Below are 117,949 nucleotides of genomic sequence, written 5' to 3'. Positions count from 1 at the left end.
ATCTTTGCACTTTTCTTGCAATCCTGAGGTTTTAACTGCTTAAGCGCATGGATTGGTCAAGAAGGGAAGCTGCACTAATTCCTGCTATAGGGAATAAGAAGCCCCATTCTCCCCTTGTGTGTCTGCCTGCTGCTTGGCACAGGCTGGTGCTGTCAGCGTCTCTGCCTGACGGCTCGGCTCGGCAGAGCTCCCGAGTACGAGCAGGCTGTGAAATCCCCAGAGAAAGTGTGTTGGAACCCTCTGACGGGCAAGTTCAGGGAGGCCAGCCTGGTCAGCGCCACTCCCGTACCTGTGTCCCGGTGCTGTGCCTGCTGCCTCGTGTGCGCCTGCTCTGGGGCAGGAGAAGGGAACGCCAAGGCTGTGCCGGGGTTCAGCAGCATGCGGGGTGAGCCCGGCCCGGTTCTGGCATCTTTATTAAATCCTCAGTATTCAACTGACATAATGGAAAAAAACCCACTGTTTTACTGGATTTTTACCTAGTTGTTGGTTCTTAATAACAACTCTCAGATAGTGACGGCCTCTGTGCGATCTGTATTTCCGGCAGACGCGCAGTGGGAGCTGCCCCTGCGCTCCTTGTGAGCGGGGGCTGTGCCGGGCGGCTCCACAGCCTCTCCAACATCCAGCCTGAACCTCCTTGTCCTTCGTTCCCACCGCTCGGGTCACGATGGAAGCTCCCGTGGTGCCGCCTTTCCCATCCCTTTCTGCGGATCGGGCCCGCCCCGCGGAGCAGCGCCGGGCACGCAGGCGCGCCGGGCCGGGCCGGGCCGGGCCGGGCCGCGGGAGGGCGGCGATGGAGGTGGGCGCGGAGGGCTTTGCCCAGCGCCTGCCGCGCATCAGGCGCCGCATCCTCCGCGCCGCGTTCGTGGGTGAGCGTCGGGGGCGTCTCGTCTGGCCCCAGTGCTGCCCTCGGTCCCCGGCCGGCCGCGCAGGGGGCGGCTGGCACCTGCCCGACATTGGGACCCGGGCACTGAGGGGTATCGCAGCCGATAATGGCGCTGCTGCGCCCAGAACAGCGAGCACTGAGGCGCGGGGATTCGAGTGGGGAAAGGGAACCCCGACTGCCGTGCTGGCCTCGGCTTGGCGGGCTGGGGACCAGGGGTGTTCGGAGTTCGGGGTGGGGGCACGAACACAGCACAGGGTGAGGCAGGCCCCTCCTGAGGGGCGTGCGGGAGATGTCCCTGCCACAGGAATGAGGCCGGTGGAGGTGTGAGCCCCACAGCTTTTTCTCTTGAGCCTGCTTCGTGTGGTTTGACAAAGGTTATGGAGAAGAGAAATGTGTGAGAGACGCCCGACCTGGTGGTGGTGAAGTGCATGTCTCAAATTCAGATTGTCTTGTTCTTTCCACTTCAACAGCCCTTGATATGGAGTTTACTGGTTTGCATTCAACTTCCCTACAAAACAACGAGCCCAGGTAAAGCTGTTGGACTTGAAATGTGAGGGAGACTTGTTGCTCTAGCCCTGTGAGAACAACCTGTGCATAGCGACCCTTCTTGTGTCCACTCTCCTCAAGTCTGGTTTTGTTCCTAGCCTGTTTGACTCCCCTGCGGAGCGGTACATGAAGGCCAGGCAGAGTGTTGAGCGCTTCACTCTTGTTCAGCTTGGTAAGTGTGGCTCTGACACGGAAAGTGATCTCCCGAGGTCATACAGGTAAACTGGCCTTTTGCTAACAGGTGCGTCCTGCAGGTGTCTCTGGCCTTAATTCACTCATTCCAGAGATGTTTGTTTGTTGGGCTTTTTCCCCCCTCTGATGTTTAACACGATCAGCTTTTTAATGAATAAAGTCAGGTGGGCTATATTGTTTTTACGGGTCTAAAGTTGACCATATTTAAAGGTCACAGTTAAAAATACAAGGCTTTTGAATCAGAGGATGCAAGCAAGAAGCGTATGACGGCAGCTCCTGTTCAAAGCTGTGTCATTTGATACAGTGCATTATGAGTAAGGGGACTATGAGGAACATGAAGGCTGCTGTTTCTATTATTCCTAAAACAACAAATCAGCATGAGAAAGGGCCTGTGGAGGACAGCTATTGACAGTTAAGAACCAGTAAAGAGTCAAGAAGCGAGCTTGAAAACAGTTTGAAATACTGTTGAAAGTCTTGGGGTATGTAAAATCTTCATATGTCTTTTAGAGAACAGAACAAAAAAAACCCCAGAGAAGTAAATTCCATGTTCCAGTCCTCTGTGGTGCCCAGCTTGTTCCAAACACTATTGTAGTGTAGTTGGACTGACAGGCTCATCTTCGTATGCACAGTCAGAGACTCATCACTATCTCACCTCTTGCTCAGTCTGTTGTTTAATTCAGATTTGACTCATTTTCCCACATAGCAGTGAAAGCTTGTCCTGTTCAGCTCTCAGGAATCCAGGGAGTGGCCTGGCAGTTGCTGCTAGGATTGGCATAGTGACTTTTGTGAATGGAAAACATGTATTTCTTGAGGGGTTCCCCACATCCCTCATCTAATTTGCATGCTATCAGCAGACATCCAGCTAAACACTGCCATCTCAACAGAGGTTTCTTTCTTGCAGGGCTGGCAATATTCTCAAAAGAAAATTCAAACAAGTAAGTAAAAAAGCAGTTTTCTGTTACAATGAGGATAGTGCAGTAGAGATTTTATGCATAATTCCCTTTGGGCAGAGTTATTTTTGTAATTATCTTCTAGAGATATTTTTCTTTTCATTTTAGGTATGTGGTGCATTCATACAACTTTTTTCTCTTTCCCTCAACACTGGGAATAAGGGATGTTGAATTCACCCTCTCTGCATCTAGTATTCAGTTCCTGTCTCATTATGGCTTTGACTATAACAAGGTATGTAATCTCTGTCAGAAATGCAGGACAGAAGAAACCTGTGCAACTGCAGAAGAAATCAGATTAGTATCCCTAAATGTTATGTTTCTGGGGTAAATAGCATCTTCCAAAAGTATGAATGCATCATGCAGTTCGTTATCAACAGGGGTAATGAGTGCTGTTTTTTCTGAACTAATGTAAAGGCAATAGCTACATCCTTGGCTTTACTAAACAAACCCTGGTGGGTGTCTTTACTATCCATGAAGGTGCAGAAGTATCAGTTTACCAGCATCCTATGTATTGCCACGTTTCCCATAAAATTCAGACTGTCATCCCATAAGAGTACTGTTCTGCAATTCCGGGCAGGAAGCATTTGACTTCTTGACTCTTGGAATCATCTTATTAAAGGAAAGGTAAAAGAAGAGCAAAAAAAAAATTACTACAGTTGACAAATATTCTTTCCTCCATACCTTTTGCATTGCCTGCAGTTTGTCTGTCCTGACTAAACTGCTAATTCTCTAGTGTGCTATGAGAAAATCCAGGGGAATTTTCTCTCCCTTCAGTTCTTCAAAGACGGAATTTCTCTCCCTTCAGTTCTTCAAAGATGGAATCCCATACATGAATGAGGTACAGGAGAAGATTCTTAGGCAGCGCCTCTTAGCAGGTACCTGGAAAGTCTGCAGGTGAGCACTTCTCAAAGAGGTGTCTCCTCAGTACTATGCTTATGGCTCAGCTTCACTCAGATCACATTTTGTAGAAATACTGAAACCTGTTGGTCTGAACACCTCGCTGCCAGCTGTTCCACCATGCCATGGTGTCTGAAGGAAGATTGAGATCTCAGGATACTATGTGGAGAATTGTGTGCTTGTTGGGAAATGAAGCTTTTGCATTCCTACAGCAAGGCACAAGGCTTCACCTGTTAAGAGCATTTCTCACACTGCCTCTTTCCCCTCATCCAGCACTAGTAATGCAGACAGGGATGTCCTGAAGAAAGCTATTGATGAAGTGACCTCTTGGATAGCTGCAGCTAAAGAAGAGGATACTATGATTCTGCAGGATCTGAATGGTATGAAACAGTGCCTCTCTTAGGTACCTGTGGGCTCTGAGTGGGTTCACCATTTCTTGTGAACCTCTGGGGCTATAACCGTCCTTTCTTTGTTAAATTGCTCTATTGAGAGGGAAAGCACCAGTGCCCATCCTGCCTTTACAACTCTTTACCCCAGTTTATACTTTAGCTTCTGTCAGGAGTTCATCTCTGGGCTCTTCTGCTCTGCTCTGTTGGGGTAGTGGGTCTTTCTGAAGCAGAAGCGGATGTCTGGATGCTTGGAGCATGCTTTGTAGTAATTGACTTCCATTTTGTGCTCCTTCTGAATTGGAGAATTTGTAGTTACTCTGAATCAGGATAATGTTTTACATGTTTTAAATTCTAGGTGATCTAGTTTTTTGTTTATTTTCTTCCCCTCCTTTCAGAGTTGAGTCCCTCTCATTGAAGCAGCAGGGAGCCCCACAGAGACACATATATGCCAGTGGGAAAAAACAGGCCACTTACCCCTGTGTTAAGTTTTAGGAGCATTGTAGCAGAGCTGAGGAACTTCTGTGCTGACTTGAACAACAGGGAATTTTTTGCAGGGACTAATTTGTAGGTTTACTCACAGAACCCAAAATTCAGTCTTCTAGGTCAGGGAATAAAATATAGAAAAGGTTAGGAGTATTCAAGGCTTTGTCTGTGGACTTTTTTTTGCAGAGTATGCAATAGGAGGGGTGGTGTGCTGTGCTTTTTATCTGCTTTGTCAGCTAGATACTGATATTTTAAGAGTCTGGCACTGGTGAGCACATGTGATAAGAAAGACATTTATTTAAGTAATCAAGAAGACTGATTCAGGTGTCTCTGTTAATACTGTTCAGAAGACGACTGGGTTAGTTCCTTGTCAGCTGTGGGGGAAAATGCTTTGGGTACCCTTTGTGTGCTTGGCTTCTGGGTCTGTTGCTCTGAAACTGTCTAAAACCAGAAAACGTTTTTTCAGAGTAGTAGCCTTCCTCCCTCTTCAGTTAGTCTTTCCATTCCTTTGTATCCTTACAAAAGCTCATTTGCCTGAAATTTTCACTGTGATTTTTGGGGGTTTTTGTTGTTATGTTTATTTCTGCGGGTTTGTGGGTTTTTTGTTTTTTTTTTTTTTTTTTTGTGGTGGTGGGTTTTTTGTGTGTGTTCCTATGTTTTTTGCATGTTTTGTTTTCTTTTCTTTCAGTCATTGTGTATGGTAATGTACCAGGATCATATGTTGAGGAATATTTTCTGTATGTTGGGGGAGAGACATGTCAGTCTGTCTGTCTAGAGGAATAGTGTGTTTTCCTTAATGGGCTTATCTGCACCTCTGAAGCTTCTACTGCCTTTTTTTTTGTGTGTGTTATAGGCTATCATATGATTGAAGTTCAGCTGGTTCTGAGGCAGGCTCTTGAAAACGTTTGGACAGAACCTCTTGAAGACAAGAAGGTGAGATGGAAATGTGGACCTTTTGAAAGGAGGATTTCTCTCTAGGCAGATAGGACCGGCATTCTTGCAGGGACTCTGAAATTTGCTTGTACTTTTAATGATAGGGTCAAAGAGGAGGAGAAGACAATGACAAAGGCGATGTTGATTGTGGGATCCTAAGAAAAGGGATACAGAAAACCGAGCAACTCTGGTTTCTGTTTGTCCTGTAACCCCCAAATCCCTTTAAAGCAAAGTGCTTGTCCTTGGAGCACTTCTGGAGGCACCCTCTCTGTGTCTTCAGACTTTATTAAGTCCCTCCTTCAATACCTCCACAAGAATGTACAGTTTTAGTGTTTTCTGTGGTTTACCTTTGCTGACTTCTGCCATGAAGTTGCTTTGAAGACTTTTATTCTGTGATTTGCTGTTTTGCTATTCGCTACCGGTATTTTACATTCAGTGCAATATTTTCTGTATTAAAACTATGGTTGTGGACTTCTCAAACTATGGGTTATGGGTATGATATCAGTCAGTTGCTTAGAATTAGCTTGCAGAAATCTTTTTTTTTGCATTAGTCCTAGCTTGGTCTGATAACTAATGCCCCCAGAATGTCAGATTTACCCTTCTCATAGCCTTCTCATCTGAAGCATTGCCTCTGGGGACTCAGCTTGTATGATTGCTGTTTGTTTCTAGGTTTTTGGTACCATGAACTTACCATATTGGTTTCAAGTTAAATTGAATTAGGTTAATTTGTGCTCAAAAAAGCCCTTTGGTAGGAATCGTCCTTCTAAGTAGAGAAGCACAATTAAGACTTACTTTCAGCAGGCCTGTTAAGTTACTGGAGCACTGATCTCCATATAGAAGTGAGACAGTCCCAAAGTCCCAGGGGATGCAGTTTTTCTGTCCTTCAGTGCCTTGAAGCTGAACTTGACCTCAGCATTTCTGAACCCCAGTAAGCTATGTACATACAACTAATATGAGAGGCTGAGATACTCAGTGAGTTTTCTTTTCAGGTGATGGTGAAAAAAGTGAGTCCAGAGCATCGTCAGCTTCTGGAGAACTCTTCTTATGACCACTGTCAGAAAAAGCTCATTCTCCTGTCTGCTCGGGGCTTCACCAACCTCTTCCAAATACTTGTTAAAGTCAAGAAGGTAAAATGCCTTAACCCTACTCTTATTATTAATCTCTTTTTAATTTTGCTGTGTTAAATGCAATTTTAAAAATCCAGGTGTTACAGTTTGAGTCACCATCTAAGAAAGCTGAGCAGATTCTTGCCTTTTGGGCAAGCTGTGCTTTTCAGCGTGCAACAGACCAGTTTATTGGACCATGTGGAGCATTGGTCTGACTTTGTGTGGAAATTATTACATTTTCTATGCAGCTTATCAAATGGATTTCAGCTTCAGAGGACCATGGGTGATGTGCAGCAAAGACCGTCCCTGCCCTTGCGAGTGAGCATATAAATCTGATGGCTGGAACCTTGTTCAGCTGAACCCTGAATCCACTTAGCTCCTTAGGTCCACTGAAAATAGAATGCTGCTGGGACAATAGCCTCTCAGAGAGTCCACAAGTCTGATTTCCTGAAGTCAGTAGTCCTCTTGTGAGCCTCGCAGTCTGAATGACTCCTGTGCAAGCATTGTATGGATGTTGTCTGCTGGAGGAAAGGGTTACAGCTGTTGAGTGTGTCTGTGTTGTTCATCTCTGAGCTCTCTTCAGAAATGTGCTCCAATGGGCTGTTATGTTTATATTCCTCCCATAGCCCCTCGTGGGACACAACATGCTTATGGACCTTATGCATCTTCACGACAAGTTCTACAGGCCCCTCCCAGGTACTGCTGTGCGTAGCTGCTGTCCCAGGCTGCTGCCTTTGCACTGGGGGTGGAACAGGAGGTGCAGTGGCAATTTGCCACCACAGACACCTGCAGGACTTAGCAAGCAGCAGGGCTGGTTGCCTCTTCTGAGTTCTAAATGCTGGAGAGGGCATCGTTGCCTGCTGTCACTTCTCTTTCCTATTACTTTGCAGTTGCATTGGATCTTCCCCAGTTTCCTGATGTCTTTCTCCACATGTGCTTTGCTTTCAGAAAGCTATGAGGAGTTTAAAAGGAACATTCACAACCTGTTTCCTGTCATCATAGACACCAAGACTGTAACAAAATCTGTGCAGAAGGTGGGATGGACAGGTTTTTTTTGTTTGAAGTTTAAACTTGTCTTTCACCCAAGAGAGAGGATGTCTTTCCTCAGTGCCCTGTGATAATAACAGAACTGCAAACAGTTCTCAGTGTTGCCTTGGGAAGTTCTAATTTTAGATATCATTTAACAAATTGGCAATGTAAGTAATTGAACTCACCATAAGGTCTGTCGTGGTTGTTTTTCTAATACATTCTTCTTTTATAGAAATGTCTGTTTCCTCGAGTATCTAGTCTTTTGGAGGCATATGCAGTTTTATGCAGGTAAGTGGTGACCAATAGAGCTTTCAGCAATCCCTGTGTTTTCTTTGGAAAGATATTTCACAGTCAGCCATTTCTCATGTTCATACTTTCCCTCCTCTCAAATGTTTTTCAGTTGGATCCTCGTCTTTCTAAATTTAAGAGCAAAGGATTTGCACATCTTTCTTATAAAAGAATTGTGTAGTAAATTATTTGTTCTGAGTCACTTCTCACATTGAATTGCCATTATTTCATTGGTCACAAATTTGTTTTGCATACAGCTGTACATGCATCTTGAGAGTTACATTGCTTATATCATGTTCTGAAATGAGTAAGATGCAGTTCTTGGTGAAAATACATCCTAATTTCAAAAGCCTGTCCTAAGAGAGGGCTGCACTGAGCCCAAAGCAGTAACTAAAGACAATGTTCAAATGGAGCACATGAGTAGATGTTGTATCTCAACATCATGAGCTTAGTCATGATGTGGTAGGAGACTTATTTCACACTTCTTCTGTGAATTAATTTTTTCCATGTCAGTTTTGCTAAGGAAAGGAAAATTTTGCCTGTTTCCTGTTTCCCTCTAGTCCCAAGAAGGAGATGCAAAAATAACACTTTTTTGAAAACAGTACTGGGATGCTGAGGGTTTGTTTATTAGCAATTTTAGACTGCATATTCTGCTTGATTGTTCTTTGTTTTATTTCAGTCATTCCAGGGGTATATGTTTAACCTCCAGGGTTCCCCATTAAAATAGAACTATCTAGTAAACCTCTTTCCCTGCAGTTTTAGTTCTGTTCACTTTTTTTTTTTTTTTTTTGTATGCAATTAGAACAGATTTGCTGCTTACAAGTTTTGAGCAAGGGAAGAGACTAAGAAAGTATTTAGGAGTTAGTATCAGGAAGAAAATTGGTAGATATTACTCAAGTATTTTGGCCTTTTCCTAGAGGCCTACCAAAGTTCATTTTAAAGTCTCCAGCAGCTTTTTCTGAAATGAAGCTACAGCTCACTAGAGAACAGTAACTTTTCTCTAACATATTGAGGAAAGACAAAAATATCACACATCCACTTGTCTTCAGCAGCAACCTGAATCCCAAAGGTCCACCGTGCCCTGTTATAGCTCTTGCAAGTGGCTGTTCAAGATACGGTATGTTCTTAAACAAATCTTCAGAGTCAGATCAAAAGAGGTTTGTTGTATTCTGTGGGTGACCACATACAAAGCATGAGGGAATGCCAGTAGATCTGCTGAATTTGCCCAGAGCTGCTGGTACACATTTTTGTCCAGACCCAGAGGCTGGGCTCCCAAGATGTGTGTTCTCTGTGTCTCTGGTAGCTGCTGAGGGTAATGCAGGGCAGGTTTGCCTCATGCTGCTGGTACAGACAGCATTTTCACTGTGCTGGGCTGGCCTGAACCTGACTTGGGCTTTGAAGTCAGGAGCCCTTGAAAGGGCATGGGGAGGTGGGAAGCAGTTGTCTTAGAAGGGAAGGTAGAAGGAACTAATGGCATAGTAACAGGAGCTTGGTGACTGGTGTGCAGGGTTAAGTGATGCCTGTGCAGAAAGTTCTGTCCAGGACATGGTGTGATACTGGCTGTGAGGCAGATGTTTTCTTGCTTCTCCTGGCATCATCATGTCCTGCAGGACAGGACCGCCTGTGTTTTGAAATGGTTCCCATACCATCGATAACATAGATGACACAGTTTGGTTTAGACTTCCATAAAAGTTAAAATTTTTTTATGTGCATCTTGCTAAGCTTTTTCAGACATTCATGTAACTGCTGCTGCTTTTTTGGTGGTGTTCTAAAATGCATGCTAGAAGCACAGACTTTTTACCGAGTATAAAGTTTTGAGGATGAGAAAGGAAACAGAGCTGAGGGAGGGGGAAAAGAACCTGCAGAATAGTGGATCTTATGAATTAGGATTCTGCAGTGTAGTAGTTTTCACAGCATGCTAGATGTGTTTACTTCTTCCTCATTTTGTTGGACACTTACAGCTGAGAAGAAATTTCCTCATGAGGCCGGCTATGATGCATTTCTCTGTGGTTCAGGTAAAATGCTTCTTAAAAACTCCTTCAGGGTTTGTGTGGAGATTTGGCAATCTTTTCCTTCTCTCTAGATCTATTTGATGCTAAGGAATATTTGTTTATACACAGTCTGTTGCTCTTAGTAACTTAGCTGCACTTCAATGCATTTTTGCTTTCTATGTATTTAGCTGTGTTTCTCTAGCTTTCTTCTAATGCCACCTCATTATTCCTTTCTCTAGTTCTTCTGATGTCAGCTCATTTGCTACTGTGCAGATCCAAAGAGTGAGTAATGTTTAAGTGTTGACTGAAAATTGCATTACAAAGGATGTTTTTCCTATGGAAAACAGTTTTCCATTTGCTCTGACTTTTTGTTTCGCAGGCTGGCCTTCCTTTTGGACAAAAGAAAGTGTTATTGGAAATGTCATGTTCTAATTAGATTTTTATTTTATAAATCTGAAAGTAGTAGTTTTATGTCAAAGCTGACATTTTAAAAATGAAATCAGGGCCCATGTGATGGCTCAGAGGTTGGGAAATGACATTGTGACTTCTTTATTCTTGAACAAGCTCTCTGAAGTTCAGTTCACTTGGGTAAGGGTCAAATAATTTTCCATTAGTTACCAGTTTTGAAATCTCTGTGAATCAGTGCCTTCAGTTAAATTCCCTTCCCTTTTCTTACAGCTTTTTGACTTCTGTCAGAAGATACTAAGATCTGAAATACCTATTCTGTCGCTAGTTGAAGAGCTTCACACTGTGTAGCAGTGCAGCACTGGAGAAACAAAACCTTGTTCTCTTTTGTTTTCTGATTTAGCGATGCGGTGGAGGCTGAGCCTTCTTTCTCGCAGTATCTCACCGTGTTAGCCGAGCATGTGAACAAAGTGAATTTCATCCGAGGTGGTGTTTCAAGCATTGTGCGTATGAATTGCAGGTCTGTGACCTGTTTGTGGGGTGCATAGGTCAGTAGCCTACCTGATGGCTTCCTTAGAGAAGAGGAATCCACTGGTGCTGGGGCCTACCTTGGCAGAAATTGTCATCATACAAGTTATACAGTGGACCTTTTAAAATGGCCAATGAGTTGAATTTCTGCTTTGCAAAATGTTTTTATGCTGTTATTCTGTAAGGTGGCATTAGCCAGTTTACATTGCTGTTTCTCAGGTAGTTTGTCCATGGTAGTCATGACAGTTTGCTTTTATGACAATATTTAGATGAATCTTGGGGGGAAAAAAAATTTACACCAACAGCAGTATTATGCAACCTGTCATTTATTCATCATGTTCTGCGTATTTTCTGATTATATTAATAGTGCCTCTATAGTATTTCCAAATTCAGAAATGTCCCAATATTGTACATTTTCCAGAATTTTTCTGGGGAAGATTCTCCTTGCCGTCATCCCCCTGCCTTGGTTGTTCATGTCCGAGGCTGGCCAGGGCTGACCGAGAGACAGATTTACCAAGAGTTTAAAGCTCATTGTCGCTTTGATGTCAGACGGCTTTCAAAGAACCAGTTCATTCTGCTCTCCAATAAATACAAGCAGTAAGTGATCAGAAAATCTTAACTCTCAGCCTTCTCTTCCTCTGATCCAGGCCTTTGTCCCACCCTCTCTCTGCTGTGACAGCTCTTGGATAGAAATTCCTGCCCTGTGGGGTGCTGTAAGCTGGGGGCTGCTGTAAGCAGCCTGCGGCCTGAGCAGCAGCCGTGCTTTCATTGCAGCGTCAGGCTCGTCCTGCGGGATTACAGGCACCACCCTCACCTGCAGGTCTCCGTCTATCGCCACTGGAGGCACTCGCCGAGCGTGAACTGCCTGCTGCAGTGAGTTTCGGCAGCACGGGAATGGGGCGGAGGGGGGAGCATTCCTTTCAGGTCCGGGGCCCTGGCACAGCAGCAGCCTGCCTCGTGTTTGCAGTGTCCTCCTGTCAGCCCCTCGGAGGAGCAGGGGACTCAGAAGCAGGTGCTGGGTGGCTGGTCGTGAGCTCTCAGCCCTGGGCGATTGGACTTTATCCCTCTCATGGTTAACCCAGGAACGTTACCCCGAGGATAGCACAAAAGTACGGATGTGCTGTCACAGCAGAGAGGTGGTAGTCTTAATGAGCTGTAGTTCCAGCTCTAATAAGCTCAATGAGAGGGAGGCAGAATCTCAAGTGTGGGATGGATGTGGGTTTTTTTCTACAGCTGAGTTGAAAGCTTGGTAGTGGGAGAGAATTCCAGTCTCAAAGTGCACCCCTTTTGTGAGGTAGTGACAGTGATGCTCATGGAGGGTGAATTTCTGCCTTGACATGGTTTGAAAAAGAATCTAAGCACTTAATAAACAAAAAATTTAGCCGTACATATAAGTAGCCTAACAGCATTTTACTATTCTTGTCTCTTAGAATCTCTGGTATTGTGGCACTGTGGTCTCTCTTGGCCTTTGTGCTTGGAGGAGCTCGCAGCTGTTGACTCTAAAGGACTACTGTAGAGATGAGATGTGAGGAACACTGATCTTATTTCTTGTGTTTGTCTGTTTTGTTTCATTCAATAAAATGAGGGGGAAAAAAAGAAAAGATAACCCCCCAAAACTGAATACTGTTTGAATTGTTTTCTTGTAAATCTGTTTTTTAAAGGGGGTGTGTTGCTTTGCAATTTGTGGTATTTTGTAATCTGCTCAAAGCATCATCTCCTCCTGGAGGGGATGATTGTTTCAATGCCCAATTTACTTAGGCCCTGTGTAGGTTCTTCACAGCTATTCATAACTTCAGTTTGTTCCCGGTGCCGGTGCTTGCTGCATTCAACACATTTCTGATAAAGTTCAGGAAGTTATGAAATGAAAGATGCTATTTTTAGCTTCAGTTGTAAAGCAGGAGAAATGTCACTGTTTACCAAATGAAAACAGGCAGAATTGATGGAGAAACCACTCTTGGGGCTCATGACAGATTCTGGGGAATAGTAAATAATTTGCAGAGCTGTCAGTGCAGTATCATGCACTGGCATTTTCAGTGGCAGTGTGGCTGAGGTTTGACACAGATAAGTGGAATTTATCAGGTTCCAATTTATGGAGTATACAGAGGTCAGGTGAGTCAGCACACATTTCTACTTGCTTCTAGTGCTTAGCATGTAAGCAGTCCTTTATCCAAAGTAGCATGAGACATGCTTTGTGGATCAGTTTCTCTTGATATAGCTGGAGTATTTGTCAATCCAGGGAATTTGGTCTTAAGAGATTTTTTTTTTATTAATCTCCTCTTCTTAAAAATAACCTGTTGATCCAGGGTTTCCATATAATGGTTCTTAGATGTCATTAGTCAGACTTAATTGGATGGGGCCCATGCTCACCTAATCGGCAGAATCTGCCTTTAATTGACTGTAACGTGGGAGTTGCTGCAGGGGACCTTAAGGCAGCAGCACAGCACTGCCGTGTGCCTGAGGATCACGTGCTCTCTGCTGCTGAGGGCCTGCTGCTCTTGAGGGGAGGAGGGCAGCACATCTTCAGATGTGGTTCTCAAGTTCTGCACAGCTGTGGTTTACAGCTCTTGTTTCATAAACGAGCTCCTACAAGACAAGTAACTGACTTCTTGATGGCCTTTCCTATAACCCTTTAGTGATGGGGTTCTCTGTCACAGTGTTCCTTCAAGTACCAGTGTGTCTCCCTGCTTATTCTGTAATGTTAGTTTGTCTTCTAGCACCATTAGACACCCTCCTTATGTCCAGGAATGCACAGGCTCTTTACATTTTATAGGTTTAGGAAGATTTTCACTGGGTGTTATATACAGTAGCATGTGTTTTCACATAAAAACACTCTTCTTGGGAAACATAATACCCTTGTTCTCTGAGGTCTGGATTCAGCTAGCTATTTAAATGTGGGGAGAGAAAGCCTCACTTGCATCTAATCTTTACTGTCTGGGGATCATGAAGATACAGGTGCTGTTACCTGTGAGAAGCCCAGGAGTTTCTAAGAGAGCATGCACTTTGAAGTAACAAAGAAATTCTTCTGCCTTTAAATTTTGTTTCTCCCATTTTCTTCTCAGAGTGGCATACAGACACATAATGGCTCAGTTCCCTGCAGTGCTGTTCTCTCTCGTGGTTCACCCTCTAGAGAAGCACACTTCCCTGTGGACAAAAGTAGAGATCCTCTCACCCTTTTCGGAGAAATAGCCTATGGGTCTGACCATGTGTTTTCCATTTCCAAGAGACAGACACACCTCATGTAGTAACGTGGTGTAGTGAATCAAGAGACTTGATTTTCCTGCTTTAGAGCTGGGAGAAGTAAGTGACAATTGCTGTAGAACTACTAGATATTCCTAGTATAAGTCAGTTAACTTTACATGCAGAGTAAAAAACATGAAGAGATCAGAGTGAGTTGAGTATGTTCTGATCTTCCAAGGAAAGACTTTACAGAAACAAGTTGCCTTCCCTAATAGTCAGTGGTCACTCACTGCTTAGAACCTCTTAAAGGGCTCATTGAGATGTACTGGCAGTCCCTTCCAATGTAAATGTGTTAGTTGGGGGCTAGTTGAGCAAATCAGAGCAGAGACATTTGGCCCTGGGAACAGAGCTGCAAGTTTTTCTGAGCAGCTGTTGATCAAGACGCATTCTTCTTGAGTACGTCAACCTGGCCATTCCAACCTCAGCCGTTGCTTTTACTCCATACTAGGGAATTTTACTAATTGAACTTGGAAGCATCCAAAGTATTTCAGGTTATGCCTGTTCTTGCCTGTCTCCTGCAAGGAGGCGATAATTTAGACAGTAAGAGATAATTTAGATTCTTGTGAGACCAATTTATGGTGGTGCAACCTGACTTGTGACTCTGGCCCTGAAGAGATGCCTGTCAGAGTTTCTGAGTTGTTCTGAGGGCTGACAGTTCTGAAAATCAAACCTATTTCCCTTAGACAGTGGTAAAACCACAGCAAAGTCCCTAGCAGCAGTTACAGCACACCTGCCTCTTAGCTCTATGAGAAAATTGTACTTCAGCTGCAAGGCTTGACAGGATAATTCCAACCCTCCATGAAAAAAATGTTAAAATTCAAGTTGTGAAGGTGTATGCTAAAAATATAACCCTGCAAATTGAACACTGCAGATCAGAATGTATTTATTTACAAGAACAATTTGATTTTTGATACATTGACTTTTTTTTAAGGTGTTAAAGATTAAATATGTGGGTTTTGATGTAACATCTCTACTCCAATAAGAAGGCATGGAAAAGGCAGAACTACTCTAAATATTCCTTTGTTCTTGCTGCTGCTCATGGCTTCAGTGGTAATAGGCCAGATTCCCACTGGCACTGGAGGACAGGAGAGCAGGATTTACCTCTCTGAAAAGATATTTTTTCCGTATAGAAGAATTTTTTTATAGTTCTATGTTGTCAAATGATGTGAACCAATGGTTCTTCACAGTATGTTTTCATTTGAAAGAAATCATAGCAGAAAACCTTGGAACAGTGAGGTTGCAGATGTCTTGCTGGATGAATGAAGTGCAACAGCCTGGTGCCAAGTGCCAGCAGTGCTCAGCCCCTTCGTGGGAGGTTCCTTCATATGCCAGAACGGCTTTGGCTGTACTGCAGCACCACAGATGGGCCAGAACTTTGTGTGCTCATGAAGAGACTGACAGAGTTTCCATATGCCTTAGACATGGGAAAACCCTACTGTGCAACTGCTCTGTTAACATATTTTTGTGGTGTTCTTTTATATGCAGCAGCAAATCTGACTTTTATTTTCTGGTTTTTATCTCCCTTTTTCCCATGGCTTTTCTCAACAGCCCCTCTCCACTGGTTGCTGTAGTCCCAGCACTGGAGAATCCCCCCAAGGAAGGCTGAGTGAAAGGGCAGTGCATGAAATGCCTGGGTGTATTTCAACAACTCTTATGCTTGAGGAGGAGGGGGTGATTGTACCCAGTCTGACACCGGGGACCCTTGGAAGGGGAATGTTGTATCAGCCCAGTGCCATCTGAAAGGCTTCTCTGAAAAGGCCATACAGACCAGCGGTGCTGGGGACAGCCCAGACCTCTGATCCCTTGGTCTGCTGGAGGTGTGGCATGGCTGATACCTGTGCTGCCTGTCCTGCAGAGCTGTCACCACACATCCCCAGGAGCACTGGTGGAGAGCGACCCACATGAGTGTGTGTCAGTGCTGTGTTACAAGAGCTGTGGCTGAGCAGTGGGGAGGGAAGCAGGACCTGTGTCCTCAGAGACAGGTGGAGCTCGTGGCACAGAAGATGGCCAAAGATTGCTGTGGTGCACGGACTGGAAGAAGAATGTATGTGGGCAGAAGCCGTGAAAATATTTTTTCCAGAGTCCCCCGAGGAGCTGTGAGTTTGTTGGAAGGCAAGAGGCTATGAAAAATGGAGAAGAGTAGTAGTAGTTAGGATGCATGGAGGATGAGGGAGAGTTTATGCCCAATGTCTCGCCTCATGCTTTCTCTTGCTGCAGAAACTACCTTGTTCAAGCCTGTGGTTTTAATTAGTTTTAACAAAGCCAGTGCTTAAGTGTTATGGGAGAGCCTTTGGACTTCCCTTCTGGGAAGGATCATGGCACAGTCCCATCTCTGTGGGGTACATGGGCTGGGGTTGCTCCCTTTTAAGCACAGGCACAGTATGCAGGAACACTCCCACCTGACATTCAGACCTCTGCCCTGCACCTTGGGCAGGGGAATGAGACTCATCCTCAGAGAAAGTGGATTCAAATGCCATCAGCATCCTAACAAGCAGATGAGTAGTTGAATCCTCTTGGACTTTCTCCCCAGCCACATGGGCATATAAACAGACAGATGTTTCACCAAAGGTAAGATGAAGATGGGACTCCTGCATCCCTTTCTCCCCATGCAGGACAGCTAAGAACCCCTTCCAGACACAGAAGTGATTGGCACTCATTCTCCTGTTTCTGGAGATGGCTGCCTTAATCCATTGACCTTCCGTGGCCAAGCTTTAAAAGAAAATGGCACCAGCAAGTGTGTTGGCAAAGAGCCTCATGTCAGTGATGTAAGTTAGGCTGGCTTTTAAAATATCTGTGAGATGGAAATCTGTGAAAGGTAATAGCCACTACTCAGGGGAGACACATGGTGCTCTGGCAGAAACTGATCCAGTTGCAAAGGAAAATAAAAAAGAGTGCTATTTAAAACTTAAAGACAGCTTATTGAACATCACCCAGCTGCACAAAAATTAAGGAAATCCTAAAGTACTTATAAGTTTGGACCTGGTCCACCCACAAACACTCCTGGAGTTTACCTGGGTTTATAAGCAGTGGAAGAGTAATCTGCAATCCTCATTTTGAATTTTGAAGTAATACAAACTATTTTACTGTCCCATTAAAACTTGGCACTAGTGTTTGGACAAATCTGTAACATGTTCTGACCTTGCTTGAAAAGATGCTGCCTCCAGCTTTTGGTTAACAAAGGTACAGCTGTCTTAATTTCTCACCATTTAACGAGATGCTTGCTTACAAGTGCAGCCAGCCTAACCAAAACAGGCAGTCATTCGCTCACTCTGGAACTCATCTGTCCTGTGCATGAAACATGTACGACTGACTTTGCCATTCCTACATAAACGTGAGGATTTGCAAACCCACAGGCTCCCACAGCTGCCTGCAGTGCTCAAAATTTGCCCCCTCCCCTGGGATGCAGGACAGAAGCAGCTTGATGTAATTGTTCCACAGGGCCAGTGGGTCATGGGAAGCAGTGCCACAGGAGACATGCTGGGCTCCTGGGCCTCCCTTGGGGTCCCACAGCCTCCAGAAGCTGGGCAGTCCCCAGGGGATGGACTGGGTCTGGCTGCTCAGTGAGGGGTGTCTGGGGGCTCTCTGCAGCCAGAGAAGGGGGGGATGCTCTTGCTCCATGGCTTGCATTGATAAATGTCCTAAATGTACCATTAACACAAGAGTACTGCACGGTGATGGGGGAACAGAACTGCAGCCAGAGCTCTTCCCAATTCCACAGGCACCTGTCACTATCGTTAGACTCCCAAGTACTTGTACAGTCTGGCTGGCACCTCTGATTCTACATCTGCTCCCTACTGAACTTACCCTCCAGTGCATGCCTCCAGTGGTGTAACTGCTGAAGGAAACAGCCGGAGGAACAAATAGTGCCTGTCAGTGGCTGCTGGCTCATGGTGGGCTCAAATCGAGCAGGAGGCAGGGCTGTGGCTTCACAAAGCACTGCCCCATCCCCTTGCTGCAGGCAGTTCCCGAGGAAGATGTGCTTGCCTGTCAGCAATTTCTATGAGTATTTGTGCTAGAGCAGTGGAACACATGCCAGGATCAGCAGCCTCATTGCTGCTAGGGCAAGAGGACTCTGACCCTGAGACTGCTCAGCCTGTCAGAGTATGGTACTGGTAACAGAGAGGCTGTGGGTTCAGTCCCTGTATGGGATATTTGTTTGAGAGTAGAACTCAATAATCCTTGTGGGTCCCTTCCTACTCAGAATATTCTGTGAATCTGTGAGCCCTGGTCCCCCCCTTCTTCCAGTTTTTGGCTCCCACCATATCCCTGGAGCAGGAGAGAGATGGGCTTTGCTCTTTAGCAAGGAAGAGGGACAGGAATATGTGACTAGGAGCTGGAGTTGATGTGAAAAGGCTCTGCTAATGATGATCTTCAGGGGGAAAACAGTCTTTAGACAGGAGATTTTGGCACTTCAGCTGCACATGAGTTTCTCCTGCTGAAGGTTACCACTTCTCTCAGGGTTTTGCATACTGACCCTATAATCTGCCACATTCACCGCAAATCCCACCAGAGATGGGCAAGAGGGCTGGAGCACTAGATGTGGATGTGTGGACCTGCTAACCTACAGGAAGGGTCGGTGTTTCTTTCCTGCTAGTCTCCTCCTGCAGCTCTGAAGTTTGGAAACTAATGCAGCTTCCTCTGTAAGTATGGACTTCCCCTGACACCAACACTTTTTCTAGTGTAGGGATGATGCTGGCTCTGTGTTCACAGGTCTCATTGTCAGGTAGGTGTCCCAGGAAGCTGAATACATCCATGGTTGTCCTACTCTGCACCCAGCTTGTCACAAGTGCAGGAACCAGCCCGGACTGGTGCCAGTGCCCTCTGTGCTGAGCTGGCTTCTCTGCCGCTTTTAGTCTGCTCAGCTGGGGCGGAGACTGGGAGGAAATTTCCCATTAATCATTCTGGCAGGGACCCTGTGTGGTTTTAATTTTCTAGCGAGGGGCAGGGTACCTACCTGGTAGGGTGGATTGAGCGTTCCTTCCTTCACTCCTCATTCCTGCAATACCCAAGCATCAGCTTCCTGTTCTGTAACCACTTGTGGTCCATTTTGTGAGATGTGAAATGCTATATTTTATTTAAGTTTAGAAGATTTAGTGGGTTTTGGTGTTTTTCCAAGAAATCCCAAATTCATTGACAAATGGAGTTTTCACCACAAAAACTGGGACTATTTATGAAAACAAGAAAAAGTAAAGTGTACCTTTTTCCCCCTCAAAAACATCTTCCCTTTGCTAATGGCAAAATGCTTGGCTTTGTCACATTGCAAATCTGACACCACCACCTGCCACTCGTATCACCTCTATTGTAAAATGCAGGCAAACCCAATGGGAAGAAATGACGATGTCCAACATCAGTTCAGAAGGCTGAATGATTTCTTTATTATAACTATGCTAAAATACATTCATATACTATATAGAGGAAGATACTAAAATTATGTACCTACTTTCTCTAGCTACCATATCTAACTACCATCAACTCGTGACCCTGTTCACAAGATTCCAGCCACAGGTGGATCCGATTGGCCATCAGGCCCAAACAATCCTCACCAGAATCCAATCAAGCAATCACCCCAGGTAAATAATTCTCCAAGCACATTCCACATAGGAAAAACATGGAGCAGAAATAGAAATTGTTTTCTCTTTCTTTCGCTCTGTGCACCTCTATGAAAAATCCTGAGAGAGAAATGTGCTGCCACACACCTCCCCCTCAAATCCACTTGTGCTGAAGACTGTGACTCTTCTTGGGTAATACCATGTGCAATTTGCTGTCTTTGTAGTCTTCAAAAATCTGAAAAACTCATCCACCTGCAGAGTGCATCCCTTCAAGAGGGTGTAACTAAACCTCTGGGTTTCCAACCCATCCTGGCTCTGTTTCTGTTCTCACCTTGTTCCCCATATTCCATGCGTTAAGGCTTTCTGCAGGGCTCTCTAAATGGCTTCTCCACGTCTCATCTTCTTTCATGCCCTGACACAAAAGGAGGCCGTGGGTTTTGCACTGCTGGTGGTGATGCCGAATGAAGCAGAAATGTACACGAGCCTGAGTGGCAGCAATGCAGGAAGCCTTTGTTTCACAGTGGTTGTGAGTCTGACAGCACAGCAAAGATTAGAAATGTCACGGCACTGACCACTGTGGAGAGGTCAAGCCTCATTTGGAGGCCACTTTTAGACAGTGATGAACAAGATCAAACTGGAGAGAACTATGAGTGGGTTTAAAATGAGGTAATTAATGACTAAAGATACTGATTGCCTTGTTGCTCCCAGAGCCTTTAGCAAACAGTTTGAGAGACCTTAATTTCCTGAAATCCTCCATCCCACTGAAACCAAAGTATTGAAAGATGCTTCTCCTCTTTTGATAAAGACCCAGGACATATAACCATGTTGGCAAATACCTGAATTATATTGTGCTTCATCAGCTACTAAGTATTAATGTGGAAAACAATCTGACAAAATCTTAACTACCATCAAAGAAAAAAATCAACATCTGGATAAGGTCTTGTTTATGTAACTGAACAGTTTGTAATTTCTTTAGAGAACACAAAGTCATTGATCAGTGATCTGTGTCTCTCTGTGTTAAAATGGTAATTAATGCACTGTGTTAATAAATAAATATATAAAATAATGTAAAGATAACTTTACGGTATCATTCAATCTTTTGCCTTTTGCTATCTAGAGTAGTTTGCTCATATTTACATAGATTTGGAAAAGTACAAAGTACCAAGCACCTTTTACCCTATTTATGCTAATAGCAGCTGATAATGTTCTAAATTTGGTGGGAATAGGTGATATATTTTCCACAAGTCATGAACTTTGTTGTAATTTGCCTCCAAAGCCCCAGCTGGGGTGCAGCACTGATCTCTCCAGCTCCGGTGGGCTGATTTCAATCTGTTCTCTATATCCATCAGAAAAGGGGAGAGCTTGGTTGTGTCCTGGTCTTGTGCTTCCTGAGGCTGTGTCTCAAGGTAAGGAGACTTGGCCTCAATGCCTCTGTTGTGAGGAAGGGCTGAGTACTCAGCTCTGTCACTGTGACCTTCCCCAGTGTGTCCCGGGTTATCTCCTGTCAACAAAGGCGAACACCTTATCAGTCTTCTTTTAGAGACCTAGCAGTGAATGTGCAAGGTCATTTTTAGAGAATATAAGTAAGAATAAAACCCTACCATTGCTCTTTAAAATGAGACTATAAAAAAATGAAGTTTGGGATGAAATCTTTATTTTGGTGCATTTGACTGCTGAGTTTTGAATGAAACGGCAGAAACCCTTTAGGCTGTTAAAATACTTATTTGTGTACTCTATTTATTAAAAAAGACACAGAAAAAAATTGACAACTAGGTGGCATTGACTTAAAACAATAAGCCAACTAGTATTATAATTCAAATTATTTCTCTTCTCTCGTAAGCAAAGTGGCTCAGAGGCATTTGCTAAGACTCCTGCATTATGCTTACGGCGCCCACACCTCCCATCCCATGTCCTCCTTGCTGGGGCTGAATGTGAGCCTCATGTGTTTTTAGTTTCTTGTGAAGGAGGAACTGTGAGCATAAGGGTGTATTCTTGCTATTACAGTTGTTTGAGGCTGCTCTGGTCTCCAGGGACTTGCAGGAGACAGCCATCTTCTCTCTCACACAACTCTTGCTTGCAAGACCTGAAAAGTGAAGCAAATGGGGTACTGAAGGCTCCACTGGTCATACAGGAATGGAAAGTCACAGACATACTCATGAACTAGATTAAAGCCAAATAAGCAGACTTTATTAGTACCACTCCTGCACAAAAAGCGCTTGAATCCAGAATTCCCAAGGGCAGAAGAGATGCAAAGGAGAATATGCTGACTTTTTTTTTTGCACTACACTGAAGTAAGATCATTAATGTGCTCAAGAAGGAATGCAGGACTAGAAGGGAGCTCTTTGCAAAGCTGAATTTCTTGTTATTGCAATTAAGAAAAAACAAAAAATCCCATCTTTAAGCTGATCATATTCTTTCCTGAAAGTATTCAGGATTTTCTGCCTCTTCTTATTCCAGGCTGTCCAGAAGCCATAGTCCTCTGCCACCAGATCAGTTTCTAGCCCAGTTTCACTGTCATGCTAGAGGTGATACACTCTTGTCAGCCAGGCCAAGTCACTCTGACACTTCTAGATAATGCCCAACAGAAGTAATCATATAATTTCCTAACTGGAGGAAAAGAGTGTGCTTCACGGGCAGTTTTCCTCAGTTTCTTGGAGCAAAAACTGTAAGTCAGCATTCAAACAAGTGTCAGGCTGGGTCCTGCTCTCAGTGAAGCCAAGGGATGAGCTTTGCTGGACGTTTCAGTGGGAGCTGCTGTGGTAATGAAAATGTTTAAGATATGTGTTAGACATAATTATTTTTATCTCAAAAAACACCAGCATGCTACATTTTGCAGATAATGGGTATTTGTGCATGTGAAGAACTGCAGACATTCAGTGGCAGCCACCGTGCTCATGGTGAGGGGACCCCCAGCTAGTTCAGCTCGTGACTTCTTTGCCAAGTGTGTTAGTGGTGTTCCAGGTCTTTAGATGAGCCATGAGGGAGGAAAGTGAAAGATAAAGCTGAGGGGGGTCACCACATGCACTTGGACAAGCTCTGGGGCTGATGTTGTAACTGGAGGGACAGCATAATGCCTCCCGTAAGGTAACATGTCTTCAATGCTCGGTGTATTTAAAGAGTTGAGGTGACAGAGAAGGTTTTCTTTTCTGCCTAAATTAGAAAGAGAAGAAACTTTTGAGATTCCATGTTTTGTGTGTATGTCTGTGTCCTGGAAGACCTCTACCAAATAAAGACTCTACATAAACAATTAGGCAAAAATAAATTTTCTCCCTCAGGTAGAAGGAGCACATTGTAAAAAGGGGTGAAGGCAGCCCCCTGGAGCCAGCAAGTGAGTTTGAAAGGAGCATGTAGACAGAGAACTTTAATTGCTGGTGGTATGACAGGAGAAGGGTCTGAAGCAGGTTATATTATGCTGAGTAGAAATGCAGAAAGGATGTGGCAGGGAAATACTGAAGATGCCTGCACTCTCCGCACTCTCCATATTGGTTTTACTCATGCTTTGATGGCTCTGTCTGCACTGAAGTTAATGAAAAAGTCCCATACCTCTTTGCCTTGGAGTTTTTTTTCTTTTGCATCATTCTTCTTTCCATTTTACCAGTCTCTCAAGTCTTGTCTGGCACTTCAGGTGTTCAAAACAAGAAAGTGAGCATCTCAAGGGAGAGCCGCTGAAGTGATGAGAGAAAGGACAGACCAGGAAAATAAAAAACCAAAAACCAACAAAAAGCCATAAAGAAGGAAGAGGGAACTAGAAATACCCAAAGCTGTGGACATTGGAGTAATATGGTGGACAAAGGAGGCAGAAGAGTCATTTCAGTACCACTTATTTTGTTCCTTCTGCTTGGTCCAGTTCAACACAGGGCTCAAAGTTTGCAGCCAGTGCAATGGCAGAAATACTATTTTAACCTCTGTTTGTCTTCAAATCAGCTGTCAAACAGTCGATTCAGCAGCCCAGCCCTTTGCCTAGCCCCATGAGGACATCTCTGGCTTCTACAGCCATCAGATTGTGCAGCTATCCAAGAGGAGAAAAGACTAGGGCAGATGCCCAAAAAAGAATTGCTTTCCCTCCTTTCCCCAGAAGTGTTTCCAAATCCTTATCTGAGCTTAGCTTTGATATATGAGAAGGAAATGACCCTAGAAGAGAGGGGCCACCTGTGCCTATTCCAGAGAATTCTGACTCTTAAGCAATACTTTCTATGGAAAGAAAGGCTTTGAAGTGCACAAACATATAATTTGCCTCGTGGTGCTACAACAGCCATGTCTGAGAGCAATACCAGGGGGTGATGTGCCTGTGATATAATGGTGTATTTGAGATGTGTGAGGAACAAGTGAGAATATGAGTATTGCCAGTTACAGATCGTGCCAGTTACTGCAGTGGGGAAGTGCTCTTGGCTGTGAATAGGGCAGAGACTCTATCTCCTCTTGCATTAACATAAAGCCTGTTCTTGGAAGCCAGAAGGGATAATTAGGCTTAATCAATCATGTTTCCCATCAGGGAAGTCTGTTTCACCACTGACACAAGGAGATGAATGCTTGAAAAGCCTGGCCTTGTTTTGCCTGGCACAATGTTCCTTCAGGAATTACGCACCTACAGTTTAATGATTATCCCATGAAAGATTTACATTTGCAATTATGGAACAGGCAGCACCACCTCTCAGCTGTTTTTTCCCAGCTGATGAAAATGTGAAGACTGAAGAATTTAAGCCTTGTTTGAATAAAGTGCCTGAACACAAGCTAAAATTTAGGTGGATTTAAGACATGTTCTCATGCCATCCTGACTTGAGCTTGCCCTTCAGAAGAGTTTGTGGTTTATATACCATACAAAGCCTTTGTATTCAGAGCCTGCACCCTGATCCCATCCTGTAGATAGCCACTTGCTTAAGTAGCTGAGAGGATGCAAGAAACCCTTTTAAAATTAGTTAGCTGGGATCAGGCAGCCTCTGGGCCTCATTCCCCAGTTTTGGGCTCACATAGTAGTTTAACTCTGCCAAAACAGAATTAGTAGATGCCCACTGAGACTATCACAGGTGATAGGAACAAAAAAATGCCCCATGTTTACAGATTCTGGCCAGCAGCTACTCATATGGCCTCCTCTGTCCCAGCAGAGTCATCAAACCAACAGCCATGGTGCAAGAGACATGGATTCCAGTGACTCATCTGCCACGTGAAGGATAAGCCCCACTGCCGTGCCATCCCGATGTGGTGCTGCATGAGGCTCTGCTTCAGGACTGTCACTGGAGTTACTTTCCACCTCTGAATGCTGGCACTCCATCTCTGTGCAGTGTCAAAAGACAGCTCTCATTTTGGTCTTCAGCCATCACAATGTCTCCAAAACTTTCCAGTGAAAAAAAGAGATAGCGACTATCAGGCTGTTTTACAAATCTCTTATCTACTTTTTTCCTCTGACTCATATGGCTTCTACACAACCAACTGAATTCTAGTCTCTTGCTGATTCTTCCTTCCCCTATCTCTGTCCCTCAAAAAAATACCCCAATGCCAGAAACCAAGCCTTTCTTCACCTGGGAGAGTACTAAGTTTAATTTTGGCAAGATATGTGTATGACTTTTATGCATATTATGTGCTACACAGTCATCTGGGCGATTGGTACACTTGGCCTGATGAGGAAGAGCTGTATAGCTCTGTGACTGACACCTCTCTATCTCCTTCCATCGACCCATAGTTGGAGGAGGACTAGGAAATAGCTTTGCTGAGAATATGTCTCAGATTGGAGTCTGATCTCTTTGTACCACAGTAGAACAATCCATATAACAATATAGTTGCAGAAAACTTATTAAGTGTATTTAAGTGTGCCCTGACTCATGCTTGTAAACTCTGCTCATCCACCTCCCTGAAAATGTGTATTCGTCAGTGGGAATGTGGGTGCATGTCAACCACAATAAGGCATTAAAAGATTAAGCCAGGATCAGAGAGAGGGAAAAAAAAAACAGATATTGAGAAACAGGATAGATGATACAGAGCCACCAGCCTTCAGTCTTTTGCATGTAGGTGCCTTGTGAGCAGTGAAAATGCCGTGAAAGGACTCCATCCCATGGGACTCTGTTGGCCTGGGGGCTGGTGGTAACCTGAACATTTCTACTCTGCACAGCTGCCTCAGGCCCACTCCATCCCACCGTGGGTGCACAAGCAGACACAGCTGCTCACCTGGGACCTGCTCTGGAGCCCTACCTGCATCTGCCTCCACTGCCATCAGCAACACTTTTTGCATGGCCAAGAGCCACACAGAGATGCTGGTGTGCTGCTCACAGGGCAAGGAAAATCAAGGGTCCTTGTCATCAATAGATAAAGGCAAAGTATGACCATGAATAAAAAATGTAGTCCTGGGAAATGTGTTCAGTGGGAAATAGAGGCAGCAGTAATCCCTGGAACACCTAAATTCAAGGAAAATATTTTCCATTAAATAAAGACTGAAACTTCAATTGACTCTGAATATGTTTTAATTGTCGGAGTCCCTGTTAAGGAGAGGGAGAAAGCAGTGGTGTCTTTAACCCCTCCATCTCAGAGAAGAAAAGAAGGAAACTTATGTTTTGATGCAGGAAGAAGAGGAATGTCTAAAAAACATAGAGTTTTTTAGAACATTGAACATAGAATATTTCTGGTTCTTTATCTCCAGCTGCAATTCAGTTTGTTGTTGTCCACTACACAGCTTATTTAGTGTTATCTCAACTCTGCAGGGCAAACACTTTGCTACCAAATCAAACTATGAGTAAAAGAGGACAAGTCAAGGCTGTTTCTGAAAGCAAACTGACGACATGGGCAATATAGGTGTTTATGCTGGAACTTTGGCAAGATGTACCACTACATCACTGTAGGAGACAGAAATCCTGAACTTGAAGTCCTCAAGAGCAGCCTTTTTTCATTTGCAGGGCCTGAATTATTACCTGGTTTAATGACATGGATTTCCATGTGATGACTACCACAGCTTATCATCTTGTCCCATTTCTGTTGAAGGTATAAAGGGGAAAGTTGAAAAAGGTAGAAAAAATATAAATAAAAAGCCAAGACCTCTTGTTTTTTCTGTAATATAATCAAATTCCTTATTGTTTTTGTGAGGTTGAAGCAGTAGGTAAATTCTTTGTATTTTTAGTATTTATATTACTATATTAGATAAGTGTCTCACCGATTTGAAGTTGGACTCCCAGTGCTCCCATGCTACTCCCATTTTGCAGAGGAGGAATTTTGATGATGTTGAGGCAGTCTCAAACAGAGTAATCCCAGGCCTCATGATTTCTACCCTCAGAGTCATTGTCTTGTACTCTTGTTACACTTCAACAATTTCATTTTTCAGAAAATGTAATGGCCTTTTTTATATTTTAGGAATCTAGATCCACTCTATATATGTATGTACACTTGATAGAAGAGACAGTTCAGTGTTTTCATTCAGTGACCTTCTGACTTCATGCAGTAAACCCACTGCATGAGCTTGTTTTGCACTTGTGTTCAAGATGCGTCACCTTGAGAAATAAAAATTATCTCTGAGTCTATGTTTTGTCTTTGGAAAGAGACGAGTATTAGAAGCAATTTAGAATTAATAGAAGAATTTTACTCAAAAGAAAATGTTTAGCTACTTGAGAGTCTTCATTTAAAAATTCAGCATTTGGGAAAAATCCTAAAGCAGGAGGAAATATTTTCCTTCTGCAATGATATTTTGATGCACTGTGCTCTGGTTCTTCTCTATTAGTCATGCTCCCAGCTGGAGACCAAGAGAAAAGAGCATTGTAATGCAAAGTCATATTCCATGGTGCACTGTGGGAGGTTCTGCTCAAAAAGGAGAAATGAGACATGAGAAAACTGGGCTACAGTTTCCCTGCAGAACCACAATGTGATATACACGCACCCATCACAACACTGAAATTTTGATTTTTAACATATTGAATGAATTCACGGACCTTTAGACCACTTTTACAGTTCTGATGGAAATTCCTTCTTTAAACCCCAGCAACACATACTAATACACACCTCATTCAGGCATGTCATTATAAAGCTCTTGTTGTTTACTGCTTATTATCTAACTACAGTCATACACAGTAGTTCCATTTTCAGCATGTCATTAGATGACTTGTAAAGATGTTGCCCTAAGGAGTCACAGACCTATCCCAGCTGATTCCAAAGAGTGTCCAGAAAGGGCTGTTAACAATTTCTGTGTCATCTACATAATTTTTTTTTAACTCCTGGTGCCTCCATACACCAGTTATTGTCCTTTTAAACAATTTTCCAGTAGGGAATCCTCAGCAGTATAGCTATTTCTCTTGTGCAGAGGACAGGGAGACAGGTGAGCCACCAGACTTCAGGTGAAAAATCCTGAGTGTTCAGTGAACCGATCAAAAGAGACACAGGTTTCACAGTACCATGCATGAAGCATCTTACTTAACCACCTATTCCTGCAGTACAGAGGGCAAATAAAGAATAATTGCTAATTTCTGTGATAGGTTGGAAATGCATGCAACTGATAAATATGTGATACAGATTAAAAGTAAACAGGGGTAAAAGGCAAAAGACATATTAGTACAATCAAGAGTAAAGATTATTTCAGGGTAATCTTTCTTATTAGGGCAGGCACCTGACAGATGTAACTTAGTCTGACAAGAAACACCGTTTCAAGAATAATTTGGACATATGTTGCTGGGATCATCCAGAAACAACATGGGTTGAAAGAGAGAGCACCACGGTATCAGACCCTTCTTTCATTAACTTTATCAGTAATACAAGATGTCTGACTCTATATGCACTACTGGCTAATCGGCATTCAGAGCTTTCCTTCCAAAAGGAAGCTCTGACTCATCTCTATCATGCCTCAGTCACATTTTCTAATGTGTGACTTCTGCTTTGCACAACTAAAGCTAAAGTGGTTTAAACTGCCTATACTAATCATATATGCCATTCTTACCCTATTGTCTCCCCAATGGTTTCCTGCATTGTTTAACATATACAAATTGAAAATGTAGAGAGAAAATGGTGTTTCCTGTATTCATCCACTGCAGAGCAGTGGTGGGTGGCCCTAATGCTTGGCTGCTGTTGGGGCTGCCAGCAGACAGGTGCAGTGTATCTTCTCTTTTGATGTGTGATGACCCTGGGTTTGGTGCAAGTCTTTGTGCCATCAGTGACTAGACCAAGAGGGAAATAAGACTGAGAATGATTTTAGCAAGGGTAGATTTCCACTGGGGACAGACTCCACTGTCTTCAAGGTAAGAACAACCACATGCTATTCATGTTATGGCTGAAGGTCAGTCTGCAGACTGTTGGGGAGCCTCTGAAACCCCAGGACATAGGGGATAAAGATGGGCATCAGGAAACCTTGTTATTTTGTATTAAGTTTTCCCCAGCTTACAGCAACACTAAGAGATCCTCATTTGCTGATGGTATGCTCTCTGATTTGGGTAACTCCCTGCAATTTACTCTGGCTGCTTTCTCACCAGCTGTGACGTGACACAGGGGTATGAGCTCAGATCCAGAACACCACATGTGCTGCCACGCAGGTGGGTAAACATGGACATCTGCTATTGTGTGAATCGGTCTGTAGAGCTTCTATAGCCAAATTGGCAGATTTCCTTTCTGGTTGTGCGGAGTGGAGCCAGCTGTGTCCCCCCACACTTCAGCAGATACGTGGGTGAGCAGCACACGCCCTGCCCCGAGGCTGCTGCTGGCATCACCCCTGGGTGCTGAGCCCTGGCTTGCCACCCAGAGCCGTGGAGGTCAGAAAAAAGACGGTGTAGCTCAAGTCAGGAGCAGGAACATCTCCAAATCATCCCTTGCTCACGACACAGTCAGCCCATAAAGTTAACACGTAAACAAGTCCTCTAACCTTCCACCAGCCTGGGCAACACCACCAGAGTAATGGGCCAGACACCTCACTTTGCTTCCAGAGATCCGCACACCAGCCTGGGGCTCACCTGGCCCTTCTTTTTTTTCTGCTTTTAATTACCCTTTTCTCATCAGCATTTTCAGAGCAGAACCTAAAATTCACAAATCATTCAAAAATATCTCTGACAAAGAATAGAAAAGTAATCTGAAAACAGCCTTGCCAAACTATTTTAGGAACCTGTATGATCCCAACACCAACTATAAACCGCCCTGTCTCTCACTATGTGCTTTATTCTTTCTTCAGGTAAGGTTCTTCTCTGTTTCCCACAGTACACATGGCTTACAGGCAGTAAATCCACTTTCATAAGCATAATGTGGTGGGTCTTAACCACCCACAAAATAATAGGATTAATTCACCTCTGCCAATTTTAGCTGTCAAAATTTCTCAGTAGGATTACAGGATTAAGCAGGAATCTTTGATTTAGAGCCTGCTATTCCATACAGTTCTCATGAAAACACAGTCCTAGGATTGCCACTAATAGGATTTTACAATTGGCCTTACAGCAACTGAGCAGCCACCAAGGAGTCTTCAGCCTTACACCAATTCCGGACTTAGTTGTCTTTGTCTTATGTTTTCTAGAATTTTAACTCCTACCATAACCTTACTTTTGGCTATTAACAGATGACCCATGTTGGCTTCAAAACTTGCTGGTAACATATATTTTCACCTTGTTTTGCAGAAAGAAGCACTAAAGCCAGCTTTCACACCTGTTACCTATGAAACACAATCCATCAGTTACCACCCTCTAGGGAACTGGTATATGCTATATGCTGGTATCATGGCTGGTACAAGTAGGATAAAAGATGTCCAGCATGTTCTGTGGGGAATTTTAGGTTAGGGCAACCTTAATTCTTAAGTTAACCCCACACCTAATTCCTACTTTAATGACACTCTCACATCACCTACTGAGGAGTATCCATAAGTCATCATGATTCTTCCAGTCTCTGTGAGACTTAAGGGGTCTTAAAACTCTTAGGATCCATGCATTTTGTAGAGTCACAGAATGGTTTGTGTGGGAACGGACCTTAAAGATCATCCAGTTCCAATCTCCCTGCCATGGGGAGGGACACCTTCCAGTAGATCAGGTTGCTCAGAGCCCCAGCCAACCTGGTCTGGAACACTTCCAGGCATGGAGCATCCACAGCTTCTCTGGGAAACCCATTCCAGTGCCTCACCACCCTCACAGTAAAGAATGTTTTCCTAGTATCTGATCTAAACCCACTCTCTTTCAGTTCAAAGCCATTTCCCTTTGTCCCATCACTACATGCCCTTGTAGAATGTCCCTCTCCAGCTTGTTCTCAGTGTGTCCCATAGTCCTCTGTTTGCACCCTAAAGCCTCCTGTTTAGTTTTTGGCCCTCTTACAACCCCTGTTTTTCAGTGTCCCCCCTCTGTTAGTGGTTTGTACCCAGATCTTCAGTCCACAGTCTGAAACATAAGCCTAACTCCTAACCTTTGTTAGAGCTGAATAATTAAGGAATTAATTTCAGCTGGAAAGTGGTAATCACTGAATGACCATCAGGAAAAAACTGCACTTCCTGCAAGTGCTACCAAAGCTCATCCCTGACGGATTTTGGTTATGGCTCATGTAAGCATAAAGTGGGAGACCTGACTCCTGGGTACACAGAGGCTTTCTTATACACTGGCACCTGTACCAACCACATAAACCCCTCTAATCTGGTTTATAAATCCTAGGTTGTTGGGCTGTGTTTAATGAATGAATTAGAAGTTCTTTACAAGTTGCCTTCTGCTTCCAGGAATTGGAGAGGGGAGAACATGAAATTATTCAAGGACTCTAAGAAAAATGATAAAAGGTAACACTACTAGCTTCCTGCATACAGGATACTTGCAAATGTTAGTCAATTCAGTTTACATGTACTGCAAAGCTGCTCTGTCCCACCAAGTTAGTGTCAGAGAGAAAGATTTTAGGATAAATTATCATTCATGTGGCATCTTGCTGTACATTCAGTTTAGATCAAAATTAAAAGAATTTCCATTTTGCCCATCATGTCTTTACTGTCAGTATTAATTTCTAGTCCCAAGATCAGTTCAAGTTCTACACTGTGCTATTGTAGCCCCCTTGTTCACATCTGAATACTTAAACTGATTCAGAAATAGCTGCTCCAACTCTTGGCAGCATCTGATATAAAGACTGCTATTCAACCTTCCTCTTACTCCCAAAATCACCAAGGATAAGGTGTGTTTGTGACCCATTCCCCTCAAGACCAAGTCTCACTCCGGTGCCCTGGCCATGTAGATGGTGACGGATGGTGCTACAGGGATCAGTCATGCAGGAGGTGCTGTGTGCCTGAGGGAGGTCTCACAAACCAGCTGCCTCTTGGAGACTGGGAAGGCAGGGCATTTCCACCTTTGGATTGCAGTGGGCTGCAAACACATGTACCTGGTCAATCTTGACATGTTAACATATTCCTGTAATGACTCCCTCATTACTTGTATGCATATTCCCTTTTTGGGGAAAGGAGCAGGTTTTTTCCTTTTTCAGAGGCAGCTTGAAATTTTTGGTCCCATAGTTGTTGAATGTAAGGTAGATTACAACTTAAGCCAACAAAAACCAGTTAGAAGTTGTTTTATTTCACTCTGTTACTTTCCTAACTTTTTTCTGACCCTCCCTTTGGGGTCATTTATTTCTCACATTAGTTAGTTGCTCTTCCTGTTTGGGGATTTGGTAGTTTTAGTGAAACATTTAAAGGAGAAGACCAAGCAAACTCTCTCCTTATTTGGCTAAGAATGTTTGTTCCGCTAATATCTGAATATAAAAACAATCTAATACTTGGGGCAAAAGCAGGGAGCATCCTCAGGAGACTTTCCAAGCTCCTAGTTTTGTTCAAACTTTTCAGGGGAGACTGTTTAAATCTCTTGAAAGGATTTTTGTGTTTGGTTGGGTTTTTTGTTTGATTTTTTTGTTTTGTTTTGTTTTGTTTTGTTACTTTTTTAAGCTTTTTTGTTTTGGTTTGGTTTAGGTTTTTTGGTAGAATAATCTCAAGATATAGATTTTACCTAGAGGAATGGATGTATGAAACTAACAAAATGATGGGTTATTTCTTAGCTCTGTGATCTTCCCTTCCCTTCCCTTCCCTTCCCTTCCCTTCCCTTCCCTTCCCTTCCCTTCCCTTCCCTTCCCTTCCCTTCCCTTCCCTTCCCTTCCCTTCCCTTCCCTTCCCTTCCCTTCCCTTCCCTTCCCTTCCCTTCCCTTCCCTTCCCTTCCCTTCCCTTCCCTTCCCTTCCCTTCCCTTCCCTTCCCTTCCCTTCCCTTCCCTTCCCTTCCCTTCCCTTCCCTTCCCTTCCCTTCCCTTCCCTTCCCTTCCCTTATCTTTTTTCTATTTCTTTCTTTTTCATTCTCTCTTTGTCCTTCTCACTTTTTTGTTTTCTCATATCAAAAAATATGAAACAAATTTGCACATTGACTTTTATTTTTTTAGATAGCATGTGGTGGCACAGTTCTAAATTGAGATTTTTTTTTTCCTTTGGATCTTAACATCCCCAAATAGATTTTCTACTCCCTTCATGTTTGTTTGTTTAAACTAGGTCTCTTGGTATTGTAGCAGCTCAGGACAACTTTCCATATACTGCCCTTCAGTTCCCACAAGAGTTAAATCCCAGGCTTTTGGCTAGATGAGTTGCCAGCTACTGAGTGATGCCATTTGAAGCTCAGCCTCAGATGATGAGCCTGGGACCCTTTATTTGGCATGCCTCAGACTTTTGGAGCAATGGGAGGACTGCACACTTCTTTTTGAGTCATGGTCAGAGTCACTATTTGCTCCCCCTCTTACCAAAGGCAAATGGTTGGAGAAGGCAAACTTCAGCTTCTTCAAGAAAGTTCTTCAAGAGCCTCGGGGAAATCTGAACAAACCATGGATGTATCTGGAAGAAGAGGATTCTTTTCATCTTCAACTCTGAATGCTGTGATGAGGGAATGACCTTAGTAAGTTGCGAATTTTTTCCTCTTTATTTTACTCTCCAGAGAGAATACTCCTTTCCTACAGTGATACAAATCAAGAACTTGCTTGACTATTTTCACACTCTGTAGCTTTTCCATACTTGAATCTTTTAATTCTCTTTTTCCTTTCCTATTTGTTTTAACTCTTGAAGAAGATAGCTTCTCCTCTCCTTTTTATCTGTGAACCTTTCCTGTACTTCCAGCAGCACACTACTTGAGCACCTTCCTTCTGCCGTTTTTACAGAGCACTGCTTTTGGGAGGCTTGCCACTCATTCTGGTCACTCTATTTACTTGTTGCATTCACTGTCCCCTGCCACATCTCCAGCTATATTGTTTGTTGCCTTCAACTGTCTCAGGCGGTGGCATGGTCAGCATATAGGTGGGATCATCATTAATGTTTTTGCACAGGTTTAAATGCCAGCAAGGCCTGAGGCTTCCCAGGCTGTTTACAGAAGGCTCATTCTTAGACTGTGATATCCTGTCTTAAAGAGCTGTTTTAAAACCAGGAAATGCAAGGCTCATGAGAGAAAAACTATGACTGGGGTGAATGGCTCTCTTTAAATAATCATTGAAGAAGTTGCCCCAGTAAAACTTCTTTACCTTGCATTTGATGTTCTTAACTACTTGACAGTACAGGTAAATTTTCATGTTAATGAACAAGGTAACTTATATGGATGAACCAAGTCAGCTAGGTAAGCTTATTGTGAGCACTTAGTCCCTGTTAACATCAGTAAATCCAAAAGTGTCCTGAATGTGACTTAGTCTCATCACAGGGCAGCTGGGAAGTTAACAGGGAATGGGCTGTGAAATATTTGTATGAAAATCAGCAGAAGCCAATGCTACCAACTCTCTGTTTTGAGATAAAAGGAGACTTACAAAAGGAGACGTTACCCCATAACTCAGCAAAACAACAGTTAAAACCATTATAACAATGGCAGGGGACCTGAACAGATTGTGGTGATGATGATGATGATGAACACAATGTGACGAACAACATCTCCTCGTGATGGATTAGATTTATAATGTTTGCAAGATTTCTGCAGTCATGTTAAGTGTTTAGAGTGTGTGAACATGTTTAAATTATGTTATGCTGTGATAAATGGCACTTAAAGCAGGTAAGAAATTGCTCTCTCAAAACAGTGCCATTTTGCCTTCCCTCCACCTCTGTACTTGGAGGAAACACAATGCTGAATAACTACAAATTATTTTTACTTAATTAAATCCCTTTCTGGAAAACTGATGTTGGTATCAATGTTTTTATTTAAACCAAAAAACCTATGAGCAAAGTTCACCTGAAATGCGTAAGTTTAACTTAAAATTAATGCCATTAACTTCAAGAGGAACTGAAGAGACCTCTCTGGGAACAATCTAGTGCTCTAACAAGAGCTACCAATGCCTTTTGTCGCGACTATATAATGAAACTATGCAATGTGATGGGGACATTGCTTGTCCAAGAGTTCTTTAAGAGAATCTCTTTAGCTGTGGTTTAGCACTAATAGGCTAAGCCCCTCAGAGAAGGCAGGTCAGGATTTCTGCCAATATGATGGGCTTAGTGATCTTTAACATTGCCAAGAGCAGTTCTAAATGGGTTTTAGCTAGCATCAGTATATCAAAGCTGGTGTTCCTTTTTCCAAGGCCTTCATATATGACCAGAAATTGAGGGTCCACAAAACAGAAGGAAAAGGGGGAGGGGAGGAGCACACAATGCTCACAGTATATTTTTATACATATTTACAGAAGGAAGAGCTGTCCTATCCAAACTTGAGCTTTCCCCATGGATGACTCAAACATAACGTTTCATCCCAGCGAAGGCACAGAGAACATCTCAATGCACAGAAACATTTCTACACAGGAAAGGGTCTGGGAGATATTGACCCCACTTTGGGTAATTATGATCATCTCCTTCCTGGGTTTTTGTGAAAATGGAATTGTCCTCTGGTGCCTCTGCTTCCAGATCAAAAGAAACCCATTCACTGCGTACATCACACACTTGTCCATTGCTGATATCTCCTTACTGCTCTGTACGTTTATTCTGTCAATCGAGTACATTGCTGGCTTTGGATTTGCATATGGTTTTTACTATTATGTAACCACCACACTATCTATTGTCTTCCTTCTTGGCTATAATACTGGTCTCTATCTCCTGACAGCCATCAGTATTGAGAGGTGTCTGTCTATTGTTTACCCCATCTGGTACCGATGCCACCGGTCACAGCACCAATCGGCCATTGTGTGTGCAATTCTGTGGACTCTGTCTTTTTTCATGACAGTAGCTGAATATTTAGCATGCAAAGATGATTCAACCAAGGAACAATTCGACGACGGCAACCATTGCCAAGCACTGCTCACCTTCACGTGGATCCTGACTTTCATGGTCTTCATTCCTCTAATGATTCTGTCCAGCCTGATCTTGGTTATCAGGATTCACCGTAACTCCCTGAGACCTCATTCGTCAAAGCTCTACATCATCATTGTGGTCACAGTCATTGTCTTCCTCATTTTTGCCATGCCTATGAGGCTGTTGTATCTTCTGAATTACCACCACTGGTCATCTTTGCTCAGCCAGCAGAACCACGTCACCATTGTTCTCTCCACCGTTAACAGTAGCATCAACCCCCTGGTCTACTTCTTTGTAGGAAGCAGCAAGAAGAACAGGTTCAAGGAGAGCCTCAAAGTGGTTCTTAGCAGAGCTCTCACTGATGGCTTGCGGCCAAGAAGCCAGGAAGTTGCCATGAGTTTGGATATAGCTGAAACAATTTTCTAAAGCTTAGAGGGGAAACTCTAGGGGCAAATAATTGGATGTGGAACGTTTAATAAACCACTGCAAAGCTAAAAGTATTTTTCATAGAATGTAAAAAGCAGAGGTGAAATGGTATTGTTATCTTTGGTGGTTGAGCAGTGGAAAAACATGGACTAGAATAAAGATAACTTTTATTTTTTTTTTTAATTTGTTTTCTTAATTATTCAAACATATGCTACATCCTGATGTGACTATACTAATCAAAGATACCACAGTGAAAAACAGATAGGCCAACAGAGAATATAAAAAAAGGACACAGAAATATGTTATAAATAGTGTGACATTTATAAAAGCACTGAGCACCCATAAATGCTATTGAAGTCATCAGGGCCTGTGTGCATTCGCATTTTTAAAAGTCAAACCCACTAAACGCAGGATTCACATTACATACTGGGATTTAATTTCAACTGTTTCCAGCTCGCTTAAGTGCGCAAAAGAGCTGCTCCCTGGGGGAAACAGAGGAAGAAATCCACGTATGACAGTAAGTCCCCATACATAGCCAAGCACATACGGTGTAACTTCAACCTAGCAAGACCTTTAAGTATATGTTAAATGGCCTAATTAATCTGTTGTTAAACTTCAGAATTTGTTTTCAAAGTATATGTTGCATAATTTCCACTGACACCAAGATGTCTCTGGGTCCTTGGATAATTCGGTCCTTGACACATAGGAATATCTGGCAACACAGCGATGTTGCCAACTCACAGAGGGCTTTTGCCCTAATTATGAAGGGTGGGGCGGGCTTATCCCCAAAAATGTCAGCATTCCTGTAGGTTTAGATATTCAAGGAGTCTATGAGAAAATCAGTCCCGATATTTGCTGTCCCAGCCACATATGTAGTATTTATGTCTTTGGAGAATATATATTCTCTGTGTGGCCTCTCTGTTTTATAACAACCAGTTTGGGAAAAACAGAAAAAAGAAAGGTGCCTCACACAATGAATGATGAGTTACACACCAGCCACACTGTTACAGCTGCCTGCCTCCCTCTGTTGTATGCCAGGGTACTGGGGCTGGTATTTGTGGAGTTTAATTCCCAGGGTCACTTGCCCAGCTATAGCCAAGCTGCAGAGTGCAGAGGACAACAGGAAAGAAATTATGGGGCCAGATGAACTTTACCACACAGAACATGGGAGGTCTTCTGAGACAGAGCACTGTGGCACTTTCAAAGAGACACACATTTGCTTCTGGCCCCCGTGGAGCTCCAAATTCAGCAGGAACTGAGACCTCCCCTCACAAGCAAGAGCAGCATTTTCAGCTTCCCGCCAAGTTTCCATTGGCACACTTAATAGCTAACTGGGGAAAGAAAAATACAACCCACCCCTCCTTTGTTGAAAGTCTGCCAGTCCTGGAACAAGGAAGATTGTAGGTTTAGACAGAGGATTGGATGGGAATTCATGTAGAAAAGATATCTCAGTAAGATAAATGTTCTTTCTACACCTTCCTCCTTACATTAAAGCACTGCAATATGTCATTGTCGAAGACCTGGGAGAAGGAAGAGGTTACTCCTACATCTTCCTGAGTCCCTCACTCTATCAAAACCTTTATCAATGACAGCCCCTCCCCCTGTCCCAGTTTCTGTCTTTGAAACTTCAGTCCCAGGCTTGTCACCTCTGCTGGTTCAGGTGGCAGATGAGTGGAGTCTGCTTCTCTCTTAGGGCAAAGATCTACTGTGCTGCTGGAATGACACATCAGCTGAGCTGCACCCCATTGTCGATGGGGAGTGCAGGAGAGGGTGTCTGTGGACACCTTGTGAGGGAGGGCCGGGGGAAAAGTGAGTGTGATATCCACATACAAGTGTCATGTGTGTGCACGCAGCTGCTGAGGGCTGGGGGACTGTGGGGAAATTCGTCAACACTGATGAATGCCATAAACTTAACTACTAGGGTAGATCTAGCCCTCACTTAAAAACCCCCAGACTTTCCTTTAAAGCTGTTCCCTACCCTTACCTCAAAACCCTCTACAACAGTCACACAGAGAACCAGAGAGAGGGGCAACATTGCAGGAAGCATGTTCAACACGGGCTTCTGCTGTAACCACACATGTAACCCAGCTCTCTCAGAGTGATTCAGGTGAGGTAAGGCATATGATTTACAGTGCTTAAACATACCCAGATTATTACAACAGGCTTGGGTTAAGGATCACTATGCATACAGCCAGGGCAGTAGATCTGAAGAGGCAATTGTATACAGCAGGGCAATCAGGATGCTTGTGAGCTGAATAGGTGCTCTAGGACTTTTTGCTTCTTACTGTATTTCACCTGGCCATGCCTCCAAATATTTCAGATTTTGGACAATGATCCATAGATCAGTTCACAGAGCAACAAAAATTAACACTCAGCATGAGATGAACATCCAGGACAAAGAAGAATTAACATCTAACAGTTGAAAAATTATTAATATTTTCCAGTGGATAGATAAAAATAACTTAGGGATGTTCTTTCTTCTTTATCATAGCACCTGGTGACTGTTCTCTGTGCAGACAGGCTGCAGTACAAGGGGAACTAATAAGCACATGATTAAAAAAGAAAAAAAAACCCAAACCCCAAGACAGGGAAAATGTGACAATGTTGCACAACAAGGATGTGATTCTCCACCAGCTTGCATCTTTAAAAATTATTTGCAACTGTGGAGAGACTGAAATACCACTGTGCAGATCAGATGGTTTAGGCACTCTTTAGTGGTCCAGAACAGGAAAGGTTGTCTTGTGGGTCAGGTACTAGCTATGGAGTTTAGAGATGAGAGTTCTATTTTCAGGCAGTATCGGCATCCAATTTTTCTGTGCTACTCTTTCCTACCTGTAAAATGAGAGTCGTATTATTTTGCCTCCAGTGTTGTGCTTTCACATTTGCACTACAGGCACTTCAGAACAGCAACTATCTCTTGGTTATCTCTTGTAATGTCTGGGGCAATAAGGATGTAATTTTGCTGTGCTGTCAAGACAAGGAATTATTCAGGAAGGTAATGTCCAGTATAGAGCTTGCTTTGTTAAAATTCTCTTTACCAGGCTTCTGATCAACTTGATACTAATGAATATTGTGGGATGTAAAAGTATGACTAGAAATACAAGGAGAGAAGTCACTTCCCTAGACACAGAAGAGTTTTTGCTCTTGCAGTTACTCCCTGGGTGGAGAGGATGATATGGGGCAGGCTGCTGTTTCAGGCCCAAAATGATGTGATGAGTTTATGCAGCAGCTTTCCTCTATAACTCACAGACTTTGTGAACAGTCCTTGTGACAACAAGGACAGAGAGGTGAGGAACACGATATTGCCCAGTTTACTTCTAGCCTGGAGCATACCCTGGGAAATCCTCTAAGGGAAGCTGAAATGCTTCCCAGTTGCACTGGTTGCTGCAAAAAACAAACCTCCCTTTCCCAGCATGAGAACAATCCACAAGTCCACAGCATTGCCTGGTAAAATTCCTTAGGCTGCTTTGTGGAGTGAGAGTAAGAGGGACAGTTCCTTTGCAGGGTCCTCCAAAAACCCTAGATAGATTGTCTGGCTCCACATGCACCTCAGAGAGACTCCTTCTCAAGTCCTCCTGCTATGCCAGTCTCAGGGAGAGCATGATCCACACACTGGGTTTTATAAACAGATGTTGCAGTGATGGCACTGGCCAGCAGAAGATACTCTCAGATGGCACCAGGTCAAGGGAAAGCAGAAAGTCAGAGTGAGCTTGTGTGTACCTCACACCATACAATGCTGCCTGCCATTTGTGCACCTGCTGCTTCTCTTCCCAGCTCTATGCAGAAATAATTAATTAAAATCCACTACACAGGGTTTCTGGCAATCCATTCAACTGGAAAAGCCAGTTTGCTTTCCATGGTTGCCCAGGCACTTGTGTGATGTCCACATTGAATTATTTTCTTTTCCAGTTGACTCACACAAGCCTAAAAGATGAAGTATCAGGATCCACATTCAAACAAAAGTATTATCGGTGCAAAATTTTGAATTCAAAGAAGAGGTACTGAGATAGCCTGCATGATTCTAATACTTCTTCCTGGCATATAACATTCCATTTTTAATTGTATGATTGCAACCTATTTTTTTTCTCCAAACTGGACTCTTGCCTCATTAATTACACAAGACTAGACCTGCTGCTGGTTTAGTTAAGTATTTCTAGAGTCCTTGCTTCAGTTGTTTCAGAAATATGAAGGGTAGGAAAGGGGAGGGAGTGGCTGTGGCTGTATCCATCTGGCCCCAAATCCTGTCTCCAGCAGTGTTCACAAGCAGATGTCTAAGGAGGAGAAGGAACACAGCAAACACATATCATGCTTCTTTCTCATCCTCTCCAGACCTTCAACAGTTATCAGCTCAGAAACACTGTGGTCTAGAAATGTGTACACTTGGTAACTCTCAATGGATTTCTCTTCAACAAAAACATCTGACCTCCATGGAAGCTGTACAAGTTTTCTATGACTTCAACACGTTCACAGAAGTATTTCATGGTTATTCTGAAGGATTGTCTTCAGGAATAGGAGAATGAAATTCTTACCTTGGATTCCATCATTCTAACACCACTAAGCAAGATGCAATAGAAAGTAACTAGTTTTTTTCTTTTAGAGCACACTTTTTTTTTTCCCTCTGGACACAAAGCATCTCTGGAATTGGAGTAACTTTTAATTATTTATTTCTCCTGTTAAGAATTTGCTTTATAAAAAATATGGCTCTTGAAAATTGGACATTGTAGCAAATAGCAATTTTAATGATACAAGTTAACAGATATTTGAGGTAAAGAATAAATTAAAATATTTATAGAATCAGTATTTTTAGGTATAGTCTACAAAGAGTTGTAAAACTTAACAGCTATGTGCAGGAGATGGAGTGAACACCTTGATGTCATTGTTCCATCTTAGAACAAAAACCCCATTTGCTTAAATGCATTAGAGGAGGGTGTTTTATATTTTATGTGGTCTTTGGTCTATCTGGATTTATTTTTTAACTCAAAGAGTGACATCTGTGTTTCACATATAATTTTTTAATATTATTTATAGGAAAAAGTTCTCTTTGTTACAAGTCAAGTATTTCAGATGAACACATATGCTAAGCTCAATGACTATACTCAATTAGATGCTACAGCAAAATGTAAATATTTTGTGAAAATAAATATATACAACCAATAATTTTTGTTTTGGCTAATTTTGATTTTTTTTACTTTCCCTGGGCTTGGCCTGGAATGGACCTGCCCTTAGCCAGGGGACAGGCTGAACCTGTCAGACCAGTGTCTGAACAGTAAACAACATCTCTATTGCTAGCCTCAGCCTGGCTGAGGTCATCTGTAAATACAGCTCTGCTCAATAATTATATTCTTAATATTATCACCTCTCTTCTGGTTCATTTATCAGTTAGCATATATAGCATTTCAGTACAACACTGGCCTCTGTTTCTTAGCTGGATTCAGTGTGGAGAAATTTTTCTCTGTACTTTTCTGTGTCTGGATTTGATGTCACCTCCCAAAGCATCATTCAGCCACTGCATGTGCCAGCCTGTGGGTTCTCCCTTGTTTAGTCCCTGTGGCAGGAGACTTCAAGCCTATAGCACAGCTATTTTAACTCCTTGGGCAGACACGGTGAGATACATGCCATGCATCTCTCAGCTTTCTATTCATCCTGAGTTTCCTACTGTGTACTCCACTCATACTTCCCTCCAGTTTCATCATTCACATAAGGCTTGTAAAATTCTGCAGAGATTTGATGCCTCCTACTCTGTCTACTCAGAGTCACTGCAGCCATCACGTTCATCTCTTGGCCGTGCTCATGACATCATGTCCCTCCTGTAGCACTGGGATAACAAAACACACTGTCCAAAGGACTCAACAAGCTTTTAGCATCACTGCCCATCATCAAACAGTCTCAGTCTCCTCATTATTGCTTTGTGTGGAGCAGCCAGAAAGAAAAGACACAGAAAATCCCTCCAATTAGTTTTATTGAAGGCTTCAAAGACAAATTACTCTTAGCTCATAAGAAAGCTCCAACACCTGTTTCAGAGAGCAGGCTCTGAGACTGGAGCACACATTAGAACATTGAGAAGGAAAAGTTAAGGCAAATAATATTCAGAGAAAATTATTTTCTCTCTTGTATGGGACAAACCTTCTATCCTATTTTGGATGAGAACACACGTGGCATTTCCTAATATTACTTTACTTCAGCTGCTAAGGCAATAGCTGCCTGATAATATCAGTATTTATTGCTAGAAATTTTTCCACTATGATGTTTATTCAATTCAGTAAGGGTGACCTGAAAGATTTTCTTCCCCACTGCAACACCTATCATATCTTTAAATGTCATGTCAGTACAAGAAAAAATGCCAGAAAACTCTTCAAGACAGTTGTCATTCCATGTGTATCTGATGCATGTTTCTTAGCACATTCACTATCATATTTGTACACTTTCTGTTCATTTTACTCTGGCTCTGACTGAAAAAAAAAAAGGAAAATCTGGATTACTGCACTGATTCAGATGGCAATATCACACAGATTCAAAACTGTGCAGTATGGAGATCTCCTTCTTGTCTTGTGATCCACATGTGCAACCGGTTTTTATGATCTACTGTGAATCTCTATTTGAACCATTTATTCAATACTGTAATGGTTTACCTGGGCCTTCATGTGTACACTGACACTTATTTTTCTCTACCCTATCTCCTTCAGCAACTTGTGAATATAAAACATCCAGGGCAACATAGTATCTATTATTAAAAAAACCCAGATTGTTATTTTTCTTCTAAGTAAGCTAATATGTACACTTTTTTCTTCTACTTCAGATACCTTAAAATGTTTTACATACAAATGTAATAGAAATAAAATGCATGCCTAGAAGAAGTTTAATACTGGCCTAAACCTATTAATGAATGTGGCTATAAAAACAAATATATATGCATGGACAGAATATATAAATGAATCATCAGGCTACATCAACAAATTCTAGCAAGGCAGGGTGATAGAAGAATCACCTGAATAAAGTATACCACATATTTTAGTCCTCCACAAATATCACATTATGCAAGAAATTTCTTGCTCAGTTCTTCTCTGATGAGGCAACTAGGAAGAAAGAAAATGTAGGTTGAGCCTTGATGCTTTAAACAAAACCAATGTGGTAACTTCTTTGTTGTGTATGAAGTTTGTTAATTTTTAAGTGTGATGTTGAAAATAGCATTTTGATTTTGGTGCCATTCGGCTACATAGGAAAAAAGAATTTTTTTTTTTTTGTAATTTCCCATTACAAAGAACCAGGAAAAATACAGCAAACCAGAAATTTATCAGCTACCTTGTAACAATCAAGAAGGAACACATGACAACGTTTCCTTACATAACACTACCGAATTAGGTGAAATAACTACTGAACTAGAAAAAGAAATGTTGCCTACTGTCTTACAATAAAAATACAACATGGCGAAGCAGTAAGACTTCCAGATGATTCATTTTTTCACTTCAGCACCGCACGAGATATCTGCAGGTTTTTGCCATAGTAAAAAAGGGGTCTTTACATATCTTGTACCAGCTTGCACTTCTTCCAGCCAAGGATCCACAGCTGTTTCCAGCTTTAGGCATCCCTCTAGGTTAGTGCTGTGGTTTAGACCCCCAGCTGGCAACCAAGCCCCATGAGCCACTTACTCTCTCTTTCAGGTGAGAACTGGAAGGGTAAAAGTGAGAAAACTTGTAGGCTGAGATAAAGACAATTTAATAGGGAAAGCAGAAGCCATGCCACAAGCAAAGTGAACATGGCATTCATTCACTGCTGCCCATAGGCAGGCAGGTGTTCAGCCATCCCCAGGAAAGCTGGACTTCATCATGTGCAACAGTGACTTGGGAAGACAAACACTGTCACCTCAAACATGCCCCCCTTCCCCTTCTTCCCCCAGCTCAACCTGCGAGCATGACGCTGTGTGGTGTGGGATATCCCTGTGGTCACTTGGCTGTCCTGGCTGTGTCCCCTCCCAACACCCGGTGCACCCCCAGCCCTCTCAGTGGTGGTGGTGGGGGGAGAGATGAGAGAGGCAGAAAAGACCTTGATGCTGGTTATTGCTGCTCAGCAATAACCAAAACATCTCTATATTATCAACACTAACCTTCTAAGCCACAGCACAAAACAGCGCCCTTTTCAGTGCAAACACCAAGTACAGCACGTAAGGACCTTCCCAACAAGACAAAGATTTCACATAAAGTCAAAGTGTTCAGACAAAGCTGACGTTCTTTTACAGTATCATTGAACAGTACCATCTAGATCAGGAAATGCCATTAATTATCTCCCTAACTGCATGGGAAGCCTAAACCTAAGTCTGCAAAACAAGGTCATCAGGGACTGTTTTCCTCAATTGTTATAAAGCAGGATAACTCATCACAACAAATCAGAAGGTAGCTCTTATCGAGAGCTTGCCTTTAAAAATGCTAAGGAGAGTAGCTGTAGAACAGAAAGAAGTAGAAAGCATTAGAAACAAGCAGCAAAAAGAATAAGGAGCATTCAGAAGTAATGGCAATGGGAGTCATATTAGGAAGACTGAAGTACAGAATAGCAAGCAAGAGAACAGGAAAGAAAAGGAAACTACGCAGTGAGTGGCACATCTGTGCTTTCTGCACAGAAAAACTGCACAGCTCCATGGAAGAGCCTTATGAAGTTTCCATGAAGTATAAAAGTAATTACTTCAACATAAGCTTACAGACAGATAGAAAATAACTGTCCAGACCTCACAGGATAAGGAATTTCCCACAATCAAATGTAAAAACAGCTCTGGATACTGAAAATTTTTTTGTTCCTATTACTGAAAAAAATAGAGATCAGATGTGAGTGTTAAAGGGAACTGAGACAGTAGCAGTAAAAGTGAGCTGCCTCTCAGCCAGCCTGACCTGCACACCTGATGGTGGCCACATGAAGCAAGACTGTGAGTCAGAAGAACAAAAACTGATGTGGTATTTGACACCTGGCAAGATGAAAAGAAGAATTATGGAGGACCTGTGTACCATCAATTATTCATGACATTGTGCCTACTGAAAACCATCCATACCATGGAAATTGCACCAGGGCTTTCAGGTGTACTGGGACTTATTCCACATAACTAGCAGCCATTGTGCTGAACTTCTCCTGAGGGAAAGGAAAAGGTAAGATTAAGACAATTGCATAATTTCAGAATATTTTAACACTCTGCCATGGTACATGGTTAGCTGAGATGCCAGTATGATTAAGCATGGGAGGTAAATACTTTATAAATCATACTCAGAATGGCATATTCTTATGGGCTATTTGCAAAACAATAGTTTAGGATATAAAAATTACTAACACATAGCTCCTGACAATTTCTATTGCATGTAGCTACCTTTAAGCATGGCAGAAGTCCATGAATCTTGATGGAACTGCTGCATCCACCAGATTATAAAGGCTAAGGAAAATATGTAGTAAATGGAAACAGTCACTTGATTGGACTTTGTAAACTTTTACTTCATTTTATTTTAAAGGCACTTACACTTACATTGTGTATTTCAGTATTTCTGCAGCACCCTTGCTGTGTTGTAACAATGGTTTATTGTTAGGTTTATGCTTATGTATTAGCACGGCAGATGAAAGAAGAATTTCTGGTTTGTTCCTTTTCCTTTCTAACTGGTATTCTTCTTCCAGGCATTTCAATTTCTTTCCTTCTTGCTAGATAGCTGTTCATATACTTTGCCCTGTATGCAAAGAAACTGCTCTGAAGTCTTGTGCAAATACAAAGGCCTAAGCATTCATAGCAGTACCAAAAGTGAAGAATGCCACTCTAAACTTCTTCATTCTTTTGTCAGTAAACAACTTTGAGTTAGCTCTTACCAGATAACTGAAATTAACTGTTTCTGCACTGCCAGGCCCTGACACTGCAATAATTATATGTATTCCTAATGTTACCAAGGTGAGCTGTCACATTCTTTTCAGTGGAGTCACTCAGGTACTTTAATCTACACAAAGAAAATTTCAGGGATAAAGCTCTATTGGCAGAAACCTGGGTAGCTCATAAGATCAGCAGCTACAGATTGTCTGCCTGCTCTGCTGTCTGCAGTGAATTTCCTGGCTGATACATTTTTAATTGAAGTTGGTAAGCAGAAACGGGATTTCCACCAAGTCTTTTCTATTTGCACTGCTCTGTGTCAAGCGAGTGATGCCATCCTGCCAGCAAAGCAGCAAAGTTTAAGAAACATAACCACAGAAACAACAGATCTAGTATTCTTTTTGTCGACTGCTTTTGTCTTTTTGAGCCTTTGATTTGGTGTTATCAAGCTTCTCTTTAAACTACACAGGCTGGAGTCTTAAAGGCAGACAACAGGGATCCTTGGGTAATCAGATTTGGAACTTTCAGGAATCCACTGAAGGTTAAAACAAAAGACAAAGAATTGTCAATAATCCATTATATTGTAGTAGAAAACTGTAGAGGACAATAGCATTTCCTCAGTCCCTTTTATGAATTGTTTTTCTGCAGTTCCTCTGCCCCTTCTGGAGCTGGTGGTGCTGTGTGTGCAGATATGCAGCGAGCCCAGTAAGTCAGGTGACAGGTTCAGCTGCAAACGTGCATGAAACGACCAGAACGGTATGCCAGCTTTCAGCCAGAGCAGCATCTTCAGCCAGCTGACTGCCCTGCTGCAGAGCTAATGCTGCCAGGAAGGTGGGCTGTACCTGAGAGAAAAGAGAGGGAAAGGAGATCACAGCAGCCTGGAATCATGCTGAACTGCCCGAGAGGCAGATCTTCAGTGCTGTCTCATTCTCATGGATGCTAGGGAACGGGGCAAGAAAAACTATTTCAGTTTTAGGCCTTTTTTGGGTTTTTTGTGCAAATGGCTTTTGGAAAGTATTCATAATTAGAGAACAGGATTTCTTCACACAAGACAGCTGTCTGTTTAGTGAGTGTAACTTTTAATTTTCTTTCTCCCACCCTTATGCCTCTTACCACTGTCAAAGGTGATTTTCTTCTTAACTGCACTTTCATTAAAATTTACTGCTAATTAATTCCCTCTTTTGAATCTTTATGCTGCACTAAAAAATTGCTAAATCCTGGAAATAATTATGTAAGCTCCAGGCTAGATCACTTTTCTCTGTAGGCCAGGAGGCAGTGGAGGTGGGACAGTGTGTGTTTCACTTCCTGCTGTCAAGGCTGCTGTGTTGTGCAAGCCTCCCCTCCTGCCCTGTGTTTGAAATGAGGGTAATTTCTACACCACACCAGCCTCCCTGCTGCAGTAATGATTCTTGCAGCCAGACAACTAACCACTGCCATTGCCTCCTCAGCCTTCATCCCTAACGGGTTTCATTTTCTGATCTCTCACAAGATTTCACTGTACATTTTGAATAACTTATTTTAAACCCCACTAAAAGTTTTCCAAACAGCATTTCTTTGATTCAACCAGCAAGCCACAGAATCAGAGAATGGTTCAGGTCAGAAGGGACCGCAGTGGGTCATCTGGTCCAACCTCCCCGCTCAAGCAGGGTCGTCCCAGAGCACATGGCACAGGATCGTGTCCACATCATTCCAGGGAGGGAATCTCCAGTGGGGGAGACCCCACAATCTCTCTGGGCACCCTGCTGCAGTGCGTGGTTACCCGCACAGTAAGGAAGTTCTTCCTCGTGTTCAGGTGGAACTTTTTGTGCATCAGCTCCTGCCCGTTGCCTCTTGTCCTACTGCTGGGCACCACCAAGGAGAGCCCGGAGGCATCCTCTTGGCACTCCCCCTTAAGACACTTATGGACATTGACGAGGTCTCTTCTCCAGGCCCAGCTCCCCCAGCCTGTCCTTGTTAAGACTTGCTCCGGTCCCTTAATTGTTGCCCTCCGCAGGACACGCTCCGGGACACTCCAACCCACTGGCAGTGCGCCCCGCGGGCCGAGCCCGCGCGCCCCTCAGCCGGCCGGACAGCAGGCACGGGCGCAGCGGCGGGGACCGGGGTGCCGGTGTCCCGGTGTCCCGGTGTCCCGGTGTGCCGGTGTCCCGGTGTGCCGGTGTCCCGGTGTCCCGGCGTCACCGCACGGGCCGCGGGGCGCGCATCACGTGAGCGCGCACCACGTGAGCGCCGTGCCCGCACGTGACAGCGCTCACGTGACAGGGGCGGGGCGCACGGCGGTCACATGACGCGGCGGCGGCGGCGCCGCCTGACGTCCCGGGGCAGCCCGGCCCATGGCGCCCATGGCCTCGCTGCTGCTCGGCGCCCTCCTGGCGCTGCTCCCGCCCGCCGGAGCGGCCGCCGTGGCGCTCCCCGACTCCTACCAGGACCTGTGCAGGTGGGCGGCCGCTGGGGCGCGATGGGGCGGCTGGAGAAGGGGGTACGGGGAGCGGGGGGTGTATCTTGGTGCCCGTGCCGCTCCTGCCCCCCGCGGGAGCGCAGCAGCGGGACTCGGCAGCGCGGGCCCGGTCGCCCAGGCTATTGGTGGCTCGTCCCGGGGAGCTCCGGGGGAAGCGGCGGGCGCGTGGCCGAGGCTGGCCCGTGGCGAAGGCGCAGCAGGGCCGGGAGCCGGGAGGGGCGGCTGAGGGGCCGGTGCCCTGCGAGAGCTCTCTGCGTGGATCTCCTCAGATACAGGAAATCTGCGGGTGAGAGCGTGAGTGGGCTTGCGCGCTGCAAGGCGCCTGTGGTGGGTCTAGTGTGAAAACCACAAAGTGTTGCTGCTTTAGAAGGGGTGTCACTTGGGAGTTGGCTTCTTGCTAAGGATATCGCCCTGTGCCATTCGCTTGCCTGCGGGTGAGTTAAGAAAGCTCTGGGAAACTTAGCACGTGGGGATGTCACCATTATCCATGTCTTGACTTTTTTTTTACTCCAGTTTCAGCTGTGAATTTAATATAGCACCAATATCTTGCCAGTCTTAATTTCTTAATTCTTTAGACAGAATGTGCAGTGTACATGCGAGGGCACGTTATTTCAGTCAGTGTCACTGCGAAGGCACCGGTGTAGCAGGGTGGATGTAGCACTAAGGGCAGAGGTTGGATCTCTGGAGGCAGTGGGCTGTCCACCTTGCAGAATTTGGGATACGATACTCTTAAATGATGAAAAAAGGGGGGAGAAAAGTGTAGGCTTGTAAGAATAATCCCTGAGGATGGCAAAAATTGGTTTTGTGATTTTGTCTGATGACCACCCTAATTGCAGAATTGAGACAGAAATGAGAAACTGTCGTGTAGCTTTTGGAGGGAATTTAGTTACTCTGATGAGTGTTTTTTGTTGGTCGTGGGTTTTTGGTTTTTTTTCTTGGCTTTTTTGTGTGTCTGTGACTAGAGGAATATTTGAGAGTGCTATGGAGAGACACGCAGTCTCATTTTGGATGCAAATTACTTAGGCTGGTTTCATTTTGTTACTGGCAAGTGGAAATAATTCGCATGTAGCTAGCACAATCAGCAGGTTTCCTTTTAAGATGGACTGCTTCAAAAACATGTATTTGCTGTTGTGCCATGGTGGGGAAAAATCTGCTTTGAAGGATTTATATCCAGTAATCCATAAAGGGTAAAAGAAAAAATAAGAACTTGTGCTCTGATAGGTGGGAAGTCCCCATGGAGTTCAGTGGTGAAGTGTCTTCTTGGGTACAGTTGCGAAAAAACTTTACCAAGTGAGGAATGATGCAGGCAATGCAAACACACTACTGGTGGATTTCTCAGCCAAAAGTTGCCATGTTGGTGTGCAGGACAAGTGCCTGACTACCTGTTTTTGTACTGGCTTAAAACAAGGTTTTTGTTTGTTTTACAGCCGTTAAGAGAACAGTGTCCTGGGTTTTGTGTGCTGTAATAGGGCTGGCGAAACTGCAGCAGCTGTTGCGTCTGGTGTGTGAATGTCAGAAAGTGGGCAAAGAAGGAAATTGCTGGGGATTAGACGAGGCACTGGGTCTCCTTTAAGTAAGAGTAGGAAAGCTATTTTGCAGGGAGGAGGAAAGGTGTCAAAACTGTTTTGCGCAAGAACTGTGGCATGAAGCTACTTAAACTTGAGTTGGAGGTTTTCGTTGTTTGTTTTGTGTAGCCTTACTGCTGCTATGCTTGGATGGTCTCGGGAGAGAAGAAAAGCTTTCATTCTCTGAAACTTTGTCTAATGGCATGGCTTCAGTCACTGATTTGGTTATGCTTTCTCCTTTGTTCTTGTGTGCTCCAACAGCTAACTGTGGCTGTCATGTGACTTGCAGTTGGAATTCTTTTTTTATCCTCTGTGTAGAGGTTTCTCCAGGATTGCTGCAGTATGAGTACCTGGAAAAGAGTACAGAGAACTGGGTGGATACAGGAAGTTACTGGCTGATTTGGTCTCTCCCAGTTTTTCTTCTTCCCCTTATATCTTTCATGTTATGATGCAGGAAAAATTCTGGAATTAGAGTTAATTTTGTGACATGTTATTTAAGTCAATCTACTTCAAAAGAAATCTTGGCAGTTTGGGTTCACCTTCTGCATAACACTGCAAAAGTTGGAGTGTATTTTTCCTTTCTTTCTAAAAAAAATGCAGAATGTGGTTTGAGTGCGATGGTAGAACAACAAATACAAACTGCCTCCTCTGTGGGCTGTTTTGCCTGAAAATCTATACTGGATAAGAGGTGATTTAATGACTAGTGATGTTTTTGCCCCCTTGCAAGGATAGGACCTGGTGCGTAACTTCAATGATTTTTAGACTTACGGATGTAAGGGAATCTCAAACTTCTGTACAACACAGGATTGCTGTTACACAGACTTCAAATTTTGGGGTTGTAAGTCAATTCTATTTTATGTTAAATGTGTAGTTTTTAGTAACACATCTCCTACAGCTGACTGTACCTAAACTTCTGTTCATTCAAAAGACTGTATTTTTAGCCTTTGTTGTGAAACCGCAGCTGTGCTCATCTGTGCTGCTTGAAACCCCAAGCTTGGCCTTGGTGAAGAAGCACATGCTGAGTACAGAGAGGTGACCTTTGGGTGCATTCATTCAGCTCTATTGAATGCTTTGACATATTTAAGTCGGAGAGGTCATAAATAAGATATTACTGGACTTACATACTGATGTGTTTGGTTGTGTTATGTGCCTGGGAAGCTGTCATTGTAATGTCTGAATGTGATTACTCAGCACATGAGCCACCTCCTATAGTCTTAGGTACTTAAACTTCAGATTTCTAGCCCTTTTCCTAAGCATTCTGTGAAATGGTATAGTAGATGTGGTTTAGAGTGCAGCATGAAAGACCAAATGTCTTCTGGATGCAAAAAGCAGAAGAGCTTGTTGTGTAGCTGTCAGGCTGTCATGCATGATGCACGCACAAGAAAACTTGCCTGAAGATACACAGTGTGCATGGTAGCTGGAAAAGGAGACGGGTGAGCTAGAGCAGAATTATGCATGGGTAGGGATGCATTAAAAAGCTCTTGAGGCGTAGTGATGTCTGTACTTTGTGCCATTCAAGCTCTCATTTTCTGTAAGGAAAGCTTGCTTTGACATAGAGATTTCTTTACTGTACACATTTGTGTGAAAAGAGTAGTCACATCTAATAGTGATTTCTGTGGCAAATGAGCTTCAAGCTTCAAATTAAGTGGCTATTCTGGAAATTGTTCCTGATTTTGTCTGCCTGAGACTCTGCTGGTTGAAACTGCTGGTAAAGAGCTTTGGATACTCGTTTAATCTCTGCAGTTTTGTGATAGCTGAGAAGCATCTGGGCGCAAAATCGTGCGGATACATAATCACATGTGGATGTGCTTTCCAGCTCTGTGGTTGTAGGTTGCCTTGTCTCTCTGCCAGGTCGTCTGTGTAACACCCCCTCAGCAAAATGAGCTATTTCAGTGTGTTCCCCTGAGAGGAAACACATGATTCTTTGCGACTGTGCTTTACAGCCATTTGGAGTAGGGTGCACTGTTCTTCCCAGCAGTCATCCCTTGGGTAATAGTTTGAGAGCCAAAAAGCTTGAACTGGTGTTGGAGATTGGTGGCAGTAGTCTCTCTGGTGCTCTGCTGATTGGAAGTGGTTCCCTAGCGCTCAGGCCTCAAAGTGGCTCTGGTGTTGGGATGCACTTGCTGTGACAGGAGTTAGCCTTCTGCACCTTGCTTAACTTCTGTGCCTCAGCTTCTCATCACATAGTAAACTAGGCTCTCTTTTCCATTTCTCATGTTATTTTTTTCATATTGCTTCTTTGATTTGCTAAAAAAAGCAGAGCTCTCATTTGATGTTGCAGCTTGCTGAGAACTAGATTAATTTTCTTTTTCATGTAATTGCTTCAGTGTCTCAAGAACAATGCTAGGTAGCTGAAAAGGCTGACTTGCAGGTAGGGTTATCCCAAATAACTCGTTTCGACCTTGCTTGCACAACTGCTTTAGACAGTGGTCTGAGCTGGCCCTGCCTCCTTCTGTGCCTCCTGCTGCTGGTGCATGGCCAGAAACCGCTGTGAGACAGACAGGGAACTGGCCAGGCTCAGTACCCCCTCCATGGACATGCACCTGTTGTTTTTGCTGAGTTAATTTTGAGAGAGTACAGTCCCTGGGCCCAGCTTGTGTCAGGTGCTTGGGCCAGCAACACTGGCAGGAGACAGGAGAGCCTGCCCTGGGGGGATTAATGTGGGTGTATGTTTCATCCCTTAATTGTGGGCTAGTTCACACTTGGGTTTATCAGAAAACAAGTGTCATGTTGTGCTTTCAGCAAAAATAACTGTTTGACAGTTTTATTCAGGGCAGACAGCATGTTTGAGCCCTGACCTTGAACTGCTCCAGAAATGGCTGTTTGAATGGTTTAATCTGTGAGATGGCATCTGTACTGAGCCCCCTGGATCAGAGGATGCATCACACCCCACCCCACAATCATGGCTGTTGCTTTTAAAAGGTGCTGATATAACAGCTCCCTAAACTAGCTCAACTGCATTGAAGCAGGATACCTTAAGCCCTTCAAACAAGATAACTTCGTCTGGCCCTGGCAAAGGGATGATTGCATCAGGCATCACCACTGGTGGAGGTGAGTGCTGAGGAGGCTGGAGGAAGCCAGTCCATGTGACTCGCATGGTCAGGATGGGCAGTGTGGCTGCCAACAGATTGTTTCCATTATGGATTGCAGTACAGAGGTCAGCGTGTATCTTACTGGAAAGTAGAGCACTTGCAACTTGAAACTATTCCCAGGTACTGATTTAATGCCTGGAGTCTTACTTGTGTGACAAATAATTCTTGCTTTTACTGTGAAAGTACTTTGCATCTCTCTGAGAACAGCTGCTTAGGCTACATCTGGGCTGCTGTTACTCGCAATGAATAAATTCCACCTTGCTCCTCCCACATATTAGAAAAAAAATAGAAGTCTCTAACATCCATGAAAGTAATACTACTCTGAAACTGCACTAGATTTTCACTTCTGTGTACCCCTGAAGTTGTGGTTTGGAACATGATTGAACATTGGAATTCATATTTCTTTTGTGCAGACTGTTTTGAAGGATTCCTCAACCTTCCCTGTCATGGGGCCTGTTACAGAGCAGAGGGAAGGTCTGGTTTCAGTGGCTGCTTTGCTTCTGTTCTGTAAGCTGCACATCTTGTTTCTGTTTTGATTCTGGCCTGTGGGTGAACTGACTTGAAGATGCTGATTTCCTATATTTCATAACATGGAACTGGGAAAGCAAAACCTTAATCTCTGAGTGATAATTCTGTTGTATGAAGGACCTAAATTCTTGTTCCATTCACAAATAGTTTTTAACTTGCAAGGTCTCTATAAAAACCAATAACACACTGAAGAATGCGCCAGCTTGATCAAAAATGTTGTGCCTTAGTATTGTTACCTTTTTGTTATCTTCCAAAACCAGTCAAAGAAAAGAGTACTGAAGCCCTTCAGAAATTTTCAGTTCTCAATTTGAGAAATGCTAACTTTCTGGGGCTTCATTGTGAAGAAATTTGGTTTGGATTGAAATGCATTTTCTCCTAGATGTACAACCAGTTTTGGTTTTAATCTCTTGCTGTTTTCAGAGCCTTTGAAGATAGTCAGGTTCTTCTAACTTCTTTTTTTGTGTGTTGAGAAGCTTTATTCTGTTGCTGAACTTCCGTTATTCTGCACCAGAGCTAAATCCTCATCATCTTCTGCATTGATATTGCCTTTATCCTCTTCAGAAATGCAACAGACTAGCTGAGAGAACGAATCAACATGATTGTAAAAGGTCAGGTCTGCCTGCTTATCAGGAAAGAATAACGGCAAGTGTTTGTCTAGGATTGAGACACAGTCCTTGAATACATACTTTTATTGATGATTTGGGTTTGACTCAATACCTGGCAAGTTATTTTTGACCCTTATATTAGGATATAAAGCCTCGAATATAATATTATGCTAACGTATAAAGATTTTCTTTGTTTTTTTCAGTTCACAGAGAATGCTCTTGTATTTGTCCCTAACTTGTTCCAGCCATCAGCAGACTGAATTGAACACGGCTGCTGTAGTACAGGGAATCCAAGAGCCCCATAGTCAGTAATGAAAATGGAAAAGTATGTGCTATCTTACTGCTTGCTCTTGATTAGTTATGGGATGCACTGGGTTTGAGAGGAATTCTCAGAGGATTTGAAATTTAAAATAAAGTAAATGAACTGTTGTTGCCCCTTTCTCATCCAAGGACTGGAGCTCAGAGCTGAATAGGAATGGTTTCTCCTCCTGGGGAGACCTGGTGTACGATTATGCTGAGTGGTGCAACACATATGACCTAGTGATTAAGGCAAACAAACCTGATGGGTGAAGCTTATCAACTGAGATTTGTACATTAAGACAAATGCATCTGTGGGTCAGATAAGTGCACTAAATTTTATGTGAGTTCTAAATAACAGGAATGCCTAATAAGTCACTGTGGTGTCCTCAATTTCCTGATGTGTTGATGAGTGTGTATTAATCCTACTGAAGCTTTCACTTGGAATAGAAAGGCAGCTGGGGAATCTGTTATGTTGGAAAAAACAAGTGTCCAGAAGATGCAGGCTGCTGCCAGTGCCAGAAGAGGGATAGCTGAGCCAAGGTGACAGCAAACCTTTATTGAGTTGTCCTTTTTTAACAGAGCTTGACCAGAGAGCCCTGATAGTAAGCCAGGCTGTCTAAAGAGCTCCTGGCTCTAAACTAGATGACCTGGGCCTGCCTCAAAACTGAGCAGTGCTGTGTCATGCAACTGACCACATTTCACTGCAGTCATACTGTCTGCTGTGAGGGGAAAGGAATCCTTGCTCTGCCTCTGAACTGTGCTGCATTTGATTTTTTTTTTTGCTGTTACTCAGATTTATTCCCAGTTGTATTTAACCTGAGCTTCGTGCTCCTTTCCCAGTTTTTAGATAGCTGTTTTTCTGATAGGCCTGTAGCTAGGCAGTGTGATCTTTCACTGAGTGTCTTGAGGATAGCTCTTCTTGGTTTCCAGCTGTTGACATATATGTAATGCCTAAAGGTGCAGCTGGGCCCTAATAAGCACTGTTAGCATCTTTTGGTCTGAATACTGTAAGGCTTTCAACCCTAATTTTGACCCTGAGGCCGGGGGACTCTACTGCTCTATTCCACTTAGACGTAGCACTTCTGCCACTGTTGTTGGGCAGAGCACTAAGGTGCATTAGTGTCCAGCCTACCAAAGTCATCTGAGAAATTTATCGGGCTGTCAAGGCTAACATATCAGAGGTGATGATCCTTAGTCAGGGTGGCCTTCACAGAGATTTGAAGGGATGGGATGGGTGAAGAATGGGTAATTGGGTGTTCAAGACAGGGAAAATGGACTTGATGTTACATTCCACAAGTGGTTGAATCTGTTCTGCTCTTAGTCTCAACAAAATAGCATTCTGGCATTTACAAATATAGAACACAAATAGGAATTTAAGTTAGTGGTGCTCTTAGCCTTTAACTTGGGACTGGTATCTAGATAGGACGCAATTCAGACAACTTTAATACCAACTGACAGGCATTTTTGTCTTTTCAGTTACACTTGGGAAGCAATTGATGCCGACAAAGAGGTGCTTTATAAAATAAATTTCTGTTCTGGTGTTGAAGAGTGTGGAAGGACAAGTGCAGTCTGTGCATATGACATCAAGAAGAATACCCATCTGTCTGTAGGTAAGTAAACAAGTGTCTTGTAGGTAGTTCAGAGGCATGTTAATGGATGTTCTTACAACTATTGCAAAGTCTGATGTGTTAGGAAAGATTTCCCTCCATTGCCCCCCACCTCCCCACCCCCCAGAACTGTGTAAAACTTCGTTTTGTTGCAGATTTACTAGGGAGACTTGGTAAAACATGATCTGATGGTAGATAATGACTTTATGGGACAGTGAAATGTATCTTATGCTCTAGTTAACTGTAATCTAGTGTGAAAGTATGCAAGGCTACCTCCGGTACAGTAAGTGCATCTACCTGTGGCAGGTATGGACTGTGCACAGCTTTGTAAATACTGAACACAGGACAGAGATTGAGTTACAGCTCTAAATTATACTCAGCCTAGCCTGATGTAATGTCAGGTCTTTGTTCAGAGGCAGGTTACGCTTTGTAATGCAGTCTTGAGTGTATTGCCAAGTGTCTGGGGTGTCATCTCCAAGTTGTTCCACACAGAAAGGAAGCTAATTACATGCAGTTCTCTGGTTGTGGTTACACTTGTGAAATCTGGTGTCAGCTTCAGTAGTTCACAGATGTCCTTGGTATTCTGAGGAGAGGCGGATTTGTGCATGCTGATCTAAATATGAAACTGGCGTATGCCTATACATGTACACGTGATTTCATCAGTCAGAAGCACCTTGTCCTCTGAACAGTATTTTTTCATGAGTTCATGTGATTTATTTTCATGGATGTTTGTCACTTTCAAGGTTGCTTTTGTGTTTTGGCTGAGACAATAATACGTGAGTACTGTTCAAGAGGCTTTCTCATAGTTTACTGTAACTTCTAATAGAATAAAATAATAGCATTCTGAAGAGCAGTATATCTTCAGACTGCTTCATAGTATCTGCAGATCTGAAGTCTGATTTAACATGCTAGCTAGTCTTGCCAGCCATTGGCAGACAACTCTTAAAAGAAGCTATGATTCTTCACTGAATTGCTTGAGCTTGAACTGCCAGAATAGGGTGAGGAGGAAAGTGTTTCTCATCTGTATGTCAATGCACCAGCAGCTAGTCAGCTTCCATTCTCCCCTCACCTCTCTATTAACAGTAGATATACTTTGGTTTCAGTCTATGATTGATGAGTGCTTTTCAAACAAACTGTTAATGTTGGGACCCAGGCTTACAGAATCACTGAGTGCATGAATAAAGGTATATTCTGGCTCCAGAGTTCTCTGGGATGACTGGTTAGGTTGCTTTTGTATTCAAACTGCAACTGCATGTAGTGTAGCATCTTCTCTGAGCAGTATGGCATGTTAGAGCACTTGATGCTGTTATTCTTGTTGTACATTTTAGGAATGAAACAAATTTTTATTTCCTGCTGATGGGGGTCTCAGCTCATATGCTGTTGAGGCTTCAGTTGCCTGTGGATTAGAAAAGAAAGCAGTATCTGAGCATCTCTTTTAACATGCAGCTTTGGGTGAGACTGGAATGTGGCAGGTGGAGTGAGATTGAGGAAGTCTGTTCTCCACAGGGAAGTGTGAGAACTAGAGGCTTGTGTAGGTTTTGTTCTATACTTCTTGTGGAGAGTGGAAGGGCGAACAGAGCTGGGTGATGACTGAGCAGTATCAAATATTCCTCTGAATGCACACCTTGAGTTCATGAGTGCCTCTGTGCTTCTGAATGGAAGAGCATTTAGCAACAGATATACTGTGGTCTTGCTGAGGCAGTTTGAAATGACTTTCAGAGGTTAAGCCGTGAATCTTGTTCAAGTGGGATATGTTTTTGACCACCCTGCAATAAAGTGCAAAAACAAGGCGAGCAGTTAACATTGTCATCGAATTTTGGTTTTTTCTATTGGTCAAATTATCCAAGTTTTGTTCTTGCTCCTGCCTCTAAATGCCTTGAAGCTTCATCACCATCACACTGAGTTTAGATCATGCTAATGGGTTATCAAACTTGTTTGTTAAAAAAATAAAAAAAAAACCACCACTCCTAGTGAGAGAAGAGGAATCTCTCTGATCCAGGTCTAGGCAGGTGTAGACTCCTGGTTACCTAAACCAGCTAAACCACATACTTGTCCTCAAGCAATCCAGATGATATGAGGTTACCTGTATGCCAAAGCTGTGGGTCGATGAAGGACATTTATTTGGGGGAAGAAGGGCAGTTTGTCAGCTGATAAATTTTGCTAAGTAGTAAGCTTTTTTCAAATATGGGCTTAATCGGTTCTGTTCTTCATTCTTTCAGAAAAAAAATTCAATGCAAACAATTGTTTTGTGTTTTAAATATTAGCTGTGCAAGGGATGACAGCTGTAGGACTGTTTGTTGCTCCCAGCTTTGAGGGGTGTTAAAGCCATATGCTCTGTGGCAGTAATCAGCCTGTATCCCAGGCAAACCTTGTGGCTAATCTTAACTGTGTGTCAGTGACATACCAGGGTTTGCATGGAGACCCCAAAGGCCTCTCCTCTGCACTTTTATTGATTAATCCTAGAAGTTTTCAAGGGTAGACAAATATTTAGTTCATGAACATCAGTGAGGATGGAAATGACATGGTAGTTATTTAACTTTTCAGCTTACCATGATACCTAGTGACTCATGTGCCGTGTACTTGGACAGCTTCTAGAAAATGGAGATAGTACTTTGTGTCTGTTAACCTGATGGTGGAATGCACAGTTTGTCAAGCTGCTGTAGGATGAGTGGACATGAAATGATAGCTGCCACCTAAATGCCTCTTTCTTCTGGACAACTTACTAGAGATCTTCCATGATTGCCTTTTTCCTGCTAAGTAGCTAAACAGATGGAGTCAATGAACAGAAGGTGTTGTGGACAGTGCCTTTGGTACTGATTTAGCACAACTGTGTAATATGAAGTATTTGGTGCTAATTTTTGTGAACAGTACTAGCTGATTTGTAGCATGTTGCTTTGTGGAAACAGCATATCTCTGAAGTCATGAAGAAACATGAGTGATGATTGTAGAGGGAGCTTGATGCTACAGTAAAAGTGATTGCAGCTGTGGAAGGAAGCTGATCGTGTGAGGGGCTGATTTTCCTTGCCCTGTGAGAAAGGGTGTGATGAGGCATGTGCCACTGAAGAGACTTACTAAAACTTTTACCAAGTTCCCAAACTAATTGTAAGCATGCAAGGGGGAAGAGAGCATACGTGTTGGCCTGTAGTAAACAAGGTATACTGGCTGAACTTGTTTTTTCTTGAATATTACTTTTACTGCAGAAATTGGAATCAGCTCAGAAGTGCCTTTAATGCAATGTACTGTGTTTTTAGCACAGGGAGAAGCTAGTGCTTACAGAGCACAAAGTCCTCAGATGCTGCTGCCCTAAGTTCCCTGTTAAATGGGGGCTTGTAGCTGTATACATTTATAACTGGAGAGGTTTTAAATCATGTGCATATTGTTACTGTATACATTTCTTGCCTAGAAAGTTGTGTTGTCTTCCTTCTGCTAATCTGTGGAAGGAAAGAGGACACCTTGGCAGTATCTTCTAAGCAATCGTGTGATAAGTTACACTCTTGCTCTCAAAGCAGTATGAAGCTCTTAGGTTTAAGACAGCTGCATGGCACTTTGGCTAGCATCAGAGCTGGAAGCTGTAGAACCTGAAGATGGCCTTTTGATAACACAGGAAATAAAAAAGGCATAAACCACATGTATCATCTTCCTGCTCAGTTGTTTAACTTCTGTTCTCTAGGCTGTGTTACATGGGTACAGTGTAGTTTTGCTTAAGTGAGGAGGTAGCAGGTTGGGTAAAGTTCCTACAAGTGTATTTAAAAAAAAAAAAATTGGCTTAGGTGCAAAGCTTCTATCTGCAATGCTTACAGATTTGACTTGCTTTCTCCCTAGTATAGACATAAACTAAAATGGAAAAGGGGAAGCTGATCCATGCTCACATTTTACAGCATTGTCTGTAGTTCAAACCAATCTCTTTGCAGAATTAAAATCTACTTCTCAAAACAAAAAACAAAACAAAACAAAAAAAAAAAAAAAAAAACAAAAAACCAGGCTGAAGTTAGCATGTAAGGTCTAAAAGCAGTTGATGTTTAATATTAACCAAAATGGGCTTGAGCAGGAACACTTCAGTGACCTGAGCTGGTGCTCATCATGATTGAAATGTGCTCCACCTTTCCCCTTCACGTCAAGTGTTGGGGAGGAGAACAGTGTACAGTGAGAAAACACTGCCCCTGCTCCTCATGCAGCATGTGAGCTGAGCTAAGGGGGATGGAGGATGTGGGGGATTTGCACTGAGGCAGTGGATCTTTGCTGGGTTTGTCTGCAGAGAGTGCCAGTGTGTTCTTCATTAAGTAGATTAAAGATTAAGTGGAGCCAGCAATGTGCACCTGCAGCCTGGAAAGCCAGCTGTATCAAAAGCAATGTGGCCAGCAGGTTGAGGGAGGTGATTCTGCCCCTCCTTTCCTTCTGGTGAGACTGCACCTGGACTACTGCATTCAGTTTTGGGGTCCTCAGCAAAGGAAGGACATGGACCTGTTGGAGCAGGTCCAGAGGAGGGTAACAGAAATGCTCACAGGGCTCTGGAGCACCTCTCCTATGAAGACAGAGTGAGAGTTGAGGTTGGTTAGCTTGAGGAAGAGAAGACTCCAGAGAGACCTTATTGTAGCATTCCAGTGCTTATAGGAGGCTTATAAGAAAAATGAGGTCTTAGTAGGGCCTGTAGTTACAGGACAAGAGGTGATAATTTTAAACCAAAGGAGGGTAGATTCAGACTAGATATAAGGAATAAAATTCTTTATGATGATGGTGGTGAGGTAGTGGAACACGTTGTCCAGAGAAGTTGCAGATGCCTCATTTTGAAAGTGTTCAAGGTCAGGATGAACAGGGCTCTGAGCAACTGATCAAGTTGAAGATGTCCCTGCTTATTGCAGAGGGGTCCCTTCTAAGCAAAAACCATTGTATGATAGACTCTCTCTCATCTTGTGGTGGTGATATTATTATAAATGGTATAAAGGCTGAGAAACTGATAAATAGAAACTCGTAGGAGGAAGGAGTGAATTGTGATTGAAACTAGTTGGTAACAGCTTTCCTTGTTCCTAAGGAATTGACTGGATTGTAGTAGCACCTGCTGTTGTACTTTTATTTTAAAAAGTGCTTGCTAAAAACCTTCAAGAAAGTATAAGTGTGATTAGGGAGTCAAATGCTATCTTAACTTGGATCTGATCTTCCAAATCAGAAAATCCACAAAGATCTTCACTTGTACTGTCTTCATGTGTACTGGTATGTCTTGTGCTGCTCAGTGGTTGAAACTAGATCCTGTCTGTTGAGCTTCTGTGAAGGTGTTGTATTATAACACCCATTTTTCCCCCACCTTCTCATTTTTAAACCCTAGGTGATTTAGCCTTGCAAAAAGTTTCTGAACGTCTTCTGGAGCTCAACACTACGCGTAACTGCTTGCAACAAGGCAGTGAACACCAAATTCAAAGCAATATTAACTTCCTCTGTGGGAAAACACTGGTAAGTCTAAATAATGTGCTGTTATCTTCAGTGGAAATGACAAGTAGTTCTGACTTGCTTTTTAAAGAGACTTGCTGTACTTTTGGATGTACTGATTACTGAGCTTCACAGCTTAAAGAAGAGCCAGTTACATTTTACTGTTAAGTTAAAGTGATAATTTATTATGGCTTTCAAAATTCAGTCCTGGTAGAAAATTGTTGCAGGTCTGCAGCTTAGCTCTGGTTATAGGCTCTTCTTTGTCTTTAATTGGCACTGTAGTATTTTATTAGCTTAATATGGAGGAATGAGTCAACAGTGTGCAGGGTACCATAACAGTGAGAGCTGTTGTTTAATTGTTGGCTGTGCCTTAGCTGTGAATCTGGCAGAACTGTTTAATAGAATAGTATTGAAGAAAATGACTGACCTCTGTCACGGGGCAGCCTAGTTGACAGCAGTAAGCCTTAGGCTTGGTCTGCGCGTTGTTGAACTAACAGTGCTTATACAGCCAGCTGGGCTTCTGAGGAAATAGTTGTTTGGGAGAATGTGTTTCAAGTGTGATTGGAGATCCCCGAAAAGTTTCTAGGGGCCTGTGTGCATGCAGTTCACTTCAAAGTGCTTTTGGAGTTACACCTTCCACACACTTAACAGATACAGGAACTCACTATGGACTGTGATCGGTTCATGTATTTGTGTATCCGGGAGAAGTATTTATTGGTGCTGCTTTTGGCACTGACAATGCTGTTGCACACCCCTCTTGGAAATTCAGCCAGTTCAAACAAAGTGCCAGTGCAGCAGAGACTTAAATACTTCTTGTTCTGTTTCAGCAGATGACTCTTTAAACTAAGTTAAAAATTATTGCTCAACTTCAAATGTAACACCAGATCATACTGATCTTCAGGCTTCTTCTGGTTAGCTCAGTTCTAATACCTGTTCATCTTGTGACATAGTAAAAGGATTATGTAATAGTGTCTGGAACAACTTGTTTTGTCCCCTTTTATGGCAGGGTTAAGTGAGAGAGGAAATCAGTTTAAGTGTGCTAAACTGCTTCTAGCTGAGGTGGTGGAGGGCAAAGTGAAAAATTGTTGTGTTTTCACTGAGAAACATTCAGTTGAACATCCAGTCCTGAACCATGGTAGAACCCCCATCTTGAAATATATACAAATGTGTATAGCATGTGCCTAAAAAAATAGGCACTTCAAGTCAGGGATATTCTTTCTGTGTAGCAGAAGAGGCTGCTAATCAGTTGTTTCTGTAGGATAAAAGGGAACTGATAAACCATGCATTGCTTCACTGTGTTAATCTATTTATATGCATTTCTATTGGCGTCTTCCTTTCTAGTAAGCAGATGTCACTGGTGCTTCTGCCATTATCAGTTGGCATAGTGAGCAGTTCTAAAAGATGGAATACAGTTACTGCATATTTGGATTGGATATGTTGGTTATTGGTGCATATGCAGACTATGGATTTGGCATCCTGCATCTTCCTGAGTTGCCCAACAAAGCTGTTATATAACGATCGTGCTGTTAACAAGTGCCATTAAGAAACTGTATGCCCTTGTTCTTTGATGTGCTGTATCCTGTTTTTCTCAATCTCTTGAATAAACTTCATAATGTCTACAGATGTAAAATAAAATCAGTCTGTTTTTCAAAGCATTATTTTTTCTTATTTAAAATAGGGTACTCCTGAATTTGTAACAGCAACAGAGTGTGTGCACTATTTTGAATGGAGGACCTTTGTGGCTTGCAAGAAAGACTTGTTTAAACCTGTGAAAGAGGTAATCCATGTACTATCCATGCAGAAGTTACTCTTCACGCACATGACAATTTACTCTAATTACCTGTCCCCCTCCCCAAATTAATCCGAACAACCTCCATAAACCTGTGTTTTTCACAGGTGTGCAAAGCATAAATGTTGGAAGTTGGTGGACCTGAGAATTTTAAAGAACTCTTGAACCTTTTCTGTGCATTGGGTGGTTGTTTATAGTAAAGCTCTTTCAAAAGCTGGAGCAAATGAGTCTAACTTTGGATGCCTCATTTTAATCAGCATCTCTAGCTTTGAGCTTCCAGAAGTAAAAAAGGTTTACCACATACTAACTGGGCTTCGTAAATGCCTGTTCATCACTTCCCCCTATTGTGTAGCATGGTTTGCATGTAATTTTTTTTTTTCTTGTGTTCTAGGTCCCTTGCTATGTGTTTGAAGATCTCAAGAAACATGACTTGAATCCTCTCATCCAAGTTTCAGGACACTACTTGGTGGATGATTCTGATGATGACTCCTTGTTCATAAATGTCTGCAGGGATATAGGTTTGAATGGTTGTTTATGTCACTTGTCAGTGTGTAAATTTCTTGTAACATGGTTCTCCATTGAAGTTGTCCTATGTCCAAAGATCAGTATTTCAAGACTTAGATGATTATTTTGAACTCCCTACTCTCCAAGTATTGAGGTGCTCAGAGATATGTCCCTTCTGGATGTGCAAGTACTGTTAGTACAGTTTAAGTCACTTTTTCTAAGTGGGAGAGGGCAGCTTGTCTTGTATCTGTGTTTGCTGCCAAGTAGGACCAATATTGTTCACAGGGCTTCATGTGCTCCAAGTTTATTCCTTTGGACTCCAGGTTGTTGCCCAGTTCCTGATGAATATTCTGAGGTGCATCTAAGCACTTTTTAGGTGCTTGCCTAAGTACTGGTGCATAGCTAGCACTTCACTCTCTGTTGAGAGCTATATGTATAAGGAGTTAAACCAGAAAAAACACGTATTTGAAACTTGCTGAAAAGGTTAGTTTAGCTGTATACTTCCACTGTGATTTTTACTTAGCAGTTAAATATGTGTTTTGTGCCCCTGCTAAGGGTTTAATGCTTCTAGTTTTAGTGAGAGGTCTATTCTTTTAAACATCTTACCAGTATGAAACTTTTTGCTGACAGCTTTGAATTAGATGGCTAATAAGAAACAAAGAAGGGGATAAAACCTTCCCTGTAAGGGAGTGTTACCCCTGACTTGGTTGTGGGGAAAAAAAGAAATACTTGTCACACTTTTGGAAATTTTCAAAGCCCTGTGTATTCAGCAGCAGTACTAGCAACTAGCTGCAGCTATTTTGTCAGGAAGGATGAATTTGCTGTCCCCAACCAGGGCAGCATGAATTACCGCAAGAACTGCAAGTTTTGTCTTGTCAGTTTTACATTCTAATGTAGCTTGTTTTTTAGAACTATTTTTAGAAGAGCCCACAGATGAAATGGCAAGATACTTCAGGTAGAGCAGGGCTTAGAAACGGAGTCCTATAACTTCTTTTCTATGTGCTATAACCAGGAAGTTCAAGTGGAGAGACCAGAAGGTGCCCTGCTGGCAGTGCTGCTTGCTTGGTACATGATGGTCTGGCATATGATGTTGGCCGTCCAAAGGAGCAGCTGAAGCTTCAAGACAAAGACAGGTATGCAATTTTTGTGGTAGTACTTCTGTGGGCACTTCAGTCATCTGGCCTGGAAACAACACTCTTGGTAACAGATCAGTCTCCTAAAACTTCACATTAATGCCTCTTCAGTGTCGAAGCATTAGCAGAAAACTATTCAAAAATACTGTCAGAGCAGTCTGTCAGGCCATAGCAGGTCAAATTTTCTCCTTTGTTGTGAGAGACTCCTTTTTACAGTACTGCAGAACTCTTAGAAGCTTGGGGTGATTAGTGCTCTCAACCCACAAGCAGTAAGGTAAGATTTGACCCTGTCTGCCTGCTGTCTGAGGGCCCACAGGCTAAATGCATTCAGCTCACTCTACTCCCCAGGAGTACTTTAAAAATTGGGAATAGGAGATGTTAGGTGATAGGGAATAGGAGATGTTAGATAATAGGAAAGGCACAGATGTTGCCTTTCTGTGGTGTGGCTAATCTGAAGCCAGAATGTCACTGCTCTGGGAGCTGTTGTCTTCTGCCTGTTAAACTGCATAGAATAATAATGCATAGCTGGGAAATTGTGGTGATTGTCCTGTTCTCTCATCCAAGTCATCTTGCTGTTTGTCTCTCCCTGTCAGATAATTACCATGTTTTATTCTCCTTCCTCTGCTTCACCTGATCTAACCTAGTTGCCTTGCTCCTGTCAGTTTGCTGATGAGTTTATTTTGCTGTTAATTCTGGGGGCAGAATGGAAAGAGTTTATATGTAGAGAGGTGATAAAGCACAGGACTGTGGCAAAACCGGAGTGGGTACTGCTTTCAAAAGTTGCAAGACCATTTGCCACATTTGCTCTCCAGCAGTGGTTTTTGAGAGCAAAACTGCGATTATCCTGTGTTCCTGTGATTATCAGCTAAATTGTTGCTACAGTATGAGTCACGAGGCATTCAGCATAGTCTAACATAGGGTACCAGAAGATACTGTATTAAGTAATTTTGCTGGGACTATTTTAATTTTTATTTTTAATTAACTCTTAAGATTAATGGAATGAGGATCTCCCTAGAAGTTGCTTTCAGGAGCAGGGCTACTTTGGTATATTCTGTTGGAGTGTCTAGCAAAAATTGAGCATTTCAAGAATATCCTTCTTCTCTAGAGTGTGGTGTCTTAACTGTCTTTTTGCTTTGTTGTTTTCTATTTCTAGGCTTGTATTGAGTTATGAGAGACAATACAAGCATGATGAAGAAAGGCCAGGCTTCTGCCTAGGCCACAATCCTGCAGTGACAATCACTTTTGTTTGCCCATCAAAGAGGGGAGAAGAGGTAACTTCAATGTTTTAGTTTGTGTTAACTGGTTGGTCTTTAACTTTTGTGTTTTATTATTTATTTTTATTCAGACCTGAAGAGAGCGTAAGTATTCCTGACTTGTAGCTTGTGAAGAGTGTGAGATTTTAGATGTACTCTTAAAGTCTTCTAGAACTTAAGAAATAGCAAGAACCTGAATAGAATTTACCCAAGAGTATGTTGTATCTTCTGTTGGTGAATTTGGTTGTCCCTCCTTTACAGGTTCAAGGCTTTTCTCTAAGCATAGGATGGATGTAGTGTAGAGTTAGTCCTGGGCACATTGGCACAGGGCTTTACTTGCTAATGAGCACTCTTCCTCATCAGTCAGGCTGGGCATGCTTATAGCTGTTGCTTGTTACTTGGTTTCTTCATTAATCTGTTCTTCCTCAGGGCAAAAAAAAGGCAAGAGTCTATCACTTACTAAGCAGGCTCATGAATTCTTTTTAAGTATCTGTCGTGCTTTTTAAAATCTGTCGTGTTCAGCAACAACTCAGTTTATGCAGGTCACTGTTTTAGCCTAACTTGAATGCAATGTCATGGTCAGTTCAATGTAATGCTGGGTAATTTCAGCAACCTACACTCCTTGAATTGGGCAGTTGCTATTGCTCTCCCATTTCATATAGTGATGCTTTTCATTGCAGGTTAGTGAAGAGGGAGCTCTTGTCTGGTTAATTTTTGGTTTAATGTCTAGTCCCTCATCTGACCTAGATAAGTACTGCACTTCACTCTCATTGCTGCAGAAATAAACCCAGCTCTTGTCTACTGTCACTTTGTGCTACCTTGCTATAGCTATGCACTCTTGTAGGATGAGTAATATTACTGATGATACTTGTGCCTGTAACTTATCTCATATCTATGTATCTGCCAATTGTTCCAGTGGATGGCAGAAATACAGATTTATGAAACAATTTGAATTTTTAGTGTTTCACTTTAATGTGAGGAAAACCAGGACTATTGCTTCTCCCAGATGTGCAAAAATATATCATGACAGAAAACTCATCTGACAGAAGTGTTGGCTAAAGAGTTCTCAAATATCTATGTTTTTATTTGGATCAAGGGAATCAAAGCTGCTAAAACACCAGTGTCTAAAAGTCTGCTTTGCCTTCAGAGAGCATTTGACCTCTATTTCCTGCATTGAGGACTTCTCTGAGGCAAACACAATCCAAGCTTAGGCCGTTTGGGCTCACATCTTTGCTTTTTCCGACACATTAAGGAAAAGTAGTTTTAAAAGTGGTATTACTTCTGCTGTCCTTCTGCTAATGTCTGATGCTTTACTTCTGCTTACACTTGTAAACTTGTAATAGTTTGCCACATCATTTATAAGACCTGTTTTGTTTCTTCCCAACACCTATTTCTGAGAAGTCAGAAAAAATGTTTGCAAATCTTAAGTAATTTAGAGGTGAAGTAGTTACTGATCTTAGAGGAATGTGATACTGTTGCTTTAAAGATTATATTTCAAGTAATTCTACTTATAATTTAATTTCTCTTTACTTCTGTTTTAGAGTGCAGGTCCCAAACTTACAGCAAAAACAAACTGCCGGTATGAAATAGAGTGGGTTACTGAGTATGCCTGTCACAGGGATTACCTGGAGAGTAAGAACTGTCGTCTGACTAATGAGCAACATGATATCTCCATTGATTTAAGTCCACTTAATCAATTTTCAGGTAAGTTCAGTATTTTTGTGGTTTTTACTCGCCAGTTTTGCTTTTCCTTATTTAGGGACAGAAAAAATGTCCTGTATTTATATTTGGAGCTTCTTGTCTGTCCTGATGTGTGTTAAAACTTTTTATTTTTTTTTTTTTCATTCAGAATATGTCACACCATATTCAGCCAAAGATGACAAAGAGGAGTATTACTATTACTTGAATGTATGTGGGAAAACCACTGCAGGTAACTGCAAGGACAGTACAGGATACATTTCATCTTGCCAAGTAAAACTTTCAAATAACCAGCAAAAAGTGGCAGGAAGATTTGCGAACCAAACCCTAAGGTGTGTAAATGCACTTTAGCCCTGCTAACTGGTCTGATTGGGCTTTGTTTTCTGCTTTCATGTTTACTTACTTGTCATGCAAATCAACAATTGATACAAAATGCAAGCATTTTTGGTCACTATTTTTGTTAGAAAAACTGTAGCAGTATAGCAGGATAGCATTAGCAAACAGAGGAGCCAGTGAGGTTGACAGAGGCCATTGTCTAAACACGAAGACTTCCACTGACTTTGTCCCAGTTGCAGACTGTGCTGCATTGCCCGTTGTCCTCCTCTTTGTGTTTTACATGTAAATCAGTATCAGAAGAAGCTGATTCCCAAGCGGCATATAGGGACAGTAGTTTGCATGAGACTGTAAAGCAAAGATTAATTCATGTGGATATGATCTTCCATTTTGTCTGTGAGAGGTTTGTTGCAGTTATCTTCCAGGAATTATGACTTCCTTCTCTTACAGAGACACAATATACAGTGGGAATAGATATCCCACTATACCTAGGGGAGCTTTAATTTCTATAGAAATTAATGGGAAGTGATCAGAAAAATCAGTGGATGCAAGCCTTCGTTGCTGTGGAAATGTCATTTTTGATGTTGAACTAGCATTCATTCTCCTTTGGAGTGAGACAATTAATAAATGAACAAGAATGTGACTTCTGTTATGTGAAGAACACTGTGTGATTGTCTGACCCAACATTTCTATCTAAAAATGTCTTCTTACTCAGATACTCTGATGGGGATCTCACTTTAATTTATCCGAATGGGGATTCATGTAGTTCCGGCTTTCAAAGAATGACCGTCATAAACTTCGAGTGCAATGAAACAGCAGGTGAGTTTAACAAGCTGTGACAGCTCTGCTCAGGGTTTGACTCCCATGCTTGCTAGTAGACCTTATGTTCAAATGAATGCTTGCTTTGAGCCACAGCTAACACAAGAAATAAATATTGTTACATTAAGCAGTAATTTCGATGGTTAGCAGGATGTGCTATGTAGTAGTGCTGCTAGTCTAAATTTACACTGATGATTGAGAAGATGGAAGTGTAAAAGAGCCTTTTATTCTTAGCCAATGGTAAAAAAAACAAACACAAGTCCTCTGCAGCAAAAGGACTTCTTGTCTTCCTTGCTCACTAGAAACCTCATATCTGTTCATCTGTTTTTCATGTTAAGGTAATGATGGCAGAGGAACTCCAGTATTCACTGGTGAAGTTGACTGCACCTATTTTTTTACTTGGGATACAAAATACGCATGTGTTAAAGAGAAAAAAGATCTCCTTTGCAGAGTTACTGATAAGAGAAAACACTATGACTTGTCACCTCTTATCCGCAGTTCAGGTATGGCAATAAAAACTAGCTTTCAGTTACTTCTACGGTCCTGAGTTTACATGCCCTCTCCAGTGCAATTCTTTAGCTGAACATTAGTCAACTGTTGTTGTTCTTAGTGAATTTCTGGGATGCTGGTGTTTTCTTCCCTCATTCCACACAGACTGAGTGCCTTAGTAGCCATGTCCACGACTACCTTGGTTGCTGCCATCATAAGTGGTTTTAAGTCACAGAATTACAGTTTGGGTTGGAAGGGACCATTAAAGATCATTTAGCCTGACTCCTCTGTCGTGGGCAGGCACACCTTCCACTAGACCAGTTTGCTCAAAGCCCCATCCAGCCTGGCCTTGAACCATATCTAAGGAGGGAGCATCCACCATCTCTCTGAGCAACCTGCGCCAGTCAGGATCCACCATGGCTCAGCAGCTTCCACCCAGTGGCTTGTGCAAAGGGGATACCTTTGGGCGCATCCAAAAATGACAGGATTTGGCAGCTACGGCTTCAGGGGACAGATGCAGGTGGTAATCTCAGCTGGTGGGGGAATGGAGCTGAAATCAGGGCTTCTGTGTGCTGGGGGAATGCTCTGAAGGAGAGGTCATCACACAAATGTGGGGTACCCTATAATAAAAGGCATTTTGGCATGGAGATGCTGAAACAATTTAGCCAGATGACTTGTTCTTAATGACCCTCTATATTTCAGAGTCAGCCCAGAACTGGGAAGCTGTGGACAGTAGCTTTTCAGAGGTAGGAAGGAAACATTACTACATCAATGTCTGCCATAAGGTGTTGAAGAGAGAAGGAGCTTTCAGCTGTTCAGATGGTGCTGCTATTTGCTCTGTAGGTGAGTCAGGTGTTTTTGTTGGTGGTGTTTTTGGAGGTTTTTTGATTCACTGTTTTTTTTTTAGCCTCTGAAGGCTTGGCACTACCTGTGCAAATGGGGTTGGTTGTCCTGAGTGCCTTCATTTATTCAAGGAAACAGAAGTTAGGAGCATGTTTCTTTTGTGGTCTCAGAGATGCTTCAAGAAAGAATGCACAGCTTTTTCTAACTAAAGAATCATAGGCTTTGCAGCATGGTTTGGTAAGGTAAAATCAAACTCCTAATGATGTTTTCTCATTAACTAGACAAATGGAAAGTCTTAGTATCTAACAGAAGCTTCACTTCTTTTCAGAGAAACAAAAGTTCTGTATTTACTGTTTTTCAGATAAGCAAAACAACAGTAAGAATCTTGGAACATTTGTATCTTCTCCAAAAAAGGTTGGAGAAAATATTCAACTTATCTATTCAAATGGAGACAGCTGTCCTTCTAAAGAAAAAGAAAAAATCCAAACGGTCATCACTCTAATATGCAGACCAGGTGAGAACATCCACACCCTGTTCATTGATCCAGTTAAAAACTAAAGATCATCTAATAAGCCCAGACATGAGTGCTAAATATTAGCATGTGCTTTTGTCTTCTATCTCTTTCTGTGCAAAAATGTGAGGCATCAGGGTTTGTTTGCTAGGGTGATGGCAATGTAATTGCAGGTATTTAGTTCTGTTTACCTTTTATGCAAGTACTCTTTAAAAACTCTTGAAATAAGATTCTTCCAAACATTATTAAATATGCTTAAAGTGTTTAAAACTCCACAAATATCTGGAAGCGATACGAAGCACTTTCTTTCTCTAGATTGTCTTGATGGGAAGGAGTAGCTCTGAACTGAGATCAAATACTTGAGCCTTCTTTCCCCATAAATATGGTTTGTATCTAAACTGCTGGCAATTTATGAAAGGCAGAAGCATTTGCGGAAGTTGATACAGTTCATGTTGATTATAATAGCCTGCTAGTTAACCATCTCCCAGGAAAACAGAAAACCTGTGTTCTTCTACCTCAGCCTGAGGAACTTGAAACTTCCAAGTATGCTGGCTGTTAAGATCAGATTATGCACTATTTGCTAATACAGCTATTGCTTTGTAGTAAAACATTAGTTTTGTGTATCAGAGTAGACATTTTTTCAAATACTGTGATAGCTCTTGGGAGCAGATTGAGCCCTGCACCTTTACTTCTGGGGTAAACTTTTGTTTTGGGGAGGAGGATGCAAAGACTTTGTGAAAAATATTTTTGGTTCCATTTTCCAAGAAGAGGTACTTTAACAGTTACTTTGGTCTGCTTTTGTGGAGAAATTAATTTCTCAGGTGTAGAGTCTTAGTTCCTGTTGACGGCTTGTCTGTCTGTATGCATAACACATTGCTCTTGTGATACCAGGTGATCTAGAAAGTGCTCCGATCTTGATGGCAGAGCGTGAGTGTTCATACACATTTGAGTGGTATACTGCTGCTGCATGTGTCCTGTCTAAAACTGAAGGAGATGACTGTCAGGTGTCGGATCCTCAGGCAGGTATGTGTTTCTGTTCAGCAAATCAAAAGGTCGTTAGGGATAGAACTTATGCCACAACAAGTCCTTATGATACCCAAAAGGAAAGTGAGTTCAGCCTAATGCTAAACAACCCAGAGTTTTAAGTACATACATGTGGAAGATCAGAACGGCATGAGCTTAGTACTCCTGTAGTGAATGTATGAAAATAGATGTAATGTATATTTTACTGAATTAGAGCTCTATGTATAAGAAACCATGCTTTTACTTTGCCTACTTTGTTTCTGGAACAATTACATAGAAGGGGACTTATTCTGGGGGAGGTGAACTAGCTATGTGACGGACTGAATCAAAACCTGTGAGAGATTTCAGGACAAAATTGAACTAATACTGTTTATTCCTTCCTGATTAGGCTTCTCTTTTGATTTATCACCTCTGGCCAAGGCAAAAAGTTTCTATACAGTTACTACTAAGGAGTACTTGTTTTACATAAGCATCTGTGGCAGTCTGCCTGATGACCTGTGTCACACAAAATCGGCGGCGTGCCAAGTAACGCAAAGGTGAGTAACTAATTCTGTTGTCTCTAAGGGAAGATCTCTTGTTGCATGATGTGTTCTCTGTGTGCAACAATGAACAATTTGCATGTAAAGTAGTTACTGGGCTACCTGTAATAGATTCAGGTAATTAGCATATAATTTGCAGCAATTACACTGCTATCTGTTTCAAGCCAAATGCACATATATGTAATCTTGCTTACAAATAACTTGTGAGATGAAATTTGCCCTTTGCTCTCCCTTTTGTTATCCATGGGGACTGTAAACTCTAGATTAACTGCTGCAGCTGTATTGAGGCAACCTATAATCCATAGATTGAGAGTCAGCTCTATTCCAAGAGCTGGCCTAAAGAATTGAGCTTGCTGCACTTAGGATGAGCAGGACCTGCCTTAGGTGAAGCCCAGAGCTTGGGTGTTGTACCATATGGCTTCAGGTTGTGCCAGTGGAGGTTTAGATTAGATAGTAGGAAAAGTGTCTTCCTGGAAAGGGTTGTCAGGCATTGAAGCAGGCTACCCAAGGAAGTGGTGAAATTGCCATCCCTGGAGGTGTTCAGAAATTGTGTGGATATGGACTTGAGGACATGGTTCAGTGGTAAAGATTTGGTGGTGGTGGTTCTAAATTAATGGTTGGACTTGATGTGGGAGGTCTTTTCCAACCTTAACAATTTTATGATCTCCCTTACTAAATGGGCTGTTGCAGGCGTGGTCCCAGTATGTACTGCTACTCTGGCAGCATCATTGCTTTTGTCTGCTACAAACTATGTCTGAGGTAGTATCTGTGCATTTCAGATTCCAGGTCAGCCTGCTGCCAGAGATGCAGCTGTACAGTGCAGCTGTACTTGCCTCTGAGTTACTCTCCAGCCAAGGACAGTTCACTGCAGACTCTAGAAATGTTCTTCAGAGGAAGATGATCAAGCTAGGTCTGATAGAATCAATACTAAGTCAGTGAAGAAACACTCCTATACCAAAGATACCTAGCAGAGAGCTGTTGTACAGTGCTAGGTCTTTGTTGCCCATATGTAATTGGATGAGGCCAGTTTGACCCCAAGATGAGGATGTCTGCAGTTTGAGGGTGTCTGCAGTTTGACTTCTGCTTTGGAGAATGAGCACTTGATGGTATTGTCACCCTTTTAGAGAAGGGAGTATTAAAGTTTTCTAGATATCTAAGCAATATGTAACTTCCTTTCCTTTTCAAAGGAGGGCATCTGTTCGTGTTTAAGTTTCCTTTTGGCAGCATTCTTTTTATCCCAGCTCACTGAGGTCTAATCAACCTTATTTAATTATTATGTCTTATTACGGTGACTTGTATAAACTTACGTGGTTTCTATTTGTAAGACTTCTCTTAGAGACAATTAATTTTGCATACTGTTCACTCTCAAAACTCACTTTTTCTTTTCTAGTAATGATAAGTCTTGGAGTCTTGGACTACCCAGTTCCAAACTTTTGTATTATGATGGCCTGATTCAGTTGACCTACAAAAATGGTGCAGCGTACAACGATGAGAATAAAACACAGCGCTCTACCCTTATAACTTTCCTGTGTGATCGTGATGCTGGAATAGGTCAGCCTGAGTATCAGGTAAGAAGTTCTATATGAAGAAAGGCAGGATCTCCATCCTAAAATACTGACAGTAGCTACTAGGTCAGTACAAGCAGAGTGTTGTGTGTAGAAATAACCAGTATCTACAAAGCAGGTAAAAGTAATAGTTATTTCTCTTGGTATATTTGATTCTTGTGGCAGCCATAAAGCTTTCCTTGACCAGTGAACAGTAAGCTGTATACCTGGATCCAGATTATTACCTCACTCTCCTCTCATCCCTGGGCCATGTAATTATTAGTGCTTTTGATCATCTTGTATTTCTAGCTGGAAAAAAATACAAACTGGCTGAGAAGTAACAGATGGTCGGACTGTTTACACAGCAGACAGTGGTTTAACAGAACCAGAGCAGGTTTTTTTGGCAGGAGCATTTTTGGTGATATGGAGAATGATAAGATCTATAACAGGACAGACTAACACAAATCAGTCTGAGAAGATATATACCAAAACCAAGGGGAGATACCAAGCTTGACATATAAAGCAGTAGCTGTGGGTCACAAAGTTGTCAGTGTGGAAAGTCTCTCTTACCTATTCTGCTCATTTGTAGAAAGAAGATAACTATACCTACAACTTCAGGTGGTACACTGAACATGCTTGTCCAGAAATTCCACTGGAATGTGTTGTGACAGATCGCAACACCATGGACCAATATGACTTGTCAAGGTAGGAGAGTGACACGTGCAGTGTAACTTAGCTATTCTAGTTTGGTATTCTGGCTGATAGTTCTGGTTGAAGTTGGTTTCCTATGTAGACAGCACCAGAAGCCTCACCTGTTGTGACAGTCTTGACTGTATGTTGAAATCCCTCTAGTATGTTGGCTTGCTTTCTAGGATGTAAACTGACTTTTTGGGATGGTTTTGCTTATAAAAACGTATTACCTTGTCAGCTGTGCTGTGTTCCAGGAGTATTCTTTCTAATTGTAGCACTTAAAAATGAAGGAGAGAAGTTAGTCAGGAGTGACTTAGGGTTTGCTCTGTTTCTTGAGACTAAGAAAGCTAGAGAGAGTCTATGAAGCATCTGTGTTCTTAGAGCAAACTTTCTCTTTCTGATCAGACTAGCAAAATCTGAGAAGAGAGGTGAAAACTGGTATGCCATGGATAATTCAAGACCAAATGAGCGCAAGAAGTACTACGTAAATGTCTGTCGACCCCTGATTGCTGTCCCAGGATGTGACCGGCGAGCGTCTGTCTGTCAGATGGAATATAAGCATGTTTCTGTGAGTACCCTTTCCATCCCAACTCGGAGCTGGTTTGCCATACGAGTAAGACTGAAACAGACATGAATGAGATTAAGACAGCCATGGGAATTCTGACTCCTTGTGCAAAGGGATATTCTGTGTACAATAATGGTTGCATAACCATAGCAGAATGGTAGAACTCCTGTCCACCTCTTCAAAGAACAAAGCTTTAATTTTTACAAGTGCGCCAGTGTCGTGTTTGGCACTCATGATTTTTTTGCCCTGTCTTTCAGAGGCGGACAAACTGCATCTCTTCTGTATGAATTGCTGGAGTCTCAGAGACTGCTAGGAATACACGTTTCTTTAGGAACAGGCTGTCCTCCTGGATATTTTGTTGTGCTTCTAGCTTGTTTTAGATTGAACTGTGGAAAAAATTTGTTTAAAGACTTTGTTGCACCCCTACCCTCCCTGAGCTTGCTTTGGATCTGAAGAGTAGATTATGCATATTTTATGAAGCAAATAAAAACAAAAAAGGCTGATGGTTGTTATGGGCTTCTACTTCTGTATTGCCCTGAAGTATAACAATTTATCATGGAGGTGATAGCAGCTGACAGGCTGAATTGACCCATTGCCCACTGCCTGACTTCATTGCTGCTCAGAGCTGTAGGGAAAGCTGAACTAGAGGCTCACCAAGCCATCCTAATTCCTTCTATCAAACAGAAGGAGCACCTTCCCCCCTTACTGCTAAAGGGGATGTGTTAGTGACTGAAGCCAGTCATTGCCACTGGGGCACTTGAGAGATAATTATTACTCATTCCCTGTGCTTGCTTGTCCTTGTTGTGCAAGCCTGCTTACTTTACCTGTAGAGACACTTTAGGGCTTCATTACTTCACTGCTTGAGATAGTGGATTAAAAGGTGAGCACATTGGGTCAACTAAAGAGTTGTTAAAATTTTTAAAAGGGCGGAAGTCTGTGGACAGCTGTTTTGGAGGTATATTCTTCAGTTTGTTGCTGCTATTGACTTAAAGTAGTTTCTTAAAATTAGGAAACACTAGTTATGTTGAAGTGACAATGACTTCAGACTTTGGTAGTAGCATCTACTGTCTTTCTAGTGCTCAGTTTCTGTCAGTGATTTTTAGCCTTAACTAAGCATGGCAGAGTCAAAGTCAATGCTGAGAACACTTGGAGGCTTCCACATATTGTTTTAAATTGCTCTATAATAAATTCTACCTACAGCAGAAGGCATAGGCCTCCCTAAATTGCTAAGCTGTGTAGCCCGGGAGATGCAGATGGGTGTTCTAAGGTACTACAAGCACCATATTGTACTAAAAATAAAAACAACAAAAATGAAACTGTACTTGGTTGTGGAGGTTGTCTGTCAAATATGTGAAACTTGAGTACAGAATGGGAGAGAAATGTAGAGGTATCTCTGTATCTTTGTTATCTTCAAAGCTCTCAACCTGTGTACAAGAGTACTGTAGTAGGTATCTTCTTTTTGGTTGTGTCTATTTTTTTAAAAGTTGTTGACATGCTTTTCTTTATTTCTAGACTTCTTATTCTGAAGTCACCTCTATTAGTAATCTTGGTGTTGCCAGCAAAGAACTAGTAATCGAAAGACCTGGACATGTGTCTCTAACCTATGGAAATGGCTCCGTGTGCATCAATGCTGATGGAAAGACAACTACTTATACCACCACCATCCACTTTGTCTGTTCCAGGGGCACTCTTGTAAGGACAAATTATCTTCCAGTTGTTATTTCATCTTAGTAGGTTTCTCATCCTGTAACATGAAGCCACATGAAGATGTGTAGTGTATAGCAGATTTGGGAGACTTCTTGAGGGTTTAAAATTGAGAGGTAAAACGAAAACTGATTTAGATGCTAGAGAAGCATGTGTCTGAGTGTTTTATCATAAACAAGAACTAGATAAAAACTAACAGCCTTGATGAACAATAGTATTTCGGACTAGTCTAATTAGCATGAAAAATACACAAGTACTTAAAACTGCAAACATTGTGGACACCCTTAAGCGGAAAAATATTGTAACGTGTATCCTCAGGCTTAAGTTCTGCATTCTCCATAGATTGTTGATGCTAGAATTCTTAAATCAATAGAGCTTTTGGGGCTACAACTCCACATACTGAAGTTTAGATTGAGGGGATTATTAGACTTAAGCTTGTGTAGACTTGTTCTTCCTGGTTTTGTGAATCTGCAGGTCTTACTCTCCCCTTACCCACATGATCTTTAGCCCAAGAGGTGTGGTGAAAAATTTGTGATGTGGAGCAGTTAAAAACTGCTTTGCTTTTGTCTGAAAACACTGACATGAAGTGTATATAATTAATATTCCTGCTACCTTGTTATGTCACCTAACAGGTTTCTGTTGCTTTACTTTTGCTTTTTTATTATGGGCTATGTATTATACCCCAAAACTTCTCAAAATGTAGACTGGGACAAGATCTAGTCATACATGTCTAGATTAAATATTGACTTTAATCTGAGTATTTGCATGTCAGATTCAGTTCTTGGCTAATGCTGTGTCACATGGTAAATGTTTAACTAGACCAAGTTTTCAGTGATGACCTTCAAAATAAATCAGGGAGAGGGAAGTGGAGTGGGAAATGTGTGCCTTTGTAGTGAAGTCTTTTAGAAGAGCCTGACAGTTTCTTGTAAGGGGGAATCTCAAACATGACAAAGTCTTAGCTATTACACTTACTCTGGTCTTCCTCTGCAATCTGTTTCCAGAGTAGCAGCCCACGGTTTATAGCTATTCTGGATTGTGTGGCCACTTTCTTATGGGAAACTGAGGCTGCTTGCCCAATCAAGGAAACAAAAGATGATTCTCAGGTGAGAAAGGAGAATGTAAATCATATTTGTAGTCTCAACGTACAGTGTTTTTTTTTCTAGCACTCTTGATCTGTTTAAGTGGCTCTTGAAGAAAACTAGCTAAAGTGAAGTCTTAAGTTGATCATGATGTAGTCTTGTGATATCTTACTGCTTTATTTTTGAAGTGTTTCTGAAAAATGTCTAACTTCTGACCAAAATATTCAGGTGCTTTTTCTTGAGAACAGTTTACTTTCTCTCGAATGCTTCATTTACTGTTTCATTCCCTTGCTTTGTTGCTAGTAAAACTGAGTTTATATGTATGGATATGTATTGTCCTTGTTTTCTGCAGATCATCAGATGAGACTTTTCTTTTTTCACACTAGACCCTGATATTAGCTCAGTTATTTGGAGCATGGTGCTAATAACACCAAGGTTGAGGGTTTGATCCCTGTTCGATCCACATACGAGCCATACATTAAACAGCTGGACTCAACGATCCTTGTGGGTCTCTTCCAATGCAAAATATTCTGTGAAATCTACTGAGTTGCTTCTGCTTTACAGGTCTCAACATAAACACATTAGTGTGAAGACAGCCATCAGTTAAAATTTCCTTGCCCTTAGCTAATATGATAGATGCCATCTGTTAAATTCCACTTTATATTGGTGTGGATGATGTCAGTGGACAAAAAGAAGTGAACAAATGTACAAAAGAATTGAATGAAGCTACTGCCAGAGCTGTTTTCTGGTGTTCTGGTTGCAGGGTAGGAATATGTCTAAATCACTGCTTTGGTTCTTGAAAGAAGTTAGAGGTAAAATCTAAATAGAAGAAATGCAGAAGGAGAAAATAATTTTGTTGTAATTTTTTTCCAGTCCTGCTCTGTGCGAGATCCAAACACTGGCTTTCTGTTCAACCTGCAGCCATTAGCTTCTGAGGAAGGGTATACGGTTACTGGCAATGGGAAAACGTTCTCGGTAAGGATTTTGAGTGTACAACATGTTGTTTATGAACGCTGTTGTTGCATTTTTTTTCTTGCATAGTGATCTAGTGCAGCTTTCACTCAGTTCTCTTAGGAAGTATGAGTTGACAGGAAAGCACTGTAGCTGAGGGAAGGAATGAAAGATAACTTCATTCATCTTAGACGGTCTTGTAAGCATTAAACTTCTGGTTCTTGGAGAACATAAGGTTCTTTTGAGGCTGCCTTTTTGAGGTGATTTTTCCCCTTATGGACTCTGTTGTGTACTACCAATTTATCTGCTGATTCTGAAGAAATTGACAGGGAAAGCTAGAAAGCGATTTAGTCTGTCCATATCAGTGTTGTTAATGTAATCTGCAGATGTCACTAATCCTAGGCTGTCACATATAATACCATACTGGTATCTTTTGGCCAAGAATAAACTTGCTGAACCACATCCTTTACTTCTAGTGGGGAAGATTTGTGGACCCTGTAATCTGAAGATGAAGGATACTCTTACTGTATTATAGTTGAATTCTAGTCTTTCATTTCTGCACTGCAAGACAACTGTGTTGTTTAAAATAGTTCTCTACAAGGGTTTTAGTGATGTAGAAATGGCTATGTGGACCTTGTTTTTCTGATGCAGTTGATAACTATGTACATCTACATGTTTTCAAAACTTCTAGCTAAACATTTGTGGACACTTGCTGTATTGTGGTGAAATCAATGGCAAAACAGCTGCTGGGTGTGAAAGAGAAAATCTGACACCTCTGAGGCCACTGGAATTGGACAAAACCCTTTATCTATCCAGTGAAGGGTTTCTAACGCTTACCTACAGAGGTCCTCTTCGTGTGGAATCAGGTGAGGTCAGGAAATACACAGTGTATTGTAAAAACTTAGTGTGAGTGCTCTTCATTCCTTCTTTTATTCATTTACTGAAGTCTATTTGGCTTGGTATTAATTACGTGAACAAGCTGGCTCATATGGAAATTTTAGGAAGAAATGAAGTTACACAGTATGGTAATGGCTCAGTAATAGATGTGCATTTCAAAACTCTAGGAAAGTAACTCAATACACTACAGGGTTTTCTCCTTAGCAGATGAAAAATACAGGTCTTTGCATGGAGAAATGGATAGTCAAATTAGGAAAACAAAATTAACTCAGGTTCTTTTTCTTAGTGAAGTAATAACTTTTAGCTTCAGTATCATGGATAATGCTCTCTGAAGTTGTTTCATATCTGAAAGGTCAGCTTTCAGTAAGTAATACTCTCCCGTATGGAATTTTTTGAATTAGTGCTCCAATACTTCATGTACACCTACTTCATAAATTTAAGTCTCTTTTGCAGCTAAAATGAATGAAAAATGTGTATCTAGTTTTTTGATATTAGATGCTCTCCAATTATACTGAAACTGAGCTTCGTAGAAAGGAATATGACATCTTAACAGCAAAAGACCTTGGGAAAACGGAGTTTTGGATTCAGGAACTTCAAATGCTTAATTGTTGGGGTGCTGTCTCTTCTTTTCTCAGTTGTGACATTTTTGTACATAATATGTAACAGTGGTTAAGCTCTTATGTATTTTACTTTGAGAGGTTCTACAATTTTTATAACACTACTAAGCATTTTGCTGACAAATACTACTCCCTGACATAATTCTGTCACTTCTTGAGGAGTAAACAGAACTTAACATATAGTGCTTTGATAAGCTCAGTATTATTTGCTCTGCAGTTATACGCTGAACTTCTTAAAAACGGAACCCCCAAACCCAAAACTCTGTGTGATGCAATTTAAAAGCTGCTGTTACCACTGGTGATATTTTAAAAGGTTTTTGTTTCTTCATATATGTCAAAGAACGTAGGGAGCAGAGGTCAATGAAGGTAATTATGTTCTTGAAATGTGTCAAGGTGTTTTGGTCTCTTATTAGTAGAGGTAATAGTGGCTGCTAGGCAATTTTTCATAGCTCTCTGAAGAAGGCTTGCATATTTACAGCTAAAGCCCCATAAACAGTAAGGTAGTGTTATACTTGAAGTAGTTATTAATAAATAACTCTTAGAAAATTTTGAAGTCAAGTATTAGCTCAAACTTAAATTCAAATGTTCCAAACAGAACCATCAGTAGATAAATGTTTGTTTTATAGGAACATCAGACATGTTCAGAGTGACTTTCATTTGTAATGATTCATATCCTGGAGAGCTTAAGTTTGTGCGTGAGGAGATAAACAGCGTGCTGGACGTCCATGATACTTTTTTTGAGTTTCACACAGCTCTGGCTTGTGCTCCTGCTCCTGTAGATTGTCAGGTTACAGGTAAGTACCTGGAATTTAGATGGGCTCTGTCCCATGTTGGAAGGATTAACTGAACAGCGAACTTATACTCAGTGGAGGGTTTTAAGGATACCTTTTGTGAAGACATGTAAGACTTAAAGTCTTTGTAGGAGTTGTAGGGTGGGAGAAGAGTTAAGTTGTTTGAAGCAGGCTTAACTTAGAAAAACAGGGAAAGAAGCTAATTTAGAACATTGTGGTATACACAAGAAAGCTGATATGATTACTTTGAAAAAAATTAATCATTACTGTGACTGATGCTGCTTCAGCCCAACTCTGAAGGAAATTAGTTAATTTAGTATTGACATCTGTAAAAGTGCACCTGTGAATTGTGGAGAAGTTACATTTGGGAAGTAACTGTCAAGGGAACTGTGTTCTGCATTTGGCATGGTGAAGTTTTTGTGGCAGCAGTACATAATCTTAATGTATATCTAATGTGATTCTGAAAATTATTTTGAATTGTGTATTCATCAGTGAAACCGGTATCATTGAAATCCAATTCTGCTGCAAGTATTGAGTTCTCTCAGCTTACTGCATTTCTTCCAGATGCTGCTGGCAATGAGTATGACTTAAGTGACTTGAGCAAAGAGGGTGAGCCATGGGTTGCAATAGACACTTCAAAGGAAGCAAAAAAGCGAACGTTTTTCCTGAATGTCTGCAAGCCCTTGCCCTACGTGACTGGGTGTCCTGGTAAGCCAAGTGGCAAGCGCTTAGCTTGTGTTTTGTGATGCAAGACCTTATAGTCAGGATGATATCCCTGGGTATTTTAGTAAGATTTATTGACTCCTGTCCATTTAATCATAGGAATAGCATAGACCTTTGTGACATATATCAGGTGTATTAATAAACAGACTTTTGCAGACCGAGAGCAGTCTTAATGCTTATCAGGACTTTTGCATAGATATGTATAATAATGCATTTGGGAAAATTGCATTGAGGGCAGTATTTGCCAGGATCTGTGAGTTTATTATTAGTTTTTAAAGAAGATAGGATATAAAGTGTCATAGTTTAACCCCAGGCAGCAGTCAGCCCCATTCAGCTACTTGCTCACTTCCCCACCAGCAGGATCGAGGTGAAAATCAGAAGGGGGAAGGTGAGAACTTATGGTTTCAGGTAAAGACAATTTAATGGACAAAGCATAAGCTGGGCATACAAGCAAAGCAAAACAAGGCATTAATTCTCTGCTTCCCATGGGTAGGCAGATGTTCAACCATCTCCAGGAGGGCAGGGCTGCATCACATGTAACAGTGACTTCGGAATACAAACACCATCATTCCAAATGTCCCTCCTTCCTCCTTCTCCTCACTTTATATACTGAGCATGATGTCATATGGTCTGGAATATGCTTTTGGTCAGTTTGGGTTACCTGCCCCTGCTATGTCTCCTCCCAGCCTCCTGCGCACCCCCAACTTCCCTTACCATGTGATGCTAGGAGAAGCAGAAAAGGCCTTGGCTCTGTGTAAGCCCTGCTCAGCAATAACAAAAAATCTCTATATTATCAACCCTGTGTTCAGCACAAATCCAAAACATGGCCCCATACTCACCACTGTGAAGAAAATTAACTCTACTCAGCTGAAACTAGTACAAAAAGTCAAATGTTGTTGAAGCCTCCTGGCTGAATGAAGCCAGAATGAGAAGCTTATGCCATGTCTTACTCCATTTCTAGCCAGTTTAATGTATTAGACTGTACTGTAGTCTTCTACGAGACTGTGGAATCGGATAAATTAGTGCGGTTAGAAAGATTTTGAGTATGCAGGAGTAACTTGTTATATTCCTCAAAGGCTTTAGGTACACAGTGTTTCTAACTGTGTTGATGAATATGTGTGTGTTGTGTTCTGCTTCAGGAGTTTGAGACAGTTTACTTCAAAGCTCTCTTAAAGCTACCCTGTTATGTTATTTTACAATCAATTTAACTTTAGTCGTCAAAGAACTAAAACCCAGTTCTCTTCCTGTAGGTGGTGCCATAGGATCTTGTGTGAAATACACTGATAAAAGCAAGAACCTTGGAGTCATTCAGATAAACCCCCAGGCTGCTACTGATGGTTCGTTAAGCATTATCTACTTGAATGGTGACACATGCAAAGATAATCAGCGTTATTCTACACGTATAATCTTCCAGTGTGATCAAACAACGGTAATTCTCTGTTCTACTTGCTATTAATGAGGATTTTAGTGCTTGTACCCAAACAGACCGTGTTTGCTCCTCTTAAAATGGAGAGACTGGTTCTACAAAGTAAAATCTTACGTACTTTTTCCTTGTCTGTTCTTGAAAAAGCTGTCTGTTTTACTGAACCTGTAGAACACAATTGTGAACTATCATGGAATCCTGTGAGCCACCAAAAGCAGCTCTTTGCTGAGCATGAATATTGAAATTTGATAGTGGAGACTTTAAACTGTGCAACTGCAGTAAAAAAAAAAAAAAGCACCGTGTGTATGTTTTGAGACTTGCAGTGTAATTATTAGTAAGCCTCCTTCATATGGCTCTTTTCTGTAGGGGTCACCAGTGTTGGAGCAAGAGAATGACTGTGAGTTTGTCTTTGTTTGGAGGACTTTGGCAGCATGCCCTGTTCACAAAGCAGAAGGTAAGTAGTTATTTGAGATTTAAAGTATCAGTCAAACTGTACAAGTAATAAACACTTGTAAAATGTACTTGCCTACCTAGGGAAAGAGGATGTAGTACAATACTTTATCAAAACAGCATTATTACTCTCTTGTTAAATCACAAACAGACTTGCTAGTAAATATTAAAGCATTAGGTATCATGAGAACGGAGTTGATTCTGTGCCTGGCAAGTAATTCCCTGTCCCTCACTAAAGACTGGAAGCAAGACTAAACTTGACCCTAGTTAGACAATGGGGGAATCTCAGTTTGTATTTGACTCCAGGATGTGCCACAAGAAATCACAAGTTCTAGTTCTGGTACTTGATTGTCTCTTAGATGGAAGATTGAGTGTGTAGGCATCTTCTCTGCCTTTGCAGGTTTTGTTTTGCAGCTTGTAGATAATTCCTTGTAAAATATCTGGACTGCCTGTAAAGGATCTATCACAATGGTCCTAGACATTATTGAAATTGCTGATGATCTGACATGGCATGATGAATGTTCACAAACTGCTCCTCTGTAGCACATAGTTACTGTGCAGGACACTGGTGACTAAATTGTGGTTTTGAAGGAGTAAAACTGATATCTTTAGCTGGGCACCAACATGTATGATTGAAAAGAGCATAATGTTCAAGTGATACAATCTGATGATTTTTTAAAAAGCTTCAGAATATTGAGCAAAGGGTCACTTTAAAACTGAGGACTTGATCAACAGCAAAGTCACTGACATATATCAGCTAATGAGACTCATGAAACTAGAATTTTCCTAAACCTTCTTTTATATGCATCTTTGTAGATTTGTAAGCTGCAGTAAATATTTCCTATGACTGATTATTTTCTTAACTCAGCAAACTTCAGAGGTGTTAAAAGAAGATACAAGACTGACGTCTAGGACACCTTTTGCTTTAATCTAATGACCTTGCTGTTCTTTCCAGATAATTAAGCAAGTTCTGGACTTAGTATCTCTGATTTTGTACTTAACCTTCAGCACAGCTGAAGGAAGAATTTAAGACCACTCTGAGGCAGTTTTTGAACTACAGTGTGACTTTTTCATCTTGCTTTAGTGGCAGTTATAAAAGAAATGTGCCGTTTTTACTAAGATGGTCCTTCAGTGTCACTGCCTTAAAGAAGCTACTCATTTTTGTGGCCTTATTTGTCCAGTAAGCCTTAATTGTCCCCAGTGTATTTGGCAAGGCTAATAGATCTTAAGTTGTATTTTAAATTGTTAACTTCTCTTTAAAGGAAAGGATTGCCAGGTGAAAGATCCAAGGTATGGTCACGTTTTTAACCTGAAGCCACTTTCTGAAAAAGACATCAAAGTGAGTACAGATGAGTATGACTACTACTTCAGAGTTTGTGGAGAAATAACAGAACCTTGCAGTGTAGAGGGTCACAGTGTTGCATCATGTCAAGTAAAGAAGATGGACCACACTTTCAAAAAAGTAGCAGGTACTGTACTTACCTAAACAAATTTATGGAACGGGAAGATTAACCAGGGTGTAATAGGAGAAGGGTTCTTGCTAATCTAATACATCTAATGAGATAAAACACCTCACTGCTTTTGCTCAATGTGCAGATAAAATGTCATACCTGTAGTTACCTTGACACTCAATTATGAATGAGCTCAGCCTTACTGTGCTGAAGTAGTAGTCCCTCAATAACTGGATTGCAAGTTTTAGAGGAAGGTTGAGGTCTGTCTATCTATTCCTTAATTGTGCGTTTTATTGCTGTTTATGTGACCCTGTTGTCAGAGGTATTACTGCAGTTGTGTTTACTGTAGCTGTTGACTTTTCTCAACTCTTTGCTTCTAGGCTTACGTACAGACAAACTGACTTTCAAAAATGGTCTAATAATGATCAATTACACCAGTGGAGAAAAATGTCATAAAATATATGAACGATCAACTGCTATATTATTCTATTGTGACAAGACTACATCTGAGGTTAGTTTCAAAACATGCTTCCTGTACATACTGTCTTCCACAGTTGCCCTCTTTTTTTAAAGTATGGAAGGTTAGGGTGAAGAACATGTACATGCCTAATCATTTACAGATTAGACAAGCGATTCAAAGGTCCTGTGAGGGGACAAAAAATGAAGAATGTTTTGAATTTCCTGTTTATGGATGGTACCTTTATCATTGTCCAGGAAGATCAGTGCATCTTGTTCCTTTAAGGGATGTCTGTCATTACCAAAGCTCTTGGAGAAGTTGGGAAGGGATATTCTTCCATAAATAACAGCTGTTTCTTTGTAAGAAATAAAATGTAGACGGTTGAAAGTGCAGGAAAACAGGCATCACATGGCCAGACTAAAATGAGCTGGTTACTTGCTTTTAGTATCTGTCTGATTTGTGCTTCCCTTGCTGTTCTTAAACAATAGTGTCTAGAATTACTTTTGCTCTTCTTATTTCGTTGCGGAGGCAGCAATTCCTAATGGCTGCCCTTTTATCAGAAGTGTGCATGTGGATAAACTCAGGTTTGGGAGAAGCCATGCTTAGCTGGTCAGAGGCATAGTGTGGCTCTAAGGTAATATGTGTGTTCTTGGATCTTCCTGAAGCATGACTGAGATATTTCATTGTTTCAATGTGTCTCAATGAGAAAGCAAATTAATTTTGTATTGTGTTCTTTCAGCCTGTATTTTTGAAGGAAACTCCAGACTGCACCTACATGTTTGAATGGCATACACAGTATGCTTGCCCACCTGTTAAATCTACTGAGTGCTCCTACAAGTAAGTTGTTTCCACAAAATTAAAATGGAGCTGTATGTTGAGAGAGACAAATACAGCCTCCTTGCAATGCAGTGCAACACTGCCCCTTTAACTATTGTTTTGACTAGCTAATGTAGCATTTAATGCCAATGCATAATATTTTAAATAACTTTTGCAATTTGTGCTTCTGAAAACTAATTTCATTGGGAAAAAGCCAACTTTGAGATTCTTCTGGGAAATAATAAAAGGGAAATGTTGGGTATGTATTTATTGATGGTTGAATGCTGACTATGCTAGGTTGTTGCAAGTGTCTAGTTATTTAACAACAGCTAATTTAAATAAGGCTACAACTGTCTGTTTGGAACTTCCACCAAGCAGTGCTTCAGGAAAAATGTCATTTATATCTGTCACAACCAAGTATTAGCTCATTAAGATTGGATGTGGGGTCAAATGTGTCTAATATTTGGCCCAGAATTTGGACATCTGGCCTCATTATAGGTCTCTACCCTAAGGTAAAACAGTGGACTGTAACTGTATGCTTGCCATGCACTGAAAGCCAACATGCTTGAATTAAGAGTTGAAATTACTCTTGCGTTGGCTGAGAGATGTGTGCATGTGGGCAGTTTCTGTGGGGCATTTTACATGCTTTTAATCTTTTGTACAGGGATGACGAAGGAAATTTCTATGACTTTTCGTCCCTGACACGACACAGAGAGAACTGGGAGGCCATTGCTATATCTGCTACTACCCAGAAATACTATATTAATGTCTGCAGGCCCTTAGTACCATATAGTGCTACACGTAAGTGCAAAATACAATTATATTCTTCCTATAGCTAGGTAGGGCAAGTGGTAGAACAGTACTGCTGGTGGCAGTTCTGAGTGAAATAAATCACAAAGCAAAGTATGCAGAGACAGTGGTGTGATTTTAGCACCAGAGGGAAAAGTAGATTGTGAGCCTGGTTTCCATCTGCTTAGTGGGTGAGATTCACTAGCAGCTTCTCTCTTGATAACTTTGGCACTCTAGCTCTTCAGTCCTTATCCAAAGTCTACTATAGCTCTTAAAGATTAAAATAATCAGTTCAGAATTTCCCTATGGCATCTTCTGACTGACTTGATGTTTTGTGCAGTGCAAAGCCAGACTGTAGCCTTCCACTCTCTAGTAGTCTACTTCCTCTGTGGTAGCTGCCACTGCTTTTTGCATGATCTTAAGTGAAGTGAGACAGTTGCTGCTACTTGGCGATTTTTGGAGAAAATGCACCCCAGTGAGTATGGTTTGGATAATGTCTTGGAGATAGATTGGCCGTGATATACCTGAAAGTAGAGCAGTGGACTTGTATTCCAGGCAAGTACACCTTACTAACATTTGGAGTAATAATGCAGTTTTTGTTTATCTGTATAGGTTCCTGCCCTTCCGATGCTGCTGCTTCCCTCATTGAGGGTACAAAATGTACCAGTCTTGGGGAAGTGGCTGATGGTCCTCGTTGGGAAAATGTCACTTTTATCCTGAAATACGTTAATGGAGATCAGTGTCCAGATAAAATTCGGAAGAAAACAACAATATTGCGCCTCAAGTGTGATGCAAACAGAATTGTAAGTGGGTTCCTTCTGCTGGGATTTTGTTCATGCAAGCAGAAGGACTTATAAGTCCTTGAATTTTACATGCTGAGCAATTTTTAAGAGATTTTGTGCACTCTGTTAGCACAAATTTTGTCATCTGTAATAGCTTCAGATTGTCTGCTTACATCTTGAAGATGAATGTAGTGCAGATTGGGAAGTGTTTTGAGTAGTAAATAAAGCTGTTGGCTGTGTAGCTCTTAACTCTTGCACATCTGTGTGCCTTGCCATTAAGTACTCTTCCATTTGAGATTTGAATTGCCTTTTGGATTTTCTATTGCCCTAGGCTACCTTTAGCTCTTGTCTCATTAATTTTATTTCTCCTGATAACGGTTCAACAATATATTGTTGTATATTTGAAATAATCACAGTTAAATACCGTCCTTGGATTAATTCACTGGACCGTGATGATCTGTCAGGTTTTAGAACTGGTGTTCCAACTGAGCTCAGCTACAGGCTGCAGGGATAAACCTGTTGGCATGGAATCTTACACTATTACTCTATAGAGATGTTGCTCTCTGCACTGTTTTGTGTTTAGGAATCGAAGCCAGAACTTATAACTGCCATTGAAGATTGTGAATATACGTTCCTATGGTTCACTGCTGCTGCATGTCCTCTTAAAAGCAATGTGCAAAACGACTGTCGGGTAACCAATCCTGCAACAGGTAAGGAGGAGGCCTCAGGATTTTGTATGTGGAAGAGCCTGCTGGAAGCAGCACTACTGTGTTTGTGTTCTTGAGGGACTTTGTTAGTAAAGGGCAGTATGACACATCCTCTGGATAGTGACTAACAAGCTTACTGATGGTAGGAATCTCTTGTACTGCAATGTCACTTGGAACATAAATAGTTGATAGTTCAAAACTAGTTTTTCCTCTGTTAATGTGAATAAGTAACTGTTTGCCTTTCTAAGCTAGCAGGTAAATAGGGTCTGGTTAACCTTCCTACTAAATTAAATTACTGAAAGCTTACAATACAAAGAAATATCTTGATTTTTAATCAGAAAAAGAGATTAAATTGTTCCCTGATCTCTCTGTAGGCCACCTCTTTGATTTGACATCATTAAAGCGAGAGTCTGGCTATACCATCAGTGATTCACACAACAGAATAATTGAGTTGAATGTTTGTGCTGAAGTTAAAAGTTCATGTGCTAATGGAGCTGGTAAGCAACTTATCCTCTCTGGTACTGTAATCATTGACTATAGGGTAAGCAAAAAAAATGCTTATGCTAAATTTACTGTAAAATGTGATGTTTTACTGCAAATGCAGAAGAAGTAAAGGGAGCAGCTGGTGGCTTCACGGACTAGGAAAAGAACCTAAAACTGTTTTAGGAAACGAGGCCATATATTTTACCTAACACCATTCACAGGATTTCACTTCAAGTCCCAGTCCCTTTAGTTCCTAATGAATGGACATGAGGGCAGGAATGTAGTTTGCTTCTACTGCATGTCTTTAATGCTGTGAAAATGGAGACACTACAGTATTCCAGCTGGAGTGAACTTTATAGTGATGCATTGCTGCAATACATCTGTACTGGGCTTTGTGTCTGTACTTCAAACACCTTTGCCAATCCTCTTCCTAGCTTTCTGCTCTGTTCTGGTTACTTCTGAAACATCAGTAGACGTTAACTTTCTGCTTAATTAATTGGTCTTATAGCTGCTTAATTTCAAGTTGAATTGCTAGCTCTTCTGTCAAATTGAATATGAAATAATACTTAAGCATCTCAGATGCTAAAATAGGAATATTTCTTGTCATGAAAATTATTTTTCTGGAGTTAGAAGAAAATATTCAATTGATTTGGTTTTTAAGAGACATCTTAGTAAAATTATATATAATCTGTCTGACATTTTGTGTTAATTGCTTGGTTTTCAGAGAAGCGATAACCAAACACTGCTTTGTGGCTGCTTAAGCATGTATAGGTGCAGAACATTCAGCTGGCTGATGAAGTAATAAAGGCAATATTTGGTCTTTGTATCAGTGCAGTTCATTTCAGTTTAATGGCAACTCAGGATGATGTGGCAAAGCCATTCTTTCTTAGGAAAATTAAAGTGATGCTAAAATCTTAAGGTTCCTGATGTTTATGTTGTATGGTGCAATTTTTGAGGGCAGTTGCATCAGACTTGGTCTGTTTTCTTAATTTTTCTTTTTTCCACTTTAGCTGTCTGTATCACAGGTGGCCGAAAACCAGTTAATGCTGGAAAACAGAGTAAAACTTTAAGTTATGAAGATCAGGTGTTAAAGCTTGTCTATGAAGATGGAGATCCTTGCCCTGCAGACCCTGCACTGAAGCATAAAAGCTATTTTAGCTTTGTATGCAAGTCTGATGCTGGAGATGAGAGCCGGCCTGTTTTTGTTTCTTTTGATGAGCAGACGTGCACCAGTTACTTCTCTTGGCATACTTCCTTGGCTTGTGAAGAAGAGGTAAGAATTACTTTTGCAGAAAACGCTCATGGGACTTAAAATTTCTGAAAGGGGTTAGATGATATAGCAGTATATTTTAAATTCCTTTAGGGAAAGGTTTCTTCTGATCCCTTTTTTCACAGTGACCCAAGCTATTTCAGCGTGATGATATCTAGGTAGCAGCAATGATTATTTGGCCTGAAATTTAATGGTAATTTCGTTAGTTGCTTCTTTTCCAATATCTAAAGAAAAATAGATTTCTCAAATTCCTCATAGACTCTCAGTAGGTTTATGCACGTTAAGAGTGTGTGAAATTGGTTCTGAGGAGAGGCAGTACTCAAGCCATCAATTTGCAGTACACTAACTTTATATTGTTACAATGTTGTTATAACCAGGCTTATTTGTTGGAGGTGCTGGAGATGAGGAGAGGAAGGCATGGGGGCTGATCTGAAGTCATAGTGACTATGTATGCTGGAGTATGTGTGGCAGAGCCTTGTCTGGGTGTTGTTCTGATAGGGACTCCATTCCATAAGAATGCTTAAATGATCAAGGTTTTTCACATGCTGCTTGTAGGTGCTTAGTATCTATAGATGAACAAAAATGATAACATGCTGCTTTACTTACATTTGAAACTTTTAAATGTAGCCATGCTTCTGGCCCCAAGAAGGATAAGATGTTTGTCAATTAATCAAAGCAAGTAATAGAAGAAAAAGAGCAATAAATGTGCCTTCTTGTAGGTGAAGTGCTCCGTAATGAATGACAGTTCCATTATTGACCTGTCTCCTCTGATCCATCGCACTGGGTATTATGAGGCATTTGTGGATGAAGATTCTACAGATGTTTCTCCAGATTTCTACATCAACATTTGTGAGCCTCTCAATCCTATCAAAGATGTTGATTGCCCACCTGGAGCAGCTGTTTGCATGGTTCCTGTTAATGCATCACCAATAGTAAGTATTTTGCCAAAAATTACTGAAATGTGCATTTCCTTAATAGTATCCTTGCCTAGAGACCTGATTTGAACAAGAGGCTTGACAGTGGATTAAAGATATGGGATGCAGAATCAAAATCTCCTCTGCAAAGTTCCCTTTTATTGCTTTTCCCTATGAAGAAGTATTTTCCTATACTGAATCCCAGTGGTCTTTTTTGGGTGTCAGAAGATTAAATACAGTGACAAACCTAAAAATTACTACAGAGAAATTTTTTTCATGTAGTGGAAAAGAATTTGTGTGCCAACTATGGATACTGGGAAGCAGAATGTCTTAGCCATTCTGTGGCTTAATTGATCTTGTGATAGCCTGTTACAATTGGAAGCAGTCTAGATGCTAGTATGCTTCAAAATGCACTTAGGTCTTTCATGTAAGAACTTGACAGCTACATAAATAGCAAGCCTGTTACAGAGGATTGACAAACTTGTCTGTGTCATTACCTTGAGAGCTAGGCTTTTCTTTTGAGGACTTGTTTGCAAGCCCTAGAAGATAGACATAAAAAGCTGTGATTGTTTTCTACAAATTTCCATAGTCATCTAGGGATCTTACTCCATTCTTAATGCTATTTTTAAGTGATGTGTTGGTAATTTGGCACATTGATGTAAAGAAGATTCTACCTCTAAGAGGCAGAAACTCCTTGGCTTTTGTCAAGCTCAGTGAAAAACTGTTTTGAGTTGCTCAACTTGTGTTTTATTAGGACTGAAATGTAATGGATGTTCTTTGACTACAGAATGCAAGTTTTCGAAAGTGCAGTAGTTGTGCTCCTGTGTAAACCAAATAGATGAATCTGAATTGATCTGAATCTCTGGGCTGATCTGGAATCTAAGTATGTCCTGTAATTCTATTAATACATATTTTTGCTTGTGTAGGATATTGGTCGTGTTACTGAACCTCCCCAGTTCAATAAGGCAGCAAATGAAGTTTACATCACTTACAACAGCACTACTCCTTGTCAGATAAACAACGGATTGAACTATACTTCTGTTATTGTATTTCACTGCAGCCAAGGAACTAGTCTGGTAAGACATCTATTAAACTTACCTTGATATTGGAGTGTAATGGAAAGTGGGTAGTAACCAGTGTTAGCTTTGCTTAAAACTGAGTCAGAGATTTGTTTCTATAATGTATGAGCAAACTCTCTTCAAGAAATATAATTTGTTTTCTTGACTGGCCAAAATTTTACTGAGTGCATGAACTTTAAGCTTGAGAGTAAAAGGTTCTGATGATTTCAAGCATCAGATTCCACAGAAGTAATGTAATGATAACTCATTGCTGACATTAAACGTAATGCTGTATTGCACCTTGTTTAGATCCTAAAGTTTGTACTTGTACCTCCAGCTAACACAAGAACCAGTGTAACTGTACAGGTATTACTGTGAAATGTTCCCCCTATGCTGTAACCTTTTCTATAATCACACAACTTCAAAAACTTGCGTTTGGTTACTTATGTTTTTATTTTGTGTCTACACCATAACACTAAATTGAGTTTGTGCGGTGATGTGAAACTAATACTTTCTGAATTTTTTTAATGCTTCAACAAACTGTAAAGAAGCACTTAGATATGTTGGTCAAACTAGAGCATGCTGAAGATCATGAAACCATTTTCCATCAACAGAGGACATGAGTTGAAACTTGAGGCAGCTCTGAATATTACACATACTAATACTTTAGTTTAAAACATGATAAGGTAAACAGCACCTTAACTCAGTGAAATTTCTTAATGCTCTCTGCCATCAAGAAGCACATCTCTCACTCTTCTGCTGCTTGCAACTGAGCTGAACATCAAAATCTGAACCCTAATTAAGAAGAAAGCTTATGTATCTTGATTGATTTCTGGAGCTAGGTAGAATACACTTTCCTTGAAAGCTTTTTTGGTACTGGTTATAATACGGTGTTTGTCCTACAATCAATGAACTCTAGGCATGGTAGTAACTGAGATTAACTATTGGGGAAGGGAGAAAGTGCAGAAACAGCAGGAAACTCTCCAAAAATTAAATATTGTTTTCCTGTTTTCTTTGGTAACAGGGTAAGCCAAAGATGATAAGGAAAGTTGACTGCACATTTGTGTTTGAATGGGAAACTGCACTTGTATGTCCTGATAAAGTGAAAACTTTGGGCTGCTCTGTGATTGATGAACAGCTACATTATACATTTAACTTGACCAGCCTTTCTGGAAGATCATTCGAGGTAATGCCTTCTTGTGGTGTGACATTTATTTCTTTATTTTATTTATAATTGCCTATTGCTATCAATATTTTGAAACTGCAGGAAGGGTTTCTATTAAGCATTCTGTGCAAGAAAAGGCTGAAATGTGCTGTGGTCAGTATTGATACTTGTTTGGCTTCTGACAGAGGGAATAATATTAGTGATTATAACGTTTTAATGTTTTTGAGAGTGAAGTTAATGGACACAGTGATGGGTAAAGGAATGAGAAATCTTCACCTTTGACAGAACCTTGAATGAGAAAGCAGGTCTGCTGAACATATTTTATCTGTGGTCCTGTGTGCTTTATCTGCAGTTTTGTCATATTAAGGAAGGCCAGACTTGCAAAATTAGTTATCTTTTCCTCCTGCATTATGCAGGTGCTGCCTGAGACTTGGTTTTATGAAGCACTTGTGTGATTTTGTAAGCATTGACTCTAGACTTGCTGTGATGCTTCTGATTGTCTACACAGGTATTTTCTGGATCCAACAATTACCACGTTGGTGTGTGCAGTGTAGGCTTGCCCCAGGGAAAATGCAGAGATGGGGCAGTGTGTCTGACATCTAAAAGTGGTGTGTCATCTTTTGGAAACATAAAGGAAATGAGAATGGACTATAGCCACCAGGATGAAACAGTCATCTTGCAATATACAGGAGGTGATCGGTGCCCTCCAGGTGAGATCAAAGCAGGCCCATTCTTTATGTTCAAAACTTGTCAGGATATTTTTCCCTTAAAATAGGAGGTTTTGTTGTGACAGGAGGAAGCAACATAGATTTTACATGCAGCAATAGAAACACACAGTTTTGCTAAATCAGATTAGTATGACGCTAATAACAAGCGTCATACTAATCTGCAACATCAACATGAATCTCCCTGAAAGACAGTGCAACTTTTCTGTAGGGATAATTGTAGCTAATTGTATGCTACATCTGGTTTTCTAATTGGGTTTAAATTCAGTGTTTCAGTATTTCTGTTGTCTGCCACTGAGCTTTCTTTAGTATTAAAATACAGGCTTTGAATAAGGTTCTGAATACAGATATGCCTCTATTCTACTGGGTGTACTTATGAGATGATACTTTTTCCTTCTCAGTGACTGAAAAGGGAGAGCTCTGTGTGTTCCCCTTCAAGTACCAAGGGAAGACCTATGAGGAATGTATTATAGAAGGGAAGGATAGGCCATGGTGTGCTACAACTGAAAACTACCAGGGAGATGAAAAATGGGGATTCTGTAGTAGCAGTAAGTACTTCCTATACTTTATGTACAAGGGTGTTAGCTAACACAGAGATTTATCTGCACTAAAAATCCATGCATGCCTTCAAGCCTCCTGTAAAATACACTTTTTCTTTTTTTCCAACCTTTCCACTTATAGCAACTGCAAGAAAAGAATCTACCATTATCTTTACATGTGATGAAAATGCTGGTGTTGGGAGCCCATACCTTCTCAGTGAGACTCTTGGTTGTGCTGTGACATTTGAATGGAAGACTCAAGCTGTTTGTCCTCCCAAGAAAATGGAGTGCAAGTTTGTCCAAAAACACAGAACATATGACTTGAGAATGCTGTCTTCCCTGACAGGATCATGGATCTTTTTCCACAATGGGAACTCGTGAGTAATGAGCAACTCACAGGGAGCAGCTTGCTAGTCAGTACAGTTCTCATGTGGCATAGCATTTCTGTTTAGTCCCTGCTCAGTGTCTTTAAACTGTCAGTGCTTAACACTTCATATAACTAAAAAAAATACTGAGAAAGGAACCTGTTTTATCTAAAGGGACTGATTAATCAGATTCTTCATTCTCACCCTTTCCCTCTATTTGTGACCCTTTTTAAAGGATGAATATGTCTAAAAGCTATTTAAAAACATTATATTTAAACTGCTATCTTAAAAATGTAATTTTGTTGTTTAAAGCTATTTTCTATTCTTGTTGGATAAAAGTCTTAATTACTTAGTTGCTTTATTTTGACTCAAATGTATAACTTCTTTTCTGGTATTTTACTGTGGCTTTTTACCCATATTCCTTGATGTATTAGCATAGCAGAAAGTATGGATGTCAGGAAGTCATCAACCTCTCCAGCCTCCCCCCTCCAGCTAGGAAATAGAAATGAACTGGCAAGGATGACAGCATCTAATTCTAAACTTATGATAAACTGTGGGGTAGCAAAACGCTTCATTCACCACCTTGCTAGCAGTTCTCTGCTCTAACATATCTGAGCTGGTATAACTCCGAGGAGATGCTGAATTTAGGGTAGTACTATAACTTTTATAAATGAAAAAACTTCAGGATATTTCTTGACTCTCTTCCAACTTCTAAGTCAAAATTAACTAGTGACCTAATCTGGTAAATGAGAATTTTTTTTTGAAGAGTCTTTTACTTGAACATGATAGTTAGAAGTAATCTGCTAAACCTTAGTACATGTTTTAGTCTGTCAGCTAATTTGAGATTTAGTTTTTTGCAATCTGTGTAGCTTCCCACGAAGATTCTAAAGTTTGTGTATCACTTCTTCAGTTTAGCCTAAATGAATTTCAAATAAATTTTGTCTACCACGCTCTGTGTAGGTACTATGTGAACCTCTGTCAGAGAGTACACGAGGGACCCACAGGCTGCCCTGAAAGAGCCAGTATTTGCAGGAAAAGCTACAATGGAGATGTTCAAGTTCTTGGACTTGTTCATACACAGAAGCTGAATGTGACAGGTAGAGTTACTTTTTGTTCCCGTGGAGAGCTAGAGATTAAAGGTTTAAATCTTAGAGCCTGGCTGTAGTAGTTTTTAAATTATGCTGAAGCCTTTATTTTGAAGTATTTTTATCAGTGAATCTTCTGTTTAAAAATGGAAACAGAATGTGACATTTAAGGCATGAGAAAACATTGAAGAAAATAAACAGTATTGTCATTAAAGCTTTAAGTAATGAATTATCTATCTGAATATCAAGAAACCCTTTTATTACAGTCAGGATACCCAAACAGTGGTGCAGGTTGTCTAAGGAGGCTGTGGAGTTTCCTACTTTGGAGGTATTCAAAGGCTGGCTGGACATATTCCTGTCTGGACAGCTGGCCCCAAGTGACCCCACTTGAGCAGGGGGTTTGGACCAGATAACTTCCAGGAGTCCCTTCCAACCTCAGCCAATCTGTGATTCTATAGTTGTGAGAGGGCAAAGGAGCAAAGGAGATTTCTAACAGCTGCTTATAAAAACCTTTTGTCACCTTTTTTTCCCCCTAGGTGATACATTGTATATTAGTTATTCCAGTGGGCAAGAATGTAGGAAAAATAAGAAAGTAACAACAATTATAGAACTGAAATGTGCAAAAACAGTTGGCATGCCCATGCTGCAGAGGTGAGTAATAAATTTACATACCACTGATCTTCACGGCTGATTCTTTTGTACCTTTCTAGTAAACTCTTGAATCTCAGGACAGGAACTCTCTGCTCTGTTGGACAGTCCCAAAAATATCCATGGTCTGTAAAATGTCCAGGGTCTTCTGGAGTTTGTGCAATTGTTCATCTTCATAAACATCATATTTTGTATTTATCCTAAAATTTCTAGGAAAAAAATTTAAGCATTCTGCTTCTGAATTAGAGCTGACAATGGCTCGGATGCTGTTATATTCAGTGTCAGTAGCCAGTGTCATTGTACAACCACTCTTAACTCTGTTCAAAATCTGTATATTAAAGAACATTTTTTGCAGGTAGGTGATTGAGCTAATAAAGCATGGTTTATTTCTGCCTCAATACAGTGTATTTAACCAGAAGCTCTCTAAAATAAGGTATATGTGCATGATCACAAATACTAAGAAAGCTTGAGGACTTTTTGTTTTGTCTTGATATTATCTGAACAAAATGGTCTGTGTGAGTCAAAGAACTAGGCAGCGAAGTCTGACTAGCAGTCATGGTTTAGGAATGCTATTCTCTAATTCAGTGCTCCCACTGAAACTACACACTGCTTGTTCCCCCCTTTCCCCTTCCGAGGGCTGGAGAGGGGACATGGAGGCACAAAAGGCACAGAACATGGGCTGAGATAACAACAATTTACTGGAAACAAATGGGATAAGAAAAGAAACAGTACCAGCAACAATACCAATGGCACAGGGTACAAGAAGGAGCTGAATGATTTGAGCAAGACAATGATACATGACTGGAGTTCCTCTGCCATGCTATGCTGGCCCAGGAGGGACCCCTTCTCCCTAGAAAAGATGTCCTTCCCCCTGTCCATAGCAATGATGTGAGCTGGTATAGAATAACCTCTGGGTCCTGGCCATGGTCCTTTCTGGCTACTGCAAAAATACTACCCTGTTGTGGCCAGAACCAGGACACTAGCTTATACCTCTTGTCCTGCTTAAATAAAAGGCAGGTTTAACATGCTGCAGAAAAGCAGCCTGATGTGTTTGCTAGCTAAAATATATCAATAAAACTCTTTGATACACTGTGGGAATTCTGGAATTTTCAGTAGGAAGTTCAGGTGCAGCCAAGTCCTCTAAAATCATGAAACTGCAGAAAAATCCAATGTAATCCAATTTTTTTTGAGTGCTGCTTGACTATTTTAGCTTACTCTAGGTGTGATACTTAGGCAGGACATTGTCACATGTGAGTCAGCAGTTGTCTTTTCCATTTCTCAAGATGGTAAAACTTGTTACTCTTTCCTGGAATCATCAGCTCTATCTTTTATTTGGTAGGTTTGATGAAGAAAACTGTGCTTACTACATCACGTGGGACACACGTGCAGCTTGTGCTGTGAAGCAGCAGGAGGTAGAGGTGGTAAATGGAACAGTCATTAATCCTGCAACTGGGAAAAACTTTTCTTTAGGGCATGTTTATTCCAAGTGAGTAAAAATACCCCAAACAAACCTCAAAACAGCAGAATGGTAGAACTAGTTACCTTTGTGGAGAAGATTGCTAACCTGTGCCATTTATCATAGCTGCAGAGCAAACCAGGTGGTTCTCACAGTCGGTGTGTATGAGCCACTGAATCATTTTTTTGTCTTCATACTATCTTAAACCTTTGAAGGTATTTACATGTTCACTCACACATTGAGGGCAGTATAGGTGGAAAAATCTGCTTTCTGTGCTTACAAAGGATTATATTTATGCTAAATACAATCCTTACTTCTACTTCAAGGAGGAAGCCACAGTCCTGCATCTTTTCTGGTTGCTGAATCACTCAGCATGCTCTGGAATCAACCAGTGATAGCATCTACCATTGTTGCCAGTCATGGGAATAGCCCCAACCTGTGAGTTTAGACTTAAGAATAGATTTTTCCTCTGTTTTCTCAGGTTGTACACAGCTTCTGGTGATGTACGGGCAAATGGTGATCAATATGTGTATCAAATACAACTTTCTGGTATAACAAATTCAAGTTCCCCAGAATGCTTTGGAGCAAACATCTGCCAGGTGAAAACCAATGAACGGCGTGTTCGGAGAGTTGGTTCTGCCAGAAATGCCAAATATTACGTTGATGGTAAGTGTGGGCTCACTGGACAGAATTGCTTGATACTCTGTGAATTGCTTCATCAGAAAATGGTTCTTGGTTGATAGCATCTATGCTAATCCATTTCTGTAGAGCTATCCAAAGTCTGTCTAGCAGACTTTCAGATTGGTTTTTTTTTTTGTTGGATGTGTTTTTGTGGTTTTTTTTTTTTTTTTCCCTCCTGTGTAAGCTCAGTTGCAAATATGGCTTTAATAGCGGTTAGGACTTGACACTTGAAGACTGAAAGACTTGAAGTCAGAAGACTTCGTAAAAACTGCACAAGGAGAAGACTTTCATCTCCTGTTTTCAGCTGTGCTCATACAGCATAAGCAATGATTTCCTTTAGTTAGCTACTTTTTTCCCCAAGGTCTAGTGCTTACAGACTGTTCTCAAGGAAGTAAACTTTTTTTTCTTCTCATTGTAGATGATGATTTGGATGTCATATTTTCATCTGACTCCAGATGCGGTAAAGATAAATCAAAGTTTGTGTCTTCAACCATTTTCTTCCACTGCAATCCAGAAGTAAAGGAAGGCATCCCTGAATTCCTTCACGAGACAGCAGATTGCCAGTATTTATTTACCTGGTACACATCTGCTGTGTGTCCATTAATGTGAGTAGATAACTGTTTGCTGAAAGCAGCTTTTGTCAGCACTTCTCAGCAAAAGCCTTTTTTGTATTTATTTATCACAGTGATTGGGAAAAGGGGAAAAGCTAAAAAAGCAGTAGGCTTATAGGTAAATTGATGATCATGTATGCAGTGTCTGGCACACGACTACTAAATTAAAGCTTACGAAACTGATCTGGACTTAAAGCTGGAGAGGCACAGTGGAATTGATATAATTGTTTTCACTAAGTAAAAGCTACTGTAGCTGACAGAACATGCTGTTTCATGTTGCTGAGAGGAGCAAACAGTTTGTGGGTGAGGTGGTCCCCCTTGCCTTACTGTCTGGAAAACTTTGAAGCTGTGACAAAGACTGGCCTTCCTCTCTATCTCCCCACTTCTTTAGCCTGGAAGGGAAAATCATTACAGGTCTTCAAGGGACAATGAATTATTTCTGCAATTAAATATCAGTTAATCTACTGATTAGTGAGAGGACAGTATTAAAAGGGGAGTGTCTGTATCTAGGTGCTTACAATGTTCTTGAGAGGTAGGCAGCCTCACTGTGAAAAAGAGTGGCTACTTCTGGGAGTGTTTACTTTCTGGCTGCTAACTTGAAAGCACAGGCAAACTCTTGATTCTGCTTTAAACCTGTTGAGGGAGTTTGGGGTGTGTAGTGCCATAGTCAGATGAGAGGTAGATAATTTCCGTAGCTGTTGCAGCTTGCTCGTGTGCAGATTTGGTTATAAAACAGCAGCTTTGTGTGGATAATTGCTGCTGTATAAGCTCTGGAATGCTTAATTGTGCTCTGCAGTCTTGACACGAAACGTGGTTTCACACACTATTTGATAGCATACTGGGATGGAGGCACAGTACCTACATTTGTGTTTTTCAGGTTGTTTTTTACTTAGATGAAACCCCCTAAATACAGTTCATGCAGCTGTTACGTTGGAATGACAGGATGGTGTGGCATGTCTTCTTTTAATCTGCTGTTTCTAATCCAGTTTAACAAAATTTATTAATAGATCTTTTCAATTTACGTTGCTAGATCAACTAATGATCCAGGAAACAATCAGCACCAGACAGATGAGGAGACCCAAATACATAAAGGTCTTTCAAGGAGAAGCCAGGCTGTTGGTGCTGTGCTTAGTGTCCTCCTGGTTGTTCTCACTGTGTGTCTCATAATCTTGCTGTTCTACAAAAAAGAGAGGAGGTAAGAAATTAAGAGGCTTTAGAAGTTTCTTTGTCAGGACTTTGTTTTCTGCCAGAAATGAAACAGTAAACTTTAGAGATTTGGGTTCTGTTTTTCAGTTGGCAGCATCAGCTGTCAAACTGCTGGTTCATTCAAATTCTCCATTACTGTCTGAAGGCCCATGTAAAGAGGGCTGGGGTGTACAACTGAGTTCGTCTAGCATCTCTTGTGGGCAACTGCTAATTAAGGAGCATAAAACAGTATGACAGTATTGTTAGTATTTGATATCCCTCCACTCTCATGGAGTCAGACTGGATCCATACAACAGTGTCAGGGAAAAAGTGCAAGTCCTGCTTGTTACTCTGCTTTCCAGATTACTTTTGGGGTGTTTTTCCCTTGGATATGAAGGCCAGAGGTGTTTCAGAACAGTCAGCCTGAAGCTGTAGCAAGGGGGAAGATGTACATCATCCTGGACTGGATTTTGATAGAGTGGTTCAGAGTCAGTGTGGCAGTTTGTAGCTCATTTGTTGACATGCTTTATATTGAAGGTAAAATTCCAGTGGAGAAACGTAAGGGCTAATAAGTGGATATAGTGTTCCTAATGTAATATTCTTTCCTTTATTTAGGGAAATTGTAATAAACAAGATAACAAACTGCTGCAGAAGGTCATCTGGTGTTTCCTACAAATACACAAAGGTAATACAGTGACAAAATCAAATTTGTTTCTTGTCAAGTTTTCTTAATATGAAGCTTTTGTTAATAAATAGATAACCCCCTTAATTCCTAATTGCTTTAGTACATGGAAACCATATGGTGTGGCATCAGGAAAGCCATGTATAGCTTATATATATATATATATATATATACACATATATATATATACACATATATATATATACACATATAGTTAAATGGGAAAGGAAGATAGAGTTGAGGAAATAAAGAGCAGTCCATAAATCACCAAATAACATGTAAATGTGCAAGAAGAGAACAAAGTCTGTTTCAGCGCAGGGAAAAGTGATGCTCTTGCAGTGTTTACTCTCTCCTGGCTATCTTAAACCAAGGCTGTGCATGCTGTGGGGTCTGATGACTGGGGAGATCAGTGTGTGTTGGTCTAGAGTGGCAGATGCAGTCTCCTCTTTTCTTTTCTTGCAGATAAACAGTGAAGAAGAAGCTAATGAGAATGAGACAGAGTGGCTTATGGAGGAAGTTGCAGCACCAAATCCAAGAACAGCAAAAGGAGGGCAGGAGAATGGTCACATTGCTACCAAGTCTGTTACATCTGAAGCCCTTACCTCTCTCCATGTAGATGACCTGGACAGTGAGGATGAAGTGTTAACCATTCCAGATGTAAAGATTCAAACAGGAAGAGGACTGAGCAAGCACCCACAGAAGAAGCCACACAGTTTTGGCAGTAATAACAAATCTTATTTACTGAACGGAGGAAAGGAAACTAAAGCAATAGCAAAGCCAGGCCAGCATCAGGCACAGAACTCTACAAATACAGCATCATTTCATGATGATAGTGATGAGGACTTGTTGAATATTTAATAACCCTTCTTGTGCCTAATCAAATATATATAGAGAGATTATATATAACAGGACAACATTTCCAACCAAATACAAGGACTTCAGCCTGAAAGATTTTTCTGAATTTTGCCTTTAACAAGAAACCATTGAAAAGGGAAGAAGAGAAAGATTTCTTGGTTGTTTACAATGATCTGTTCAGTAATGACTGGATTTTTGACATCCAGTTGGCTGAGTTAGTTGACTCTCTCTAGCCAGGACCCTTTTTTTTTTTTTAAGTCTCAGCATAGATGTTAAATGCTTGCTTAAAAAAGAGAAACCTTTGGAAGGAAAAGATTAAGGCTTAATGAAGCCCCTGGCTTCTGAGACTCAAGTTATCTGACTACTGTCATTTTAGCTCCTTGTATTTATTGATCCTCACTACTCAGGTTTGCATAATAGTAACATGTTCTTCCTGCCGGCAGGGTATTCTTCTATGGGCTCACCCATTGTGAGACAAGGAAAAGTATAACTTTTGTGTGTTAGGATGATGTGATGTAAATTTTGGAACTGGTCTAATTTATCCTGTAAATTTGAATATCCATTCTAATTTAAACAGATCATTGGTTCAAAGGTGTGGACTGAAAGGTACAGTTCTGTATAGCTTTAGCCTGAAATGGTTGCTGTTCTTCGCATGATATTTTTTTTTTTTGGTACTGGTCATACGACTGACTTCATCAGTGTCTGCCTAAACAGCTGACAAGCACCCAAAGATTTTGATTTTTTTTTTTTTTTTTTACCTTGATTATGGCTGGACTAGGCCAACTGCACAGAGAACCAGACTTTTTAACTACATAGAGGCAGAATTCCTATAATACAGTCTGCACTACCCAATTTGTCATCACCAAGAAAAACCCAAGGACTAGAGGAGCCCTGGTCTGCATAATGTCTCTCTCTGGTATTAATTTCAATAAAATAAATTCGGGCCAATATTTTCTGATAACCTAATTTCTAGTCCATATGCTATGATCCTGGTCATGGTCATTGATTTGAAATGTTGCTGGTAATAAATGCAAGTCAGTTTTTCTGTAGCAGTCTTGCTCCTCTCCAGGTGTTTCCTAAATAAAATTATGGACAATGTTAGGGTTTGAAAGCATTGTACAAGAACATGCATTGGTCAGAATTTTTTGAAACTTTTTTGTTGTTCCTTTTGGCTGGCTTATTCAGTTTCAACAATGGTTTCTTTTTATAAAAACTCCATTTTGAATCAAAATAGTGTAACATAAAGTATTCAGCAATTTCAATAAAAGATATGAAGTGGGTATTCCAAATCCCACATCTCAAGTCTGGAATCTTTCTTACACTATTCTGTGTGCTGCTCACCAGCCTGGTGAGACCCTTTCTTGCTGTGATGGTTAATACCTCAATCGTGTCACTCAAAATGAGAACGAGTGTTTGATGACAAAGATCAGTATATATAGGTAGGCCCTGGTGGTGTATTCTTTCTTTAATCAGGCTTGGGTGTTCTTCCTCTGATATTGTTACCACTGGAACTGTGTGTCAGTTTGGCTTAAGCTGCATCTTTTCAAACTTAAATCAACATTTTTCATATTTATAATTAGAAGAGCTTGGAGGCTTGATGGTGTATTTTTAATACTGTCTATTATCAATACAACAGTTCTCTGAATGCAGGTCGGAGGGTTCTGCTTCCCTTGCCCACGTTATCAGGTCTGGCATTTTGGAGTTGTTTGATCCATGAAACAACTGCATGAAATTAATTCTCCTGTATCTGACAGCAGTGAGTGACTTCAGTGCCTGGTCTTGGAACTATTGCCCACTTTTTACCCAGGCATTTGTAGGTAGCCTGGCTGAATCTTACCTTATGTTGGATACATAACCAGCTTCACCAGACTATTTTCCCCAGAAGAATACTCTGCTTAACTGTATGGAGGAAAGGGCTATGAGAATAGCAGGGCCCAAATGAGTCTGTACAAATGGCTGGGCCAGGAGCTGAAGCTTTGCCAGTCAGCAGCACGACTCCCTTAAGAAACCCACCTGCCTGGCAGAATCCCACACAGCCCCCTCTGGGCTGGCTGCAGAGAGAATGATGGAAAATGGGGAAAACTGGCCCAGTCTGGATCAAACTTTTGTAGTTCAAGGGAAACTTTTGCACTCCAATACCAACTGTTTAAATAAAACTGTTGGAAAAGAAGTGATGTGAGGGGGTTTGGGGTATGTTTTTAAGATGCAGGCTTTGACTTCAGTTCCCTTGGCTCCAGCTGCCTGTACACATCCTCCTGCTGAGGAAGGTTGCAGGGGCTGGCTCTGAGCGTGGTGACTGCTGTGCACGTTTGTGTCCCTATTCCCCTCCCCAGCTCCACATGGAACTCCTGCAGCCGGGGAGGCAAAGTTCTGGTGTGGGGAGGTGCCGTGCTTGGCTGAGGGTGGCACAGCTCTGAGTGGCCAGGAGAAGAGTCCTTGTTAACTTGGTGTGGATGTTCCTGACAGAGATGAGGATGAAACAGGAGAGGAGAAAGCACATCTGTGTGATGTAGGGAATGATCTTGAAGTGTTGGTTTGCAAAGCAGCTTTCACAGCTGCTCAGGCCACTCTTGGTCTGTAGTTGATGAGCAGTGAAACCAAGTTCTATTTCAATGCCTATGCCAGAATGACCTTCTAAGGTGTTTTTTTTTTTCTTTGTGTGTATTGTGTCTTTAATTTTTTTTCCTTGTTGCCTAAGCTGTTCCAACTGCTTTCCAGACAAATTTTCACTTTTTTTTGGGTGTCTTTTAAATGTTGCCTCCACTTAGGCTTTTCTTTCTGATGGAGGGCTGCTGTTGTCAGCAAAAGATACAGGAGTAGCTGGTATTGATCCATAGGCAGGACAGTGTACCACTGGAGCCTAATACAACTGCATTTATTTGAGGTGCCTGCAATGAAGTCTACCTAAAGTCCTATAGGTCTTCTGTGGTAAAAAAAAAAAAAATAGCTGTTTTGGCCACAGATACTGTATACTATGGTTTTCCACAGCTATTCCCAGTGCATAATTCTGTAATGAATACTTTTTGTCTTTTGGATCACTGCAAAAATATGCTCAGGTGAATCCCTGATACAGGTGGGAAGAGATTTTCCTTGGGAATGGAAGAGTGTGGAGCGTGAGAGGTGTGACACATCTGATAGAAGTTTTCAGGGAAGCTGTTCCTTTACTGCTCTATGGCTCAATGTGTAGACACTTTTTTCAGAGTGTACCCACCTATTTTTTACAGATCCTGGTTAAGAAGCTTTGCTCACATGTGGTGCCCAGCCATTCTTCACTAAACCCATTGTTGCTTGTATGTTGGTAGAAACATTTTATATGTTTGCTGCTTAAAAATGCCTATTATTTGAGGAGTTGACTTGGCTAACTAAAAAAATAACCCCCAAATCCCCAACAAAAACTGAAGGGCTGTGACCCATAGGGGCTTTTCCAGAGAACAGGAACATATAAGTGCTCTGATTAGGGGTTAAAGGCAAATTCTCTCTGGGTGAATTAAGGTCTGATTTCAAATGAAACCTAAAAAATAGAGCTTGCAACATGTAGTTTAATAATTTATAGAGTTAGTCTTGACTTTTGGTCAAATATCTTTGTTACTTAAGTAGCTTTGCTGCCAACTAAATATATCAGTGCTGCAGAGAAGACCTAGTTGAGGTTTCTGAGGTGGTTTTGATGCCAAAATGCCAACCTTAGATGACATTTTAGAGCATGTTGGAGAATTTGACAGGTTCCAGAAGCAAACCTTTTTTGTCCTATGTTTGTTATCTGCTTCCTTCACCCCAGTGTACGTGGGGGTCGTCTTCTTTGGGTTCACCCCTGAGCATCGCTGCTCCAGCCCCGGGGTGGCTGAGCTGAGCCAGCGCTGTGGCTGGAGCCTGGAGGAGCAGCTGAATCACACAGTTCCCGAGTGGGATGGCCACGGGGGCAGCTTCAGCAGCCGCTGCAGGAGGTACGAGGTGGACTGGAACACAACAGGCATCAGCTGCACTGACCCCCTCGGCAGCCTGGTGGGCAGCGGGAGCACCGTCCCCCTCGGTCCCTGCCGGGATGGCTGGGTCTACGACTTCCCAGGGAGCTCTATCGTGACAGAGGTAAAAACAGCCCCCTTTGTCCTGTCCCCTCTGCTGCAGACAAGGTGAGGGTTGGGGGAGAGGGTTGGTGGAGCCTTGACTATGTTAAAATATCCTCTGCTTACCTGGAGAAGGGATTGTCTCTTACTGTGAACTTGTGCTTGGGGGTTTACAAGTTATCTTCCCTCTGTCCTTGCTGTGAAGTGTTGCCTTGGCTGCTCAGAAGGCTTGTATCTCCAGCTGGGGAGCAAAGCATATTTCAGCAAATAAATCCCCAGGTAAAGTCCAGTTCTGAATGAAATTCCTGTCACATGAGAGGTCCAATTGGTGAAGGTGTGTAGGTGTGTAAACAGTGCAGCTAGCAGTGCTGCAAACAAAATGGGCCAATGCAATGATCTTGATTTCTTCCCCCCACCCCCTTCTTTTTTTTCCTTTATTTTTTTTATGAATAAAGTTTTTTAAAGTTGGTTTTAAATAAAAATTAATTGCAGTCAGTGTGAGGAAAGGTATTGCCTCCCACAATTAAACAGTTCAAGTCAGGAATAAACTGTAGAAACTGTGTTCTCAGAAGGAGTCTGAATAAACTGAAAGTGGTACTTAAGCTACTTGCTGTACTTTAGCAGTTTAGGTGCTTTAACTTTAAGAATAAGCCAGTAACTGGGATGACAAGCTTGATCTCATCATAGAAAGTTCCACCAAATGTTTAGAGGTGGTCAGGATTCTTTCCCCCATATGTCTAACACAGGAGCAGTTAAAATCTGTGCTCTAGCAACTTCAGCATTCATAGTTTTCTAAGAGATTGGTCCTAGGTATAAGGAGGTGCACTCTAAGTGTACTTCTTTCAGCAAGTTGTGGGCTGTGAGATATGAAAGTGAGGACATGAGGCACCTCAAATGCAGGGTGAGCCAGGCCTTCTATGCAGCAGCAGCTCAGCAGGCACATCTCGCTGGAAAAGGCTCCAGCAGATCCCATGGTCCAGATGCCCCCACCATCATCTCCTGAGATTGTGGGAAGCTGAGCACTTGCAGTCTGTGTGGGCTCATGCAGTTGTGCTCTCACATCAGCTGTCTCCCCTTTCCTGCTGAAGGGGGTGCCAGGCCAGGCCCATGGGCTGCTTCCTTCACAGAATAACCAGATATGTCACGTAACCCTGCATTTTGTCAATGAGTTCCTGGTTGTGACTGTTTCTGTGAAACTTCTCAGGCTCTGATATGTTGTCCCCTGCTCTGATAGCCTAGAAAAGGAAAGGATAGTGCAGTGTAAATCATGTTATTTCAAAGGAAAATTTGCACGTGGAAGAACGTTCTCATGGGAAGTCCCATAGAGCATCAGAAGAAATATTTGGTTTTGTGTTAATTATGGATGCATAGATTCAATTAAACCCAACTACCAGGGGAAAGGGAAGGGATTCTCAATCATATTAGGAGAGGTTTTTGCAATAACCTTTTCTTCAGTAGCTTTTATGTATTTCTACAAGTAAGATAGGACAAGACTAGATGGCAAATATATGTGGATATCCATGTGGTATAAAAAGCTTGGCCCTGGATAAAAAATATCTGCTCTCCAGACACATACAACAGCGTAGTTGAGCTAAAGACCAGAGCAGAGAGAAAATGCTGTGGCCTCAGGGCAGATGCAGATACTTCCACCCTCCTTCTGAAAGGCAGTGCTCCATGGGACCTGGAACAAGGCAGGCTCCTGAAGGCATCTAGGATGCTTCTAGTGAGGGCATCACACTTAGTCCTGAATGGTCTGTGGGGACTACTCTGACATGCCAGGGTATGAGGTAACAAGAACTGCCTAGAAATGTTCACCATCAGCCACAAAAAAAAAACCAGCTGTTTGAAAAACTCGGTGTGATCATCAGATCCATGCTGATTTGATCAATGAGGGCCAACACAGGTTTGGGTGCCAGTTTTGACAGATAATAACTCAATTATGCTCTTTCCAGAAAAGAGAGATGAGACATGAATGGGAGATGACAGTAAACTGCCCAAGGGCTTTTCCCAGTCTTTAATGTTGGACAATTAGTTAAGTTAGCAGAATTTCTGTGTGCTGGCAAAACAGGCATTGACCCAGAAATAAGTTTAAATCTTTAACTGAAGTGAAGGAGAGTTGTGGATGTGAGCCAGCTCCTCATTTCACTCTTTTATCTCTGACTGTGGTTGCTCCTTTAGTTTGACCTGGTGTGTGAGGACTCCTGGAAGTTGGATCTCTTTCAGTCTTCTGTGAATGCTGGGTTTTTTATTGGCTCCTTGAACATTGGCTACATTGCAGACAGGTAGGTGTGGGCTGACAGCAAAACCCTCTGACTTCCCTTATCAATGTTCAGCAGCCAAACTTAGATAACGGTTGTGCAACTGATATCATCTCTGCTCTTCTGAAAATAAGGTCAACCCCTGGACCTTCAGTCACAGCATGAGCCAATATCCTGCCTTTTAGTTGTGCCTGGTGGTTAGCACAGATCTGCTCAGCAAGCCCTGCAGAGCCCATAAGGACTATTTTAAAATTGTACGCACCAAACTTCCTACTGTGCCATACCAGAGCCCTCGGATGTTAACCAAAGCCAGGAAATGCGTGGTTTGGATCTCCCACTTAATCTGTCACACTCTGTGTGGCTGCAGCTTGGAAACATTTTGCTTCTTTTGGAGAAGCTTAGAAACAGTTGTCACAGATTGCCAGATGTGCACAGCAGCAGTCACTGAGAAAAAAAAAAAAAAAACAGATAATCCCTCTAGCTCCCTGTTCAGAGCCAGCAGAGTCATACTCCCTGGCTCAGGCATCTGGGCTTAAAGAGAAACAAATGCCAGTACTTTCCCTCTTGCTCTCCTTCTGCCTAGGACTGTTAGTACAGCAGGCTCTGAGTTGCTCCAGCTGAGAAATGCAGCCCACTCTCAAGCAGAGCCATACATTACTAGTGTTTTAAAGGTTAAGGTTGTGGTGAATAAATCCCTTATAAATCTGGTGCATGTGGAACTATCAGAATCATAATATTAACCCATGCTTATTTTTCAGTCCCAATCTAATATATGTAAACATGGGACTATTCTTTTTCTCCTGAAAGTTTTTGTGGAATTGCTGAGCAACTGGCACAGTAGCTTTTCATGGCATAGAAAAGCAGATCAATGAGTAATAGGCAAAGAAAAAAAGCATGCCTCTATATTGCATAGCAAAATCGGATTTTTTCCCCCTGAAGATGCACAAAGGTCTTACTAGTTTAAAATGCTTCTATGACTTGTGATTTGCTTCACGCCTATCATTTTCCAATCCAGGTTTGGCCGTAAATTTTGCCTTTTAACAACAATTGTTGCAAATATTGTGTGTGGAATCCTTCTGGTCTTCGTGCCCAGCTACGTGTGGATAGTCATCATCCGCTTCTTGCAAGGGCTGGTCGGCAAGGGCTGCTGGACTGCAGGCTACATCCTGGGTGAGTTCAGGACCTTCTCCCAGGAGCAAGACTAGCAGCAGAAGATGAAGGAACAAAACTCAACTCCAAAAAACTTAAAAAATAAGCCATTTAAAAAATGCCTGCCATGGTGTTTTATTAAGGCGTTTTCTCCCTCTTTGACTTCCCAGGATGTTTTCAAGCACTGTCATTAGGGAGAAACAACAGTAGCCTTCAAAGCTCAAGCAAGTGACGGTGGGTTAGGGCTCTTACCTCGAGATAGGCTTTCCCCTATGGTACAGCTCACCTTTGCAGATCTGTCTGGGCCCCATGGCTCTTCTTCCTTCCATCAGGCTCTGGCTAGGGAAGGTGACCAGGCAGACACAGCCCCTCTGGCCTGGGTGCAGACAGGATGGTGACAGAGGAGGCCATTAAAGAAGCAGGCAGAGGGTGGGGAAAACTTGAGACATTTTTATGACACAAAGAGCATTAAAAGGCAAACAGAGGCTTCAGAACATAAGAATAACTGAAGAACAGCACGTACTTGCAGATAAAAAGATGAGGTGTTTGTGTACCTGTGTGTATGCACTGGGCTGAGCAGAGGCCAAGCCATGGAGGAGCCTCTTCCAGTGCCCTGTACCGGCTGTGTCTGCTGGTGAGGCACAGCTGGGCAGCCTGGCTGGGTCTGGGACCATCTCAGGACCTCTTTCTGGTTCAGGGTAGAGCTGCCTGGGATTTCTCTGATTTTTCGGGAGTGGAGTTCAGTCTTTTGTTCAAAATACCCAACTGCAAGCAATCACTGAAGCAGCAGATTAACTATTTTAAAAGCTGACCTATAGAACATTAACTGGGTTAGGGTGGCAGGTGGCTCTACCAGATACCTCTGAGAGATACACAGTTCATTGTGACAGTGGTGAAAATGTAAAAGTCAGTGGTCTAAATTTCCATGAAATCTTTCAGTGTGGGCATCTTGCTAATTCAGTTATCCAGATGTCTGATATAAATAAAAGCATCTATCCCACTGTCCAGACTGTATTCTGCAAAGACATGATTATTCCTTTCTGTGCATTTCTGGATGCTTGCTTAGCCTCTTAAATCTTTTCCTGGCACAAATGAAATCTCCATCCCCTCTTCTGGGGAACTTTAAGCTGTTTTAGAGCATTAAGTCTTTTTCAGGGCAATGATTTGCCTCATCTTGATATTTTCTCTCTGTTACATCTTGTTATTCCTGGAGTCTCTTGAAACTCTCTTATGCAAAAAGATCCTGAATCAGCCTCAAAGCTCCCTTAAATTTGTATCTTCTCCCTGGGGTGGCCAATACTGAATGCCCAGGATAGGATACAAGGACAGAAAAACCTTGTTATCCTGCTCTGCTGGGGCACTTGTCTACCCTTCAGCTGCTTCTGGCTCAGTGCTGCTGAGCCTGTGGAGATGTCTTTGTGCATCAATCTGCTGAGCAGCATTAGCTAATCTGTGGTTCCAAAACTCAGCAGCTCATTTGGCTGCTCATTAGTTCCTTACTGTTCTTTTTCTAATGAGTTTGCTTTCTTGAAGTCACACGACTGGATGCAAAATGTTGTGTGTGCTTGCGCCTGCCTGCTGGAATAGTTACTTTTAACTCTGTATCAACAAGGATTAATGTGTGGGTCTATGCTGTGGTGTGGAGTCGCAAAGTGCAGACGAATAGTGATCCCACCCTGGCCTGGGAGCTCTGTGCCATCCCGTGATACATGTTTTCCTCATGTACTTGGAGTGAGATGCAGGCTGAAAGCCTGTATTTTGGAAACAAAATATTCAGCTTTGTTGTTGGGTTGGAGGCATTATGTATGTTAGCATTAGATTTCATAACAAAATTCATCTGTGCACGTTGACAAATGTTTGATCTACTCTGCGATTTCTGCAGCAGAGGACATTCCTGGATGTCTTAGGCCAGTGCACAGCCAACAGCAGTGTTTTCTTCTCTGCTGGGGTTCAGGTGCCAGAAAAGTGAAGCAGGGGGTTTTGTCTGGAGGCATTATGCTGGGAAGCCCATGATTACCAAGGTTTCCCCAAGGCGTTACCATAGTATTGGTCCTCCAGCGGCCCCCCTAGCTGGTTTCGGCTGCATGGGGCAGCCACGGCGCTCACGTGTCCCTGTGTGCCCGTCCGCAGTGACAGAAGTGGTCGGCCCGCAGTACCGGAGAATGGTGGCGATCCTCTACCAGGCGGCTTTCTCTGTCGGGCTCCTGGTCTTCGATGGCATCGCTTATGCCCTCCCTCACTGGCGGTGGCTGCAGCTCACTGTCACCCTGCCCACCTGCTTCCTCCTGCTCTACTACTGGTAAGTGCCCTTTTGTTGTGCCTCTGCCCGCCACCCAAAAAACCTGGCTTCTCCTGCTTCCCAAGGCTTGATACTGAGAGAGAGAGAGACTGGGCGCTCTTTTCTGGCGCGCACACCTCTTGGTGCAGAGTGGAGGTTCCCTGCAAAAAGGAGAGGGAAATAGGACGCCTCAGCAATTGAGATCTTGTTGAATCCTAGCCTGTGCACCTCACCTGACCTTATGTTTAAAAAACAGACCACTTGCAAAAACACTGGGGGAAAATTGGATTAGTATAATTTACTATTTTCTTTAAGCAATTAATAAATGAAAATAGGTGCCTTGGCATAATTGAATTGGTCTTACACTGAAATATGGTTATTGACAGATTGTCTAATGCTAACATAACTGTAACAGGCTGTTAGAATGTTCTTTTAAGGCAGAAAAGTTGCAGGTTTTGTGGTCCAACTAAAAAAAAAAAGCACTTGGGTACTCCTTCACTTTAGTTTTTCTCCTCTCTTCCTAATTAGTATTTTTTGGTTGGAGTGCTTTGGATTTGAGAAATTGTCTGGATGGGTCAAGACATTAGGAATAGTAGAAAGAAATTTGTTGCCTTCCTTCTTCCATATTTTTGAATTGGTAAGCCAGTTCTAACTTAATTAATATGTCTTAACCTGTATTGGCAGAAGTGAAAAATGGCTCCCTAAGAGGAGCTGGTTTATAGTGAATGGGCTGGACAAGATGAGAGCACTACTCTCACTCAAAGCTCCTCCCTGATTTATCTTCACTAAACTCTTTGACTAAAGCCACTACCTCAACTGTTCCTCTTCCAATCTCAGCCATGGATACACTACTTTTCCTGACTGAGGGAGTGGGAAGTAGCACATGAAACCCAACCAACCAAAAAAATAAAAAAAATCCATCTACCTCTATTTAATCCCTCCAAAGTCTGCACTCATGGGAGAATAGGTAGGCTGTATGTTTTGTTGTATAATGGCATCCACTCGCATTTTAGGTGCCTCCCAGAGTCTCCCAGGTGGCTGATATCTCAAGGAAAAAATGACAAAGCTATGAAAATTGTCAGCAATATGGCTAAAAAAAATCAGAAAAAGATGCCTTCCCATTTTAAGGTGAGCTCAGGGTTTGCTTGTGCATGTAAGTAAGCATCATGACAGTACCTTGCACCAGTTCCTCACAGAGAAATTTAATGTACTGTGTACTGGCTCTTCCATAGGATATTAAATTTGAAGAGGAAGATTGTGGAAAGCAGAATCCCTCACTGATGGACCTTTTCAGGACACCACAGATAAGAAAAAACACACTCATTTTGATGTACAACTGGTAAGAATGCAATGCTAGAATGCTGGTTTTGGAGCTCTGGATTTGAAAACTCCATCAGGACACAGCTGTCTGTTCTCTTACTATCTAACGAATCCAGGATGCTCTTCTCTGCCCAGGTTCACGAGCTCCGTCCTCTACCAGGGGCTCATCATGCACATGGGAATGGCTGCTGAGAACATGTATCTGGATTTCCTCTATTCTGCACTTGTTGAGTTCCCAGCTGCCTTCATCATCATCATCACTATTGACCGTGTTGGGCGGCGCTACCCCTGGGCCGTGTCAAACCTGGTGGCTGGGGCCGCCTGCCTTGCCACAGCTCTCATCCCAGAGGGTAAGTCACCAGAATGAAGCCCCATGGGGGCTTCCCATGGAGTTCCTCTGGAACTTCCATGCTGCTTTGTGAGGGTCCCTTTGCCACTGCTCACGTGGTCCTCACTGTTCTTGTTCCCTCACTCACACGAGTGAAACCAAGAAAACAAACGTCCCTCAAAAACATCAACTGACATGGGATCAGAGGTCCCACAGAATAACACTATTGTATTAATTGACACCTGCTAAATCACTGGGATGCTTTTAAATGTGTTGAATGTATTTTCTTTGCAGACATACATTGGTTAAAAGTGATTACTGCTTGCATTGGGAGAATGGGAATTACAATGGCTTTTGAAATGGTTTGCTTTGTAAACACAGAACTGTACCCAACTTATATCAGGTAGGTGCATCCTCTCCCCATTTGGCTTGGAATCAAATAATTGAGGCTGATGTGTATGTTATGTTTTATGCTAAATGAAGTTATCATCAAATGTGTCAGAACTACACAGGGACTATTGAACATAAAGTAGGTGAAGCATAATTAAAATGCTTAAAAATGTAGCTTAATAAAGAAAAGAACTTTTAGACAAGGGAAAACTCACATGACTGAAATAAAGGGAAAATCTGGGAGAACCAGGGTGGGTGAGGGATCTGAAGTTGCACACAGTGCCTGGATCTGTCCTGTGTGAGCGTGAGAGTTGTGATCCATCCCCTTACAACTGCAGTACTCTGACACTAACATGATCCCTTTGCTGCCAAACCAGGAATCTCGGGGTGATGGTTTGCTCCTCTTTGTGTGATATTGGTGGAGTCATCGCCCCATTCATTGTCTACAGACTGGTGGAGATCTGGCACGATCTGCCACTGATTGTCTTCAGTAAGTGCCACCTTACCTCCTTGCCGGTCCCTTCAAGGGTGCAGCGGGGGACCCAAGTTCCAAAGGGAGGGAAAGCCAGCAATGCAGCTGCTTTAAGTTCAGCAGAAGCCTCCTGCTCTCCACAAGGCCTTAGCCTTCAGTTTATGACAAGCTGGAACTTGTTTATGCACTCATATCTCCCTTGCCCCTATGATTTCTCCATGCATTTTAAAGGAAGTTTGAGTTGAATACGGGTTTGGCAGATGGCAAAGAACTCATAAAAATTCTGATGAGTTTAATATTTGATGGATTTAAAGCTGATTTACTGCTCCTCTGTGAGTTATATTGTTTCTGTTCAGCAGTCAAACCATAGAATTTCATGTAATTGCCTATTTAATGGAGTACAAGTATGGCTGTTATGCTTCAGCTTTTCTGACACTTTGTTAACTGGCTCCTCTCCACTTATTTGGAAAGTGGCTGGTAAAGAAATGCAAGATAAGTTTTGCCGACTAGTGACCTGAAGTCTCAGGTCAGGGCCTGAAACACTTTTATGAATCTTTAGGTCAGCACATTATTTATAGAAAAATACCTTGAATGGCAATATGCAGATTTTAACAGACAGGACATCTAGAAGGGCGCTTAGTAGATTTAAAATACATGCCAAACACTTACAAACTGGATAAAAGAAATTATTAGAGGAAAAGTTGATCGTGTTGCTTAGAAGATAATACATTTTGTGTACATTTTCTAATCTTATGTGAATAGCATAAAGATGGAATGTGTTTCCTGGCATGCTCTAGCAGTGAAAAGAGTTCTTTCCTCTATGAAGGAAGGATCCGTCCAGTTTGAGGTGTCCTAGTTCATGCATAACTCACAAGAGGACTTGGCTTGGTGCTGTCTCCAGAGGGCAGCCACATCCTCCATTTTTGCACCAGCATGGCAGTTTTGCACATGAGACTTGAGGTGCACATCTTGTATAAAGAACAAAATAAAATGCCATTGACAAGTCTGTTTGGTCTGGCAGTAGCAAGTGGCTGATAAATGCTTACAAGCTCTATGCTCCTCTGTTTTGAAGCTGTGCTTGGTTTGATTGCGGGTGGATTGGTGCTGCTTCTGCCTGAAACTAAAGGAAGAGTTTTGCCTGAGACTGTGGAGGATGTTGAAAACTTTCACAGGTGAGTCATGGGGATGAACATGTGGCAGTTTTCGCTTGAAATTTGGCAAAATCCCTGTCCAGAGGGAATCCCAGGGGTTACTTGGCTGCCTTGTTTGTTTCCAGGAAGTTGTTGGGCAATTTCCAGACTCTCACTGGACAGATTCTGGACTTCTTTTACCCCATGTCTACCTAGGCACCTTGAGAACAAGTAGCCTAGGCCTTTACTGGCCTTGAATAGCTGCACTAGGCTCTCAAAAGTGCTGCAACAACATTATAAATGGTATTTGTGTTAAAAAAAAATGCCTTAACAATTGAAGAGGAAATGGGCAGTCCTGGTTGCAGCTTCACATGTGGGGTGTGAAGCACCAGTACCTGCTGAGGAGTCAGAGCAAACCTAAGGGAATATATACAGTCATTTTATTGGGGCGAAGACAGAGCAGGGGAAGAACTTGAAGTTAGATGCTCCCTGATCAACTTTATTCCTGGTTGATGTCCATGTCTTATTACTCTTGCAGGCAAAGTGCTCCAAAGGCCAAAAAAATCTATCTGCATGTCCAAGGATCAGAAGTAGCATGTGGCTGAAGAAGGCGTAACTCTTGCTGGGTACTCTGCTTTAGGGCAGTTGCACAGAAATATCACTTAGAATAAATAACCCCTCAAAAGTCTTGCCTCTCTTATTTCAATTTCTGTGCACATCCTTTATTTACAGTGTTTAGGGTTTTCTGATGGGATTGTCCCCTTTGCTGCATAGCTGCTTCCCCCTCTGTACACTAAGAGAAAACATACTTTAGGGCTGGGAATTTTTTGTACCAGCTGTGTGGACTTTAATGTGGACTTCAAGACGTCTTGAGTATGGTAGGATCCATACCAACAAAACTTTGTAAGTCTCCATAAAGTTTGACTTTGTTGGCTTTTCTTAAGAAGAGGCGGCATAATATGATATTTATCTCCATTGTAGAATCAAGGTAACTACAAACCTGGTTCAACTGTGTGACAACTTGTCACACAAAAAAATTATTTTATTTTCTTCTGGCTGCTCACAAGGATTTTGTTTTACTGGCTACTCACAAGGATGTATACTCACAAGGACGGGCATGTGGCAACTCCAGAGCATGAAAAAACATGCATAGGAGAAACACTCATAATCCCTTATGAGGTAATAGCATTATACATGTGCCCTGCAGGGGCATTCCTTTGGAGTGAGCTGGGATCAGGCTTGGGAACTTGCAGGACCCTGACCAAGGGTCCTGTGTATCAAGGAGAATCAGGAACAGCATTGGGTCTTCCAGGAAATATCCAGTGCCTTCAGAAATTTCCTAGTCCATCCTGTTGAGTGACTGTAATAGACTTGTGGTTGCAGGGCAAAACAGGGACAATGGTCCTGTGTCTCCCCTTCCCTGTTTGTGTTGCTGGTACCTATCTGCTGGAAAACACTGGTTTTCCATAGGGATACTGTGAGCAGGGTACCTCTGACCATTGATAATCAGCTGCAGGGAGAGAACTCCCAATTGAGCAAGACACTGCTGGACTCTAGCAGGCAGGGTGAAAATCCCCCAGGATTGCATCCCAGTGACCTTGCACCTGCTTTCAACTGGCCTGAACCTCAGTTAATGTTCAGTGTTGCTGTGGGGGCCTCCAAGGCAGGGAAGTGTGTTGTGCAGCGGGGCAAGGCCATGGCAAGGCTGCCCTGAGAAGAGTAGGGACAGATCAGGAATGACATGACTTTGGCCCAGGCAGTTGCAAAACTAGTATTTGCTTCAGGATCAGAGAGGAATAAGCTTGTCCTGAGAGGGCAAGAGGAACAGTGGAGGTGTAATTATGTGTCTGGTAGAGCTGATGTCCTGCTCTGTTTGCAGACATGTCTCTGCTCTGCACTAAAAGAAATCTGTCAGAACTTCTGACTTACAGTTCTTTGATACAAAACCTGTTGAAAACTCGGCAGGTAGAAAATGGGGGCGGTAGCAACAAGTTAAGCAAAACAAAGACTGAGATGAATAAATAAATAACTACAAAAGCTGAGTCCCAAGACCCTTACCCATCACATTGGT

General features: G+C 41.8%; 4 protein-coding genes and 2 long non-coding RNA genes across 13 annotated transcripts; 5 read left to right on the top strand and 1 right to left on the bottom strand.

Moving 5' to 3' along the window:
- The first annotated feature begins 720 nt into the window (after positions 1-720).
- On the top strand, positions 721-12,241 carry PNLDC1 (PARN like ribonuclease domain containing exonuclease 1). Of its 7 annotated transcripts, none has more exons than XR_010997266.1 (19): positions 721-866; positions 1,354-1,411; positions 1,528-1,601; positions 2,523-2,556; positions 2,680-2,803; positions 3,377-3,465; positions 3,742-3,848; positions 5,194-5,273; positions 6,263-6,400; positions 7,006-7,075; positions 7,328-7,413; positions 7,641-7,696; positions 8,746-8,813; positions 9,658-9,711; positions 9,927-9,969; positions 10,496-10,578; positions 11,042-11,217; positions 11,395-11,493; positions 12,051-12,241. XR_010997266.1 is itself a non-coding variant. In XM_068184561.1 (19 exons), the coding sequence occupies exons 1-19, from the start codon at positions 791-793 to the stop codon at positions 12,115-12,117; spliced, it is 1,596 nt and encodes a 531-aa protein (XP_068040662.1). In that variant the 5' UTR covers positions 721-790; the 3' UTR covers positions 12,118-12,241. The 7 variants fall into 7 exon arrangements, 3 of the variants coding, with proteins under 3 accessions (XP_068040662.1, XP_068040661.1, XP_068040663.1); XR_010997264.1 differs by having other exon boundaries at positions 10,496-10,612; XM_068184561.1 differs by having other exon boundaries at positions 8,749-8,813; positions 10,496-10,595.
- A 16,177-nt stretch (positions 12,242-28,418) lies between these two features.
- On the top strand, positions 28,419-32,349 carry LOC137469918 (uncharacterized). The gene is made up of 3 exons (XR_010996787.1): positions 28,419-28,606; positions 28,745-28,897; positions 31,039-32,349. It is a non-coding gene; the product is annotated as an uncharacterized lncRNA (long non-coding RNA).
- Positions 32,350-32,629: 280 nt separating this feature from the next.
- MAS1 (MAS1 proto-oncogene, G protein-coupled receptor) lies at positions 32,630-36,177 on the top strand. The gene is made up of 2 exons (XM_068184553.1): positions 32,630-33,224; positions 34,978-36,177. The coding sequence occupies exon 2, from the start codon at positions 35,015-35,017 to the stop codon at positions 36,002-36,004; it is 990 nt and encodes a 329-aa protein (XP_068040654.1). The 5' UTR covers positions 32,630-33,224; positions 34,978-35,014; the 3' UTR covers positions 36,005-36,177.
- An 8,174-nt stretch (positions 36,178-44,351) lies between these two features.
- On the bottom strand, positions 44,352-48,068 carry LOC137470830 (uncharacterized). The gene is made up of 2 exons (XR_010997263.1): positions 47,587-48,068; positions 44,352-46,669 (listed from the first exon to the last, which is right to left on the bottom strand). It is a non-coding gene; the product is annotated as an uncharacterized lncRNA (long non-coding RNA).
- Positions 48,069-48,104: 36 nt separating this feature from the next.
- Positions 48,105-103,794, top strand: IGF2R (insulin like growth factor 2 receptor). Of its 2 annotated transcripts, none has more exons than XM_068184546.1 (48): positions 48,105-48,261; positions 55,849-55,982; positions 61,300-61,424; positions 63,079-63,177; positions 63,581-63,707; positions 64,706-64,826; positions 65,980-66,097; positions 67,621-67,783; positions 67,929-68,109; positions 68,826-68,929; positions 69,268-69,432; positions 70,121-70,261; positions 70,623-70,775; positions 71,664-71,795; positions 72,184-72,331; positions 73,725-73,902; positions 74,468-74,583; positions 74,974-75,136; positions 76,646-76,825; positions 77,839-77,940; positions 78,790-78,891; positions 79,559-79,733; positions 81,008-81,175; positions 81,737-81,880; positions 83,146-83,324; positions 83,685-83,772; positions 85,031-85,237; positions 85,600-85,730; positions 86,416-86,513; positions 87,157-87,293; positions 87,894-88,084; positions 88,647-88,773; positions 89,145-89,267; positions 90,264-90,526; positions 91,243-91,455; positions 92,364-92,513; positions 93,520-93,681; positions 94,169-94,370; positions 94,787-94,933; positions 95,067-95,301; positions 96,250-96,386; positions 96,911-97,025; positions 98,362-98,508; positions 98,960-99,144; positions 99,578-99,764; positions 100,801-100,965; positions 101,571-101,640; positions 102,100-103,794. In XM_068184546.1, exons 1-48 carry the CDS (start codon positions 48,158-48,160, stop codon positions 102,493-102,495), a joined length of 7,398 nt encoding a protein of 2,465 aa, XP_068040647.1. In that variant the 5' UTR covers positions 48,105-48,157; the 3' UTR covers positions 102,496-103,794. The 2 variants fall into 2 exon arrangements, with proteins under 2 accessions (XP_068040647.1, XP_068040648.1); XM_068184547.1 differs by lacking the exon at positions 48,105-48,261 and adding an exon at positions 54,375-54,397.
- A 1,917-nt stretch (positions 103,795-105,711) lies between these two features.
- On the top strand, positions 105,712-116,692 carry LOC137470826 (solute carrier family 22 member 2-like). The gene is made up of 11 exons (XM_068184551.1): positions 105,712-106,575; positions 108,732-108,835; positions 109,827-109,981; positions 112,091-112,259; positions 113,252-113,366; positions 113,471-113,577; positions 113,694-113,908; positions 114,181-114,289; positions 114,654-114,766; positions 115,821-115,920; positions 116,417-116,692. The coding sequence occupies exons 1-11, from the start codon at positions 106,165-106,167 to the stop codon at positions 116,481-116,483; spliced, it is 1,665 nt and encodes a 554-aa protein (XP_068040652.1). The 5' UTR covers positions 105,712-106,164; the 3' UTR covers positions 116,484-116,692.
- The last annotated feature ends 1,257 nt before the right edge of the window (positions 116,693-117,949 follow it).

Source organism: Anomalospiza imberbis, chromosome 3 (assembly GCF_031753505.1).
Source record: "Anomalospiza imberbis isolate Cuckoo-Finch-1a 21T00152 chromosome 3, ASM3175350v1, whole genome shotgun sequence".
Lineage (NCBI taxonomy): Eukaryota > Metazoa > Chordata > Aves > Passeriformes > Viduidae > Anomalospiza > Anomalospiza imberbis.
The sequence above is the reverse complement of the archived record's forward strand: the minus strand, read 5'-3'. Positions and strand labels throughout refer to the sequence as shown.

What these genes read in the sequence shown, in the direction of transcription:
- PNLDC1 (XM_068184560.1), top strand. Translation starts at nt 791, where the DNA reads ATGGAGGTGGGCGCGGAGGGCTTTGCCCAGCGCCTGCCGCGCATCAGG. An exon ending in GGTACCTGGAAAGTCTGCAG is followed by an intron (nt 3,466 to 3,741) that starts GTGAGCACTTCT and finishes CCCCTCATCCAG; the next exon opens with CACTAGTAATGCAGACAGGG. An exon ending in CTCTCCAATAAATACAAGCA is followed by an intron (nt 11,218 to 11,394) that starts GTAAGTGATCAG and finishes CTTTCATTGCAG; the next exon opens with CGTCAGGCTCGTCCTGCGGG.
- MAS1 (XM_068184553.1), top strand. Translation starts at nt 35,015, where the DNA reads ATGGATGACTCAAACATAACGTTTCATCCCAGCGAAGGCACAGAGAAC.
- LOC137470826 (XM_068184551.1), top strand. Translation starts at nt 106,165, where the DNA reads ATGCCAACCTTAGATGACATTTTAGAGCATGTTGGAGAATTTGACAGG. An exon ending in ATTGGCTACATTGCAGACAG is followed by an intron (nt 108,836 to 109,826) that starts GTAGGTGTGGGC and finishes TTTCCAATCCAG; the next exon opens with GTTTGGCCGTAAATTTTGCC. An exon ending in AGATGCCTTCCCATTTTAAG is followed by an intron (nt 113,367 to 113,470) that starts GTGAGCTCAGGG and finishes GCTCTTCCATAG; the next exon opens with GATATTAAATTTGAAGAGGA.
- IGF2R (XM_068184546.1), top strand. Translation starts at nt 48,158, where the DNA reads ATGGCGCCCATGGCCTCGCTGCTGCTCGGCGCCCTCCTGGCGCTGCTC. An exon ending in TGCTGCTATTTGCTCTGTAG is followed by an intron (nt 70,262 to 70,622) that starts GTGAGTCAGGTG and finishes ACTGTTTTTCAG; the next exon opens with ATAAGCAAAACAACAGTAAG. An exon ending in TCCAGTGTGATCAAACAACG is followed by an intron (nt 83,325 to 83,684) that starts GTAATTCTCTGT and finishes TCTTTTCTGTAG; the next exon opens with GGGTCACCAGTGTTGGAGCA.